The sequence below is a fragment of the Diadema antillarum genome, unplaced genomic scaffold (genome assembly GCF_040938485.1).
Source record: "Diadema antillarum isolate AM-2024a unplaced genomic scaffold, OU_Dant_1.0 scf00000182, whole genome shotgun sequence".
NCBI classification, from domain to species: Eukaryota; Metazoa; Echinodermata; class Echinoidea; order Diadematoida; family Diadematidae; genus Diadema; species Diadema antillarum.
The window spans coordinates 820,687-964,865 of record NW_027271071.1 but is presented as its reverse complement, the minus strand read 5'-3'; the positions used below and the strand labels follow the sequence as shown (position 1 = coordinate 964,865).

General features: G+C 39.2%; 3 protein-coding genes across 3 annotated transcripts; 1 reads left to right on the top strand and 2 right to left on the bottom strand.

Moving 5' to 3' along the window:
- The first annotated feature begins 33,834 nt into the window (after positions 1 to 33,834).
- On the top strand, positions 33,835 to 42,397 carry LOC139723146 (ATPase WRNIP1-like). The gene is made up of 7 exons (XM_071634409.1): positions 33,835 to 34,858; positions 35,273 to 35,467; positions 36,005 to 36,237; positions 38,024 to 38,241; positions 38,881 to 39,036; positions 40,080 to 40,159; positions 40,997 to 42,397. The coding sequence occupies exons 1-7, from the start codon at positions 33,839 to 33,841 to the stop codon at positions 41,261 to 41,263; spliced, it is 2,169 nt and encodes a 722-aa protein (XP_071490510.1). The 5' UTR covers positions 33,835 to 33,838; the 3' UTR covers positions 41,264 to 42,397.
- A 13,866-nt stretch (positions 42,398 to 56,263) lies between these two features.
- Positions 56,264 to 75,916, bottom strand: LOC139723182 (uncharacterized). The gene is made up of 15 exons (XM_071634438.1): positions 75,763 to 75,916; positions 70,036 to 70,231; positions 69,101 to 69,266; positions 68,473 to 68,591; positions 67,402 to 67,593; positions 66,289 to 66,438; positions 66,002 to 66,080; positions 65,041 to 65,303; positions 63,431 to 63,536; positions 62,139 to 62,313; positions 59,468 to 59,554; positions 58,523 to 59,031; positions 58,159 to 58,225; positions 57,311 to 57,392; positions 56,264 to 56,828 (listed from the first exon to the last, which is right to left on the bottom strand). Exons 2-15 carry the CDS (start codon positions 70,197 to 70,199, stop codon positions 56,624 to 56,626), a joined length of 2,364 nt encoding a protein of 787 aa, XP_071490539.1. The 5' UTR covers positions 70,200 to 70,231; positions 75,763 to 75,916; the 3' UTR covers positions 56,264 to 56,623.
- A 23,882-nt stretch (positions 75,917 to 99,798) lies between these two features.
- LOC139723180 (methyltransferase-like protein 27) lies at positions 99,799 to 105,084 on the bottom strand. Its single transcript, XM_071634437.1, has 4 exons — positions 105,064 to 105,084; positions 101,284 to 101,419; positions 100,214 to 100,306; positions 99,799 to 99,986 (listed from the first exon to the last, which is right to left on the bottom strand). The coding sequence occupies exons 1-4, from the start codon at positions 105,082 to 105,084 to the stop codon at positions 99,799 to 99,801; spliced, it is 438 nt and encodes a 145-aa protein (XP_071490538.1).
- Positions 105,085 to 144,179: the final 39,095 nt, after the last annotated feature.

The window sequence follows — 144,179 nt, the reverse complement described above, 5'->3', positions numbered from 1 at the left end:
TTTTTAAATACAAATCATCTTCTAGATAAAGAGCGAGAGAAAGAAAGATGGCAGTTGAAAAAAACACCCTATATGTATACATGGTCACTCACTACAGCATACTACGTAGACATTCTTATTTAATAGACCTAAATGTAATTAGCCCCTGTTGGCATCTAATGTAGATGTGGAGTTTCTGATTCGTTTGATTAAGCCTTCTTCTCGCTCGACGTAGGCGAATAATTATGTTCTCCCTGAATATATGTGCTAATGGGGCCTCATTTCTCGCTCAAATGAAGTTATCTTCCATTCACTTGAAGGCGAAGAAAATTACACATGAGTGATTATACAGCGAAATTTGACCAGAACAAGAATCATTGTCTGCTGTGCGTTTGCGTCAATATTCATGAGCCTCGGCTCCGATGCTCACGTTTGATCCCTCCTTTCGAGAACTACAACGATGCTGTGAAGAAGAAAACGAAATTATCTTTCAAACTAACGTCCAACATACACGCTTAACATGGACCCGTAATCTTTTTAATCTTTTAGCATGTCTACTCTCTGCTTTTGAATATCTTGCCTGTATAGGCCGCATGATATGTGAAAACAACGTTAAAATAATCAACGTCTAGAATAAGATGCTGAAACAAGACGGTGTTTCACGATCTCATGTAAATATCGATACAGTACCGAAAAAAAAAGAAGGGCATGCCAATTATCATTACCTTTTGCATAAGTTATTGATGGTCAATGAGTTCTGATATTCCCAGGAACGGACTAGGCTTTAAATTATTTTGATCAGAAATGTTCCCCACTCCTCACATAAATGTTGTATAGTATGTTCCATACATAAACGTTCAGAAATGGTTGTTAATTTTTACTCAATTTAACGGGAAGTTTTGCATGATTACTCATGGTACAATTCATTTGAGCCCATCAGACTGATCAAGTTTCGGCAATCTTTTTAAGGTCCGTTCTTTAGTGACGAGACCGTAACCTCAGATAACATTTCAGTCTGCTCGCAAAGATCGTTCCTTCTGACAAGAGTTTATTACATGACTCTGATGGTCAGTGGATATGAAGAAAGATTTTCTCATCATGAAGCATGTTCCCGAAGGAGCAACTAAATTTGTCTTGATCGTGTTACCAATATGTCACTTTCACACTATTGTCTTTGTCCCCTTAGGATTTTTCCAACCGGCAGATTTATAATGGTTCCAAGAAAGTTCTCTCTTCCGCGCAAACGCGCCTGGCAATGTGCCCGTTTTCATCAGCGGCAGATCAATCCCATGGGGCACTGCACGCTTGGTAGTTCTTCACTTCTTATAAACTGCATGTGCTTGTTAAAGGAGCTGTCGTTCTCTCAGCTTATTTTGTGACCGAGTATGTTTATGCGTTCGTGGAGGTGCCTACCTTTGCGACAGAGCAAATTTGACCACTCGCCTTGTCGGTAAACAGGAACGTCACCACGTCATTCATTAAATTGGATCACAGATTCCGAGAGGCGATGGCCGGTAAGACTGGGGGCCGAGTGGGAGTAAGCAAGCAACGTATCAGCATCGTTCTACCGCACGTTGGACTAGGTTACGTGAACACCATTGATTGCCTATGGTAGGAGCAAGGAGGTACTAGGCGAGCACCTCCTTGGTAGGAGCAGGATGGATGAGTGACGAGAGGGAACTGTCCGTGTTTAAGTGCAATTCACACAATTTTCAAAACTGCTGCAAAGAATACATGGTCAAATCAGACTAAAAGAATGGTAGATGCTTCGTGACAACCGAACACAAGACAAGATAGTTAGGTGTATATGAAAATCTACTTATATTGTAATGCTCATGGTTTTCTGTAATGTCTTACAGCATGCTGCATACAGTTTGACCATCGATGTTCCCAAAGATGTATGGTACCAGTCGAGTAAGTGAACGTGTGAACGACAGCATTCAACGCTGGAAGTTACCCAATATAGCTGACTGAAACCGCATTATGAATGTAGATTATCATTATTGTCATTGTTCAATGACTGAAAAGCGCGTCAAGCGATCAATTCATTAGCAGGTATAATCTTTTTAATGACAATCACTGCTATTTCGCTGTCTTTTGCTCAGTATGTGTACTATTTACATTACTACCATCATCTTTATGTTACCATCGTTATCACTTTTGGTTTCGCTATCTCATTTATCAAAACTGTCATGAAAGAAAGAAGAACATACCATGACTATCTTTAGTGATGAAGGATATGAACGAGTCAAACAAAATGATACGAAAGGTATAAATAGTGTGGGAGAAAGAGGGAATCACAGACGGGAACAAGTAGAAAAAAAGAAAAGAAATAAAACCAGAGCAAAAACCGCATATAAAAACATTAAAATGATCGAATCCATCCATTTCACGGTCCCACTGCATCCTTTACTAATTCATAATCCATTGCATTTTATCTGCCAGACATCCATCAATGCTATTGGAAACGTATCCCATTAGCAAAATGATAAACCCGCTGACATTTTCCATGAGGAATTATGCTCCGAGGAGTCAATTAATCTTACTGCGGCATACAGAAAGTGGCATTTATGTGTGTTTTTCTCTGAAAAAAAAAGGTGCACAATGGTCGCTATCAGGGACCATTAAATTCAGCTTATAGAGTATTACTTCAAACTTGTTTGTGCAATTTCCATATTTACCGCAGACATTGTGCAATCAATATTCTGTTTTCCACGAAATGCCAAAACAAACAAAAAATGAAGATGATGCGATGAGAATTTATAAACACGGGACTTGAGGTCATTGTTCTTGAATACGCTAAACCGATGCATGTGGACTGCTAGTGGAAATAACCCACTAATGATAGGGCGGCGTCCAAGTCGTGATGAGACTGAGAAACAAAGTTTAATATATTCGTTAATTGCAATCTCTATTTATACAGCAGTCTGTTAATTCCCCTCCTTCTCTTGACAAAAGGCAGCGTGCCCGAAAACTTGTGTGTTCTTTAAAGGTAATGTTTACCATTCGGAGAAGTGATTGAAAAAAAGTTCGAGTTAAGATTTTGATGCATATCTGTTGGTCAGTTGTATCACAAAACAACTTGCCATAAAGAATTGGCAATACAACCTGAAATATAATTAGATATCACTATTTTTCTCAATAAACCATATCTGCAGACGGTTTATTCTGGAAACATTTTTCTTATGACTATCGTCCACATTTTATATACTTAACGATACTAAGCCTTGTTTATGCTGAATAACATTTTTACATTGGTTGTTTCTATCCCTAACTCACATTTTAGAACTACTTTGAAGCACTTAAGCTGGGTCTTTATTTAATCTGCAAATGTTTAATAATACCTTTAAGTAGCTTATCGGTATTGACAGCATTATAAATTTCTGGAGTTCTGCTCTTTTACTAATAACATATATGACTAACATGTTATTTACGAATCGCTTGACATATGACTATAAATTTTATATGATGAAAGCAAATTTATCTATATGTATGTTATATGGCAGAAACATCATATTTATAATTTGTTTTCTTACTTAATAATTCAGTCATTCATCTACCCGTACAATTATTCATATTTGTTATATCAAGTCTGTATGTGGTTTGCTCATCTATGATTTTTCATTCCGTGTCGCACCGTCCGGACTTTTTGAGCAGTGAATGCCCTTTCGCTCCATACAGTATCCGTGATAAGATAATCCGAGCACAGCTGTGCCTGTGTCTGACCTGATCCCGGGACACATCGTGGCATGGCATCCATCCAGACAATGAAACGTGAGTGTGACTCATCACACGTTACCAACATCCGCCCGTAATTAGAGTCGATATCACCGACAGATTACCCACAAAATGACGAGTAATCTCGAGGGAGGGCAGAGAGAGAAGAGAAGAGCAGACAGATAGAGATAGATGGATAGAGATAGAAAAAGATAGATGGATAGATAGAGATAGATAGATAGATAGATAGATAGATAGATAGATAGATAGATACATACATACATACATACATACATAGATACATAGATAGATAGATAGAAAGATAGAGATAGATAGATAGATAGATAGATAGATAAATAGATAGATAGATAGAGATAGATAGATAGAGATAGAGATAGATAGATAGATAGATAGATAGATAGATAGATAGATATAGATAGATAGACAGATAGATAGAGATATATAGAGATAGATAAATAGATAGATAGATAGAGATAGATAGATAGATAGACAGATAGATAGATAGAGATATATAGAGATAGATAGATAGATAGAGATAGGGAAAGAGAGAGAAGATGACGAAACTGTAGTAAGCGGAGATTGCTGAGATTCATCGAATTTCGGCGACGAGATGCGAATACATCGACAAGTTTTAAAGGGGTGATATAGTTTTGTGTGAGATGGGGATTCAGATTTCAACTGTTTAGAAACCACTTATGAAATCTTAAAGAGCATAAAATTCTAATAGGTACATGAATTCACAGTTTATTAAAAATCGGCTGTGTAATGGCTGAGATATCCAAAAACAAAATAAAACAAAGTGATCCTAATAAAAGGTCGGTCCCACCTTTTATTAGGACCTCGTTGTTTTTGGATATCTCAGCCATTTCAAACCCAATTTTCATGAAATGAACTTTTACTGCCTCTTAGAATTGTATGCTCTTTCAATATTTTATGAAAGGTTTCTCATTTTCTCACAAAAGTGTTGGAAACCTGAAGCCCACATCTGAACCACAACTATTCCCTTAAATGGGAAATCACAGTCCAAATATAAGTTAGTCTGATAAAATCGGTTCAACGGTAAAAATTTGACTGAAATCGGATGAAAAATAAGGAAGTTATGACATTTTGAAGTTTTTCTAATTTCCGTTCTTGTACAGTAGATATGAATATGCAAATGAGTGAGCTAATCATGTCAGAATCTCACAATTTTCCATTGATCATAACTAACTTATATTTGATCATGTAAAAAAAAAAACGAGAATTCAATGTTTCTGTCGTTGAAATCTAAAACATGATGTAAACTTTAAAATGTAATAACTTCCTTATTTTTCACCCAATTTCAGTCAAAAGTTTACCGTTGAACTCGTAATATTTTACTCTTTTTTTATCAGACTAACTTATATTTGGACTGGATTTCCCCCTTTAAGAGGTCGTCACAGTCGTGTTTCTTCTCATTATGGAAACGCTGTGGTGTGTACACTTTGGAGAAGACACTGAATTTGTGAACATGAGAGCCTGGGGTCGAACCCTTTTAGTAGGGTGCCGTCCACTCTTTGAACAAAATGTTTTGACCCGCATTGTCACTGTTGATCCACGTTTAATGGGTGGCTGAAAGCAGTGATTGTGATTGGTATGCCCTCTGAGATGACAACGCTGAAACTGAACGGGCAAATTTGTTTGTTGGGAAATGACAGTAATATTGACATCTTTGTTAACATCGTAATCGTTACAGAGACTTAGCATTGTACGTAATACCTCTACTATTATGCATTATTTGTTTTGTTTTTTAAGTTTTTTTTAATTTTGTTTTTATTAGAACAAATCAAAATCAATTACAACATTTACAACTATTTGTTGATGGCAATACTATAAAACTATAAGTAGTTATCATAGCAACTCGAGAGTGCTTGATATTAGATACTGACCAATAAATTTACAATTCTTTGTACAAAGAAGCGTAATTACAGCATACAATCTAGATAATGTTCTTGATATATAAAGAAGAGTCAGTCATGAAGCTATTTTGCAAGGAAGCCCGAATTGATATGCAATATTCTGATTTGATATTTATCTGATATCTAAATTTTGAAACATAATTGGATGGCAGTGAAGGCGAGCTTGTTCTTCTATTAGGAAACATCGAGTTTTGTAGCAGTTGAACGGGCCATTCATGTAATGACGTAACAGCCCGTATTTCCGCTAAATTTTGTAAAAACAAACTATCATCTACGAAGTGTATTGCCGACATGCACTTCGCTCCATAATGTGTCAGTCATATCAAAAATGCACTTTTTTTTTACTCTACAGGACCTTTACTTGCCCATAACCCCAACACTTCGTAGATCAGAGGGTGCGTTTCTACGAAAGTACTCAAAACGTGATAACGTGAGATAACATTACAAGCCAAGTTAATGGATCCTGTGGTACCCTTTCATGACGAAATGCCTTGAAAAGATCTAGTAAAAAAATAAAAGAAAACATGCAGAAGGTATACGGAATTTGTGTGTTTCGGAATGACGAATCTTTTTTTCATTTTCTTCGTATTGACGAACGTATGGGATATCGACCATTACCCCTTATAGAGTCGCCTTCACATTTCCTTGATCTAAAACAGATGCCAAGGACACGTGAAGGAGAATTTTAGAACGCTGCATTCCCTCCCTTTTGTCTGGAACATGGCGCCTAAGCTATATCAGTTTAAAGAAGTTGTTTTTCTCGCATTTTTCGTTCTAAACAGGGCGGCTATAGGCGAGTTTTAACAAGTCGCTTTCTCCCCGAGCGTAATTAAGCTCTCGTATCACACACCCAGCCGCTCCGGTGCTAATGGAGGCGTAAAAGATGTCGGGGACATGGGGTACATTATAACCGCCTCCCTCCGGATAACAACGGTTGAGTTGACATCGTGTAGGGAGTGATAATGGACACAGACAATCATAATATTGTTCTTTCATTTCTGTCCTTTTTTTCATAATTTGTGTCCCTCCACTTTTCTGACAACCAAATCGACTGGATGTCATGCAGACGAGCGGAAGATGGCGCAGTGAAATCGACCAATTCCCATCGGTAGTATAACATCATGCCCTTTTTTACGCGGAGGCGCTCTTTCCACAACATTAGTTTTTCCCAGTGACGCATTTACGCACAGACAAACACAGGTCTCTACTCCGTGGAAGTGCCAAATTTCACGCAATATATTCATTGTGCTATTTGTAAGCAATTTTTACTCTTTGTTCCTGGATTATTTTCCGTCTGATATCATGCTCCATTTCGTCTTAACCCGCTGCGCGCCACATTGTCATCTTCCATAGGTTTATGGGTGAAATAATGCGCACATTATTTGACTCAATGGCATAGAAAGGGTTAATAGAAGGGTTTGTTGTTGTTGTTGTTGTTGTTGTTGTTGTTGTTGTTGTTGTTGTTTCTTCTTCTTCTTCTTCTTCTTCTTCTTCTTCTTCTTCTTCTTCTTCTTTGGAGGTGTGGGGGGGGGGGTGGGTTGTGGGTCATTTTGCATGATTAAAGGTCGTTCACTCTCTTGTCCATATACATTATCCGCGCTATAGTTTTGTTTGTTCATTGAAAGACTACACTACATGCATGCCTGTCTTTAATATCTATATCCCCTGCACCGTTATGGTTCTTTTTTCGTGTTGTTCTTCCTCCTCATCTAATTACTCTTCTCTCTCTCTCTCCCTCCCTCCCTCACACACACACACACACACACACACACACACACACACACACATATATATATATATATATATATATATATATATATATATATATATACATAATATATATAACATACTTAACGTAATTTTTCATGCATTGATTCTTATTTCCCTCACTTTGTTCACACTTGTTTTCACAATCTCTATCTTAATTCTTCAAGGATCAGTGTTAATCTAGTTTATTATGTAGGCCTATGTAATAATGATTCATTGGGTTCTTATCTTATCAAGATTATTATGTTGATCTTTTGCGTAATAAAATTAAGTAATTGGTGTTTCTTGCGAAATTGTTTGTGTGTTAATACAAGCATCCATTTCTGAATTCAAAACGTGTCCAACCTTGAGTGTACTTGGTCCGCTGTACGCCAGTTCGTATTACCGGTCGAAAGCCTTCATTAAAGATAACGATAGCACTGGAATGATTGGATGAAATAAGATATCATTATGTCTTATTCTTCGGTCGTCTTCAACGCAGTATATATCAACTTATATTTACCCTTGCTTTTCCTATACCTCACCTCTCCCCCTTGATAACGTCTCCTCCGTTTTGATGATCTGTACGTCTGTATTTATCTCTTCTTGTCGCTACAACTTGAATATAATATACAACGTGAATTTCTCATCTACTACACCAGTTTTTTATTGAGACATTGTTATCTTTTGTTATTACGGGGTAATGAGATAGGTGGCCGCGGACCGTCTCTCTTCCTAGCAATAAATGAAAATAAAACGCATTGATGGCATTGAAGGTGGCAGGCACGCAAAAACAAGTTTTCACAGACAAATTGCCTCATGGCAATTTCACTAATCTGTGGTGAGGGGTCATTTACTTTGTCTACGTGCTTTCGATTTGCAATTTCCGTTGTTTCAGTTTTGCTGTACAACTATACATTATTATTTACTTTATTATCAAATAAATGATTAGACACCAGATGCTTTTATTACCAACCTTTAATTTCTACTTCTCCTGTGTGAAAAAAAAAGTGCCAAGGAAGGAAATATTTTTTTTTTAATCATGTCCAAATTATGCGAATATTTTTCTTTTATGTTTTTATACAGAAATACCAGCCTAGATTATTGTCCTTATATTATTTGAATGGAAATTAACAAATACAATTTGAAAAAATGATAATGTGTGTACATATATATATGTATATGTATATATATATATATATATATATATATATATATATACATATATATATATATATATGTGTGTGTGTGTGTGTGTGTGTGTGTGTGTGTGTGTGTGTCCTTAAGTCTCCATGTTCATCTTTGATATTATTGATCTTGCTCTACACATCAGAACGCTTCGTTCTCAGCCCGTAGCCATGCCTGTATCCTCTCGACACGCCCAGCCTTGTTTATTCTCATTTCAAGACCCACATCGTTAGTTCTGCCCATAATTAAACGCTGGGATCTTGTGTCAACATTTTTTCCTGTCGTGGAGTCAACTCATCCGGCCAGACTAGGCCCTCAAGCTCACCGTCACAAAGAGGTCACGCTATAGCTATAAATAAAATATGTATTTTAAAGACGTAGACATCCCCCCCCCCCCCTCTATCATCCCCTGCCATCTCCAAACAGCCAGTACAGACGCCTTAAGTGAAGGAGATAACAGAATCCTATTATCTTGACAATCATGTTCTGTGTCACTGACGCACTGAGATATTATATTAAAGGACTCGTCGTATTTGGATACGACTTCAATTTATTGAAAGCCCATCGGCATACCTAGTGATTTGTATCCTCATTCTATCCAACGAGTTTGTTTTATTCAGTCGTGTATGAATGATTGATGTCAAATGGCAAATGAACGCTTTCGTCAGTATTCATTTACTCTGTCACTTTCATAATCATAGTAAGAGGTGTGGTTTTTTTTTTTTTTTTGGCCTTATTGCAGAACTAGATAATTTACCCATGAAAGCGCGCCAAATTCAATGCTTTAGTCTATTTTGAATAAAATACTTTGATTCATAGAATGGAGGAGTGCTTGTTTCTTCAGCCCTGTGAAACGGATCAAGAGTGACGAAGAGAAAACATAGAAGTACACAGAGCGGAAATCTTCGCCAAGACCACAGTCTTACAAATGCCACTGTGTATCTTTTTTTAAACAAAAAATAACACCCTGGATTTGGATTATAATCCGGATCATCTCATTCAGAAAAATCATCTCTTGCTTATTATCACGATGGACAGATACTGAAATATTCGCCAATATCCGTTCTTAACGTTTTGAGTGACATTACTATAACGAACAAACAGACAGACAATCAAAATATACGATGGCAGGACAAAGCCTCAGTGGAGGGGAAAGTAAACAATGGAAATAATAAAACTATTGAATTGAATTGAAAAGAGCAGTATTACCGGTCAGTTCCAGATATTATCTTGTGTCGTTAAATTTGCGGTCCAACAGTGATTCGCAAATATCACGAAAATCAAACCCTCGCGAAAATAATAGCTTATACAGTACATTAAGCTTTTCCCAGTCACCAAACTTCGTCCAAGCTGCTCACACAGCTTGTCAGAACGATGTCTTCATTTCTTTTCCATTTTCCAATAGGACAAACTTGAACTTTTAAAGGTCACAATGTATGAATCATCATAGTTATGATTATGATTATGATGATGATGATGATCATGATATCGATAATGACAAAATTATGACGATGGCACCAAAGCAGTGCAATGCTCTTCATATGAATACAGATTGCACTTTGACAACTGCTACTCCATACTGAAGAAATACATAATGAATGTAGATTATGTTCAGGATGTGTGTGTATACAATAGGGCCTATACTTGTAACGTGATAAGTGTACAATTCAAATCTAAATCAATATTTTTCTTATTTTATTAAATCTTTATTTGCTTTAAATTTGTGGACTTTCACTGAAGTAGACAGTGGTAAAGTTGTCAGCATCTGTTGAAATGCTCCTGCGTGGCCGAACTGTACTGTGGCTTTAAATCATCAATCTTCCAGTCTCTGTAGCGGCGTGAAAGTCGCATCAGCTATTTTGAATCGGAGCGGAATGATATACAAATCACGTACGCACGTACCGGGGGCGCCTGCCCAGCGAAATGACAAAATATCTTCCCGAACTTTTTTACGGCCACGAATCTTACATCGAAATGTGTGTTTAATGCATCTGATATGGAAATTGTGACATTTTCAGCATGAAGTTTGAGCAGATTGAGTTATATTTCTGTTACAAGCCTCCGCATGTATGTCGCACCGTATATCTATCATGACGCCAGACATGTCAAAGCTCTATCAATACATCAAGTCAAGCGAGAGGGCGTAGGTTTTAATTTGCTTTCAATGTTGAATTTTCTCTTTGATGACTCAAAGTACATATTGTGTTATTGTATGTATATTGTAGTCGCAGGTTCTTAAAGATGTAGTGGTGTTGTAGTAGGATTATATATGGTAGTGGTTGTAGCAGTAACAACAGCAGTAGTATAGTATTTACAGTAATAGTAGAAGTTGTAGAAGAAGATATTCGTCTTTGAATTCAGTCTTTATGATATAAATATAAACTTATTATATAGATGAACATTATCCTCCTTCTCTTTAATGCCTCTCTAGAATTGTCTAAACTTTGTTTTCGTTTTTGTTTTCGGAACTGCCAGAAACGTTAAATAGTCGAATCAATACCTGATAATCAAAAAAGTGATAATTTGTATAGCAAGAATAAAGAATACACATTGTTGACATATTATGTACAGTGCTCACATTATTTACATTGTTTACTGTTAGGCAAGTTTAGACTTCCTTTTTTCTTACTGTTGCAGTTGCTGTTGTTAATGTTGTTTGATTATCTTTTATTTTGTCTTTAAGTTTCGAAAGAGGTTGGGGGAGTGGGTGGCTTGGATGAATGCCTACGGGTTGCAGGAATAAGCATTCTTGGTAATATCTTCCTTGTAGACATAGAATAGAAGTTCCGGCGAGTTTTGATAACATGTGTTCCGATGTGCCAATGAAAGGGAAATAGACTCTGCTCTCCGCTGTAGGACACCCTCTCGTACATGTATTGCATGGAAGGCACGACGCAGTGCATTTATGATCCTTGTATAGGAGGTCGCATAGATGGAGATAAGAAATAGGGTCATCAGTGCTGATCGTTCAGTACTTGCCAATAGTGGGACCGGAGTAGCGCTTCATTTTGTTGCTAATCATTAGCGTTGATACTTATTACTTTGTCATTTTTGAAAATCTTTTTAACGTATGAAATATAGTTTAATTGTTTCATGATGTATTCTTTTTTGTTTCATCAGTTCGTTATCCCCGTTATTGCGTTCACGCTATGTCAGATCGTCACGATATTTTCATTCTCTGTCATATACGCGATAATTATTCCTCCATTTTGGAACCTATACAGTGTCGAATAAAATCCGCTTTCATATGCATATGCACTGATATTTATCTTGCTTTTGATTGTTTTATTACCACCTAATATCGCTATAACATTTATGAATATGGTTATCATACGAATTTATTTTCCTTTATGGTGAATTGTCGTAACTCTCTGTTTATTGTGTTGTTAAAAACCGTTTCCATAATTTTGAGAAATATCAGGAGCATCATTTTGACTTAAATGTGAAATTGAAACATTCCGTTATCATTTGCTCACCTAGTGGGAGTTACACTACGATGGGAAGACTTTGGAATGGTTGCACTGGACTTTCAAATAGAACTTCGAAGTTTAGGAGTTTTGGACAAGGTGTTTTACCCTCTATAGTCCCTCTTCAACTCGGTGTGTAAATAGCCCCCGGACATTGGGAGCACACCAATGGCAGTCTACATGGTCTAGAAGACCAGCGCTAAATCTAAATGGGCTACACCATCTACCCTGGAAAAAAAAACAAAGAGAACATATTTTTCTCCTCAATATTATCATTCTATTCATCACCAAACAATAAGTGTGTGTACGTGTCATGTGTACACTGTCATTTGATAATCGCCCAGCACGTGCCCAGTGCGTGCAACACATTGTATGGGTAATACAGAATCACACTACTAGTATACAAACAATATCTATGTCTGACAAAATCTGCCCTCTTTCAGAGAGGGGGATATAATGCAAGAGGTTAAGGGGTCGGTGTCAATGTGTTCTTCTTCTTCTTTAATTCTTCCTCTCCTTTTTCTTTAATTCTTCCTCTTCTTCTTCATTAGTTCTTCTTTTTCGTCCCTTCTTCTTCTTCTTCTTCTTCTTCCAAGCCAACACACTTTGGAACCTGAATGCTGGAGACAGTCGCCTGCTCAGAGGAGAGGGGAGGTCATCAAAGTACAGTTTGGTGTCAGCAATCCTCAGCTCGCTAATTCCTCGGAAGTCACATACCTGCACTGTCTTTTCCGAAGTCGATACGTGCATTCTCTTGAAGCCCAGCGGAGCCGTAACGCTTTGGAGTGAAATATCCAGTAGAGCTCACATGAACGTGGTCTTGCATACTTTTTCTTGGGGGGGGGGGGGGGGGGGGGGGGGGGAGGGGATTCCAAACAGTCTTGTCATTTACAGATCCTAACCTCCCTCAATAAAGAGCAGCAAAACAACTAAAGCAAAGAGTTTAGACATGAAAAATTAATCTGTGTCAGTGTCAGAACATGTTTTATATCGTTTACAACTCTTTCCTTCGTTTGTTCATGAAAAATGCAACTTTTTTTTACTTTTTTACCTTTTAACTTTTCAAGTGTCATCAAATAAATGTGATATATATATATATATATATATATATATACATATATATATACATATACATATATATATATATATATATATATATATATATATATATATATATAAATAAATAAATAAATAAATATATATATATATATATATATATATATATATATATATATATATATATATATATATATATATATGTGTGTGTGTGTGTGTGTGTGTGTGTATTGATAGGACCGCAAGAATAATGATTCATTCTCTTGTAAAGCGTTTCCGGAAAGAATAAGTATGTGAAGTGAAATTTGAGAGGACTGGCTGCAATCAATATCACTAATTTGCGAATACATGGACATCTTTGGAAATCTCTTACCCTGTCATTATTATTCTTGTCCTATTCTAATGCACCTGACACTGTTCTGTTTATTTGTGTTTTCAGTTTCAGTTTCAATTTAAAGCTCATTTCATATTTCTCAAAAATAAACTATACATTGTAATAACGATATACATAAAATGCACAAAGGACCTTTTTTTACGATGAGAAGTCTCACAAAAGAAATAGTTACACAGTACAAGTGGTCATCTGCTGGCATTGTAGACAAGAGAGAGAGAGAGAGAGAGAGATAGGGAGAGGGAGAGAGAGAGAGAGAGAGAGAGAGAGAGGGAGGGAGAGAGAATTGCACGTTTCCAAGAAAATGTAAGTTCTTATCCACAAATAGCACTAATATGGAGATCGGAACTAATAAGAAACCCGACCAAAACAAAGATTAATACGAAAAACAAACACACACACAGAGAGACATTGCACAAACTATAAACTATGGTTAATTTGTGTATCTTAGCACAACCATGATATAGAGTAGATAACCGTCTATTTGGCTGTGTATCATAAAGATCTTGAGAAAAAAAATCTGCCCTAGTTAGATTGGATGATGTTTGTTGATCCGAGAAAGAAATGAAAGGTTTGTTATTACGAAACTCAAAAATTATCTTGACCTAGATGTTCTTTAATCCAGACTTGAAAGAAGGCTCGTTAATCCGAAATTGGAAATTATAAAAGAGCGTATAAACGAACATTCTGAATTATGAACCTTATTTCGTTTTCGGATTGATTAACGAACCTTCAGAATAACAAACTTTCGGAGTAACAAACAGTAACTATTAAATTATGCACGAAGTACCCAAACAGATTGCCCTCCCATTAACATTATCTTAAAAAAAAATTAATGAATTTTAAAGCCGGTTTACCCACACTCTCTACATTGATTATCAAAGCAAGCCTGAACATTGAGTGTAGAGTTGGTTGAAAGAAAAAAAAAACCCACACTGTGACAATTTTGAATCAGAGTGCACCGGGTGTGGTATCATAATGTGAACTGACTATAGAGATTTACCGGGTCATGAACAGCCCCCTAAACCTAACTCCCCTCCCGTCAACCCCCAAGCGGTCGATCATCCTTTGCTCCCTCGCTCTAACCAAAAAGGTACTCGCCTAGTACCTCCTTGCTCTAACCGTCAGACTCACATCACACACAGGCACACAAACACAGACAGACAGACATACATACATACATACATACATACAGACAGACAGACACACACACACACACACGCACACAAATACACGCACACACACGCACGTACGCACACACAGAGATACATTTCAACATAAATAGCATCAAATCAGCCAAAGTGGTTTTCTGTGAGATGGGAATCATATCCATCATAGTCGGCCAGGGGTTTCGGGAGAGATTGAAGCTCATTGATCAATTTATATTCGGTACAGATGTTTCGTGCTCATGAGGATCAGGCTGGGGTTTCTCTTCGATTCTCTTTCTGATGATGTGGGTCTGTACCGACGATTTGGAGTGCAAACCTTCAGGCCATCTTTCCAGTGGAAAGTTTGGCATATGATATTGGGAAACTTATAGCAAACACATCGATTATACAAGCAAGGCATTCCCAAGCCCTTACAGCATCAATAATATAATCAACACAAATGTATGCAATTTCTTCTTCCTCTTCCTCCTCCTCCTCATCATCATCATCATTTTCTTCTTCTTCTTCTTCTTCTCCATTTTCTTCTGCTCCTCTTCATCCTGCTCCTTCTCCTCATGCTCCTCCTCCTCATCTTCTTCTTCCTGATTCTCCAATTTTCCCTGCTCTTCCTCCTTCTCCTTCTCCTCCTCCTCCTCTTTCTCCTTAATAATCCCCTCGTTCCTTCTTTTTCTTCTTCCTACTCATCCTCCTCTTCTCCTTCTTCCCCCTTCCTCCTTCTCTACCCCTCCTTCTCATCCTCATCCTTCTTCTTCTTCTTCTTGTTCTTCTTGTTCTTCTTGTTCTTTTTGTTCTTCTTTTTCTTCCTCCCCTCATCGTCATCATCATAATTCTTGTAGTTTCTATGGCACCCATTCAAATATATCGGAATGTAAGTGCATTTAAACAAAGAGAATGGCTATTTAAGTTTTGAACTTCCCAGTGATCAACAGTACTCGTCCTCTGCGCGTTCCGGAATGAGCATTGAACAGCTTATGGTAATTGTTTTGAATTTTTACATTCATGTTACATCACTGTCACCATGACGTCATCTCAGCCAGACTTTATTTTCCATTCGCAGTCGGCCACTCTCGATAATTGTTTTAAACATCAACGAAATCTGCATGTAATCGCAATCATTATCAATATTTTCTCGGCAATCTCTCAGGCGAGATTGTATTCTCAAAATTTCCGACTGCGTTTCCTGCACACACCTTTATAACCACGATATATAGTTTATTCTGTTGCAGTATTGTGGGTTGTGGTCACAACTAGACACCCGTCACTGCATGCTGGCTAATAATTCAGTATTCAAAATACAGGGAGGGATCCAGGAATTCCGTAAAGAGGGGGCGCGTTTACAAAATTAAAGGGGGGCGCACGCACCCCTCCCCCATTTTTTCTTTTTATTTCTTTTGTTTCAACAAAAAATAAGGGGGGGGGGGGGGTTGCGGTCTTCCCTGGATCCACCCCTGAAATACTGTATTTCCATTTCAGTCAGGTAAGTGTTCTTCCGCTGATGCTCTTGCTATCAGTGTCTCGTTGACCAATCCATCGACAACTACGATCATCTCTCCTGTGTCGTCAACAAAACATCGCTAATCTCTCTCAGCATCGAACTTAGCCGTCCAGCTGGTCTTAATTGAGTTACTTATAAACCGAACATTGATTTTACTCATGCTTGACAAAGTTCGCTGTAAATACTAACGAGTGTTTGATAAGAATTTCGTGTTGTTGGTTTTTTTCCCGTAGAAACTGACATCCTCTTTCATTGCTGACGAAATCAGCGGCCACGGTTGGTAATTGTTTCAAACAGCCTCAAAACAGACAACAGCGCTACTGCCCACTCGGAAGCCGTCCAAACTGCCGAAACTATCTTCCAAAGACAATCCCAAAACAGCAAATGCTACATACTTCTCAAAATACTGCTGTGCTCCGCCATTGCATATTCATTGCCCACTTCTCCTCAACCACCACCAACACCATTACAATTTCGGTGTAAAATTTCAGTGTTTCCTTACAGAGCGTGCTAACGGCCAGAGAGTGCGTTGTTGACAGCGGTACTGAAAGGGCATGGATTGACGTCGCCTGGCAACCTATCTGAGATTGCCAATTTGGAGCCAATTTACAGACAATCACTGCTAATGCACTTCTAATGCCAACTCGGCCGATATCATACCCATAACGACACTGCGCGGAGAGCAACCCGGCATTTCTCTTCATCCTCATCGCACGGCGGACGGCGTCCAGGAGCTATATATCGCTGACTCCTTCTCCCATGAACCATAACGAGTTATTGTTTCCTCGGGATATGCCTCAAGGTCTCAGATGCGTTTACATTTCCCATGAAATTCCATTACACTAATGTGACTAGAAATGACGCGACGAGAGACTGTCTCAGCCGTCTGAACGCAAACGCATGGTCGAAGCACTCGATGCCTATTAGCCTTGCAATATGGGAAAACTGTTCGATAGATCATGATCTTTTTCCAGACATGATAAACCAATATTTTCATTGCCATCTCATTTTGTACTGCAAATCAAGAGTACTCTCCCGCTGAGTAAGGGAAACATTCACAGTCCCTATATATGCCTTTCTCCATCTTCCTAACCAGAAAAATTTTTGTGATAGGATTTGTCGATGATGTCTCAATCTATGGAATTGTCATTCATGGTATCGAACTGTGACGTACGTATGGATAGTGCATGGACCAAGTTCGAGGGTATGGGTATGGGTATGGGGATGGGGGGGGGGACGAACTTATTAAAGAGCAAGTGGCAGTATGAGCATGATACAAAAAGGACGAGTAGTCGTACTTTGTAGCAATGCTGGGATTGTCAAGTTCTGTCTCGCATCCCAACGTGTCCATTGACGTTGAATGGAAGAATATGCTGCGACGCTGAAACAGATTTTATCATTTTACTATTAGTGTGCCTTAACACAAAGCAGTGATAGTTCATTGGCGTGACATCCAGTTCCAGGCAGCTGTGTAGCAATGGTAATTGCGACAACATTGCGATAATGATAGTAAATCAACCGAATGTGGGATATTATATTACTATTATCATTACACTATTTATTCGCTTCATTAAAAGCACATATTAATATATACAATAAGATATTTCGTAAGAACATGCAGATACACAAGTACAAATGTATTGAAAATCATACACACTTAACACATTACGAAGACATCAAGAAAAGTTCACACACTTTTGTTTTTCTAGCGAAATAAACTATGATAAAACAGAGAGAACTTGAACAGCCTATTTGTTGTATTATCATATTGACCTTTAAAAATGTTTGGGATTTCTCTTTGTAACTTCTTTATATGATTCTACTATTGTGACATCACGAACTGTTGTAACCTTCTCAGCATATGAATTTTACCTTGATTAAAAAAAAAAAAAAAAACCAACCCTCAAAAACCAACACGCATTGTCCAATTTCCTCAAACTTCACTGGTACTAAACGCTGCCTACACAGAACCCACATGTTTATTTTGGGGAAATTCCCTTTTCATTTGCGGAGGAGGAACAAACGAAAAGAGTGTTCGTTTACCTGTTACCTATATACCTCTATCACAAAATGTCACTGCTCTTCTACTTGATAATCTTACCTTTGACAAAGACAAAGATGCCTGCCACATCTATATGATGGGCATGAACTCTAAGTCATCGAGGGCATTAAGAATGACTCACCTTTTAGTGGTCTTCTCAATTTTTCATCTATCTGTCGTAGGAGCTGACGATTAGTCTTTCTCATAATCTATCATAGAACGATAATCATTGTCAATGACAGTTGTTTCGGTGGGATCGATGTTATGTCGCACAAGCTTCATTTTCCTTTATGAACGGTAAATATTGAAGTTTTGGGTGTGTTTTTTTTTTTTTCATTTGTCACGACTGTGTATATATGAATGTCTCCTGCAATAATGCGTGTATATTCAATGACGAGTAAATCGAAATGACTGCGTAGAGGGAAGCAGAAATTGATGATAACATACAAATGTGCATTTCTCTTCTCGTGAGGGGTGGCATCTGTAAACGAATTTGCAATGGCAGAAAGGAACAGACTCTATTATAATGATGACAATTTTATCCTTCGCCTTGTGTAACAACATGCTATATTAACCTGACATATAGAAATTGAATCAAAGGTTGAGCGGACTAGCCACGTGGGAAGTCCAAGCAGACGGTGTGAGATGGTGTTAGAGATCACCATGGCAACCGACATGATTGATGGCACAGATGATGATCTTTCTAGCTGGAGGCCTTACACATATCCATTCACGACATATCGCTCAGGAGAGATGCATTTTCTCTGCATCGCAAAATGACAAAACTTGATTCCCTTGCCCTTTGATATAAACGCAGAAAAGATGGGACTTTGGGAGTACCACGCACAACTCTCTCTCCCTCTCTCCCTCTCTCTATCTCTCTCTCTCTATCTTCATCTCCACTCTATATATCTCTTCCTTCCCTCTTCTCTCTATCTCACTCCTTCTCTTCCTCTCTACACTTTCTGTCCTCTACCCAGAGTATCTCTCTTCTCTTTTTTTTTCTCTCATTCTCTCACTAGCTGGGTCCTCATATTATAGTATATCTCCATCTTCTCTCCCTCTCTCTCCTTCCTCCACCTCTCTCTCTCTCCCGATCCTTACTCATTCTTTCAGCTCTCTCACCCTCCCCTCTCTCTTACTTCATCTATCTCGCACTTTCTCTCTTGAATTCGTTCAATGCACACACTATTGTGCAATTATGATATGAGACCTTTCTCCACTAGCTCGTTATCGGTCTTATCTCGAATGTCTCATTTCAATTTAAATCTGACACCATCTTTGCGACTTACAACGCTTTTTTGTCATTGTATTGTCGTCATACGTACATATGGATATACATACATGCATACGCACATACATACATTCAAACATAAAGACATACATACGCACATGCATATACACGTACTCTGTGTGTATGCGGAGAATGCGGAGGAGAGGGAGAGAGAGAGAGAGGGAGAGAGAGATAGAGCATTTAAGAAAAATGTCGCAACTGACTTAAAATATCACCAATGTCGCATTTTCAGCATATCACAATGCCAGCACCAAAACGCAAAAGGCAGATTCAATTCGATCTAACGCTTGCTATCATATATTGTGCCAACAAAAAAGTCGTTCATAATTTTGTGGTTGCTTGCAAAAACAGACTATAATAATGTATTATGCAACTTATATAGATCCTTGCCATCTGATTGGATGAATGCGGGTCACATGACATTCAGAAGAATCAGCTATCCCACTCTTAATGGTAGTGCAATAGACGTCTCTTGAACGGTAAATCAAGCGAGTCAGCAGTGCAATAGATCCTAGGACACACAGAACTTGTGTATCGTGAAATATTGATGCATACGCGCACCCGTTTGCGCTGCCAGCAAAACCTATAGAGTCAGATCTAGATCGAGGCCTAACTGTTAGTCCTCCTCCTAGATAGGCTTAACGTTAGGTCTATTTTGATCTAGACCAGGCTTATATCGTGTGTTGTATAAAACAAATATTTAATGTTCAGTCATTCGTGGGACGGTTCGAATATTACATTCGGTGCAAGTTTAACCGTTCTATTCAACTCCGCTTCGCGTCGTTGAATAGAACGGTTAAACTTGCACGCTGGTGTAATACTTAGTATTCGGAATCATCGCACTCATAAACATTGAATATTATTTTGTATAGGGCCTACTGTTAGGGACGGGGGGGGGGGGAGGAACTTGTCGAAAGGTTGATCACATTTTGGCGTTGAGTTTTCTTGAGTGTCTACGTCTTTTTCAGTCGACTGGATACGTAAAGGCGTTACGCAACCACAACAACTTTTCTGTCTGCAGCATCAATTAACATATAACCCTTAGATGAATAAGAAAAAAAAAGGAGACGTGAGTGAACATGAATCAAACATAAACGAGGCGCAGTCGACGTTATCAATTGAAAATACATTTAGCTCTTGCGAACTTCGTTACATTATTTCCTGACTCAGCTGACGTCATTCGTTCAAAGATGGGGAAAGATCAAATGAAGACAATGACATCAACCTACATCCAGTGGGCGAGAAATTTAACGAGATTTACTCGGGACTCATTTTGATCATATAATCCGATTACACCTTTTTTTCTGTCTTTTTCTTCGGAGACGCGTGACATCATTTCGTTGCCATTTTAAGGAGATTTCCGTGTAATGTGAAGAGCTGACGCAACATCCATCAGGCCTCCTGGCTACCAATGTATTTAATCTGACTTCGGGTCTATTGAACTAGCAAATATGATTAATGTTTTTGTTTGTTTTTATTCTCCCATTAGAACGAAGCTATGATAGAGGAATGAGATCTGAGCCTTCTGGAGATTAAAATCAAACAATAAAAAACAAAAACACTTTCTTCGATTGTCAGTTTGCACATGCAGCTTCCCCCCCCCTTTTTTTTTGGGGGGGGGGGAGGGGGAGGGTTCGATTCCCCATGTCATTCACAAACTTCAGGGCAATGGTTTCACCCAATTTCGAGGTTGCTAGGAATCCGAATCTGGAATTTGCAACTCTTGCATCCTTGAGGATTTTGAGATAGTTGCCAAAATGGCCGCCAAACTCTGCAATTTCGGAAACACCGCTGGTGATACCCCACGCGAGAAAATGAACAGCCATATACGCTGGAATTTTTCCGGGAAGGGGGGGGGGGAGTGAGAAGGGGGCACGTATAAAGGAAGGGAGGCTGTAGGAAAGGGTATCTCTCTGCCCTATGAGGGATATTTTTAATCTTTAGAGGTTAAATTCAACATCTGGTGCACACCTTTGGTGGAAAATTTGGAATTTTTTAATCCGAAAAGTCAGATTTTTGTTTTGTTTTGTTTAGGGACAATGTGAATGGTTAAACCGTAGTATCTGTCACTCCTTGATTCGCATGTGCGTCTTCACCATGTATTGAGTATAATAGAGGTGGACTAGTGTTTTGGGTGTTATATTTTCGAAATGTTCAATTAAACCACATTTACCTTCTGAACAGACTCGCAGATACAAAATCTATTAAAAATACTGAAAGATAGAAATCGAGGACCGGGGGCATCACGATTACATCACGATTTGGCCTCCATTTTAAATATCTCAAACTCTTAAGGCTTGACTCGTCCATTTTTATATAAAGCAATATAAAGAAATTTGATTTTTGGCGACAACTTTGGCAGCCATATTGAATATCCATATTTGGTCTTCATTTTGAATAACTCAAAACCCTTAAGGCTTGACTCATACAGGTTCGGATGCTGCACCTTCCAGATATGATACAAAAGGGTTATATATATATATATATATGTATATATATATATATATATATATATATATATATTTTATGTTATATATAAATTATATATTTTCATATATATATATATACATACATATATATATATATATATATATATATATATATATGTATATATATATATATATATATATACAAATGATCTGCACCTTCCAGATATGATACAAAAGGGTCATATATATTTATATATATATGTATATATATATATGTATATATATGTATATGAAAATATATCATTTATATATATATATATATATAAATGATCTGCACCTTCCAGATATGATACAAAAGGGTCATTTATATATATATATATATATATATATATATATATATATATATATATTTATTTATATATATATAAATGATCCTTTTGTATCATATCTGGAAGGTGCAATTGTATTCACCAGTAATATAAAGAATCGGGTTGAATACCGGCAATATGATGCTAGGCTCGGGCTCTGGTATGTGGTTGCTGGGCGTGGGTGGTGGTCTTGGTAGTGTCGGTGATGTATGTGTCCGCGCTTGCGAGCGGGCTTCTGATGCGCGTCCGTTCACGGCGACCTCAAGGGAGAATTCCGCCCGACCATCTGGGGGTTGCATCTCTTTTATTGACTCCTGGGTGTTCTGCATGAATGATTTCAGAGTAGCTTAGTCTTTCTTGCCAGCCGCCTTCTCTAAAACGTAGAGAGGACAGCGACCAAAACAGCATAACCACATTACGCTGGGTGATGTGAAAAAGATCTTCGTGTGGAGACCAAAACTTTGTTGTCCTGATCAAGTGACCACAACGTAGCTACACAATAAAGAATTAACCCCCATCAACAACAGGTTGTAAATCCGGGGGTTGCATCTCTTTTACTGACTCCTGGGTGTTCTGCATGAATGATCCCAGAGTAGCTTAGTCTTTTCTTGCCAGCCGCTTTCTCTAAAATCTAGACAGGACAATGGACCAAAACATCGTAACCACATAACCCTGGGTGATGTGAAAAAGACCTGCGCGTGGAGACCAAACCTTTATTATCCTGATCAAGTGGCCACAATGTAGCTACACAATAAAGAATTAACACTAATCGAAACCACAATCCAAGAGTTCCAATGATTCTGTATAATGCAACAGGCTGTAAAAAGTGGTGACAGTTTCAATACACCTGTCGGTAGGTCTTACCCGTCGCTGAAAAGGAATTGACACAAAGTGTACTTCCAGTCCGGTCGAGGAGTGAAGTTCAAAAGACCGGCCCCTGAGCAATGGATATTGCAAGCAGGGTAGTCTATACGGATTACGTAAGAATAGCACTGTTGGGTGAGGAGGATTTCGCTGCCACATTCACCCCGCATTTTAAGGCAGGGTATAGGAATAAGGGCAAAGTGTAAGATAACTAGTGTCACGCCACACCAATAAACTTTAAAAAAAGATACAAAGCAAGGCTCAAATTGCCCGTCTCTTAAATTAATTACTTGAAGTTTAAGATCTAATGCAAACCTCACACAGAAACTGTTGACAAGATGAGCTCACATCTGTTCTTTAGAATATCACATACTGTTCATGCCTGAATATCCGCTTTCAGACATACTTTTCCTTTCCCTAACACTGGTCATTTTTCCATCAACTCTTTGATTCATCATTTTTGCTCAAAAACCACATTACAAATTAAGGAATACGGACAAATTAATAGAATGTAATCGATTTTCACTTATTCAAACATTTTTCAATGTAAACAGGCTATGGGAAATACTCATGTAGATACCAGTATAGTTGTGATAAGATTTTTGTTTTATTATTATTTTCTAAGTGATTTAGCATTTATTACTGTAGAATTTTTTTTTTACTACTACAGTTAGACAAGAATTAAAATGAATTGTGATGTACATGGGGTACATACTGGATCATTTCGTTGTCTGCCTGCATTGGTTTTGTATAGGCTGACAGAGGTAGGGGTTATGTTAGTTATGTATAGGCTATACACGTATACACATTCACGTCGCTCTACTCTGTATTGGACGTTGCGTGTTGCATCCATTGGCTAAGCTGTATGGGGATAATGAATGACATGCAACCATCTACTACGAGTAGACAACATGGTCTAAGACAGCGAAAAAAAGGGTGACGTGATTTTACTGAGACCCGGTCTGAGCATCATGCGTGATCTTGATTAACATGACGGGGGAAGGGGGGGGGGGGGGGGTCACGTGCCTGATGAAAGGGAGGAAGGGCATTTCCCATGCATGCTTACTCGATATCTTTTCATAGAGAAGGCAAGTTCCTGATTGAGGAAGTTTTTAGAGCATTGTGCAATGCGCTTCAATTTTTAGTAAATAATGGCCCAGTGACGTAATCCCTTGCACGCCACGTGCTTCGGTGCACAGTGCACCTACAATGCTCTACTTTCTACCATATGGGCTACAACACACGGAGCTTTGATGTAGATCCGTGTCTCTACGGCAAGCAGGGTTCCCACTTAGCCGAGTTACAGTGCCGAGCTTTGGCGAGTTGTGGCGAATTGCCTCAAAGGGGCACTCGCGATAACTCGCGTAAAGCTCTTCATGTAACTCGGGATAACTCGCGACAACTCGCGCAACTCGTAGTGAATCTGCAAAACTCCCCGTGAACTCGTGAGTGGTTCCAAAATTTTTGAACATGTTCAAAATTTTCCCTAACTCGAAGTAACTCGTGCTGAACTCTTTTAAACTCGTAATATACTCGTACTACTCGTAACAAACTCTCAACACTCGTACGAAGCTCGCGATGAACTCTTCGTAACTCACCACCTTCAAGTATATACGCGAGTTCTGCTCGAGTTTTGAAGAGTGCGATACGAGCACTACGACTCTACTACCAGTATGTGTAAGGGGGAATTGCCCTCGAGTAAGGCGCGAGTTTAGATCGAGCTCTGCGACTTACAACGAGTTTTGTATTAGCTTATTCAGAGGCCAAACCGAACAGCAGGGATTGCGCAAACTGCTAACGAGCTCGTAACGGGCTCGTAACAAGCTCTTTACAACTCGATGAAAGCTCGGTTTAAGTCGTACACAGGTCATCACAACTCACACCAAGATCGGTGTGACTCGTATCACTCGTACAGCTATCGTAGTAAACTCGATGTTGTCTCGTATATCACTCATGCGCAGCTCATTAAAATTGACAAATTTCACGCGAGTTCACGCGAGTTTTCGCGAGTTCAAACTCGCGCAGCTCGGCACAACTCGAGACTCCAACTCGGCTATTAAGTGGGAACCTTGCTTTAGGGATGAAGAAATAAGTGGGAGGTATGACGGTTAAATGGTTGGAGTGATTGCTTGCAGGAGCTATTTGGGTATTACAAGTGACTACTACTACTGATAATGATATGTCGAAAATATGCAAACTATGATGACGTGATAAAGTGCCATTAAAAGTATAAACAAAGATCAAACAGAGAGTAAAAACCGACATAGATAAGCATGGAGTACAGAACTGTTAGCACTAAAATCATATAGCGACTGGTCAGCAAAAGCTAGAGGTAAAGTCAAAATTGGACAAGTTTGTGATAGTTACTGTACAACAGTTTCAGTGATATAGGGAGTCATTTAAAATGAAATAGTTGTCTAGCTCACGTGACTCTGACTCTCACAAAAAATAATGTCAAATGATGCACTTAACAAGAGAATAGGAATGAGAGGGAGAGGGACAGAAAGTTCTGGGATTTGTATCAAAGAATCAACTCCATTTGTCATGGAAGACGTAATGAAGAATGATGTCGAGATTGCGGGCGACAGCACAAGAAAAAAGAAAGTATTTTTCTGGATCTCTTGACAGATTTCCCTTAATGTAATGTATGTTGTGCTTGCGTCATAAAAGGAAAGTGAAGGTAAACTCGGTTGCGCTAATGTTGCCATTAACATCAGTTGTTGGTTGTTGTTGTTTTTTTGACAATGGCTATTTGCATGGATGTCTGCATAAGTATACAGCACCATATGGAAAATGACCATTTCACCACTCCACGCCGAGCAAAGAAATGTGAATGTCATGTGAAATGGTTATAAATAATACATGAGGCTGTTAGGCGCTCTTCTGCCAGACAGATTGTATTTTTCTGCATATTGTATTATGTTCCAATCTTTGGTAGATAGCACATTGCCTTCTGTGGCAAATAGTTTTCTACATAAGAACAGTTCCCATTCCACAGAACCATAAAATACACACACACATACACTCATACACTCATTTGTTTGTATATAATATTATGTATATATATATATATATATACTGCTAATACACACATACATATATATATATACATACATAAACATGCATATAACATATGTTTTTTCATTGTGAGCGATAACGAAAAATTATTTATTTTTTTAACTCTTGAAGAATCATTTCTCTTTTTGATATTTACACTGCGACAAATCGGAAAATCTATATAGGAATAAACTCGGTTGCGCCAATGCTATATAAAATCATTGCATTCAATTTGTTTTGTACAAAGATTACTCATGTACGCATAAAAAGAAACTCACGCATTGTTGCGGTTGATGGCACTACATTATCTAGTGCCCTTTTTTCAGTTGATCCTTGTCTTATCAGTTTGACATTAATATGGACTTATATACTGTATCCTTTCCGTTTAACATTAACATGTACGTAATATACATAGTATATTAATATGTATTAATAGTACATCGCAGAGGTTGTGCCTTAGGACGTAGTTTTATTTTTAAGGAGCAAAAGAGTAAGAATGAAAATAAGACCAAATGAGGCAGTATTCTTCAGTAATGTTCGTGATTGAATGCTGAAATGACTGGAGTTTTAGGTTCCCAGAACCTGACATTTTTCTCGAGGTATGTGTAAGGTTTTCTTGTGTTTAAAAACTTCAATGCACAAAACAGTCTCTTGTTTTGTTTACGCACTGAAAAATAACAACGATTCGCCTGTGTTGTGTGTTCCTATTTCCATGCACTAGCCTAGATCAAAGAACGCATGTGAAAATAGCACTGCACCAATGCAAAAATATACGCCGAAGGGAAAGTAAGCATATAACTATTTCAACAACAAATCACATTATCGATTTTGCGTGGCAAAAACCTAGTTCGGCGTTGCCGAAACGTGCTCAGATTCCAATAACGGTGCACTGTAACAAATAATCTGCAAGAAAAATCAATGGAGGGAAATAGCGCCATCGTGATAGTGAAAGGCCAATTCTATCGTTTCACTCAGGCGTGCATGCGTGTTAATATAAAGTACCGAGAAATAACGAAAAGATCGTTAAATCTGCGGGAATCTTCCGCATAAAGACGATGAGGTCCAGAGTCTCATCTTTCCAGGACTCATTCTCTCTCTATAAACTTTGGGGGTTTTCTTCTTTCGGGAACGCTAAGAAAGTAGTATAGGCTTGCGCATAAACAACTTCTACGCGCTCACGTGCACCCACAGGCAGACTAAGTCATATTCTTCAACATGGATTGCACTCTAATTTTGTATCTTCGACATGAGAATATTACTCTCTAAAAAAAAATCGATTGAAAATATTCACTCTTGAAGGAGTGAATACAAAAAAAAAGAGTGAATTAAGAGTGAAATTGGAGTGAATTTTGAGTGAAAATGTTCATTTTCACTCGTTTTGGAGTGACCTCAGGGATCACTCGAAGATTTTGGAGTGATCCCTGAGGTCACTCGAAAAAGAGTGAAAATGAACATTTTCACTCAAAATTCACTCCAATTTCACTCTTAATTCACTCTTTTTTGTTTTCACTCCTTCAAGAGTGAATATTTTCACTCGATTTTTTTAAGAGAGTAGATTTTTTTCAGTTAGACTGCATTGTTGACTTATTACTGCTGGAACTATATTCTACTGGATACCCTCAAGAAGCTAGCCAGACCACCACTCAAAAAAAAAGAAGAAATATATATGTATATATATATATATATATATATATATATTTATATATAATGCTGTGAAAAAAAAAACAATCACTGATGGAATGTACATAGTAATGCTTTTCTCCCACACAAAAGACTATCCATTAAATGCATTTCTAAATGTGATTATCTTATCTTCAGCTTGTGTCCACTAATCGGTCAAATGCTTTGCAGGATACACTAACCAGAGATGAAGCTGTTGAAAATGATATACCACCATAATATTATCACGGCGGACACGTACGTCATTATAATGCCATAAAATTAATATAGGGCTATCCCTGAGAAGACACATACCCAACCTCAGCATCGATTGTGAAGTCACTGCCGAATTCATCAACAGAAGAAAGTTTTAAATGGCAAGACTGTCTTTTTTAACTGGTGCTATTTATGAAAGGGCGATGATGAAGAAGATATTGCTCGGCGGTGGCGCCGGTATTCTCTTTGAAGGCTACGCATGCTCGGCAGGCTTCGCTTCCATGGTGATATTGCCCGGATTTACAATTCCGCGGTTCGTTTTGACTTCAAGCTTTAATGGGTGGCAGCTAAGCTTTAACTGGCGAATGAGAATGTCAGAGGAAAGCACTCGTACTCATACATACACGCACACGCACATGCACACGGACACATATATAAAATAACATTTACTCAGAATAGAGACCAAGTAAATGTGTGCTTGTATATTGATGTGTGTGCGTGTGTGTGTGTGTGTGTGTGTGTGAGTGAGTGTGTCCTTGTAGGAGAGAGAGAGAGAGAGAGAGAGAGAGAGAGATTCAAAGTAATACAGGTCTCATGCCAGTAAATATTTTCCTGCAGAGACGATTAAAGTGTTCAAAATAAAAAAACAAACAAACGCACACACACACACACACAATTATCTTCAGTCTTAATTACGTTGAAGAGGGCTGAATGTATGGAATTTCCTCTGAAATTATTCAAAGTGCCAAATCATTATGATTGTATTTTGTATTTCGGGGCTACTGTGGCTTCCAACAATTGCCTATGATATCCTTCTGTATACATCAAAATTGTATCGATTTTATGAAACAAGTTTGTTTTTCAAATATTTTGTTTTGAATGTACTTGTACAGTACATATAAGAATGTTGTGAATCACTTCGCTATTATGTCATCTAGGCCCCTATTCATTATCATTATTTAAACATCAATTATTAATATTTTCAAACATTAATTTGGAAATAGATGCAGAGAAGTATCTGCAAACAAGCAAACGAATAACATCCTCCCTGCATGCGTCTATGATATCAAGCACTACAAAAGTGCAGAAGGGTTTTCAAAGATAATTATCATACGGATGTATAGGGATGTATAGGCACCTGCAGCATTCCTAAAACTGGGTCTCTAAGTCTGTACATCCAGTGACAGGTGGATCCGACACAGTGGACGCGTTCAGACATTGTTAAACATTGTCGTCATAAAAGACGGGGCTATGATAAACAGATATATCATAAAGAGGCCAGAAACCCCATAAACACTTTCTTCTATCCGTACTTTATGGCTATCCTAACACCCATTTGGAAACTAATGAAGCCGACGCGTCGGGACGTAACGACTGTATGCTTACAGCCTTGAGGGCAATGCTATCATTATTACGATAATTTGGGATCCTATATTCTTATTAATCTGTTCCGGCACCAAAGTCTGGACTTTACAATGGGAGCACAGATTTCATCGTTACCTACAGGTCAAAGGTCGTAGGTCTCTTTTACAAACCTTTTCAAAATCTTTTACAGCTCAAGATATATCATTAAGTGCAATGAATTGGAATCGAGTCAGTGGTTAGCTTAGATTTTCTTTGACATCAGAAAAGAATGTTTCTCTCTTTTTCATTTGGTTTGATTTCTTGCTTTGCCCTATATGTTCATGACGATAAATCAGTGTGATTTTACGTTTTTGATATCTATACGACAGGAGTAAATTCTAGTTTGATTTTAAGACCCGCACGATATACTTTGAGGAGTTCTTTATCAATACATTATGTGTAAACCGTCTCGTGAAAACAAAACAGACAAACTTATGGTTAAAGAAGATAATATATTCTGAGGAAAGAAGAGGAATACATTTAAAATTGAAATCTTTGAAATTAATTTTGTTAAAAGTATGAATATTTGGAATCCTTTAGAGGTCCCGCCTTTACATTTTTAACACCTCTCTCTCTCTCTCTTACAACACGTTTCAATGAGTCATAGATTATGCTATAACGTTAAAGGCCCTGTCACAATTTTTTTTTTTTTCGGGCAAGCTATGTGGGATTGTTGCGTGTAGGGATTTTCCAGCAAGCATAATAATTATCTGCGAGCGGACAAGGATTTTGGCGAGTTTCGCGTGAGTTACCTGCTGAACGCGTGCTACTAAGAGGCCGACCCCTAATCCCCTTGTTCCTGTTTTGATTTGTTTTTGTTTTTGTTTTTAACATAGTGCCGAGGTTCACGATTCTATAAGCTTTCAAGCTTTTATCCACTTCCCTACCTTCCTTTAATTTTTCTTCCTATATTCTTGTCTGCTTTGTTTCAGTCAATACTTTTAGTACACAAACTTTCAGTGTAATCATCTCAATATACAAACTTTCAGTGTAATCATCATCCCTATCTATTTCTGTTATCATTGCAATCCTAAATCGTCAGCAGCAGCTTATCATTATTATCGTCATTCTTCTTCTTCTTCTGATGATGATGATGATGATGATTATATTATTATTATGATGATGATGATGATGATGATGATGTGGATTATTATTATTATTATTATTATTATTATTATTATTATTATCATTATTATTATTATTATTATTATTATTATTATTATTATTATTATTATTGTTCATGTGTTTACACTAATATTATCATAATCAACATTAATTATCATTAAGCATGCTCTATGTCATGGTTTCTAAATGTTGTTTTAACTATTTTAGTTGGTCTCATTTATGGACTATACAATGATTGTCATGGAACAGTGCTCACAGATATTTTCTACGCTGTGATCTCCTTCTTTTTGATAAAGTGAGTTCAAAGACAAACATGCAAACAAACAAACTTGCCATCTTTATACCCGTTTTCCGTCTCTCTCGAATAATGCCTTAAATGCCACACTGCATCTCGTCAAAGCCGAAAATGAGATATATATCGCTTTCTTATGCATGAAGATAGACAGAAGAATCATTAATGAGGGGAGATAACACTGTCTCGTTTTGCCCGTAAGACCGCCTGAGGATGTGCAAGTCCCAATTTGATAAGCATCGTATATTAACTATGGGTTTTAAGACGGTAAGCCGAGCTATTCGCTTTCACTCTGTATTCTCTTCGGTTCCTCCGTAAAGCTTATGAATATTCATGAATCTTTGTGGCGTCTTGCTGATCGTGGATATCTCTACCTGAACATCCTTATTGAGCTCAACATTTTCAAGGATCATCATCCCGGTGATTGGTGTTTCCCGAAATAATTTTCAATATTACATTGCTGAGAGCGAGAGAAGACAGTGAGTGCATAATGAAATATAAAGACAAGTATTTACTAAGGTACTTTCTGACAGCAAAATTCCGTGAATGATTAAGCGTAGGCCTATGATAATACACGATATTGAAGTACCGGTAAGCCATACTAGTTGCTGAAGCTAAGTTGAACAGAACTTCTCGAGTTAATGATGACAAACTCATTAGTTTACAGATAGACTTTTAATAGGAAAATCATGTAGGCCTACAACTCCCTCTCTCTTTTTTTTTTTTTTTGAGGGGGGGGGGGGGGGGAGCCTATAGGCCCTGCGTTTTTGTTTTTTGTTTTTTGTTTTTTTTTTTTGCTCTTGCACCTATCATCTTGATTTCTTCGATTGCTGTGCCTTTTCTCCCTTTAAGTTATGTGTTCAGTCGAACAGTCCATTCCCCAGGACGAGCGCCATCAGGTTTGTTTGTTTGTTTGTTTGTTTTTTTGCGTGCTTTGTAGCCTATACGGATTCGACACGAACAGGTACAGTGTATACTATTTGTTTCAATCGTCCTCCGCACCTCCTCCCCCCCCCCCCCCCCGCCCCACTCCTTGACCTCCCACTCCCACCCCACCTCCCAGGGCCCTCCCCTCGGAATCGCGACTCACCCTTTCAGCACACACCAATCACATCTGGACATTTTTTTTTCTTTCTTTGACTTATGGTAGGTAAATTTATCCAGGAATCGTCGTATATCACCAAAATGTCTAGCGCCTATATAGAACGCAGGAACCATTGCCTCAGACTAGCAGTGAATGTTGGAACTAGTGTATCATAGCAAAGCAACAGAGAATTATTGATTTGTGTGCTTTAAAAAAAATAATTCAAGATTTATAGGGCCTACACTTAATGACACTGAAAATCAAATTGTATAATCGAATATAAATGGACCTGATAAGAAAGATATTATTCAGAGGGGTGATCAGGTGTGAGTTTCTTCAATTCGTTTCCCTCTACATTTTTCCGACATGTTTGTTAATTTACAGATCAGCAAATGAAGAAACTCACACCTGAAGAAGAACGCTGTTTGAAAGAATTCATATCGGTGATATACGACCTAATTATTCCTTCGATCATTTATCTAATCTTATTCTCCCTCGGCTCGGAGATCGCTTTCCCAGTAATCAGTGTGTTTCTCCCGTGACACTAGTAACTTGGAAAAGAGGAAAAGCGCTTTGTCGCACCTCCCACCCTTGTTGAGGGCGTCAGGTCATCCACTTCCGTTCTTTTGTCTGGTATTGTCGCGGCAGCGCTGAGTATGAGGTTTATGTACGTTGGTGACTGCGCGCAGTCAAACCGTGAGCAATTCCAAGACTCCACAAGAGGGTGAGAAATATGGATTTTATTTCGTGTGATGTGTTCTAATGTCTACGTGTTATCTCAGCTGTGATGCAATTTATGTGTTGATATTATTGAGGCTATTTGGTTTCATGAAAATTGTATGTCAAGAGTGTACAGGTACATGATAAAGTGAGAAAATAGGTATGACTTAAACCTGGGGTTAGTCCCACACGCTCTATAATTTGTGGTGTTCTCGGCCGCGAAATGCGTGTTATCACTGCACGAAGTTTCGCCTGTAAATCAGTGTGTGTAGAGACCACTTTCTATTTTGGAAATGCCAAAGCGTGAATGACAGGACCTGGAGCTTAGAACGTATTGATATCACGAATACCATATATGCCATGAGCTCCTCACAAAGAATGCTTTTATTCGAGTATAACTGTAGGTTTGGGTGTTACTGTTTCAAAAGGTGATTTTGTACCGTTTTTAAATTGGAATTTATGACGTAATTGAGCGAGCTGGTCTAGTTTTCCACCTCTGCTACCTACAATGTACGCTACTGCCTTAAAGTGCAACTATACTACCAACATAGGCAAATCAGACAAATGCATGTTCTCTCTACTGGATTCTACATGTACATTCATGGTATGACATTCAGCAGAACGAACAGTGGTCAAAATGGGACTGATGAATATTTCATTCAGATGAATGGCACAGCAACAAAAACCTTGTTTGCTGCTTTGAGCAGAAGCATTACATTGTAGTTGTGACACACTGTAAACTGAGTATACATGGTAGTGCACCAAAACTTGAGTCCTACACATTTACATAAATTATTCATGTAATTTATTGTCATACAATAGGGCTCGATTACCCCAACCAATGCAGTATGATCAACGCTTAACACTGTCATTGTATCGGAGGTGTGAGATGGGGCCTACATACTACAGTACACTACTGTAGACTGAAAGCTTCAGCCTTCTCCTTCAGGGGGGAGATCCGCTGACAAGTCTGACTCGGTGGACTGTAGTAAGGCCTACATACAGTCAGTAGTTTATTCCAAAGTTTGAATGGTTTATTCTCTTTCATGCTCTTTCAGAGAGGGATGCAGATTGGATTCCCTTATTGACGTCAAAAGTTTGAAGAGGAAAGGAGGCATCATGCCACGACCTGTGAGGCAGAGTGCCTGTACTCCCCCAAAGAACTCAGTACCTTGTCCCATCTGTGCAACCCAGTGTAGTGTCCAGTCCATCAATGCCCACTTGGACAAGTGTCTGGCCAAAGAGGAGTCCCCGCCGCCAAAAAAGAAGCTGAGGCTGGACACAGAACTTACGGTTGAGACAGAGTCCGTCAGCAAGCCTTCTGGTCAGCTCACTTCAGAGTGGGCTGCCATTCTCACCAGTCCCCCATCCACAAAGAAGGAGAAGTTCAAGACAGAAAAGAAGACAAAGAAGAAGCTGAAGAAAAATAGTAGTGGAACTTGTGAAGGCAAAAGTCCTAAGAAGCTAAAGACTGAGAAAGGTGAGAAAAGCGGCAAGAGCGAGAAAACCAAAAAGAGCGAGAAGAGCATGAAGAGCCCAAAACTGCAAAAGGGTGAGAAAAAGAAACATAAAAAGAAACGGAAAGACCGGAGTAATGAGGATGTGTTCGACTTTGCTGCAGATGAGGAGAAAGAGGTAAAGGAGAAAGTGACAGTGACAGAATCACCTTTCAAACCACTCACACCTTCAAATGTTCAAATGCACAATAATAAAAATGTGATGTCCACACAAAAGAAACCTAGCCCATTTGGATCTAGTCCGACATCGCCAAATTCCCCCATCAAGTCGCCCGGCAGTGAATCTCTTCTTGGATCCAGCAATCAGACGAGTCCGTCTCTCTGGAAGAAAACCAGTGGTCAGTCGCTGAGTCCAAGCTTTCAGACAGGGAAACCCAGTGTCCAGTCCCCACAGATGGGGAAGACGTTCGGTCAGCCGAGCCTCACTGGAAAGCCAAGTGTGCCAACACAGGCACAACCTCGCCCAGACTTTCGGCCGCTGGCCGAGCGGATGAGACCCTACACCTTGGACACTCTGATAGGTCAGACTAAGGCACTAGGGGCCAAGACTGCTCTCCGGCGGCTGTTGGACTCTGGCAACATTCCATCCATGATTTTCTGGGGACCACCTGGGTGTGGCAAGGTATTACACCTCCAAGTCTTCTCATGTACTGTGATTTCTCTCTAGTGTGTGATGTTTGCAAATAAATCTAGATAGCAGTTTGGATGCTTGTCACACCTTTTCTCTTGCTACTGTTCTTTGCAAATAATCAGGTCTACATGTATACACTTTGCCTTTTGACAACAGACTTGCACCAATTAACTGCTAATCTTTCTTTAAGTGGTCATTCTTAAGCAGATAAAAGATGAGGCTGGCAATCGCCAAGGTGATGTGTGAGAAAAAGAATCGTAGAAACTTCATACTGATTCTGTAGCAATTTCAAGTATCATGTTCAAGTTATGATATCTGCTTGTTTGTAACAGATGCATGGAAGTGACAGCATGAAAGCAGTGATTATTCGCCAACTTTTTTCTTGATTCATCTTTCACCATCTAGACATCACTTGCCAATGTGATTGCTCGCCAAGCCAAGGTGAGGAACTCGCATCGATTCATCAGCTTCTCTGCGACCACAAGCAACACGGCGGATGTGAAGGCCGCCATAGACATCGCCAGGAACGAGCAGCGGATGTTCCGACGGAAGACTATCCTCTTCATCGACGAGATCCACAGGTTCAACAAGACCCAGCAGGTAGCCAGTAGTTTTTTTTTGGTAGACTGCCATATCATATATCATGTGTAGAGCTGTGAAGTCACAGCCCATGTCTCAGGAGTACAGAAGAGCAACTCTATCTCAGCTAACTGAGTTGATTTCTAGGAAGGTGTATTTTGATGGGAGCTGACAGACAGCAGTTGGACTTATTTGGAGCATTTTTTAGTTGTATGCAGTTTGTATACACTGTATATGGACATATGTTTGTATGCTTTCATGTACCCTGTATAAAACTAAATTTGAAAAAGAAATTGTCAATGTGGAAGTAACTGATTTGTCCTGATGTCAGTTTTGGTTACACAATGTTACAGCATTTCACTCTGTCATCACATGTTTACTTGAACATGTATTACCGTAAGTGGCAGGAGTCTTGATAAAGGAGAGCATGCTATGAACACTGTTTTTTTTTTTCTCTCTCTTTGTTTGAAGCAAACTCATGCTCATATTTTGTCAGAGAAGAGAGCAGAACATTACTAATAGTAATGACGTATCACACCTGCATCACTCTCTATTCAGGACACATTCCTGCTCCACGTTGAAAACGGCACCATCACGCTGATCGGGGCTACGACGGAGAACCCGTCCTTCCGTGTGAACGCCGCCCTGCTGAGCCGCTGCCGGGTGGTGGTGCTTGAGAAACTCAGCCCCGAGAGTGTCATGTTGATCCTAGAGAGGGCGCTAAAAGAGTGCCAGGTCACCATTCAGGATGTCGACAGTAGAGGTGGCAGCCTTGGGGGCCCAGGTCAAGGGTCAGTTTGGATACCTTTCAATAGACCTTCTCGTATGATTGTTTTTACTTTGTTGTGTGAACTGGAGATCGATTGCCCGAAGTGATGGATGAACTAACAACTTGGGGCAAAGGTGAAGGGAATGACAAACTCACAAGATGAAATGAGGATTAATCACTTGAAGACAGTCAAATGTCTTCTTGGTTGACATGTTGCACTGAATATGTCTTGTGGGAAGCTGTTAGACTGGACTGAGTGATTCATGTTCAAGCTGGCTTGCATACTACCATTCATATGATTTGTGTGTTGAATTTGTTGGATGAATGAATGTTCACCAATGCTCTCCTCAATCACTTGTTTGATTGGCGCATTTTTATGGTGAAACACATAGGTGATACCTCAGTAACAGATAACATGTATCTACTCTATGTGTAGATAATGTATTCGTTAATGAATAGATGCATAAGTGTATCGCAGGAGAATTGTGGATTGCTTGATAGATTGTTGGACTTACTGTAAAACATGATATATTCGTGGCACGAAATTTTCGCGAATTGGAGCCGACAGCCTTTTTCGCGGCAAGAAATTTTCGCGAATTGCCTCTTGCGTTCAATGCATATAATGTAGATAAGAAATTTCGCGTGCATTTTAATTTCGCGAATCTTGGCGCTCGCGAAATTCGCGAAATTAAAATGCACGCGAACATTTCTCGTTTTACAGTATTCATTAGTTGATTGCATAATTTTCCTGTCAGTATAATGTGGGGAAAGAAGCATATGTGACCGCCCAGCTTAAAACCGACAGAAAGTAGCTGATTAGGATTCTCTGTAACAGACCAAAATATACCATTTGGGTTGACCAAGTCAAATAAGTAAGCATGTCTTACCTGGGAGAGTAATCTTTTCTCTACCTACTGTCAATATTTGGCAGCTTAAAACAAAACCATAATCAAAATAATAGCAATTTTTCGTAACCATAGTTTTCTGGACAAGTGCACCTAGGCGATGCTTTCACTTATGTTTTCATTGATCCTTCTGCATAGCATGCTTGAGTGACCCCACTTTTCTCCCTTTTCTCTGAAACTGCACATCCTAACAGTCTCTACTTCAATTACTTTTGGAATGGTTTAAAATGGTCCAATTTTAACAACTTATGTTATCAATCATTCTAAAGCTTAGAGCTTACTCTATAAAACTATGAAGAAAAGAGGAAATCCATTTTGGCCTACTTTTTATGGATTTTCAGCTTGGTGGTCATATATGAAGAAATTTATGGTACTAGTGTTACAATAGTGAGAGTGAACGACAGTATTGTTAACTTAATTGATATCCATGTGCTTGCAAATGTTGTGTCTCCATGTTATTTGTATCATATACGTAGATCAGGGCCCCATTTCATAAAAGAAGTTAGAGGATGGCAACTCTTGCTGGAATGACAACTTCCCATGGCAATAGCCAATCAGGAAGCTGGATTCTTGTTGTTACCATTACAATTGCCATTCCAGGAAGAGTTGCTATCATAACAAGTTTTTAATGAAATGGGGCCCAGATGTTTGTATCTGGTATTTATGCTACCATATGTTTACATCATATTCCTGGTGGCCGCGGCAGTCCTGCTTACTCAAAATGTAGTACATCATGGGTAGATGAGATGTGATTGCTGTGGCTGCTGGGAACATGGTGTGAACGTAGCATTAGATCAGCTGAGTGCCTCCTGTGCAATGAAAAGAAAAAAATGAGGAGTATTTTTCTTTGCAGTTACATGATACCAACTCCCCCTTTTTTTTCCCTTTTTTAAAAAAATGTAGGAGCAGCACGTACATTGAGAGATCGGCTCTCTTCCTTCTTGCCAACCTCTGTGACGGTGATGCCCGCTCTGCCCTCAACTCGCTCCAGCGAGTCCTGGATGCCGTGAAGGGGTCCGGCCAGCAGCTTGCCCTGTCCAAAGGTGAAACGACGCACCTCATCACGGCGGACATGATCAAGGACTCGCTGCAGAGGTCGCACATTGCGTACGACAGGGCAGGTGAGTTGCGTGGCGGATCTCACTGAGTGCATAACCAATGGTTCTCATGAATTTACCAGTCAGTGATATGCCACAGAATGGTGGAGCAAGTTTGCCGCCAAGCTTATGTTTGCTCCTTCAAATGACCACTAACATACTGTATACACTATATATTTTGCAAGTCTAAATTTTCGTGAATCGGGAATTTCCTACGATTTCGCGAGTGGCTAAATTCATGATTGTGGAGTCCTTTACTGAACAGAGAAATGTACACGCGTATGTCACATTCACATCAGGATCAGAGTCAATTTTTTCGTTGTCTTTAATTTTGCAAATAGCGCCTGACTAGCAAAAAAAAAACTCGCGAAATATTCGGCATATACAGTAGTTGACGTGCAGCGACAGACGCATGACAATCAAGTCCAACCAAACTAGCATTATGATCACTTGTCTGACATACATTTATGTATGCCCACTTACATGTGCCTTCATAAAGGGGAAGGTTCCTTAGAACACTATACATTGTAGGTGGATTCAGTAAATGCAGAGCAAATCTGTGAAACAGTTGGTGATAGCTTGAGGAAACCACTTCACAAAGATGAGTTTATAAGATTTATTTTTTGCTTGAGTTTATAAGATTTGTGTTTTTGCTTGCCACAGGTGAGGAGCATTACAATTGTAGCTCTGCCCTGCAAAAGTCAATCCGTGCATCGGACACGAATGCCGCCCTCTACTGGCTCGGCCGCATGCTTATTGGTGGAGAGGACCCGATGTTTGTGGCCAGAAGACTGGTTGTTTGTGCCAGCGAGGACATTGGTGAGAGAAAATTTCGAGGTTTCATCAGTTTAACCAGTTGAGGATGAGTCTTGAGTATACTCGGGCAGGTGTCTATGGGAAATGTGCGTTGTAGCCAAATCAGCCCGTCCTCAACGGGTTAAGACACAAAAACATGATTTTTGCCAGACATTTTGTTTTGATGGTACATGTGGTATTAAAAGTATGTTTGTTATCGTACTTTGTTGTTTGTTCGAAAATTGTTGTTTGCTCAGTGAAATGCAGAAGTAAAACGATAGCAGACATCATGCTGTGTACCACGTATGGCAGTGCTGATGAGGACTTTTGATACTCTCTGGTAGCAGTTTTCAACAGAAAATGTGTATGTGTCACTGTGTGTGTGACTGTCTGTCTTATGTGAAGACAAAATGTATTCATATCAGACAAATTTCTTATTTCCCCCTCTTTTACAAATGCCTATGGTATATACGTGTTCAAAAAAGAGGGAAATATGCCATCTGGGCTCTTGAGCTCCTGGTGATGAAAATTTGCTGTTGATGAGAGTTTCTCGCAGAGTGGTTTCATGACAGTGGGCACATTTCCATATGTTAACATGTAAAAATTAGGGATGATCACTGCATTTGCCTTCTGTGTGTTAGCTTGTGTGTAACTGTGCGGGCATGGCTGTTACGTGCGCTGCATACGATGTAGCTGATCTGTACGTGAGTGCATGCATGGTATGGTTGCAGTGACGTAGCACTCGAGCTGGCGCAGAGTGAAAATTTGTTATTGGGAAGCTGTTAAAAGTTTACATTGTAACAATTCATGTTACTGCTCAAGATGCCTGAAATGGGTAATGATAATGATATAGACTGGCTACTTTCGGGGGATATGGCATTAATTGCTCTCACTAGAATTGTATTGCTCTTGTCTTTGACTTGGGCAATACATTCATTTTCTGTTTGATATTCTCTTTCCATCTTTTTTTAATCTTCTTTTTTTCTTCCCCACCTCCTCCTCCTCCTCAACCATCTTCTCTCTGGCCCTCTCTATTCCTCCCACATCTGCTCCTCCTTCCCCCACAGGTATGGCTGACTCACAGGCCCTGGTTGTAGCTATGGCTGCCCACCAAGCCTGTCACTCCATCGGCATGCCCGAATGTGAGGTGAGTACATTCATTCTCCCATCCCCATGTTTTTGTTTAGCTTTCTTCAGATATAGGATTGCTTTAGTACTGTAAAAGCTGTTATTTTTCCAAACAGATGTTTCCTGAATGAGGAGGTCATGGACATTTTCGCGAGATGTTGTTTTTGCGATTTGACACCAAGGCTATCATAATGCATTGATGCCTGTCCGTAAACTCTGCCACTTTACTGTAACCGAGATCACTGCACTCTCTCGTGCTTGAGGTTTTGTCGATAAGTCCTATAAAGAGGGATGCATTTAAAGTTATACATACTCGCATGCGCATGTCAGGTCCAACAGTGATTCTTGAAATTTGTGAAAATTAAAAAACCCTAACGAAAATATTTTACACAGTATGTGCTTGAGAGACCAAATGGAGGTAAATCAAATACACGGGGGAGTGAAAAATTGCTAGGAGGGCCATGGTATAGATCAAACAAGTTTGCTGAAGTGCACACAAGCCCAGATTTTTAGATTTTTAGACTTCTCTGAGTGCTGCTAAGTGCCGTATTTACTTAAAAGTACATACATTTTATAAGGGAATATCAGGTTAAAAAGACAGTAGGGCACTTAATACTGATTTTTTTTTTGTTGTTGTTGAGATGTCTAACCTTTGTAGCAGTAGTCAGTATGGACATGTGTATTGTTAGGATAATTTCTTCATTGAAAAAAATGAGTTGTATCTCTGTTGTGTGTATAGCAGTGGCCATACTGTTTTTGTCTGATCATTAAAATTTTTATTTCCTTGGGAATAATTCCTAGAGTTGGTAAAATGATGTTCTATTCTTCCCGATTACAATGTACCTGCAATTGCCAGCTGAATCTTGCCCACTGCGTCACCTACCTATCGAAGGCGCCAAAGTCCCAGCAGGTCACCACGGCATACAGCCGCGTCAAGGACTGCATCCAGAACCACCAGGGCCCCACCCCGCCCATCCCGCTCCACCTGCGCACTCCGGCCACCCAGTTCCAGCTCAGCAATGCCCTGGGTGGGTGGAGCAAGGCGCGGCCGATGGGGGGCAGCTACCAGGGCTTCATGCCAGAGAGCCTAGCAGGCCTGGACTTTTTCTCCATGACCTCATAGATGTGACGGACCAGTTTTTACTAGTTACCTACCTATATTTCTTTAAGAAATGATGCCATTTGTACATAATTGTAGGTAGTTAATCCATTTTTAAATATTATTATAGTCTCCTCTCCCCAATATGTTATTTTGAAATACTGTATTATTGTCAGCCACGAAGGAGCGTATATTTTACATTGTGCCAAATACATAATCATCAGCTGTATAATTAAGAAACGTAAAAGCAATGTGTTGTGTAAGAATGAATTAGCTTGAATACGGCAGTTGCTCATTACTTGTTTTTTGGGAAGCCTGTGACCACCTGCGTGTTTCGGTCTTTGCGTTTCCACGTTCAAAACCGAGATTAGTTTCAGATGTTGCAGCTGAGTGGAGTGTCTGTTCTGTACAGTGGGCAGAAAGAGATTTTGTGTTATTGTTAAGACTCATATCATGTCTGTCACATGAAAATCCCTTTGGTTTGTACTGTATCTTGGCTTGATATTTATCTAATGAATCCAGCTTCCTGTTCCTCATGTTTGGTGTAGTATTAATGAGGCTAAAAAAAAAAAAAAGATGTGAAATGACTTGGCCATTTTTCACTTGAGGGTAAGCACCTCTGTGGGAAAAAAATGCAGTTGCCACAGTTTTAACAAGACTTGGATGCGTGGGAACACTGATTTGTCGGGACCATATCAAGGCATTATTTCCAAGCCAAGTTAAAATTCCTGCTTGAAGGGATGAGACTTTGGTTAAAATGAGATGCACTTCTCATCAAACTTTCGTACAAAATAGAGATATTCATACAAATCGTACAAAATGATACAAAATTCATCTTAATGCAGGTGGAAAATTCAGTAAATAAACAGCAAAATGGAGCTTTGTGAATGTAACAACCTTTACTCAGTCATTCATCTATTGGTTGGCATGCTCAACAGTAGCTTTAATGAGATTTTAGGCCGAGCAATACACTACATACCATTGTAGCCCTTCAGTACGCTGAGCCCTAAGCCTAGTCCCTATTGTTACCCATCAGATTGTGTTGTAAATCTATGGCCTCTTTTGATTGGGATGCTTTCTATGTTGGGGAAAAGAGGGTCTGCTCCTGATATTGGCGAATGTACATGTTGTGAGAATAAGCTTCCTTTCAGTATTGCCTACAGTATGTAAGGTCTGTCAGCCGATAAGGGTTAAGTACATGCAAAGACGTTTTGTGCTTCCGGTTGATTCAGCGGGCCTTTGCTGCATAGAAGAGTCAGTGTTGGAACACAAGGGTGAACAGAGTGCCAGTTGTCGGTAAAAAGCAATCAGAATCGCACAGTTGACGTGCGAGAATTGCTAATTTATGAATGATCATTATCTTCCCATGGCTGAGGGTTGAGATAAAAGAGTGATATTAAAGTGTGTAAACACAAAACTTGTCCTGTTTACTCCACAATAAGGTGCTCAAAGTTATGTTGTTGCATATAAATGTGCATTTATTTTTTAAAAATAAATAAATGAATAAATAAAAAAAAATATTGAAATCCTCACGATGAAATTCAATTGATCACATGATTATAGTTGGCATAGTGTCATATTGGCCCATTACAGAATGTAGCCTTCAAATGTTTCTGGTTTTGCACTGTGGTATGCCCTTCATATCTTTCTTTTTTTCCCCGTCTTGTTTGTTTCATTTAATGTACTGTATGTGGCTGTATGGTTATTTTGCTTTGTTTTTGTGTGCAAATGAAAACTGCATAACAATTTTGTAAACATGCCTTATTCAATGCAAATGAAGTCCTCCAACTGGAAGTAGAGATGAGTGAACTGTGTTGTGCATGCACAATTGTCTTACTGTCATAATGAGGCTGTATACAGTATGTGCTGTTTGATAGGCCTCAAAGCTGCCGTAAAATGTTATCAGTATCAGGAACAAACAAACAGACAATTTGATATTGTTACATATTAAATGATTCAAAATAGCTGTCTTTGGAAAAAAAAAAGTGACATTCAAATTGAAAGGTATTGTTCATAGAGTTACCAATGAGAAAACCTTGTGGAAAAGGTCCCAGATGGTGTTTGCCGCTTTCTATGAACTGATTTTTATTTTTCCCTTATTGATGATAGGAGAATATTGAGTGTTAGTAAAAAAAACAAGCCATGAATATTTTTGTACCTATTCATACAAATTTGTATTGCAAGTGGAAGTATTTTTATCTCAATGTTGATGTAGAATGAAAATATGTGATTTTATAATCATAGTATGGGGTAGTAGATGCTATAAAAATTCCATAGTGATAAACATTAAAAACCCCCAAATTTTTTCCACTCCCATAATCATGCAATAATGTTTATGCAAGCATTACTGACTTGCAATGTTTATAAGTAAGCTAAACTCGACTAACATGCATATCATTCTACAAAGACAGACTTGTACATCGTTCAACTGTTATAGTTGTAACGTTTTTGAAGGTGCTAGTGCTAATGTTCATCATTCAAGTTTTCATATGCTCAAAGATTCTAAGATTTTAAAAATCTATTATCAAGAGAGAGTATTGTTCTTTGTTTGTATTTTATTTATTTATTTATTTATTTATTTATATTATTATTATTATTATTATTTATTTTTATTTATTTATTTATTTATTTATTTATTTTTTTTTTTTGGGGGGGGAATGTTTTAAGATAATGATAGAAAGGTGTCCAAGCCTCAAAACTTTGCCAGTAAATGGTGTCGAGAATATACTTTACAGTTTCCACTTAAAAAAGAATTTGGGCCAGACCTCAGAACATGGTGTACAAATGTCCAGGAAGTGTTGTAAGTCCTGCATAATTTCTGTTGCATTTGTTGTACAATAAGGTGAACATAGGAATCATTGCATGCACCTATGTAAAACTGGCAATTAGTTTTGTAAATTTTTTGAGCGCATAATTTCATCTTGCTTTCATGATCTTGACTGACGAATAGAAGTTTCAGTGCCTCATCTGAAACAAACAAATGAATGGGGGCATTTATTTCAGTTGACGAAAGATATGGCGAGCGGCAAAATCTTGCTGAGGTGTGACTACACAACATGTTCATGGTATGGTATACAAGCTTTCTACACATGTTGTTCTTGGTTCTGATCGAAAAGATGAATGCAGGAAAGGAAGTATGTGGGACTGCAGATCTCAGCCAGATAAAACAAACATCTGAGTGTACACATTGTAGCCTCAGTATTGTATTACCATAATATGTCTCGAAGAAAACTGTAGGCAGTTGTGGGATGTAGTGAAGAGGGTAGGTGATATGCATTCCGTGAAAATGCATAGAGCTGCCAAGTCTTCATGATTTTGCAGGGGGCACCTTTAAACGTGCATATCTTCCTTTTTTCTTTTCTTTTTTTCTTTTTAAGGCCTGACAAGAAAATACATATGTGACTGTGCATCACAAAACGAACAAAAAGTCGCACGCACTAATTTTGTGTGAGAGCTGAAAATAGGTGAAATAGGTCAACCTAGCCAATCTTGACTTTTTCATATTTTCTGAAAGAGCGAGTCTTCTTCTACATCGTACTAAAGTTTGAGATCATGAAACGAAAAGGAAATTGGGTTATTACCAGTTTTTCTGGAACACTTTTTAGTGGAATAGTGTGATTAGGTGTTTCTCTCAGAGTCCTCTTTTCATTTCTTAAAAACTCTGTTCATGTTCATCACTTTAAACTCCAATAGCTTTAGAAGGGATAAAGCTACTGCTTTGAAAGTTGGCATTGATCATTCACAGAATGTGTTAATTAAGTATGCACAATTTCAGCTTAATCTGTTAATCCCTTCATTGTTGTTGCTCTTGTGATTATCATCCTCTTATTTGTTCTATTTATCGCACAGCTAGCGCGGCTTGGTAAAGATTACTCGCTTGAATAGACTCTGTTCTTCAGAGCCTCTTTTCTCGGTTCACACTTTTCCAGGGTGTGTACTTTCTTTCCAATATCTAGATAGGTTAGGAGAGTCCATTTGAATTGAGTTATATATCATTTTAAAGCTTAGAGTCTGCTCTTTCAGAAGCAGACCTTAACTGAAAATCCATGTCTGGCGACTTTTTGTTCGTTTTGTGGTGCAGGGTCACATATAAACTTCCCTTGATCTGAGCATTATTTTCACGTCTTGAGATGCATGTCACACACTAGTCTCTCCCTGATACCTCCTTGAAACTTCTACGATATCGTATTAACTGTTTAGCAACTGAAGATTCCATACATCTTGGCCTGTTATTCTCCGGAATGCTCTCTTTCTGTCCCTTTTTTTTTTCTTCTTCTTTTGGTTTGTCATTACAGAATGTCAAACTGAAATACATAGCAAACAAGAAGTGATAAGTTAGCCTACCTTTTGCATGATTTCAGCGGTCAGTAAGTAGTAGTAATGGTTTATTGGAAATTCATTTGCAGCCATGCAAATGGCTGTATTGCACAATTTTGTACATTTCCACTGGGTAATGATATACATGATCATACAGTATGACATCTTTTGATGGGTCTTGACTCTGTAAATCTTGATGACACCTTGTCCCGCACAAACATCTGATAAAAAACGGACCGAAATAAGACATACTGTACCATGGAAGGGCAATTCACTGAACATTGACCCCCAGTGGACAATTAGAGTCCACTATTTTATGAAGTCTTGTGTTTACATGAGTTTTAATGTCCCTATGTTGTGGTTCCATACACTCCGACTGCCAGTAAACATTGAGTGACATGCTGACATTGCCCCCATTCAGTTTAATCACATCTACATTCATGGCATGCCTTCCATATGTCCTAATTTGATGTGAAAATACAGAGCTCTAGCCAATCCTTTTCAGGTGCGGAAACACCTCTGGTATTGTAGACTGTAACATTTTACACAGTATTTGTTTTAAGTGTGTCTCAATATCCTTGAGGAAATAAAAATGTGATAATCATGTAATGTACATTTGTATCCGACATCTTCTTAACAATGTTTACAAATTATCAAAGACAATGTGAGTTTCAAAGGTATTGATTGCATCTGTGAGAGGTGATTGCTATCATTTACACTATTCTGTAGCCTGTAGGCTGAAGATGTGTGCTGTTTAATGATATCGCACATGGATTTTCCTTAAGTTGCTGCTTGCTCTCTGTAGTTTGTACTAAGGAAGATTGAGAGTGGTTGTGCTTGTACGTGATTGTCTCACCAGTACTTACTCAACTGGAGTTTGTTCAGTTGGTGCAGCAGGATCATAAGGGGAACTCTAGTTTGGTTCACACTATTCTTCAGGATCTCAGCAAAGTGGGCAGAAATGAACTGTGGCCCATCGGTTGAAACAAAGTTAAGGAAGGTGATGGATGGCAAATAATGAGTCAATGTGTCTATCATAGACCCAGTTGTAGCTTTCATTGGGTACTCTTGACCATCCATGTTGAATATATAAATCAACAAGTGTGAAGAAATGCTGGCCATTTACAGTCGTCCTGCAAAATCTGCATAAACTCTTTTTCAAATTCTTGAAGGCTGTTTTCATGGGTGAAGGGACACTGTTGCTGATCAGTTCCTTGTATGAAGACAGTTGTTGCTATGATTCCTTTTATGGGACTTGTTGGATTTTTTGTCCCCGCCGAACGAGTTCGAGCAGGGGACTATGAAACGGGCTCCGTACGTGTGTGTGTCCGTGTGTCCGTCCATCCGTCCGTGTGTCCGTCCGTCCGTCCGTCCGTCCGTGTGTCCGTGTGTGCGTCCGTGTGTGATCAAAATCTTCAATTTGCTACTTCTCTGTCATTTATGAGCCAATTTTGATTCTGTTTGCTTTATATGATAGCACTACATGGGAGCTTTGAAACTTCTACACAGAATTTCAGTCGTGACCTTTGACCTTGACCTTTGACCTATATTGTACATTTTGCTACAAAATGCTACTCCTTCGCCATTTCTAACCCGATTTCGATTCCGTTTGCTTTATGTGATGGCACTAGGTGAGGGCTTCAAAACTTCTACACAGAATTTTGACCTTTGACTTCTTTGACCTTTGACCTTGATTTTTTGACCTATATTGTACATTTTGCTACAAAATGCTACTCCTTCGCCATTTCTAACCCGATTTCGATTCCGTTTGCTTTATGTGATGGCACTTGGTGAGGGCTTCAAAACTTCTACACAGAATTTTGACCTTTGACTTCTTTGACCTTTGACCTTGATTTTTGACCTATATTGTACATTTTGCTACGAAATGCTACTCCTTCGCCATTTTTAACCCGATTTCGATTCCGTTTGCTTTATATGATGGCACTAGTTGAGGGCTTCAAAACTTCTACACAGAATTTTGACCTTTGAATTCTTTGACCTTTGACCTTGATTTTTGACCTATATTGTGCATTTTGCTACAGAATGCTACTCCTTCGCCATTTCTAACCCGATTTCGATTCCGTTTGCTTTATGTGATAGCACTAGGTGAGGGCTTCAAAACTTCTACACAGAATTTTGACCTTTGTCTTCTTTGACCTTTGACCTTGATTTTTGACCTATATTGTACATTGGCTACAAAATGCTACTCCTTCGCCATTTCTAACCCAATTTCGATTCCATTTGCTTTATGTGATGGCACTAGGTGAGGGCTTCAAAACTTCTACACAGAATTTTGACCTTTGACTTCTTTGACCTTTGACCTTGATTTTTTACCTATATTGCACATTTTGTTACAAAATGCTACTTCCGGCGGGGACATATGTTACGCACCGCGTAATTTCTACTTTTCCTTGTTTGATCCAAAAGAGTGACTGATCCAAAAAGCATGACTGTAAGGAAGTGTCGGGGCGATTGTTAACAGCCCAGCACTGTACAGTCATGCTTACCTGAAAACATTGAACTGCACATTACTTGAATATGAGACCAATCTGAAGCAAAAAAAAAACCTTTCACACAACAATAGATATATAATGTACTCTTAAATGAATCCCACAAGGATTGGAACAATCATCCCCCAGCATTCCCACTGATCAGTTACTAGCCATCCCCTTTAAGCGTGGATGAGTATAAATTAATCATGTAATGACTGCCGAAAAAATAAAAAATAAACAACTTAATATGCAGGGACATGTGTTGTCCCATATACACTGTACCATTATAGACTACACTAAATTACTTGTTTTTGTTTTGCTTTGTTTTGTTTTGTTTTTCCGATAAAATTATTAAATTTCATTTTTGATGTCCCAAAAATAAAATTTGATGGCCTGAATTATATAAACAACAGGGCAGCAGTAGCAGCCACATGTGCAAATAGAGTGAAAAAAATGATGTCATGTCTCCCCTGATCTATAATACACACAAATCTTCATTACATGGTCATTTGTTTAATTGACATTAATCCCAAGCAAGAGAAGTATTACTGGTATCATTGACATTTTAATTTACATGTTGCGATTACATAGTGATGATGACTTTTTGAGGAATGAGGGTTTTACTTTTGAAAGTAGATCCAAATGATGAATTTAAAGTATTTTCATCCTTAATCTCCTTAGCTGATTCCAATATATGGTTTTAATTGGTATCACTGCTCAGTGGAAATGTGAAATTGAAAAAAAAATCAGCTTTTTGTTTTAATTTGTCATATTTTGATGAATATATAAACCGTGTTTCACATGTTTCTACTCAATATCAATGTGAAGGTGGTGTTGAATTGCACTGCAGAAGTATTATGCTAGTTACAGTAAGATTACATATGAGGAGGGTATGTGTGTGTTTTGATATATTTTCCTGAGAGTTTAGCATGCATTTTATGATGTTCATTGTAACAGTTGCTTCCACTCTACTGGATGCTTCCTAGCCGTAACTTAAATTTGCAGAAAGCTCATGCCAAATATGAGATAGTTTCAATGAATGATTGACCCTTTAATTCACAAAGGCAGTTAAAATTACATCCGTGGTGTGATTAAGAGACCAAAACAAGTGCTATTATAGACATATATCGTACATGTGCGTATATGTCATTGCATGTTCATCTTTGGATGTTTTTTGGCATGCATGATCTCCCACCCGCATAGATTTAAAGTACATAGGTATGTGAATTCCAACCATAATGTTGACAATCACTCCATGCTTTGGCTCTTATCTTTATGTACGACTTTGAATGGGCATATAGTTGTTTTAGATAGAGCACGAACATTTGGTACACACAGAGACTCCAACCCCAAGCACCTTCTGATCTGGAGATTCTCCCGTCTGAAACCCCTAGCAAACGGGAGACTCCAACTTGATGTGCGCAAAGCGCGAAGTTCCTTGCGGCCTGGGTCCAAGCTCTAGGGTGCTAGATGCTCTCTCGTGCTATCTAAGGCTTATTTTTCAACATACGATGACACTGAGTAAGAAATCATTTCAATCGGGAGACACAGAGCCAGGGCGGGAGAAATTAAATCTCAAGCGGGAGAACGGGAGATTTTGCAAAAATGGGCTTTCCGTGGGAGATCTCCCGTCGAAAGTGGGACAGTTGGAGTCTCTGTACGCATGTCATCTGGCTGATTATGAGTATTACATTGTGATATGCTGGTGGGTGTTGATGATATTTTGTGACACATTCATCAGTTACCATATCAACAGACTTTGTGCTATCCCAGCTGCCACAGAAAATATTATTCGCGCTGACATATAAGTGTTAGTGTGAAAAAGTGTGTAATTGAGATCAGGTTTTCAGTACCATTTGCTGTTCTTTGAAATTTGAACTGGAGGCTTATACATCCTATGCTGTGATGGCTCAAACTGACCATCTCTATAACTTCATGTGAATTCTGATTGATGGACTCAGCAGAGTAGCTAGAAATAAAAGAAAAATGTAAATGTATCGATCACTACCAAGCAATTATATATTCTCTGAAACACAACACACATACACTTTAGCTCCTACTTCAACACACACACATACAGACAGACACACTCAATTATCTGCAAATGTGAAATAACCGATTTCTAATCTTTTGATGTTTGTGTGATTTCTTAACCCAGCTAAATGATGCAAAATACCTATTAAAATGCACTAGTTTGGAGATGTTCAAATTATATAAGCCCATACCTCCATATGTAACAAATTGTCCTACTAAACCAGAAAGCTGGCTGAAGTCTTGCTGAGCGTAGGAATTTGTTAATTTCATAGGAACGACTGGATTCAATTGCTCATTTATAGACCATGTGGGCAAAGAATCTATAAGTATCCATAGATTACAGATCATGAATAAACATAATCTGATTTTAAAAAATACAGTTTATTGAAATTTTTTTGAGGAACAAATTAACTGAATTACTCATTAATAAGTTCCCAGTGATTGTACCCAAAGTAACAGTGGATTACAAGTCTTTGAATCAGTAAACACAATTTGATAGAAATAGCCATTAAAATACAATGTATTTCATAGGAGCGTGAGGATTGAATTGCTAATTGGTAGGTCCTAGGGGAAAATTATCCATGAAATACAAGTCATGAAATTAATAAACACATTTTACAAAAATAACCAATTTGATGATTTCACAGTGACCAGTAGATTAATTGCTCATTTTAAAGATCATGTGTGGGGAAAAGTATCCATAAGTAGGGCCTATGTATCCATTGATTAAAAGTCATGAAATTGATAACCAGAATTTGATAAAAGTACAAGTGTATAGCTTATTGAAATGTTGTATAGGAACAAGTAGATTGAATTTTCTGTTAATTGTCCCTCGGAAAATTTTCCACAAATTTGTAGTGCTGTAAAGAATGGCTTTACTTGCATGCTCACAGGCACATGCACAAATGCAAGTGACATGAACAGTAAAAATAAGCAGTCACAGCATCCTTTATCCCTTGGCCATCAAATTTTCCTCATTAATTACATATGAGATTCTTCAGAGTTTATGTCAACAACTGAATTTCTGTTGTGTTCACCCTGAGCATAATATGGTGCTGCTATCTGCAGTTTGTAGTTGATTTGATCTGCAATTATCACTTCTCTGAAATATTAACCCTCCCCTCCTTTTACCTATTTGGTTTTGTTTTTTTTTTTTGCTGTTTTTTTTTTAAATAAAAAAAAACAAGAAAATATTTTTGCCCTGTTCTTTGTCCAGAATAATGTTTGGAATGGTTTCTAGTCCTTCATTATATAATTTCCCCTCATTGGGATACTATACACTGAACACAATTGCCCTGTAAATACCAGGTAATGACAGATGCAGGTACCAAATACCTTCTACTCTGTTAGTGTTTGTTGTTACTCGATCAACTCCTGACTGACAAATGTTTATGTCTTTAATGCTGTGTATGTTCAAGTAACAGACTTGGAACACAATATAATCATCTCATATGAAAGAAATCATGTTGCAAATGTATTTTCTATGTCACAGATTTTCTTTAAAAATGACTGTTTCCATGACGTAAATTGTCCATTTCTTAGTACCCAAATACAGATACCTTTTATTAAACTGTGATGCTATCGTGTGACTGACTTCATTGCCTTTGTGATCTGGCCAAGATTTTGCTTGCATGTGATCTAACAGAAATGTCGCATTTGCATGAATCTCTAAATGCTGAATAATATATACATCTCTAATGTAATGTGTCACGAGTTTCCAGGAATGAATCAAAACAGATGTCGTACTTTGGTGGCAAAAATCGTAAGCATGTGTACATCTTAAACATGTGACTCAATAGATGATTGTATAGAATTGACAGCCTTGATGGTTCTTTAGATATCTTCGTAATAAAAGCATCATAACAAGACACTGAAAAATCGTTATGTTTCATCATTCCAATACTGCAACAAACTCTAAAAGCAAATGGGAAAGCAAAAGTCAGGAATAATCAAACACGACACGCTTCGACGGATCTCTGGTCGACTGTGCATCTGCCAACTCATTTCCATCAGTTTCATTTATTCGCATAGCGACAAGATATACTTTCACAAATCTGTATTAGTATACACATAAGATGAATGAATTTCAAGGTGATTTCAAACTCAAGGCATGTTCACACAAATTTACGGTACTCGTTCGAAACACAGAATACAAGAAAAGACAGCAAAAAGACACTATCCGAGTATCAGGTAATTATAAACACCAGTCTTCTTTTCTCTTAAGCCCTCTAAAGGAACAATCATAACTTAAGCTCCATGATCATATTTGTCAACCTGATTATAATCATCATATTGGATGACATTGAATTGGTTAACCAATACTTTCTTTGGTCAAAGTCAAGTTCAAAAAGTGCAGTAGCCCTGTATTTAATTTCATTAATTTCAATTGATTTGTTTTATGTTAATGCCAAGGAAGCAATGGATGCACATAAACAAGCAACCTTGGGACAGGAGGCTTGAATCCCATCCGAACAAAGACCATTGCCTAGGGGCATGACCACTGTAGCCAAGGGATGTGGACCAGGGACTTTATGATTAAAAGTACATTAGTCCTACCACTTGGACGCAACAGCTCTGCATAGTTAAACATAAACTGGTATGAGCACAGTAAAACTGGCATTTGCAAAACTTTTTTTTTTTTCAATTTTAGAATGCATGGCTGCATACATAACATGGAAAAAAGATTTACACATTTTGTATAGTTATGCATCCTACTTATTTGAATACAAAACAAATTTCAATCTACCTATCAGTGATCATGTGACAATAAGTTACAAACACCCACAAATGCCAATTGTACACCTGTAAGTACTATATGTCTTTGAAGCAGTGATTTCTTGATATTCTGATAGAGTACATGACGATTTCTAAATATTGTACCATACAACACAAGAGCAAAATGATGATGAAGCAGAGCTGATAAATTTTCAACAGCACTACACAGTAGCTGTACAAATATTCCTAATTATGTGAGCCAAATATATATAGAAGCACAGGCATAGAGGTAAACTTTTTTCCTCATGATTATTCTACTCTGCAAACCACACACTGATTATATTTGACAAGAACATTTCTGCAATGTTAAGGTGATGAACGTGATTGGATGGACGGTTTCCAGGAAGAAAAAAAAAGTGCATATATATCTATATAGTGAAGAATCAAAATATGCAATCTTAAAACACAATGAAAATGTGATGAAAATATCCATGTGTGAAGTAAAGATATTAGAATCCTTTCAGAAACATCTCGCGGGAGTAAATGAAGAAGGTTTCCATGGAATTCATTCTTTAGAATGTTGCTTTAGAACAACTGGAACAGGCTGAAATGAAAGTAAAGTTTACACTTCATATACTATTCTTATGAAGCCATAATTTATCAAATGATAATATCCACAACACACTTACAAGTGATCATTTTGGCAAAGTTTAACATTGTCAAGAGCAATGCTACGAAGCAGCAGGCTTGAAACACACTTGTGACCCTCTGCTCCCAAGATTATACACTTTGATTAAAGATCACACTAAAAAATAGCATACAATATTAAGACACACTTCACATGCACAAATTGAGAAAAATATATGAATTTGCTGTACCAGGTAATTACATGCACTTTACCTCAGGCATGAGAAAATCTGTACATGTAGGCACTAAGTGCTACTCTTCACCAGCTTATTGCAATTGTAGTACTTTTCTTTTCCATCTTTGAAGCTGTTTTGGTTAAAGTCATCATTACCCACAATCACTGAATCACATGATTGATAACATATACCGTAAAATACAGTTTATGACACAATACACACAATACTTCAACACTAGACAATAAGCATCCACCCTATTTCATATCTTCTGCAAATGTAACATGCTATTGAAAGGTCACCACTCCATCTTCCACAAGTGAATTCTGGTTCACACTCCTGGATCTGGGACAGTATCATGCTTTGGGCATGCCCCCCCCCCCCCCAAAAAAAAAAAAAAAAAAAAAAATCCATTTTCATATACTGTCCAGACCTTAACCCACTTCAGGCAAACAAAGTAGGAGACTGTACAGCATATTTCACAGTATTCTGTCTATACTTAATCAAACAAAAAATAAATAAATAAATAACAATAATAATAATAATAAAATAGATTTTAAAAAAAATGGACTGTTCAAAGAACTACTATGAAAAGCACGACATAAATCCCTACAAATCTAGTTCCCCCTATAGCACAACTGCAGAAAAATGTTTCATTCCATTCATGCACGGAATTCACTCATATGCTGTGCATTCGGACAACTACATGATGTTTTTTATACCGCTTATATCAATACTAAGCCAAAAACTGCTGGAACTGCTCTTAAAACCACCTTCAATAAGTGATTCAGGAATTTAAAAAAAAAATAGATTGCCTTTCCAGTCTATTTGTAGTTAGCATGGTACCTTTCTGACATGATTCTAAGTGGTATAGGGAACAAACTTTCTCCTAGTAAAAACAATGTTTTACAACACAGAAATACATATGATAAGTACAATACAATGGTACATTTTCATGACTGTGTATATGAACATGGATTCTGAGGAGGTACATTATAAATGAATACTGGTAATAACAGACACGATGTACACGAAAGGGATGACAACACTGAATACAATCTAGATCTAAAGGACGGCTGGAGAGAAGTACTTGGTATGTTACCTATGTGGAAATAAGGTAACTTGAAACAAGTCCTACACCATAAAGTATCAAATGTTCAACAAATGCAAGCATCCATCCCACACAGAAGGGCACAACTCCAAACTTTTGGCAGTCCAAAACTTTTCAAAAATCAGTTTCATGCAGCTTATTTGAGATGGGAATCAGTACAAATGATTGCAAACGTTTAATTATGCACACACAAAATCTATGTTAGGGGACAAAAAAGGCTATGCACATATTATGCAACAGATAAATACAACACTCATCTTTTTGGTAGTCAAGCATGCTGATGCTAATTCTACACCACTTGCATTGCTTTAGCACTGTGAATGTTGTGTTGGTGTACCCTTGTTTCTGGAGCAAGGGAAGTATTAACTTTATAAAGAACAAAACGGATATTTCATTAAGACTTTGAATTGGTAATATTGAGAGATAATAGACCATATCTGTAGGCACTGACCACAATTTTGTCTTTAACAAAATGTCCATGGCACTCTTCATGATAGAGGCATAGAAATGCATGCTAATAAATGATGATAAGAACATATACATAAACATGTTTTGAAGTACATTTTTTAAACATCCTCCTGAAGCACAAGAAAACTTGTGGTTGATTCAGAGTTCAACAATACCATACCATCTGCTCAAACCTTTGCTCAGGTTTCACATAATCAACAAAGACTAATTCTCGGCTCAAACCCATACCTACACATGTACCACATCTCTTTTTCCACCAAAGTGAGAACTTGAGCATGCATTTTGGGGTTATGTCACTCATACTCTCACAATCTCAACTCTGCAGCAGTATCGAATACCATACACACTAGTCTCATATTTTTGCGTACAAATATTTTTGTGAATGGCAGTTGAACAGAAATTTTTGAGAGTTGTTAATTTTATGCTCTGTGGTATTCTAATATTAATAAAAAATTAACAAAACATTGAAAAGAATTGTGACTTCTTGGACAAACTGTTTCACTCAAACATTGCTTGAATGAGGTCAAATCTCTCACTCAAAAAAGAAAAAAAGGACTGTATTCTAACCCATTAAGGATGAGTCCTGAGTATACTTGGGCAGGTGTCTAATGCTTGTTGTAGGAAAATCAGCCCATCCTAAACGGATTAAGGATATGCCGGGCCCAGACTAGACTTGCTATGGCCAGTGTTACATTTTTTCTTTTTGGGTCAATACTTTTTAACATTGTAACTTTAGCCATTGAGAGCCTAATTGTAAAATTCATGATCGATGATAAACTACTGCGATAAATGTCAGAATATACAGCTGAGCAGTTCAGTAGCATATTTTACTAATGTTCATGGCCTCTACTTAGTCCAATGCTTGCTTGATAATGCAACAACTAAAGCATGCAAAACTTGGTTCAAAATACTGAAATTCATTGAGTATGTATAGGTGGGTGGAATGGCTTGTCACTATGTTCTCAGAGGAAACACATAAATTTATAAACATGAATACATTAGTGATACAAAGATGTTTGCATATCATTGGGATTTATCGCATATATCAGCCATGGGGTTTAACTTTGAAGCACTCCCATTAATGATCAAATGACGATCTTCAAATACAGTGAAAACTCGATATAAAGAGATCTGATACAACACAATTCCCGACATAACACACTTATTTCTCCAGTTAATATGAATTTATTCCTTTGTTTTGTATTGTTTGACTACTGATAAAACAAAAAATCTGATACTAGTATAAAGAACAAATTGTCTTGGTTTCAAGGATCTTGTTATACTGAGTTTCCACTGTATTGAAATTTCAAGCTTCTTCCAGCACATACCAGACAGACAAAACAAAGACGGTTGGACCTGGTGGTCACGGTGGTCGTTGATGTCCACCCTAGTAGCCAGTGAACTTGGCCTGCTCCTCGAGGAACAGCAGCTGGTCAATGAGGAAACAGTCGCTGACGTTGGGGACAAAGTCGCGCAGCCTCCTCATGATGGTGGAGTCGTCCAATGTCTCCCTCATGTCGCCGAAGCGTGCCTCCTTGAGGAACGCATAGGCCTTCTTAAAGGACTCCTTACCAAACTTCTTTTCGCATTCACTGTCGAGCAAAATGTAATTTTGGGTGGTGTGCAGTAAAGGAAGAACTCATTTGGACTCAAAAGCCATTTCAACAAGTACAGGAAAGAAGTGTTTCAGTTTAACCATGATCAAAAAACACAGTTCAGAAATAAAATCAATCACTTGAGTATAATCCTAGGTAGCAGTTTCATTGATGGTCCTTACAGTAAGGACCATGCATTACATTAAAAAAAACCCTGAAAACATAGATAGCAACCAAAGTGGGCATTCATGCTAAACAGTATCTCCAAGCCTTCCAACTTCAACTGACAAATTTCACTAAGGATACTGCAAATTTGACTTCCGGTGTTTCACCACCTGAACAATACACTCAAGACAACACAACGAATATTTCATTGCTGTCTGTTAGTCAAGGCATTGGCATAAATTAATGTCACATTAACTTCAAGTAAAATATATTTGACAAGAAAGTCTGAGACTGGGACCTTGAGTAAAGGATACGCTCGGAGATTCTGTATCTTCTTGTCGCGAACGGCAGGAGAGAAGGCACCAATGGTGTCATCCGTGATCGTAGCATTTTGGTCTACCAGGTGGTGGATGGGCGTGTGTGGAAAAGAGAAACACACATCATAGTGAAATATATTCAAGCTACAGAATGACGCAGTAAAAATCTGCAATACTGATTCACCTACTTGTTTAAAGCGTGTGAGATAGGACCATTGGCAACTGGTCAGTGAACGCTCACACAAGTATGCACAAGTCAGGAATTCTCACTAACACTAATCATGGTATTGTGGTTTGCCCAAATGTCTTCCTTGCAAGAATTCCTGTCTACTCTGAACTGTGACTCTGTTTGCAGTCAGTGCCAACAGTGGTTTGATGATAAAATGTGGAGATATTATCACTTTTATCAAAATCGTTTAAAATAAAAATCACATCATAGCATGACTGGTCAATCATATGAATAATGACTTATTTCTGCATCTACAAACTAATGCATACTACAATGCAATCTGCAAATCATCCCTGTGACAGCTACTTTCTTCCTTTTACAAACAAAAGACAACATGGAAGCTTTAACAAGCATTTAAGTACACTTCTACCCAGCATGCTCATGGAGCAACTACTTGTACATGACTTGCAAAAATTGATACATTTGTATCAGCCATTTAAGGTCAAGTCACTGATAAATGCTTCATCATAAGAGACATTCATACTAGCTTGATTGATGAAGTATGCACTTGACCCGTTGAGAATGGGCTGATTTTGCTACAACACGCATTTCCCATAGACACATGTCTGAGTACACTCGGGACTTGTCCTCAACGGGTTAAATTCTCTTTACTCACCAGTCGTTGTCTTATCCAGTGCTGCCTGCATGCATCCCATAAGTGCTGAATAGTCATCCATTTCATTCTGTGGAATAAAACAGAACAAAACATAACATAATACAAACCATTCTCAACTTATGAAGCACTCTATGTCCATACACCATGATGAAATGTTATCCAAAATTTGACAGGAAAGTCAAAGCATCCTTTCATGTCTAAAATTAAACTACTCAATAGCCAGAACACACTAGTTAATAGTGCAATTTTGAAATACGATATACATTCATTCTGACCCTGTCTATATTCAGTTTTCTTTTGTCTCCTGTAATCCAATGCCACTTATGTTTGAAGCATGTCTTTACCACCAGTAGCCTTTACTCACCCCTGAATCTGAGTCAGACTCAAAGTCTTCGTGCTGGGAGTAGAACGTGTCGGCCGCGTCCATGTCCTCTGGAATCTCGGTCGCCAACTGCTCCAGCTGATTACACATTTCCTCCATCGATGTCCTCCGCTCCATCTTTGTGATGGAAGGTGTCCTCCGCTCTTCCCCGGCAACGGGCGGTGCCCGTGTGGGTTTGGTGGCTTTGGTCGGCGATGACGAGGAGGATGACGATGAGGAGGAGGAGGTTGATGACCAGGCTGCCTTCTTCGCTGGTGCTGCAGCTCCCTTCTTGGGGCTGGCACTCTTTGGCTTTGCATTTGCTTGCTTGGATTTCTGGGTGGGGTTGGAGTTCTTTTTGGCTACGGGCTGCTTTTTGCTCGTTGAAGACGGGGGAGCAGCACCAGGGGGTACTGCCATGGAGATATTTGGATCGTCCAGGTTAATGGGTGTCTTCAGAGGGGTAATAGGGCGGCTGTCAGGATTGCCTGGAGTTAAGGTGTTATCTGCAGCTGGAAAACACACAACCATTAAAAGGAAACGGCTCTTACTGCAAATAATATCAAATTCACTCAAACAATACTCGCAGCATCTCAACAATACCTCAAATTTCTTGTCATTAGGTCAGCAAAGTCACATAGTTTTTGTCCACATTTAACTAAAAAATGGCATTCCTTGATAATAGGAAATCAGTGTGTACAAGTATATAATAATCTTAAGAACTTAAATGTAGTTGTACATAATGTGTGCATAATTTCTTCCTTCTGGGAGAGAATAAGGAGAAAATTCTATATTCTCTAATAGCATAAGCTGAAAAAATATCAACTATTTGAACCTTTAATAGCTGAACTACCATCATAGCATTGCCTCAAGACAGTTACCCGCACACTCTGTGTCTAAGTTCTGACACCAGGAACAAGAAATGTATAACCAGAAGAAAGATCTCACCATTAAGATATGGGTTTGGCACAGCGGCTGGTTTAATTGGTCGGTCTTCGTTGGCATCGTATCTTGGTGATGGAGATTTGGCTGGAACTTGAGACAAGCAAGCAAACAAAAACAAAAAAAATGAAGTAAGGCATTGGGATATATGAGCAAAATAAAAAGATATTTGCACAGCATGTCATTGTCTTACTTGACATATTGTACTTTTACTATATACCTGTATTATGTATTAGAGCACTGCAGAACATTGACATGAATTGACTTTGTTTAAAAAGAATATAAGCAAACAAACCATGAAAACAAAATCATAATACCAGTACTCATTTTGCTCACTTAGTGAAATAACAATTCCCTGAAAAAAAAAAAATGTAGCTACCTGAAAGATTTAGAATAGATCTGATTTTATCAATATGAATACGACTATTATTCTTTTAAGACAAACAAGTACTCTGTGACTGAATGTGTAATCAAATGCAATGTATTCTTTATTTTTTCCTTTACAGAATGAGACACATCTTTATGCTTACAAAGTCTGACAAATTATGATACTGTATACGCTGTTATTTTCGCGTACACATATTTTCGCGAATGACGAGGTAGTAGACATTTTCGCGAGATGTTGTTTTCGCGAATCGACGCGGATGCTTACGTAAATGCTCTATAAACAAAGCGCATGGGAGACAACAGTCAGTCCGCAGCGCGTCGAGCGAAAACGCATGTATTTATTCAAGTCGTATGCACGGCTGAGCAGTGCTTGCATACGTAATGAGCAGATACATGGTCATGAATAAATCCGTGTAGAACGAGTATTTCTTGTCAGTTTTCGACATTTTTAATATCGACCTGAAAGAGAAAACATTAGCAAATATGCTCATGATCAAATTAAAACGGAAAAGAAGAATATAGAATATCAAAATATCTCTCGAATTCGGTATAGTATTCAAAAATATTCCTTCACGTTTGACGCCAAAAAACCAACCTGAAATCTTTCATGCCCCTCTAAAATATGGTGAAGACTATGTCTGCTAAAGTATATAGTATCACAATAAGGGCAAGTTTTCTCATCTTCATTTCAATACGGGTCAGGAACTAGCAAAATTCAGAGACATGTCTAGCGTCGAGTTTAAAAAGATTATCCTCGCGTTCGCACCGAGAATTCCGGGTCTGTGATTGGTCGAAATCTGTCGCAAGACGCGGCGTGTCGCATTGCGTAGTATCCATTGGCTGCTGACTCAATGCTGTAAGTTCAAAAACTATGTATCAGATAAAAGTGTCATTGATATGAGTAATAGCTGAATAGTGCACAATTGAGTTGGAGGTAATTTGAAAATGAAAGCCTATATTAGTTTCATGAATCCATGATTTTTTTTAAATGTTAGGTTCCAGATTGTGATCGAATTTTCACTCTCTATACAAAACTTGAACTTTACACAGAAACCAATGATGTGTATGTGAGTGTGCACTTACAATGACCCTGAACAATGGACCTGGCTGCCACCTGTCCCGAGCTCTGCTGCAAGGCACATGAATGCTTTATCAATTATTCATGTGGATTGCCCTGAGCACTGCTAGTCTGAATTCTTGACACAGGGTGAAATGCATGCACATGAAAGAAGTAAGCACATATTTCCATGTGCTTGCACACGCCACATTTCAGAATTAACAAAGACTAGCTGCGATAGTGGAATTCCTCATGAAGCATTCCAATCCTGGTCATTGTCCACGACCATTGTCTGGGTATCAACAACACACTCCAGGCGTGTTCATTCACTTCCCCACTTTCGGTAAGAAAACATAATTTGCCTTGTTTTCAACAGGAAAATTCACAACCTTAAAAATGGTGCCCCTCTTCGTTTTTTAATTGATCATACTCGCTCAAGTTTCACGATTGTGAAATCGAAGAAATTACGGAGATCTAGCAAAACATCAAACTATGATCTAAAAGCTTCTTGAACACTGGCAAAATAATCGTTTACTTTGATGCTAAAATGGACTACTATATTGAGATCAAAAATAGGGAAATTAGGTATCAAATTAATGAGCATAATCAGCTCTATAACCTACCCAACCATCCAGGGTCAAACAATGCACTGCGAAAGCTATGAAAGCTGTTATTGCGACCTCTGCAAAAACTTTCGCAAAGTATCGCGAAATCTCGTCAGTCTCAAGGGCACAAACTGCGCAAACGTGATTCTGAATAAAATTGTCGTTCGTTGCCTCATTATCTCACGAGCCTGCGGACTGACTGACAACTTTGCGTGCTGTTAAATTCGCGATCCAACTGAGGTTCGCGAAATTCGCGAAAATTAAACCCTTGCAAAAATAACAGCTTATATAGTATTTCCATTTCTTAGAATCTCATCTCAACCGTCTCAAAATGCAAATAAGATCTGATACAACCTAACCTGCTTCAGTGACTACATATCAGTCAAGATTACCTGTCTATTAGGATTTCACCATATTTGTTCTCCTTCACAGCATTTGTACATGTTATGTTAATGAACCTGCCTTTATAGACCATGTGCTCAAACAGATCACTTTTTCCATCACCCTATGAGTGGTGCTTGCAGACAGGCTTCAATGCAGCAACTTCTTTAAACTCCCTCCTGCCCCCTCCCCCCCCCCCCCCCCCCATCTGATCCAACCCTTCCCCTCCCCCTTTCCTACTATATACCTTCTCTGACTGTGCCTATGTCTTCTCTGTCCCAGTACCGGTCCTCCCCACCTTCGTACATTGTCTGGCTGCTGTTGAGGTACACCGAGGCGTCGGGGGCCTGTGGAAGCCTGCTCTCCCTGAAGACAGGGTCATTGTACACCTGGGGGTTGTCATGCGCCCAGGGGACCCTCATCTTAGACAAGAAGGAAAAATCATGACGTTAACATGGTGAGACAAGATGGGCGATATCTGCAAGAAGTTTCTCTACTCTCCCACAGAACCTCAGACTTTTCATACACTGTAAAACAAGGAATATTCATGTGCATTTTAATTTCACGAATTTAGCGAGGCAAGATTTGCAAAACCAATATGCTACGAAAGTTCGTGACTACACTATATGCATTACATGTTAAGACTCGCAGGCAACTCGCAAAAATTATATGCCGCATAAAAGGCTGTCAGCTCCAATTAGTGAAAATTTCATACTGCAAAAATATTGTGTTTTACAGCAACAAAAGATGGTTGACTCTTTATATTTTGTGTGGATTTTTTTGTCTGCTGGTTTGTTTATTTCTTTGTGTCGATTAGTTTTATAAAGGGGGGGGGGGTTATTTTGTACACCACCTGTTTGACTACTATGAATCTCATCAATACACCTCATGTATCTTGGTTCCACATTCCTTGGTGTTCAAACTGCAGTATATAAATGTTGATTCTTTGTTGTCACAGCCAACAAACAATTGAAAATGGTTGTTATTTTAGTAGATTCTTTGTTGTCGTGACCAGCAATCCACCTGCACTAGAACTCTACATAAGCATTGGTTTTATCAATCTAAAGATTGCCATCTGCTTGTGCTCTTTTACAGTTGCTACTGTGAACTTTTTTTTTTTCTCCAAACTAATATGTAGCTAGCAGAGGATGATAGTCACAAAAATTATCAATGTATCCACAATAAGTTCTAAACAGATCTGAATCTTGAGTCACCTCACTCCTTTCCCCCTCGCAGGGCAAGAATCTTTCATGTTCCCATACTATCCTATCTTGACTCACCTAACCCCTTCCCCCTTGCCAGGCAGGCATCTTTCATGTGCCCATACTATCCAATTTTGACTTACCTCACCCTTTCCCCCTTGCCAGGCAGGCATCTTTCATGTGCCCATACTATCCTATCTTGACTCACCTCACCCCTTCCCCCTTGCCAGGCAAGAATCATTCATGTTCCCATACTATCCATCTTGACTCACCTCACCCCTTCCCCCTTGCCAGGCAGGCATCTTTCATGTGCCCATACTATCCAATTTTGACTTACCTCACCCTTTCCCCCTTGCCAGGCAGGTATCTTCCGTGTTCCACGGCTCTCCTTCAGCGTCTCCTTGCGCATTATGTTTTCTGCCAGGTTGCTCCTTGCATGCATGCTGTGACAGGAGGACAAGGAGCACATGGTCTTTCATAATACCAACACTAAAGCATTAACCCTAATCAGGCTGGGGGGGGGGGGGGGCGGAATCCGCCCCCCTCGACGTTTCGCGCAATATCTTCGCAACGCGATAAGCTCCCGCTGCGATGTTTCATGACTTTTTTCTTTCAAGTATCGCGCAACTTTTGAGACCAAAATTGTTGCGCCCGCGCGTACCGTTTTGACGCGACGCCTGTTCGAAAAAAATTTGTCAACCCCAAAATTGCTCCAAAACGTGATTTTGTGTACAAATCCAATGCAAATTGTGTTTTTTCAATTAATAAAGACAGAATAAACTGACCAGAAAGAATATAAATTATTAGTGGAAAAGTGAGCAAAGAAAATGGGATTGGAATCCCATTTTCTTTGCTCACTTTTCCACTAATAATTTTTTTCAATTAATTCACATAAAAATTCATATCTTCACTTAGAATGGCCGAAATTAATTTATTTTAGCATAATAATGCTTCGAAAAATGTCTGTGACAAATTTTGGCCAAAAAACAAACAAAAACAAAAGGTCAAAAAACAAGGAAATACATAAGAAATTCAAAAAACAATAAAATACATAACAAATCAATTTCGATACAGATTTTTTTTTATCCTATGTCTCAGAAGAATGATACAAGAAACATTTTAAAAAAGAAATTAGCTTAATTGGAGCATTAATAAGTGATTTAGAGCCCAAAACTGATTTTATGCATAAATTACAATAATTAATTAATATAAAATATAAGAATAATTTTTCGGAGAAAGCAACCATACATTTTGATAGAATACGTCGCGGGCGTCGCGTGTGCCGATTTTCGGCCCGATCGCGCGTTCCATAGGCGAGATCTGAAGGGGGGGCGGAATCCCCCCCCCCCCCCCCCCCCCCAGATATAGCATAGCCAAAAAAGCCCAGCCTGATTAGGGTTAAAGCTTACAACTCAACATGAAATAAATTGTATTTCTGGAATTACCATTGCTGTATCGGCATCTTAAGATTTCATCTGAGGTGTTAGTATCTTACTCTGCACTTCTATAAATTCTATATCTTTAATAATAAGCACAAAGAGAAAAAACCCTGTGAAATAAAACAACACTTCAGCTGAGAATGAATAGGGCGTTAAGCTGTCTTGAAAACTATGGGTTTCATGGCAACTTAATGGCCTTCTCATTCTCATCCGACGAACATTAGTTAAAGAAAATCATACTGCAGTCAATGTAGCAGAACTGGAACAGATAACATGTGCAAGTGATTCAAGTGGAGAAAGCTAAAATAAGCCATCTTTATTAATTTTTTTCTTTCTAAAAGATCTTAATGTCAAGAGTAACAATATAGATGCATAGATAGATTCAGCAAGATAGAAAGTTGGATGGCTAAATAAACAGATAGATAGAAAGATAGAAAGATAGACAGAAGAGAGATGGATAGCTATATACAAAGAGGAGGGTAAAGAAGAGAATGTGATCTCAGCTCACCTGAGCCTAGCAGCCTCCTGGTCAGCTTTTTGCATTTTCTTCAGCTGCATCCTCTCTCTGGGTGTCAGCTTCTTCAGGTAGTCATCCTCCTCTGGTGGCGAGAGACCCGCGGGCTCCTGCCGTTGCCGTAGCGACTCGTTCTGCAGGTCCTCGTAGTGCGTCTTCTCCCGCATCATCGCCGCAATCTCCTGCGTCTCCTCGCTCAGCTTCCGTGCATCCTCCTCCTGCTGCTCGCGGTACTCCGCCATCTTGTTCTTCATTTTCTGTGAGGGAACATACAGAGCGAGTGGCAGATAGGAAATTTCATAGTTTGGTATGACTACTGCTATCTTGGGCGTTCTTGGTACACATGCATAGTGATAACAACCCAACAAGATTACGTGTTCATGACTATCTCTTTTGGCATGGCTACACTAAACAACTATCTTTCTTAGCATGGCTACTAAGGACTAATGTTTTTAGCATGACTTTTACTAACTTCCTAGGCATGGCTTGTCAGTGCAGAATGTCAATTCTTTTTGAGTAAAACTGAGCATTGTCTGAATGTCCATGATTTGACTGATCTCTATTGATTGCAGGTCTCTTGCGTTGGGAAGATAAACATGGTCTTTTGCTAAATACAAAATTAACCCCACAATTTTCAATACAAGGAGATTAAACAGTATCTCTTTAGAAAGGGACCTCCGAGTCAGTGCCTTCATATGAAAGCTCTAGAAAAGTGTGATTTTCAAGATTACTAGGATAGACATACATGTAAGTAGATATTGTTGCTGTCAATTAATAATATATTACCAAAATGAAACGATCACAACCTATCACTTTGGCTGATAAATTGTACATTTTAAAGCGGCTTCGTTTGACAGATTAGAAGACTTTCACATTCCTCTGTATTACATTTCAAGTTTGATAGTTTATACACACACATCCGAATCACGAATAATTTGTAAGTGTCTAAACCCACCTCTATGTGTCGTGTAACAAAGGGAAGTTTGGTGACCTCCACAGCCGATGGTCTTTTGGCAGGATCTCTGTTAAGCATTCTATAATAATGCAATAATAGTAACAGCAACAAAGTGAGAAAATGAGAAAGAAAAGACAGCCAAACAACGAATGAAAACGAAATGTACCATACGGATGCAGAGAGAAAATATGAACTCCTTGTCTGCACTCTGGTGTCCAGTTTGATGAATAAATTTGCTTTTAAGATACAAGAGGTTTGCTGGTGCAATAACTGTGATTAGTACTCACACATTCAATATGTCCTGGATGTTCTTGTCATACTGCTGTGGAATGGTTGGCGTCTTCCCCTCCACAATCTTGTACATGACCCCCATCAATGACTGACCCTCAAATGCATGCTGGAGGGCACAAAGCTCATACAGGATGCACGCAATCGACCTGTTTGGATATAGAATGAGTGAGAAGTCTTGCAAAGTGGTTCACATTAAAAAAACTAACACAAAAACAAAACAAACAAAACTAGAAAAGCACTCTGAGAGCGCAGACCTCCGCCAAGCAGTTACTTTCCGATGATCTTGCTCTTCCATAGAGATCAGTGATTTCCAACCACTGAAAAATCGCCCGATTTCCCAATATAGAAGCCTTTGTTACATCATAAACCCTCAGATGCGCGGCACGCCTTGCCCCAGCAGAAACTAGAGCATGCACTTAAGCGCGTGCATGTAAACTTCAAAAATAAGCAGCTTGAACTCTCAAGTTCATTGACCCTACATGGCAAAATATCAAAAATTCTTCATAAAACCCATAAAAAATTTCCGCATCACTCCCAAAATTCAATCATCTGTTCCTTGTGTCATTCTCAACCATTCTTACAAGTTTCATCCAAATCCGGTCACAACTTTTTGAGTTATTTTGCACACAGACAAACAAACAAACTAATTAACCAGCTAACAAACAAACCAACGGTAACGAAAACATAACCTCCTCCCTTGGCGGAGGTAACAAATGTTGAACCTCACAGGGAAGTGGAGATTGTGCTGTCAATTGGTATGGTATATCATCACACACAGTGAATTATCCTACTATCAAAGTTTAGAGTGTGTCTTGTTCTGACTTGCCTATTCCTTCTATAAGCAAAGCTGCATGAATGTACATAAAAAGGAAAAACAAAAGCAAAACTATTATCCCAGTGAGTGATAGTGCTCCAGACATAATGAGTCACATCTATTTTTCTTGTTCTCGTTCTATTTCTTTTTTTTTTTGCCTTTGAATCACTTGTGCTGTAATTTTGGTTTGAATGTTCATGAAAGTTTTAATTTCTCACAAGAGGGAGAGGTAAAGGATGATGTACAGACAGTATAGTGTGTGCACCACCCACCCCAACCCCAATCACACACTCACCAGACGTCTGACTTGCTGTTGTACCCTTCATGTTTCAGGACCTCTGGACTCATGTAGTACGGGGTGCCTGTAAAGGTGCTGGCCATGTCGGTGGTGCCCATGAGAACGCGCGAGATGCCAAAGTCGCCGATCTTGATCATATTCTTCTTTAGGAAGATGTTTCTGGTCTTCAGGTCCCTGTGAAGCACTCGCCTAGTGATCAGGGTAAAGAGATGTCCCACGATTGATATAACACCATTTCATCATTTTGTTTTCCCCAGCAAGAACTACTTTTAAAAAGTAGACATTTCTGTGGTGTTGCAATTTTTGCATATTTCAAGCAATCAGAAATTAGTGCGAAAATGAAAGTACACGAATATTCTTGCTTGTTTTAATATGCTCCAGGAATTTCATGTCTTGATTCAACAGAATTAAACACATGAAACTCATCTTAACTTGTTGAGAGTGAAGAATTACTCACACGAAAATATCCACTATTACAGTACCTCAAGCGTGTTGCTTTGAATAAGAGAGTGACTACACAGAAATTTATCCGGAACATACATGTGGATTCAGTGACGGCACACATGTTAGCAACGCACATTGGCGAAGACTGAAGAAATTGGGACAGTCTATATAAGGAGTTAATTTGATGATAAAAGAATATAACTCAAAATATTTGTCAGTTACAAGTTGAAAAAAAAAATTACTTCGATAACAAACAAAATTGGGTGGAATTTTCTTCATATTTCCATGATATCATTCTATGGTCATTCTAAATTACTGTAGCCTTCCCATCCAACGATAATGTTACAAACAAACCTATAAGAACTAATAACTTTTGAAAGGATAATCCAAATTTCCTCAGGCTTCACTGAAGCCTCCTCCTTTGATAGCTCTTTCTGCATTCACTGAATCAACATGAACCAACATGTTTGGGGTAAATTCTGCTTTCGGGGCCCTGTTTTATCATCAGATAAAATCGATTTTAAATTTCCTTTACCACACAGGCTGCCATAGACCTACAGTTGCAATCAACTATATAATCAATTCTAACTCTTCACAAAACAGGGCCCAGGTCATGTGACATACCTGCTGTGCATGTGTTGTACTGCCAGAGCTAGCTGCACAAACCAGTCCATGATGACATTCTGGTCAAATGACTTCCCACCCTTTTTCCAAGCTGTGATCTTTTCATCCAGATCTCCTCCCTATCAGGCAAATGAAGTAATAAACTTGAACAAACCTTGAAAGAGGAATCAGACATAAAGCATCTTTATATCCGCTTATACCACACACCCGCTGGGCACTGCAAAATGCTATGTCTGTGAAGGAAAATGTGTGTACACAAGTTACATTACACATGGATGAAAAACATCCTGTTAAGTTAAAAATGATTACGGGACAGTGTTCATAGTTGAAATTTGGTTTTCCTTTTTCTATTTAGCTGTACTTTCAATATTTACAGCCGATACACATCATTTTGTTATTGCCAATCGTTAACTTACTCTCCAACCTTACCAGGTGCATGAAACATTCAATTGCCAATGTTACACTGCACTTGCTTCCGTGATATCTATCTCTGTAAACTTACTTCAAATCTATCTAAAATATTCATTTTGCAAAATGCTATCATTCGGAAATGTATCTTTAGGATGTATAAAAGAACAGGCAGAACAAGCAAGCAGCCACAACAGGGAAGCTCTCTCCTTTCCCTTACCTCACAATACTCTGTGATGATGCAGAAGAACTCGCCGTCGAGGAAGCTGTCATAGAACTTGACGATGTTGGGATGGTGCAGCTTGGACAGGAGCTTGGCCTCGTGCATAGCGTCGACTGTCTCGTCCGGCGCTAGGTCACCGCAGGATATTTCCTTCAGCACTTTCCTGGGCAATTGTAAGGGAGAAAATTTTTCCCTTAAACTTAAATAAGGAGTCTCCAATAACATCATTGATATGGCAATGTTTATGACTAAGTTTCTCCTACTCCTCAACTTTGCAGTAGTACCATCTAACAATGACTTGCTGGGTAAATCTTAACCCCCCCCCCCCCAAAAAAAAAAAAAAATAAAAAAAAATTAAAAAAAATACACAGTTTCCAAAGTCATCATGTTGTTTCAGCGGTATTATGCAACAGACCTACAAATAAAATCAACACATCATTGTTTATCAAAATAAAAATAAAAACCTTAAATGATCACAAAAAAACACAAAAGCAAAGAACCAAAAAATAAATTGACATACCGGTAGTGTTGCCCTAATATAATCCAACCATTGCACTGGCAGTTCTTGGAGATTATATCAAGTGTAAAAATATTTCTTTTCTTCTTTTTCTTTTGTAAAATTCCATTTAATATACTTTAGGAAAGCCATCTCTATGTGAAATATTTGTACATCATACCTCGACCCAATTCAATCATGAACTAGAAAGACAGTCTTTGTTTCCACTTAAAAATCTGATCGGGGGAAACAGCAAGATCTGTGTGCAGTGTAACTTGAATGATGATTTGTCTTTGATCTAATCTATTACATGCACTTGAACAGAAACCAACATCTGTAACATCAATAACATGTCAAAAATCTCACTCTGTATACACAGGACATGATTTTCCTAACGGTGTCAGTGATACAAATTCTCTCACATAATTGAACTTACCACTGTTCCTCTCCCTTGCTTGGGTTTGCCTTCATGTCAAACACAAGAAATGCTGTGCCGAAGTTGCCGCTGCCGAGCTTTTTCTCAACCCTGTAGCGGTTGGCCAGCACTCTGTGGTCACTCTTGTCCTCCTTTGGCTTCTTGACCCCTCTCGATGGAGGCATGATGGCAGTGTGTGGCTAGAGTGATAATAATTCTGATTGCAAAGAATTCAAATGCACAGAAAAACAAATGATCACACAATGAAAGGTGTACTGCTCTGTTAGGTTATTACGCATTCATGGTCAAATGTCTAATTAATTAGCAACTAATTTGAAACTACTTGCGAGGTATCACCTTCCACGAATAAAACTGTTCACATGAGTGACATGACAAGAATGTGTGAATTTTGACAAAACAATTGGAAATGAATAAATGAAATTCCATCAGTATGATTGTTTGGTAGTCTGCTGAACTGTTATTTCACAGTTGATAAAATGTATATACAATTTCGTATAGAGACAGTCTTTGAATGGGAAGTCTCATATTGCTACCTTATTGACCTGCAATAGAACATCAGATACATGTGCACTGCTTATTTTGCAAATGGAAACAACATGCACACTTTACTTTATAAATTATATGGTGTACTTAAATCTTAATTGGTACTTTGTGATTTTGTAGTGAACGTGAATGATATCTAACCTTGGATCTCATACACGTACAGGCTGTATAATTCCTGCATGGGCAAACTCCTCAGTCCTACTGTCTAGTTACTCCTAGAGTATGGTTGGGTGTTCATACTGTAATACCGGACACCTAAAGTTTTTCTATCAATAGAATCGTGAAAAATCTCACAATTTGCCTGAAATTTTACTCACGTGTGGAGAAAATACTCCGGATTCACAAGCGCGCACTGAAAATGCGATCTGAGGTACGCGCTCTTAGATGGCGGCTTCGAACGCGTGGGGTGTCATTTTTTCCGCACTCAGTTGCCCTGCTCATTTCAACCCACCACCCTGACAATACGTATAAAGGGCACTTAAATGCGTTTTTTTGACAGGCCGCTGTTTTTTTCTAGCCTTCATTTTTTCCCCAATAATATTTGAATATATTTTGAATCCTTCGATATTACTTTTGAAGGACTGTTTGATGAATTTGACTTGATTTTCATTAGGAAACTTTTCATCGTAATTGAAATAAATTAGACGAGTCGGTTTGTTTTTTCACATTCATTTCTCGTTTCTGCATCAACTCGTACGGTCGTAGCGGGCGACAAAATGTTTATGTCATGTGTATGTGTAACATGTGTGCACGATCGTAGAAGCGGCGGTGACAATTTTGCGGTCAAAATCGTCAAATTTATTACGGAAGGATACTCTACATCTAACAACGAGTCAGCAAAGTTAGGCCTATGCCTAGTTATATGTAGAACTTTTGCACGATAAACCTTATTCGATTTTGCTAAATTTACGTTATTTAGAGGGAATACTTAGTTGTTTTTGCCACATTTTACTCGGTAGCATAGCCCAGTGAAGAATCGAACACCGTTGCGCGTAGTCCCATGCGTACATTTTCTTTCTGTACGCGCAATGCCATTATAACGCGCGGTCGGTCGTTATGGACCTGGTCGGTGGGTTGAACACCTACCATACTATGTGTATGATGGGGGGTTGGGTTTCCGGACACTTAAGTTTGTACGTTCACGCGTGAAAACTTACCTATTTTACATAGAATATGCACCCTTCTTTACCTCAAAGACTTGATATAGACTCCTCATATATGCTAGACAACATACATTGTACTCTGAAAACGGCATGAGAATTCCTGGGTGCGTCATTTTCATTACAGACGCACTTACAATATGCGTCCGGTCCCACAACCTGTCCGGTCACACAACGCTTGGTCATACTACTAGTACTACCTATGTTTAGGATTAGAACGGTTACAGGTTAGGGTTAGTTGTGGTATACAAAACTGCATTATTTGCATAAATGTCAGAATTCTATTTCTGATATTTTGAAAAACTAATGACTGTGGCATCTATCTCCATACTGAAGTAGTGTAGTGCTCCATTCTCCCTCACCTAACATTAGACTTTTCTAGATGAGCCCCCAGCATTTTCAAAACGGTCGCTATAACAGGTTAGACTAGACCTGTCAATACGACATTCAACAGTAGAACTCTATGGTCTAAATTTACTCTAACGTTTAATAGATGCCTATAAACGTTATGTCGTTAGTAAGTTTAATTAGAGCCATGTAGGCTAGTCGAATTGTTTGCTAGATGTCAGGACTCAGTGAACTGAACTGAACATTGCGGTTTTTTTAGTACGTCATTTATAGTCAGCAACGGCGTAGCCAGGATTTCATCTTAGGGGGGGCGGTTAGTCTGCGAGGGAGCGAAGCGATCGAGCCCGAGCGAGCGGAGCGAGCGAGGGGGGGAGGGTGTGGGAGGGGGGTGTCCCCCCTCCCACGGTAAGAACTTTTTGCATTTTGATGTTGTAAATGGTGCAATTTGATGCATGTTTTTGCGCGTTTTATCGACATGAAACAGTCCCACTTGTTTAAGGTAGCAGTTTATTTTGATGTCGATTATTATTGAACAATTTGCCTGTAAAATTGTATAATTTAAATACACTTCTTGTATCAATTCTTTTCACTGAATCATGAACGCGACTGAACCCGAGCGAGCGGAGCGAGCGAGGGGGAGGGGAGGGTGTGGGAGGGGGGTGTCCCCCCTCCCACGGTGAGAACTTTTTGCATTTTGATGTTGCAAATAGTGCAATTTGATGCTTGTTTTTGCGCGTTTTATCGACGTGAAACAGTCCCACTTGTTTAAGGTAGCAGTATATTTTAGTGTAGATTATTATTGAACAATTTGCCTATAAAATGGTATCATTTAAATACACTTCTAGTATCAATTCTTTTCACTGAATATCATGAACGCGACTGAACGCGAGCGAACGGAGCGAACGAAGGGGGAGGGGAGGGTGTGGGAGGGGGTGTCCCCCCTCCCACGGTAAGAACTTTTTGCATTTTGATGTTGTAAATGGTTCAATTTGATGCATGTTTTTGCATGTTTTAACGAGTTGAAACAGTCCCACTTATTTAAGGTTGCCGTATATCTTGATGTAGATTATCATTGAACAATTTGCCTGTAATATGGCATGATTTAAATACACTTCTTGTATTAATTTTTTCACTGAATATCATGAACGCGACTGAACCCGAGCGAACGGAGCGAGCGCGGGGGAGGAGAGGGTGTGGGAGGGGGGTGTCCCCCTTCCCACGGTAAGAACTTTTTGCATTTTGATGTTGCAAATGGTGCAGTTTGATGCATGTTTTTGCGCGTTTTATCGACGTGAAACAGTCCCACTTGTTTAAGGTAGCAGTATATTTTGGTGTAGATTATTATTGAACAATTTGCCTATGAAATGGTATTATTTAAATACACTTCTAGTATTAATTCTTTTCACTGAATATCATGAACGTGACTGAACCCGAGCGAGCGGAGCGAGCGAAGGGGGAGGGGAGGGTGTGGGAGGGGGTGTCCCCCCTCCCACGGTAAGAACTTTTTGCATTTTGATGTTGCAAATGGTGCAATTTGATGCATGTTTTTGCGTGTTTTAACGAGTTGAAACAGTCCCACTTGTTTAAGGTTGCAGTATATCTTGATGTAGATTATCATTGAACAATTAGCCTGTAATATGGAATGATTTAAATACACTTCTTGTATTAATTTTTTTCTCTGAATATCATGAACGCGACTGAACCCGAACGAGCGGAGCGAGCGAGGGGGGAGGGGAAGGTGTGGGAGAACTTTTTGCATTTTGATGTTGCAAATGGTGCAATTTGATGCATGTTTTTGCGTGTTTTAACAAATTGAAACAGTCCCACTTGTTTAAGGTTGCAGTATATTTTAGTGTAGATTATTATTGAACAATATGCCTATAAAATGGTATCATTTAAATAATCTTCTTGTATTAATTCTTACACTGAATATCATGAACGCTGTCTGTTCAGCAATCAAACAGAAAAAGCATGCACACGAGGGTGTAGATGATAGGGGCATATTCCCTCCCACACGAACGTGATTTTGCGTTTTCAGACCTGAAATTCAGCGATCTGGTGCAAATTTTTGGTGCAATACTTTTTCATCGAAGTGTTAAAATCACGGAATTTAGCTCTTATTCCGAATGTGCACCATCTGTGTGTATGTATAAAGTCTAGTGAGGTAGAGCTTAGGGGAAGGGGGATTTCCCCTCCCGCTCGCGGAGCTTTTGCGTTTTTAGAATTGAAATAAAGCGATCTGGGTATAGCCACAGTCTACTTCTATGCATGGCGGAAGGGGGGGGGGAGGGGCGGGCGAGCAGGGAGAAGGCGTGGGCGAGTGTTATCTCAACCCTTCCCTTCCGATGGAGCTTTTGCCTTTTTGAGGTTGAAATTGAGATATCTCGTATACGCATATTTGATGGAATCAACATTTGGGAAATCACAAAAAAAAAACCCAACTGATGGGGAGGGGGGGGGGGGGGACTGAGGGAGGAAAGGGTCGATTAAAAGGGGAAACTCCCCTTATACATGAGGGAACCTTGAGTTTTCGGAATATAAGTGATAAGTCTTGTGCACTCAGAATTATTCATAATTTTTGTGCAAATCTAAAAAGTGTACCAAGCTAGGGAAAGAGGCACAGAGGGGGAGGGTTTGGGAGGGGGTTTCCCCCTCCCAAGCACGAGAGATTTTGCATATTTTGAATTGAAATTCAACGATCTGGTGCACAATTTGAGTGAAATATTCAAAAAAATATCTTATTTGATGAAAGGTTGCAAAGGAGACCCGCTTCATGTGCATGCATACAGTATACACGCATTTTTTTTTTTCCGCCTCCCAAATCTCCGGTCCAAATCTTAGGGGGGGCGACCGCCCCCATCGCCCCCCCCCCCCTGGCTATGCCAGTGATAGTCAGGTATCCTATTACCGAACGGTATCCTATTACCGAACGCGTACTTTGTCAATGGAGCGCGTACAACAACTCGAATACGCATTCATTGCACTACGCGCTGTTATCTCACAGGGAAGCCAGTGCCGAAAATTGCTAAACTGCAGCAAAAAAACAAAACAAAACGTAATTTACCTCAAATTTACGTAATAATTGCTAAAATTTCGATGTACGTTGTCTTGCGTTAATAAACATTGACCGAAAATACAATGTACAATTTTCCCAATACAGAGGGCGCACGTTCGGTAATACAATATGATTTGCGTCGGTAAAATGAGACAACTTTTGTGGAAGGGTTATTTGAAATACGGATTTTTTCTAGAAGTTGGCTTATTTTTCAAGTATTTTCGGTACAGGTAAAATCATCAGCATTTCAGTTATCTATAAGGATATTTTTGGCGGAATTATTGCATAATGTTGCCCGTTTGGAGCAATAAAACAAAAATCGTTCGGTAATAGGATACACCTCCATAAATTTACATTTTGTGCATGTTTGACGATCATTTGCATTGACAAGCAGGTCCGAAAGTACACAAGCGCCCAGAACTAGATAGACTCAGAATTCTATTCCTGATCCCGGCCGTATTTTACCCAAGCCAGCTGGGCATATCTAACCGCGCACTGCACTGTGACTGAACAGCCACTGGCACTGACATAGCTCACTCAGGGACAGGTTGCAACATGCCAAGTCAAACAGAAATTGCAAAATCAAAAAGTTCACGAAATCACCCAAAAGACAAAACTTACAAAAATACATGAAAGTAGCACTGTTTGAGCTGCTGGTCTATCTCTGTTGAGACGTTGCACTGAATGGATATATTTATGACCTTGTCGCAGGTAGGTCACATGTAGGTAGCGAAGCAATTTCTCAGCTGGCGCACAGTCCTCGCTCGATCCTCTCTCGATCCTCTCACCTCAGTGTTTCACATAAAATCATTCCAAAAATACGTAGGTGGGACTAACGCGAAGATCGTTTGTACGGGGTACGGTAGCAATACTTTGTTTATCGTTACGGGATCGGGACATCGGGAGTGTAATTCTTGACAACTCGACCTCGCACACGGGCCTTGTTGGACAACTCGACCTGATGCATGGAGAGCTGTCTTATAATGATGAAAACACATTCTTGTCGAATGATTGTCCTTAGTTGGATGAACATGCATGCTAAAAGAAATATTTTCGCCAATTAAAATTTATGAATTTAACGTAAAAGATGAATATTAGTTGTACACAAGTATTTGGGGTGATATTTTCCATGCACTGGTTTATCAGTGGTAATGTTGTGACACTTGAAAATTGAGATAGGATAATGCAATTCAGCACGCAGCAAGGGCCTGTAGGCTATGTCTTCGTCTGTTATCAGATTTAGGTTATTCTCCATTTCATATCCATCAAGCTTATAGTAGAGGCTACTATGTAATCCTGTGAGATTTTGTGCCAAAATTGATTTTTTTTTTGTGGCTAACTTTGTCAATTTGGGGGTGCTGAATCCAAAGAACTTTGGTTCCATTTTTTCCAACCACGTCTTCAGCCGCCATTTTGAATTTCAAAATGGCCCCCATAGCAAACTGTATTTTGACCCATATTTCATAAAGTGAGCATTGTTGAAGCTTCAAATTTGGTGCAAAATGTATGAGTGTAGTGTCAGACACTCTGATATATCTTTTTCTGATATTGTGGATTGTTTGATACAATTTCTAGGCTGCCATCTTGAATTTAAAAATGGCCGCCATGGGAAACTGTAATTTGACCCATATCTCATAAAGTGAGCATTGTAGAAGCTTCAAATTTGGTTCAAAATGCCACGTTGTGATGTCAGACACTCTGATATATCTTTTTCTAATATTGTGCATTGTTTTGTCCAGTTTGTAGGCTGCCATCCTGAATTTCAAAATGGCCGCCGTAGCGTTTTTACCCATATCCTAGGTTGCAATTATTGTAGAAGCATCAAATTTTCAAGAATGCGCATGCTTGTGGTGTCCAACGTTCCAGTACAGCTGTTTCATAATTGTGGATCATTAGACAGGTAACCATGTTGAAATTCAAGATGGCTGCTATATAGAAAACACATAATACTACATTGTAAGCGCCTTAGATGAATATGCCAGAATAGTTCTAGTTAGACCGAATTCATTTCCATTTCAAGCAGAATGACAGCCATCTCTCAATTCAAAATGACAGCCATCTCTCAAAATGGTCGCCACTAAATGCAAAATGTAAGGACGAGGTTCCAATGATGTCATCAAGCCATGCTGAGGGACAAAAACTGAGCAAGGGGGGGGGGGGGCATACCCCTGTCCCATACATGTGGGCAAGCAAGCATGTAAGCGTTACATCCCATATAGCCAGGCGGGTATATGCGCGGTTCCGGAATTGCGCGCTAAAGCGGTTTGTTTTTGCCTCTCAGGGAACACATCACTTTGCATCGTGGAACCTCGTTAATGATTACATTTAATCCCAGTCAGTAAAATATTTGTACAAAAGCAACCATTGATACAATTGAAGGTGATCTTCAAAAACTTGATGCTGCCTCGAGAGATTGAAGACAAACAAGGAAAAGTCTCGCAATGGCAAGAAATGCCACGGTCACCCTACCAGGCACCCCATTCACAAGCTTGTTTGTTGGCCACAAACTGAAACTAGATTTGCTAGACACTAGATATATTTCTGGAATAATGCAGAATGAATAAGGAATGAGTAGCCTCTTTCCTGATTGCCCTTGAGTGTTCATCTTCAATCATTAAGACTACCAAGATGCTTACTGCTGTACAGTCTATGATTCTAAAACAACAAAGGAGCAATAATAGCTCAGTTCTGTGGCACTTTGCGTGCATCAGAATTCCTCCTCAATTTAGAAGACCATCACATGAGGGTAATCTCAAAAATTGTCACTGCCTTGAAGCTGATGAATGTGGTGTTTGGCATTCAGCTATCGGAAACATGCAAGGGGGATATTCTAGAAAAAGATGAAAATGGCAGTTTTTATCTTCTGTACTAAATTCGTATCTAAGACAATGAAAATATATTCATTTCTCGGATAGTATGAAAAGGCCAGACATTCAGCTCGTGCAATCAAAATACACCATGTATAAGATTGGATCCAAAGTCATTATAGTGGGGGGCGCAAGGGATTTTTGGTTCAAAATTTTCCAGAAGCACCAAAATTTGGCACACATGTAGCCCAAACCATACTATTTCGATTTTTGATGGGCGCCAAGAAGGGCGCCCTCTGGGGCGGCCATATTGGCAAAATCCAATATGGCCGCCATATAGGTTTAAAGGTCACTTGAATTTGAAAACATAAAAGGGTTACAATCAGTTAAAAAGTCAGGTTAAGAGGTTTTCCGGGTCAAGGAATTCGAATCTGAAGTTGTTTTTATGGTCTGAAGTCAATTTTCCTTATAAGGTAACCTAAAGGTCATTTAGGGGTCAAGCCATTGTATTCATAACAGTTTATTGGAAAAAATGGCTTGCCCATGATCAATATTCCAGGAATGCTAGCCTTAGTAATAGAATTGCAGTTGTCGACGGCTGAAAAAAAGGCGTATTTCTTGTGAAGGGCGCCCTCCGGGGCGGCATATTTGCAAAATCCAATATGGCTGCCACCTACGTTTAAAGGCCAGTCCATAACAAAAAAACCTTTAAAGTGTTACAATAATCTGAAAAGTCAGCTTTAGAGGTTTTATGGGTCAAGGAATTCGATTCTGAAGTTCTTTTATTGTCTGATGTCAACTTTTCCTTATAAGGTCTCCCTAAAGGTCATTTGGGGTCAAACCATTATATTCACAATAGGTAATTTAGAAAATGGGTGATTTCAAGTTTGGTGCTAGTGCTAGTGCTAGTGCTATCTCAGCACTAGCATCGGCGATAAAACCGAACTTGAAATCACGTCAGTGTTGGGAGTTGACCTCAAAATTATGACGTATTTCCGGTTGCTGGTGCTGGGCTCGGTGTTGAATGTCGTCTGCTGAACCGAGCTCCGCCGATTGTGTTAGCGATTTACGTGCTTTTTCGCCATTGACTAACACTAGCCCCTAGGGATTAACATTTTCGTCATTTCAAGTTCGGTGCTGGTGTTAGCGTTGCCGTGCGAGACTCATATTCACGTCCATAATAGATGCACGTTTTACGTGCAAAGTCTATGCTAATGCAGTGGTCGCCCACGTAACGTACACGAACACTCTCGACATGGCTTAATAAATCTGAGCCTGGGAGCAAAAATAAGATAGTTGTATTTTGGGGAGTGGATGAAATCTGTGGCATTTTAATATGTCTTCCTCACTATGTCTCTAAAACTAAGCAATTTTGGCTACATCTTTTAATATTTGACTGTAATCACGCGCAATCACTTTTTTCGTCGCGCAATTCCCGCGGAGCTCGCGGTGCTGTGATTCCAACACCTAGTGCTGGTGATCGATAATTTTGATCGGTATCGCCTCGTTAATCTGACCGTCGGTGTTGGAGCTCGATTTAACGCTGTTATTCGGGGGCTAGCACTAGCACTAGCACTAGCACCGAACTTGAAATCACCCACTGGCTTGCCTATATAGTCAATATAGGAGGAATATCAGCCCTGCTAATAGAATTACAGTTGTTGAGGGCTATGGGAGAGGGAGAGGTGGGCTTTCTCACGAGTAATATCAATACGTCTGTTGAGAATGAGAAGGGCGTTAAGTTGTCTTGAACACTATGGGTTTTGTGGCAACTTAACGCCCTTATCATTCTCAGCCGACGAATATCTGCTTTCGTGTTAAGGTTTCAAACACTAGGTACACACTCATGAATTATAATAAGAACCCCTTTCTGAGCCGGGATCTTACTCAGATTCTTATTTCACAATCAAATTTGAAGGCTTGGTAACCCTTAAATTTCACTTTTAATGATTCCTTACAGTATTTTTTTTTCTGCATCATTTCAATTGTGGCCTGTTATAATATGGCTACACAAGTTTTTAAGTGGGGTTCTGAACAAAGCTATGGAATATCATAGTTCATGTCACAATCATTCCATTAATTATTTTTACATTACAGGCGCTAAGAGGACATGTCCTCACCGACTGGTCATATTTACGGAATTCAATATATTTGCATTTGCTTTAATGACAGCCAAAAGAGCTAGTTAGAATTATGGGTAATGCCCTTTAAAAGAGTTTTCAAGATTTGATTATTGGATTATTTTCATCTTCATCTGCAAGGAATGCAATAAAAACATACATATATGAGAAATAGAATCCTATCGCTACCTGATATATTAATCGTTTAGCAATAAGGGGGGGGGGGGGGCTACTCTCTATATTACCAGCGTCCTTGACGTTGCCATTTAAAAGAGAAGTGTATTTATTTCTCTGTTGCAGTTCAGGGATCTTCAATTACAATAGATATTCATAATTCAGATTTGAATTCAATGGAATAATAATTATGAAGATCACTCCTAATCTGGATGAAAAAAAAAATCTGTCGTGTTTAAGAGAGTTTTTAGTACATCAGGTTGGCATGAATTTGCTATTTTCGAACTTGTGTAAGAAAGTTCGATTCTAATGTCCTTCGATAGGAAATTTATGTGCCTCCACAGCTAAATATGCCGTTCAGAGAACATGACGGTCCTGGTGACGTCATGTAGGGAACAAGCATATTTCACAGGTGCCATAGACCCCGTTTACAGTGCGGGGCCGGGCTCGGCCGCGGCTCGGCCGCGGCCGAGCCCGGCCTCAATTGCGCGGCCGAGCCTCGCAATTTTGACCGTTTACACCGCTGGGCTCGGCCGCGCTTTTGCTTCAAACCTTTCATTATTTGGTCGTAGTGGCGCTCTGCTTGTAAACTAACGCAATTTGGTATTGTCTGGTTTTCAGACCCTTTGCCAACTGAATTCCGTGGCGACGAAGTCGCCGTTCGGGCAAAGGCCTTTGCCGAAGGAAAAAATCCTTTGCAGGACAAAAACCACCTTACACTATGCTAGTTTTCGACGTTGAGGGGGTTAATATCCTGAATAGCGAAATAGTACAGGCAGAGAGTTTGGAAGACAGACTAAAATTGGCCGCGCATTTGGCCCAGTTTGCGTTTACACTGAGAAAAGGCCGGGCTCGGCCGCGGCGAGACCACCTCCAGAGCGAGACCAAATGCGAGGCCAATTTTGGCCTCGCATTTGGCCTTTTGCGCGTTTACACTAAAGCGGGGCTGGACTCGGCCGCGGCTCGGCCTCGCACTGTAAACGGGGTCATAGTGACACCATTAACAGGGTTCAGATTAGATATGCTATACAGGCCCGTAGCCAGGGGGGGGGGGGGGGGGTGCGTCGGGTGCGTACGCACCCCCCCCTCCCAAATTCTGAAAGGTCCACTTTTTCATAATAACGGTTTTTAGCAATTCTCAAGATAACAATCCAAATAAATATAAAGACACATTATATGCTACGTAAATGTGGAAGAGTACGTTTAACAATGTAAAAAATAATTGTACGAAACCCTTTTGTTGTATGAACCATCGGATCGTCCCCATGCACACAAACACAAATGTTATGTATCAGCTTGTGCGAGCTATTATTATATTGGCACTGCATGCCATGGCCCTTGGTGCGTGTGACCGGTGTTTTTTTTTTTTCCACTGGCCGCCCGAGTACGCATATGGAAAACTTGCGCGCATTTGCTCCGGAGCGAGAGCACCGGTGCTTATAACACGTGAAAAGACGCATCATATCCCCCTCCTTTGGGACAAAAATAGCTCTGCACAAAAAACATGGCTATGAATTCAAAACCCTCGCCCTCCAAATGAAACTAGAATGTACCCTCTTTCTACTCCGTGTATTTCCCCAAAAATAGGTTTGGGGAAATTAGGGCACTTTTCCCCTGAAATTCTGCTTCAAATCACCAAATCTTGAGTTTGTCTATGGCGGAGTACCCAAAATAAGGCATAATTTTCGGACATGCCCATATAAATCACAGGCTGTACCACGGAAGCTTAGTGGAATTGTTTACCCTCGCACTTCAAAATGAAGTAGAATGTTTGGGCTCTTCAGTGATGTATAACTTGCTTTGATTGGTCAGAGAGAAATTAGGGCACTTTTCTTGTCAAATCAAAGAATGTTTTACAAAACTGCTTGTGACTTTGCTAAAGCGTGCGAACTTTTGTGCTGTCCATTGTACACAATTCCCCCGCTAATGCTTACGGACAACGGACGAGTGTGCGTAAACAAACAATTGTGTTTGTGCTGTGAAACGAAGGTGGGAGAGTTCAAGTTATTCACAATTTTCGGATATGGATATCATGCCTTTTGAATCGTCTTTCGTCCACATTATAACAGATTAGTCTAATCTGACAATCCTGCAGAGTGTATTACCACTTCTTTCAGAGCTAAATATTGCCAAATTCAAGGATCATCATGCGTATTAATGTGAGAGCGTTAGACTGCATTGTGACGCGTCGTTATTTAATTTACATTCTTTATTCATATTTTTCATAAGAAACACAGGTAATGAGCCGGATTGGGTTAAAATTCTCACTTACAGCTTTGTAGAAGTCTGAGTCAACAGTATCACACAGTACTTCAAGACGTATTAGTACAAACGATTTCTTGAGCCTGCACCGTTTCAGGCTCTGTTCTGGATACGGCGGTAGAAACTCATTCTTTTTTGTTGTTTATTTTATCATTATTTACTAATCTCTTTTCTAACTTACAGGTAGCGGATTTCTTTGCAGGCCAAATTCGGAAATGTACTGTTGATTATTACACTGCAAAAAGTCCGGAGTAAATTAGTGAACACCGAGCTGGTGTTAAATTTTCGGTGCTCATTTATGGTGTTAAATTAACACCTCCGGGTGTTATTTCCAAATTTTAAACTGTTTTTTGAAGAGTTTCTTAGTAACTACACTTCTTGTTGATTTTTAATTTAAACAAGACGATCAAGAATTTTACATTAAAATAATAGATTTTTGAAAAAATGTGAAAATAAATTTACACCAAAGTAACACCAGCTGGTGTGGTCCCTTATTGAAGCTGGACGGGTGTTAAACCATTGATATTAACACCAACAAATATCAAATCAACACCATGTGGTGTCATTTTTGAATTAACACCAGTACAGTGTCAAAATAACACCAGGTACAGTGTCAAATTAACACCAAGAAGTGTCAGGTGAACACTTTTCAACACCATCACAGTGCATTTTTAACACCTGTGGGTGTGGTCCTTTATTGAAGTTTGATCGGTGTTAGATTTAACACCCGTGGTGTTAAATCTAACACCGATGTTTTTACAGTGTACTTATACATTTTATCATGTTGTGACAGTTCTATTGGTTCTCATTTTAAAGTGAGCCAAAACCTAAGAACATTTTCACTTATAATTTCCAAAGAGTATTATGCAGGCACGCAAACTCATTTTAGTTGTATTTCATTTAAATGTAATGGGTAAGAGGGTATGAGAGAGAATGGAAAGTGCTGAGCTATGAAGTAAAATGGTGAAGTAAAAAGTTTGTCAGATAGTATTACAAAAGAAACTCATTCTTTTTTGTTTGTTTATTTTATCATTATTAACTTATCTCTCTTCTAACTTGAATGTAGTGGATCTCTTTGCAGCCCAAATTCGAAAATGCCTAGAGACAGCTAGTAACCAAATATGCTACTATAATTTAATAAATAAGAAATAACCATTCCAGTATGTATCTTAGTGTGCACAGTAAGACAGATCAAATCAAATAGGAAAACATCTGAGCACTAAGCCTGAGGTTTGAATTTGCACTCAACTTCTTCCAATGGCTAACGGATGTTTAATTTTTGAATTTCACTGACCTCCAAATTTCACAAAGAAAACCTTCTTAGCATGATGGTTAATATGACATTTCAATTTCAATTCAATTTCAATTTATTTTCATACTTCTCAATGAAGGAATGTACATCAAATATAATAAAAACATAGTGAATCATAATATCCGGCTTGGATGTACAGTAAATTAATGTAAGAATATAAAAAACATATAGTGGTCAATCATCGTACGTTTGGTTCTAAGTATAACGCTAAAGAAATATGACGGAACCTACTTAAAAGCGAGCTTGTTAAGCGTAAGTCCCAAATTCTGAACAGAGTGTAAAGATGAGGAGCACTGATGCAACGTAGGACCAAAATAAGGAGAAACAGAAATGAAAGGCAAAAATACCTGGTGCACTAACAGAATCTTCTCAATACATTAATAGTGTTATACAGACAACCACATTCTGCAGATGTATGAACAGTTGATTTAACAATGTTGACAATAGTGTAGTAGTATGATTTGAATAACGGTGAAAAGAGAACAACTCGACATGCGAGTCCTCGGAGGAGATACGGGAAACCTAAAGAGTGAACATACAAGTACTAACATTCAAAGAAAATTTGGAATTAATTAGAATTACCAGCCAGTATAGCACTAAGGGGAATACAGCAAGCCAGCTGTTCACGCGTTCCGAAGTCTTAGGGTACCAAAAGGGGTACTGGTGTGAAGGAATTTAAGAGCGCAAACAGAGAGGCTTAACTGATTTGAATATCAACATTTGACTGATACTGGAGATGTTTGCGAATCGGATCTACTACCTTTAATATTATTAAATCTAAAATGATTATTTGAAAATTCGGAAATGCAGTTGTCCTACCACAAGGAGGCAAAATATAAATGGTTTACATTTACAATTCATTTTGTTTTAAAAATTTTCTTATTTATTTTCGTTTTTGACAAACTCGCATACCAGGCTTCAGGCCTGCTAACGCGGGTATACAATAGAAAAAATAAAAGTTAAAACAACGCCAGGAAAATCACTATTCTCAATTTTGCGGCGCGCTACGCGCGCAGAGTCTCGAACACAATTAAACTTTGCAACTTCCTGGCAAAATGAGTGTTTACTATTTCCTAGATGAAATACCGTAACGCGATTGCATGCAACAGACAAACATACAAATTTCCTCGAGACTCTAAAACGTCATTAAAACAGTCAAAATTCACAATTTGCGGCGCGCTTCGCGCGCAAATTCTTATACAACTTTTGTAGTTCGGTCGTCCAAAGAATATAACATATATATATATATATATATATATATATATAATTGTGTGTGTGTGTGTGTGTGTGTGTGTGTGTGTGTGTGTGTCATCATTGGTATTGGTACCGAAGGTCCTGGCTACGGGCCAGCTGACCCCCGGGGCGGACCCTTCTCTCCACTAAAAAGAATCGTTCCTCGGCCCGTGTTAAAAATCTACATTTTAAGGCATATCGTTGTTTCCCTTTCTGTACGGTATAACTACGTGTGTTTGTATTTAAAGGTCCTGTTTACCTTTGGGAGCAGTGATTTTGATAATGTTCAAGATACTTTTGATGCGTATGTGTAGGTCTGTTGTATCACTATCTTCCTACCATATAACATTTTTGCAATAAAGTATAAAATGTATGGAGATAGCACTATTTTTCTCATTAAACCATAACTGTAGACCGTTTAGTCTGGAAGCATTTTTATAATAACTGTTGTTCACATTTTGTATATTTAACAGTACTTAACAGCGATTATACTGATGCAAATCTTTACATTAGTAAGTTCTATTCCTAATTCACATTTCAGAACTATTTTGAACCACTGATGCTGGGTTTTGGTTTCATCCGCAAAATTAAAGGTAAATAATGCCTTTGATATGGATGAAATGCCTTTATGTTGTTTTGTTTTAGTTTCCTTTTCCTTAATAATGACAATTATTCTTGAATTGGAAATAGTTGCAAACAGAAGAAAAAAATAATGAAATTGACCATGTGTATTCCATTCCTACAAAACACTCATAAAGGTATACGACGATGAGCCTGTTTGAAATCATATCATCAAACTGTTGTAAGATCCATTGTAATCCATCTCAAATTTTTCAACACTGTATCCTCTCCCTCTATGACCTGAAGAACGCAATCATTGAATTAAGAATTCGTTCACTGGCAGACGGTATGTACTTGCGCTGCAGTTTGATTTCATGTTGTACTTGAATGTTAATGTTATTTAAAACATTATTTCAACAATGTTTAACCCCATTCTTCAAATTAATTCAATGAACAGCTCAATCGACCGGCAACAATCCTGCCACTTTTTAAAAAACATGACGACAGAAGCTGAAATGTATGTAAATTTTGTCTCAGGGGTTCGATATGATGTTAATGGAGGTGACGAAATAATTCAGTCACTACATAGTGGCAAAGTCTATCCTGGGATCAAGCAATGCAATGTGTACAACACGGAAAGTTACGATTTTTTTTTTTTTTTTTTTGCGTTGGAGCGCATGGGACCATTCGTATTATTACCAGCACGGTGCTGAGCGCACTGAACGATCACCGGGTCTCTTCGTTTGTTTGTTTTTTTTCTCTCTCTCTCCCTCTCTCTCTCTCTCTCTCTCCCTCTCTGTCTTCATCCCCTACCTTTGAGAAATGCTGCAAGCAGAGAACTTTTTTTTTTTTTCGAGGTCATGGACTCTGGCTGCGGTGGTGTTTGGTCATTTGTGTCAGGCGCATATTATTCAAATCTTTTTTAAACAAAGAATTGGAGACCGTACTCATTCATCAAATTCGAATCGTCAGAACAGCGATACCTCTCGAAGAATAATTAATTCGTAACTCGGCATATGGTGATCATAATACAGTAATCATCACCGGAGCCTCAGGCATTTACATAATGTACTTTTTGCATGACTTACCTTATATGACTAAATATATTAAATAGTAATCTCTTCCTCCCCTCTCCTTCTCTCTCCTTCTCTCTACATATGGTCAAAAATCGACGCATTTTTCCACAAAATCTGCCATAACTTTTAAACTATTTAAGAAGCAAACTTGGGGCGCCCGGATTCTGAATGTAGACACTTTAGGGATTATTTATGTGTATATATCATTATTGTAACATTTGTAGTCGTGACGCAAATTTGATCAGAAAAGTACCTTATGAGTAGATTTGTCTATGGCGAACAGTCCAAATTTGACGAATTTGAGCATATTTTGCCGTTTTGCAATTCTTCCACACGGGATATCTCGAGAACGGAAAGTCGCACGAACTTGGGGCGCACGGTTTTAGAAAGTAGAGATTCTGCCCATTTTTGTGATATAAGAATCTTGTTCATTGGTTGAGCAGTCCTGACGCAAATAAGCAGTAAAGCTAGACTACCCAGTCACAATTGCTGTCATAGGGAACGTGTACAATCCACACAGAGCTATCACGTGACGAGACTACCAACGAAAATTTGAGCCGTTGACCTTCACTGTCTGCCGTCGTCAGCAGTGTGAGTTCCTGTGATTTCAAGCTTTTGTTTCTCGCCAAATATCATTTTCAATGCAATGTCAAGATACAGTTGTATGTGAGACATTATCTAGATACGTAGCACCCTTATGAGCAATATAACTGTTAAGTTTGGGAGCAAAAACAACCAAATATATTTCACATTCCGTCTCATTTTTCGATGATGGCTCTAGTCGGACTGGTGCATTTTCTTCGGAGGTGGTAATAATGTAAGTAGTTGCAACGGTCGCTTGCCACCTGCTGTCTGCAATCGGGTGCTTATATACACGTGTTGTGCACAGGTAATCAACTGAAATAATGTTGTTAAGGAATGATAAGGTCCTAGATTATATCTCAACTGTAGATTTAACCCGATTTCTGCCGCCTACACACAACACACTACGCGTGAAATTATGTGAACATGATGTCCCTCCACGCACGGTGCTGCAGGCCACCCCCATTAAGGTGTCGACTAACCACTCGCCCCACACGCACTCACTTTCTCCAGCGTCTGCTACGTCGGATTTTCTGCGTGAATTAGGGCGAAAGTTTTCAATATGAATATAATTATAGAGAAGGGGACAGACAGAGATATATATATATTATATATCTCTGTCTGTTTGCCTGCATATTCTTTTTTTTATGCATATATATTTGATATTATATATGTATATGATATGCATATTTATTCATATATTAATGCACAATGATTGTTCGTGTTTTTTTATTTTATTACATGGCAAATGAAAATTAGTTAACGTGAATATTATGTGGTATACATGAAACTATGATTAACATGAGGAATGGAGAATAAAAACTCAACTTCAGTACAAATGAAAACAAGGCCTCTCAGTTTAATTCCTTGACGTATTCAAAGACACAAAGTACAAAGATCTTTTCTCCTTATTCCTTTTCATTTTACTTTTTTTCCATTTTCCTTTTGTCTATATTTCACCATATCACGAAGGACAAGAACAAAAATGTATGGCTGTGCGAATATGACTGTGTAAATAAGAAAAGGATATCAAAAAGTTCATATGTGTGTGTATATATTCATATCGTATAGCTCGAATGTATGATATAATCATGTATATTTCCATATTTCGTGATGGTAATATGCATGATATTATGTAGGCTATGTTTTCATATATATATTGTAACAAAGTGGTGTCATGATAGTGCGTGTACGCACGTTGTCTTAGAATGTATGGGTACGGACGGGGCGTGCGTTTACACGCGCGCGGTATGAATAAGAGTCTGTACGGGAAGTGACAAATGGGCAGTTGCGTTCTAGCCACGGCCGGGTAAGGACAGTGTGTGGTTAGTCCGTATACGAGCAGTTGGTGGGATTGTGAAGGGTCGTGGGCAACTCCGTGATATGCTTTCCTCCGTTTTATTCGTTCATCTCCGAGAATAAAGGCAAGTAAAGTGCTTGTGCCATATACAATTTAATTACCGTGGCAATAACCGGTGTGTTTATTTGTGATTTCTGGTACGTACGAATGCGGTGAGATATGAGAGAGAATTGAGTCCTTTGTATGCCAAGACAGGAGAGTCCCGACATCGATACACAACGGTCCCGGTTGTGTTACATTTGGTGGCAGCGGTGGGATCTGTCAGGCATATTGAGGGATTTTGATTGTATTAGTTCATATCGTTTGCAAGATTTTCCGATCTTACTCAAATTTCGTTATTCACTTCATTTACACGACGCCTAAAGGCGCCGTCACCGACATGTGCAATCTACTGCGTTAACTACAAGTCGCCGTAAAGCCTAGTCACCTACGTAGTACGCAAAGGTGTCTTCACCTCTACATCGTATTAGACGTATTCCCGTGAGGCTCGCCTGGAGTCACTTCACCAATATGTCACCTGCAGGCGCCTCTTCACCTACACGCCACCTGCAGGCGCCTCTTCACCTACACGCCACCTCCAGGCGCCTCTTCACCTACACGCCACCTGCAGGCGCCTCTTCACCTACACGCCTCCTTCAGACGCCTCTTCACCTACACGCCACCTGCAGGCGCCTCTTCACCTACACGCCTCCTGCAGACGCCTCTTCACCTACACGCCACCTGCAGGCGCCTCTTCACCTACACGCCACCTGCAGACGCCTCTTCACCTACACGCCACCTGCAGGCGCCTCTTCACCTACACGCCTCCTGCAGACGCCTCTTCACCTACACGCCACCTGCAGGCGCCTCTTCACCTACACGCCTCCTGCAGGCGCCTCTTTCACCTACACGCCACCTGCAGGCGCCTCTTCACCTACACGCCACCTCCAGGCGCCTCTTCAACTACACACCACCTGCAGGCGCCTCTTCACCTACACGCCACCTGCAGGCGCCTCTTCACCTACACGCCTCCTGCAGACGCCTCTTCACCTACATGCCACCTGCAGACGCCTCTTCACCTACACGCCACCTGCAGGCGCCTCTTCAACTACACGCCACCTGCAGGCGCCTCTTCAACTACACGCCACCTGCAGGCGCCTCTTCACCTAAGCTGGAACGATTGGAATTGGAGCAATCAACCGTCGAATTTCCGAGGGTACGTGAACGAGAACGGACACGTACTGCGAGCATATTTGACGACGGTGTCCTAGCGGATGAGAGACTTATCTCACCGATGTTTGAACATCACCGAGGACCTGCCGTTTCTTCTCGTGAGTGGAAAAAGACATCGACAGGTTTAAGGATGCCGGCACATAGCAGACGACCGCAACCACGTCAAGGAGAAAAACCTCACCACATGGAAAGACAGGTTTCTGATGCAACAAGAGTAGTTGCACAAGAAAGAAAACTTGACGAACCACACTTCGCACACACAACACCTTCAAAACCTAATATCATTCCGGACAGATTCGATGGGAAAACTCCTTGGAATGAATATATCGGCCATTTTGAAGCATGTCGAATGGCAAATGCTTGGGATGATGCCCAGGCGAAAGTATTCTTCGTTGCCAGCCTTAGGGGGCCTGCCCTGAAAACCCTCGGCGGGAAGATCAGTGAAACATCAGGCTTTTCATATCACGAACTGGTGGGCCTTCTAGAAAAGCGTTTCGGTCCCGGACAGCTAGCCGAGAATTATCTACTTGAACTGCGATACCGCCGTCAAGGGCCAAGAGAGACAATTCAGGAGTTGGGCCAAGCGGTAAGATAATTGTCCATGCTCGCCTATCCTGAATTACTAGAGGAAGCACAGGATCGTCTTGCGAGAACCCATTTTACGGAAGCAATCGAGGATCAGTCTGTCAGAGAGGGAGTCTTCCGTTCCAAGCCTACTTCACTGGACGAAGCCATTCAGGCTGCACTGGCTACCGACAATTTCTAAATATTGGAGGAACAAAGAACTGGAAGGAGATATAAATAATCCAGAGTCCTGGAAAGGAACTCATTGACAGAGATAGTCGAGCTGAGACAGGAACTGAAGTGGATCAGAGAAAGACTAGAGTCCAAACCACAAGCAAACAGGGAGTGGACAGGACAGCCGGGATGGAGCACACCAAGAACAGATCGGAGGTGCTTTAAGTGCCATGAGAAAGGGCATTTCCAACGAGACTGCCCGCAAAAGACAAGAAACAAGTTGAAGGAAGAACAGGTCAAAAATTCGGGAAACGAGGATCAGCCGACTCAGAGGCCCGAGAGGAGGCTGGATCAGAATTAGGGGCCAACAAATACCGTGAAACAATGAATGAGTTGCCAACAGTCCCAGAGATACAACCAACTGTTCGAACACGACCCGACGTGGCTCGCAGTGGCCTTTTCGTTGAAGTGGAAGTACGGGGTATCAAGACTATGCTACTGGTAGACACTGGTGCTACCGACACGATATTGTCGTCCACGCTGTATCACCGTATTCTAGAGTAAAAAGGCCACATTTGAATACCAACATCTCAGGAGTTCGGAATGCAGATGGTAGTGAGCTTTCAACACTAGGAAGTGGTTGGATCGAGCTTCGAATTGGGGCTTGTATCTCGTCATTGCAAGTTGTTTTCGGTAACACTGGCCAAATTGATGGAATACTCGGTATGGATTTCCTCCTTCAAAACCAGACAGGTTTAGATTTGAAGTCCAAGGAATTGAACCTGAAGGGCGAGAGAATCAGATGCACCAACGGACAAGGAACATCGTTCTGTGCGAGGGTAGTAGTTTTGGAAACTACCAGAATACCTGCTGGACACGAGGCACTAATTTCAGGTCACGTGAGGTCTAGCAAGGTCAGGACAGGCCTTGGTCTGATTGAGCCTGCGCACAATGAACTAGCTCGGAAAGGAATATTAGTGGCACGTGTACTAGTTGAGGCCGACGATACGACCCTGCCTATCCGAGTCTACAACCCAAGTAACAAAGAATGCGTTGTTCAGCAGGGTACCCTTGCTGGATTCATCACTCTTGTGACTGATGTTGAAGAGAAACAGACAGAACCCACAGATGCCGGAATGATTGAAGAGGTGCCTGAGCATCTAAGAGACCTCTACGAACGGGCCAAACAAGGAGTCGAAGGAACACACCACAACGATATCGCAAAACTCTTATGTGAATATCAGGATGTGTTTGCAAAATCTGACGTAGACATCGATGCACGAACAAAGTGCGACATGGAATTAACACAGGGGATCAACCACCTCTCAAGGAACGCCGCAGAAGATTTCCTCCAAAGGAACAAAGGGAAATCGATCGTCAAATCAAACAATTGCTAGACACTGGCATGATCGAGCCTTCTGATAGCCCGTGGGCTTCCAATGTAGTATTGGTGAATAAGAAGGGTGGCACGAAAAGGTTTTGCATTGACTACTGGCGTCTAAACAAGATCACGATCAAAGATGCATATCCCATTCCAAGAATAGACGATTCGTTGGATGCCCTTGGAGGATCGAAATGGTTTTCAACCCTCGATCTTGCCTCGGGCTACTGGCAGGTCGAGCTTGACGATGACGCGAAGAAAAAGTCGGCATTCGTTGTGAGAGGAGGTCTGTATTGTTGGAACGTAATGCCCTTTGGCCTTACGAATGCGCCCTCCACTTTGAAAGGTTGATGGAGCGTGTCTTGTCCGGGCTACACTGGGATCTTCTCTTGGTCTATTTGGACGATATCATCGTATATGCCAAGACCGTCGAAGAGGAACTACATCGTTTGGCGACAGTCTTCCAGCGCTTGAGAGAGTCTGGTCTAAAACTCAAGGCAAAAAAGTGTCACTTGTTCCAGGAAAGCGTCGTTTCAGCCCAAGGAATAGCCACGGACCCAGAGAAGGTCAGAGCGGTTAAAGAATGGCCAACTCCCACTACTGTGAAGGAAGTTCAAAAAAATTTTGGGACTTGCGTCATATTACCGCCGATTCATCGCGGGATTCTCCAACATCGCTCGTCCTCTACACAGACTGACCGAGAAACGTCAACCGTTTACATGGACCGAAGCTTGCGAGGCTGCTTTCACAGAGTTGAAAGCACGATTACAAGAGGCACCAATTTTGGCGTACCCAATTCCTGACTGTGAGTACATCTTAGACACTGATGCTAGTAACGAGGGCATAGGAGCCGTGCTTTCGCAGGTAATCGATGGGAAGGAAAGAGTCATTTCCTATGCTAGCAGGGCCCTTAACAAAGCCGAGAAGAACTATTGTACAACACGTAAGGAATTACTGGCTGTCGTTGTCTTCCTGAAACAGTTCCGGCCATATGTTTATGGCCAACGGACAACAATCAGGACGGACCATGGAGCTCTCACCTGGCTTCTGAACTTCCGAGATGTCCAAGGCCAGATGGCTCCAAGTCATCTCAGAGTATGACCTTGACATTGTGCATTGTGCGGGGAGGTCACATGCGAACGCTGACAGTCTTTCCAGGCGGCCGTGCAAGGATTGTACTCAGTGCAATAACATCAAAGGGGATTGTCCACAGCCAAACACAAGACATAAGGAGAGCCCGGTAGCAAACTCAGAATTCCACCAGCAGGTAAAGGCAGTCCACGTGGAGCCCTCCATCACACTCTCTGATTTCAGAGAGGCACAACTTGCCGACGACACGATCAGATGGGTAGTCGAGTGTAAAGAAAAGGAGGGTATCCGACCAGACTGGCCCAATGTAGAATTGCAGTCAAACATCGCAAAGTCATACTGGCGTATGTGGGACCAATTGGGAATGATACGAGGCGTCCTCCATCGGCGTTGGGAATCCGACAGTGGAGATGTCGTACAGTGGAAGATTATTCTTCCAGAGAAGTACCGGAAGCAAGTAGTGGCGGAACTGCATGCTGGTCATACAGGAGGGCACTTGGGGACTAAGAAAACAATCGCAAAAGTTCGCCTGAGGTATCACTGGCCAAAAATGGATGCAGACGTAAGATCAATCATTCGTATGTGCAACACATGTGCCAGCAAGAAGTCTCCTGTCAGAACAAGACGCGCACCTCTACAACAACGATCAGTCGGGATGCCCATGGAACGCGTTGCCTTGGACGTCGTTGGTCCCTTCCCAGAGACAGAGAGAGGCAACAATATCTGTTAGTTGTGGGGGACTACTTCACAAAATGGGTAGAAGTATATCCCATCCCGGATCAATCGGCTACGACAGTGGCTGAGAAATCTGTCCATGAATTTGTATGCAGATTCGGAGTGCCGGAAGTATTGCACTCAGACCAAGGACGAAATTTCGAATCTCAAGTGTTTGCAGAGATGTGCTCTATCCTGGGAATCGACAAAACTCGCACAACGCCGTACAACCCGAAATCTGACAGGTTCATAGAGAGGCTCAACCGTACGCTCATATCCATGGTGTCCATGATGATCGACCCGACCAGAAAGCAGCGTGACTGGGACGAACAAGTTCCTCTGGCCGTATTTGGCTATCGATCCTCACCCCAGGAATCAACAGGAGAGTCACCGAATATGTTGATGTTAGGGCGTGAGGTACGTCTCCCCATTGATCTTACTATGGAAGCGACCAGGGAAGACGAAGAAATTGACACCGAAATGAAGTCGGACTATGCGTACGAGCTGAGGAAGAAGATGAGAGCAGCACATCAAAGAGCTAGAGTGAATTTAGCTAAAGCAGCTAGACACCAGAAACGGACATATGACAAGAGAGCGGAAAAGGATGGCTTACAAGTAGGGAAATTCGTGTGGTATTTCAACCCCGCAAAGACAAAGGGATTGTCTCCGAAACTACAGCGAAGATGGAAAGGGCCATATCTCGTGACACATAAGCTCTCCGACGTCGTGTACAGACTTCAAATGAAACCCAATGGCAAAATGGTAGTTGTTCACTCAGACCGGTTGAAGCCTTATCAAGGGGAACCGTTGGAATCCTGGATCGAAGAGCCGGAAGTAGAAACAAGCTACCTTCCCGGCGAGAAGGATGAGACAGAGAAAGAGATCAGAGAGGATATTCCGACATCACCAGACACCGAATTGGAAACGATACCCCCTGACCAAGAATCCGAACCGGATATCCCCACCCCAGCACCTAGGCGAATGCCTATCCCGGCACCACGTCGAAACCCTCCAAGGCAGAGAATGGCCCCAAAACGATTGGGCTTTTGAAATGTGGTGAATAAATGCCATGTTTGTGTTCCCTTTAGCTTACAAGTATAATACGTAGGTTGGGTTTTTTAATTGAAGGAACCAGCCTTGTTCCTTTCTTTCTGTTTTGATGCAGGTTCCCACGTTTCACTATGGGTGGAAACTTCAAGTGTTACACGTGCCAACAGTACTTCGGCCACCACCGAAGTCTCCAGAGACACATCGAAAGTCAGCATAGGCTTCCGAGGCGTTTTGAGTGCCACGAATGCAAGCGAAGCTACGGAAGGATCGACAACCTCCGGGCCCATGAAAAGACACACCGCGACATGCCAGCAGAGAAGAGTCCAACGGGTAGAGGGAGGAGCCCCCATAGGAGAATTCCCCATAGGAGGACCCCTAGAAGCCGGAGTCCGCGGAGGAGAAGCAGCCCACTGCGGAAGACTCGCGAGACTGGGGAGCAGAGGAGACTGGGTCGGTCCACAGCGACCCCAAAGCCAACACGGGAGGAGTCAGGCACGAGGGAGCGGCCCTCGAACGTCGACCAAACCGGAGATGCCTGCCCGGATGACGGATGTGGAGACCAGCTTGTGATCGGAGTGTCGCCCATTACCCGGCAGTATGTCGAAGAGGGGGGCAAAACACCTCTGTCTGGCAAAGCCAGAGGGATGTGGGCTCTACGACAGGCGGAACAACGGGCGGCGGATAGTACATCCGAGGATGTTACGGAGTCAGATGGCCCCGGCGATGTGCTTCCTGTGCTCCAAACTGACATCAGACGCGTCCAGCTCGGGAAAGACATCGGGAGCCTTGAGGCGCATCGCATGTTGATGGGACTGCCTGTTAGAGTAAGGGAGAACAGTACCACCACATGGTACGGCGCCCGGGGCATGAAAGTATTCCAGGAAGAAAAGGAGAGGGAGTACCGAATGGTTACGCACAACTCCGTTGAAGGCAACCGGCAAACCAGTGGCGCCACCAAACTTCACAAAGTCAACCGGGGGGAAATAGATGTGCCACTCACCACAGACGACCTGGAAGAAGAATGCAAAGGGAGGGTGAAAAGCATCAAACAAACAGTGAAGAGGGAGACCTTTCGGGAGGGAATCCTCGTCTGCCAAGAGGAAACCATCACAGACTTCGAAGTCGACCTGGAGGCCAGATTCCTGACAAAGGAGTGCCATTAAGTTCAGCGTGTTATGAATTTAAAAAAGCTGTAGTTAATTTTACTCTACCTTATGATTTGTGAATAGAGAAAACAAGAGCCTCTTTCGAAGTAGCGAAATCAAGAATAAAGTATGTTTCAATTTGTGTATTTTCTCGGCCAAAGTGAGACAATATTTATAACATGTTCTATCATGACAGTATAGCAATGATAAGGATTGTTTAAGTCGTGAGTTCAGATAAAGGAAGAGTTGAAAACGTTGATTATTTGTAACATCGATGTTCATGCTGGCTAAGCATTGGAGGTCAGAGAGTTATGTCTTAAGATACCCTCTGTCACAGAATACTAGAGGTCTGAAGGAAAGAGTTGTAATTGTGTAGTGTTTTCTGGCTTTTAAGTTAGAATACTGATTGCAACAAAAAAACAACACAAGGGATAAGTGATTATCAACTGTTAATGAGTATGCATTCCATGTAATATGACTCTCAAAATTGGAAATAAGTACATTCCTGTGTAGTGGTTTTCTTTTTCATTGAAGTTTGGCGCAAGATGAAAATTATTAATAGAGTAAGAAGTTATAAACTCCATCTTGTTTCTTTAACTTTAAAGGCTGACTTCTTATTTGAATATGCGACTTTACACTGAGTCGTTACCAAATTTTGCCACAGGTATGAAAGCCATATATCAGGTGGTGGTTTTGATGTTTGTTATGTTTTGCACTTAGTAAGATAAGTGATGTGTTTAAGCTTGCTCAGTGTGTTTTCCCATTAATCATTGACTTCTAAAGAGCGAGTTAGTTTTGAAGAAAGCATAACATCTTGTTTAGGGAAAGTTATGAATTATGTATAGTTATACAGAAAGAAGCCAGATATATGAGAAGGCTGTCAGATAAAAGTTGTTTCACTGACAGGAAAGTAGTTTCATACCATCGCTTCTGTTATCGTTGTTATTTCACCGTCAGAGTACTGATTTGTTTTAGAGGGGGGTAGTGTAACAAAGTGGTGTCATGATAGTGCGTGTACGCACGTTGTCTTAGAGTGTATGGGTACGGACGGGGCGTGCGTTTACACGCGCGCGGTATGAATAAGAGTCTGTACGGGAAGTGACAAATGGGCAGTTGCGTTCTAGCCACGGCCGGGTAAGGACAGTGTGTGGTTAATCCGTATACGAGCAGTTGGTGGGATTGTGAAGGGTCGTGGGCAACTCCGTGATATGCTTTCCTCCGTTTTATTCGTTCATCTCCGAGAATAAAGGCAAGTAAAGTGCTTGTGCCATGTACAATTCAATTACCGTGGCAATAACCGGTGTGTTTATTTGTGATTTCTGGTACGTACGAATGCGGTGAGATATGAGAGAGAATTGAGTCCTTTGTATGCCAAGACAGGAGAGTCCCGACATCGATACACAACGATCCCGGTTGTGTTACAATATATATTATATATATATATATATATATATATATATATATATATATATATGTATTCATATATTATATATATTATACATAATATATATATATTATATATATATATTCATATTATATATATATATATATATATTATATATATATATATTATATATACATTCATATATATGTATATATATATAAGATTCCCCCAAATTTGTTACATTTAAATACAAACTCAGAAAATATTTACTTTCCATACTTATAATCTTAGATAATTTAAGTTGTTTTGATTCATGCTTGAGCTTTCACCTGTCCTGATGTCGCAGCACTTGGCGTGTTCTGTGTGCAGACTCCTCTTCTTTCTTCTCTCCTCTTCCTTTCCTGTCTTTTTTTCTTCGTAGACTTGTATTGTTACCGTCTTCTCTCCTCTCGGTACTGTCTCGCGTCTTACAGTGTATATACGTGTGGGTAATCGAATGTGTGTACGAACGTGTTGTCTTTGTCATATTTTCCCGGTACACGTGGTTCAGTGAGCAGTGTCCGGGCACTAGCATTGGTATTCTATATTTTTTTTCCCAACCGGTGTATCTCAAAATAATTACATGTATATTGTTATAGAATAGTATATAATTTACTCATTATTCATCAGCGATCCACGTCCGACAAGCTTTGCTTTTTAGTTGATCACTATTTTCCATAATCGAATTTATTTTCCGCTCGCCCACGAAGTATTTATACAGTGTTTTTCCTAAATATTGTACATGTTATATGTTGTTCTATAATTTGTCTCGTATATATATTACATGAATCTTTTGCAAACGTTTGAACAATATTTCATCACATGTATACTTTGTACTATGTTTTTTGATTTTCGATGATTGGAAATAAACTATGATTGAATTGAATTGAACTGAATATATATATATATATATATACATACATACAATAGGAATGAAACAAAAACAAAAAGACCGAAAAAGCAAGGGGAAATTCACTACACATCAATGTGCCCCTTTTGTTTTTGTTATTGTTATTGTTGTCTCGGGAAGATAGAGGCGAGAATATAGGCACGTTATTAAAGTAAATTGCAAAAGAGACACATATCATCTGGTATAACGCAATTTTAATACACGTCATTGTAGTATTTATACAAATATGTAAATATTGAGAAGTATCTATTACATGAAAACGGCCATGAAATGAAACTTATCGTGATTGTCGATTACTTACGAGTGGGACCATTTTGGCAGCATGAGATTACTCGTGAATATCACCTTCCCTTCAGGACAAAATGTTTTATCTTAAAAAAAAAATGCCAAAACAGCAAACACAACAACTTTTAGAAATCATTCTTCTGAACTCGTGAGCAATGAAATCGTCGGATGTCTGTTCGTGCTTACGCAACAAAATTGTTTACGAAGTTTAACCTAACTTGTTCGTGAATTAACATTGCTTTGTTTGGTTGTATCTCTTCCCTTTCGCCTTATACATCATGTGACATGAGAATCACCCCTTTCCCATTGACCTGCCTCCTTGACGTCATACTATATTTTTACAGTTGAAAAGTTGAACAGTTTTTGATGTCTGGTGATGAACTGGATTCTTAAACGATACTTTGTCGTTACACACTATAAAGAATATTGCAGTATTCTAAAGTAAAAGTAAGGTAAGTAGTTTCACTTTTTTCTGAATACGCGGTTCTATACTCATTTCACAGGAAATTTCAGATCAGTACGTACGTGGATGACGCATATCAATATCTCTGTTTAAGCCTATGATGGGGGGGGGGGGGGGAAATAGAGGATGATTTCCAGAAAAAGTAACCCATTTATTTTCAAACATGTTTATAGACATGATTTTACACACACACACACACACACACACACATACACCCTCACACATACACGTATACAAAACTTTAACAGACTTATGACACTGGGACAAAGAAATCAAATCTAAATGTACCGAGTGAAAAACAACTGCTAATTTTCAGTGTAAACACGGCACAGTCGTCTGGTTAAAAAACAAAAAACAAAACGGAACTTGGTGGAATCTTTTCAAACTTGTGAACATTATGAGGTCTTTATAAATGAGAATGAGCATGTAGTGCTTTGACTTTTTGCAACAACAAACAAATCACGATCATCGATTACTTACGTTTATAACTCATTTCACAGGAATTTATAGACCAGTCTTTATCAATATCCCTGTTCCAGCGTATGATGACAGGAGGAAAATATGAGATTAAATCTCAGTCATTTTAGACATAATTCTACATCAAAAGAAGAACAACTTGCAGACCTGTGACACCAAGACAAGGAAATCACGTGACATTCAAACGTACCGAGAGAAAAAAAATCCAACTGCTATATTTCATCATTATTTTTAACTATTACTCGGATTTAAACCTTGGGAAGCTTCAATGCTTTTCTTTGCCTCATTTGACGCGTAGCGCGAAGATGATCCCTGCAAAGTCTTGAATGAATCCAAGGTAACGAAGTCGATACAGGTAATCGAAGTAGTCGTCTTCTACGAATCGGACGATGGCAGAATCAAGCTGACCCCGTCGGTACTCGGGCGCAGTGTGAATGTATTTCTCCCTCATCGCTATGAGGATGATGCCACCTGGACATAAAAAATGGAAAGGGAGAGTCAGTAAGTTAATATTATTCAGCAAAATTTCACGTTTGCAAAGTTACAGGTAGTCTCAGTTATACAACTAACATCGTCCCGGTTGTGTGATTTAGGAAATAATTATTTAAGTGTTTGTCCAACTTGTACTTTACTTGTTAGTGTGGAAATGTGGAAATTAATTAGGCAATTTCTTGACGATTTAGTAGCCGATGTTTTACCTGGTTTGACGACACGACGGAATTCTGGAAAGACGGCTTGGTTCACGTGGGAAGGCATAAATCCGCCAACGCAGAGGAGCGCATCAAATGAGTCTGGGGGAACGTATATAAATACTTTCCATTAAAAACAATCTGTCAAACGTCTGGAGTGGAAAGTCGTATGGTACCAGCAGCTTTCCACACAACATGCAAATGAATTGACAAGGTGCATCTTTATTATCGAAAAGGTCCCTCATAATTTGTGGTGTGAGTATATAGCGTGCTTTAGATCTGCGACGCTTATCCTACGACGAGGCTATAGTTTTTGGCGAAAGAAAAGTTGTTTTACGCATGCTGCACGAGACAGGTTTTCTTGCTGTCCCAGCCTGTCCAACTCCGGACGAGGCGCCTCATAGACGTATAGCCCCGTAGACATAGAGCTCGCTGGTATCATAATGTGCTATATCGAGTGCATTTTGTTTCCCAGAAAAATACAACGTGAAGAGAAATCATAGAACACAAAACAACAAACGAAGGGACGCCCACACCTGGTTTGTGTTAGGCTAAGTTCAGGAGTGAATAACAATATATGGCATATTTTTATACACTGTACTGCAGAATATGAATCTGGAAAGCGAAACAAAAGTGTGTAAAACAGATATCCTAACTGTGACGATAAAAATATATTGAATAATGTTCTTTCGGATCTCTTGCAGTACAGCGATTACTCGTTATTCCTTTTCCTGTTCACGAACAAAATGTACTTGATTCAATGTCACGCAATGATTGCTCTTTTACAAATTGTTCCTCGCCACCCCCCCCCCCCGATGCTTGCCATACAACGTGAGGCTTAGAGGAATTTTTGTAAACGTACATTGCTTTTAACATGTCTACATGTCATGTGCCATTAAAGTTCACAGGGCTCACTGATCTCAGATTCATGTTTTCGTATTTTTCCTTCTATTTGATTATCCTAATCATTAAACTTCAATTTCAGTTTCAACATTAACTGAGATTAGATATGTCATTAGTAATCTTTGTTTTGATTTTGTTCCGGCGTCGAATTTACACCTCTGAAATATTCAACCCACCGTCATCAAAAGGCAGCTTGTCCTTCATGACGTCACAGTTGTGCAAGCTGTCGTACAGACCGGTGAGTTTGGCCAGCTCCAGAGACTTGTCAGAAATGTCCACGCCCACGATATTTGTGAAACCCAGTTTCTTCAGCTGTTAACGGTAAATTAAAGGTATCATGTAAGTATCACTCCTTCGTATCATCGATTGTACGATAAAACTCGCATACGATGACAAGTTTAGAGAGTGAATGATTTGATCTCAAAAAAAAATTTGATTTTCAAACATGCTAAAAGTAAGTCCATCATCAGACAAAGCAAAATAAAACCTTTCCAATCACATACTTCACATGTTGCAAACAAGAAATATTGAATAATATCCCACATGCTATTATCATTTTCTTAGTATTTGTTTAGCAGGTTTAATTGCAAATTGAAAAGAATGGATAGAGCTCGTTTTCCATTCAAACTCTTCAAGCGCAACAAAAGAGCAATTCTCTCTGATAAAAACTCTTAGAAAACAGTCGGGGTTTCTGTCAAACCATCAGGCAAAATGCCATTCTGTTCAAGAGGCACCTCAAACAATGTCAAAGCAGATGGCACAATAACATAAGTTACGTTTAGACCATGGGATGACCCTCAAAATTCTGACTTTTCGTTGTCCGTCAGAGAGCTTGACCTGATATTTCTTTAACAATTTCGTTAAAAATATACTGCATCCAAAAAGTTGTTGGCTTTTTTGCGAAAGTTGCGTTTGACTTCAAAAATGATTTTTAAAAAGCCACAGAGGAGCTTTGAATCAACATGAACGAGTTCACCAAAGACGTGTGTGCAGTGACATGCCTGAGCGGTCAGCCGTGTGCATCGGTGCATATGTGTGTGTGCGTGTGTTTGTGTGTGTGTTTGTGTGTGTGTGTATGTGTGTGTGTGTGTAATGTACAGCAGTCAATGGGGTTCACATCCTCTTTCAGTGTGTTTCATATCTTCATGCACGTACACTGAGTGTGTATTACTACAGGGATTAGTGTTGTGTATCATGGACTAGACTTTTGATGCACAATGAATGTAGTTTTGAAGTGTATTCTCTTCAAGAGGCTTCTTTTCTGATGTAATGTGTGATATATGTTCTCTCAGCTTTGTAAACAAATATTTTCATAAGAATCCTTTGAGTTGTTCACAGTATACAAGCATGCTTTTCAGTGGGCCTCTCAAGCAGTTCCTTTTTTTCCCTCCAAACATAACTTTTTGTTTCGCCAGTATGCATGTATGATTTTATTTGTTAACCATTATCAATCATATAAAGTTGAATTCATGCCTATGTTATAATTCCTGACTTATTCTGTGGAATGTTTTGCTGAAAAATAAAAGAGTGAAATAAATGAATTGCATGGATTTGAATCTGAAGTCCTCTAGCATGTCACAATTCTTTAGTATACATCAATGATACACAACTTGTAAACATGCAATTTTCAGTTCAGTTCGAAAGAAATTTTATTTCGAATGAAATCTTTTATCAATACATATTGATATACAATTTTTTATCAATACATATTCAAAGATTACGAAACTTACAATGATGGGGTGAATGGGGGTTTAGACAAAATTTTAGTCGATATGGAAACAAAGACGTGACTAGTTTTAGAAAGGAGGTACAACATGTAGTATATTCATGGAGCTATACATAGGCCTACTTTGTTGTAACTCTTGGCTCAACAACAATTTCAAGTAATGGTAGGACAGAATGTTTGGGATTGACCAGGGAGGTGATTAAATCACTCCAGATGGTCGTAAATCATGGTTTAACTGATTACACTTGGTCCTACAGTGTAAGTGAACATGGCTGGATGTTGTCTGATGTACAATGGGGTAAAGTAGCAGGCCTATACTCGAGGGATGATGGAGGTCGGTGACTCACTGCAAGTGGAGAAAGAGTATTGGTGGAGGTCAATGATTGGCCGGAGAAAAAGATACAGTTCTGGTCATCATAGTGGGATGGATATGATGCACTGGTAAATGTGAAATTATGTGATAATATGCTCAACTATTTATTGAAGAAATAAGAAGTGATGTGACAACGACTTTCATTCAATGGATGGAAATAGTTTTCGCAAGCAGTGCCTAGTAAATTACTTTGGGTAGAAGATGTTTATAATTCCAGTTGCTTACATGTAATTTTAAGAATGACATTCAACACTTAGGAATGTTGTCAAGAAGGGTGCCGCATAGTTGTTGTATATCAAATAAATAAATACACAGAAACGATGTACACAATAACCAGCATTCCATTGATAGTATGGAGGTTTTGCAAAAGGACAACTGGGAAAACTATTCAAGACAGTTATGTAAAGTATAGGGTGAGTATTCCCATAAGTTCATCTGTTGGTTTGATTTGTCTAAGTATGTTATCTATGCCTTTGGTTGGACACTGTTTCATACTTAATGGTATTCCTAGCAAATAATGTCACTGTGTGTGCGTCTTTTTGTAACAAGAAGTGGCTGAAAGCATATACAATGTATGTGCTGAAGATTGAGCTTTTCCTTCACATTGATTTCAACAATATGTCAAGATATGTTCGCATTATTTAGCAGTGACAATACACATGGATAGGCCTTCACATGTAAATCGCGTATTTGCATACAATATGAGATTTATATCCCTGAATGTTCTTCACTTTACACCATATATAAGAGCTGTTGAACCAATTGGTTTAAAGAAGTGACTTTGTACTAAGAGTTTGTGCATATGCGACAGTGTAAAAAATTTGCATCTTGATGCAACCCTTTGCTTATCGCATAATAGACTTCTGTGACAAAATAGTTTTAAAGGTACATTAAAATTAAAAATCAGAGTTATTGTTTATGATACATACTATGAAAACACACTTTTTAGTTTGTGTTGCAAAGCAAAGTAGGCCTACACATTTAATGAATAGAACACAGAGGTGATGAATTGACACTATCCGGTAGAAGTGTAATTTCCATTTTATGATAGAATCGATTACTTTTTTGACAATTATTTCCTCTTTATTGCGATGTCGAACTTGCCATATCATGCCAGTAAAAGAATATCAAATTTGGATTTCCCATGTTCACAAACAAGCAGTAAGTAATCTCCATTAAAGGTACATCTGTAGAAAAGAAAAAAGAAAAAAAAAGAAGAGTGTTCTTGAATGAGAAGATTAAGGAAACCACACATACGTCAATATAGCCTTTTTTTTCTGTTTGCACTATCTATGTTTATATTTCTTGGGTGACCACTACGTTTATGTCCATTGAAGTATCTGATGATACATATGGACCACTTCGTGTGACTGAAATTGGGATCAGATTAAAGTGAAATGAAAGTGATTTGTAAACTGAAGTCTGTTTGTGCAATATAGCATTGGTATTCCGATGTGAAACATTTTGTGAGATCTCATTTGACTTTAAAGTACCTTGTGCACTATTTTGCCTACAGGTGTTGCGAAAAGGTCTGATGTTAATAGAGATTATGATATTTATCGAGAGAGAGAGAGAGAGAGGGGGGAGAGAGAAACAGAGACTGTGTGATTGAATAGTTTCCATTTTTTGAATAATAAGAGATCATATCAGCTGGCATTATGATTATGATTTATTTGTCATGACAACGACCAAGATCTGAGTATATACTTAATTTCAACCCTGGATAATGTGTGGATGTGGAAAAGCTTTAATTAAGCACTTAATCTGCAAGCCATTAGCACTGCAGTTTTTACTCTGTGTCATTAAGCTCTGATCACATGCAGCTTAACTTGGAAACATTTACATATGGACCCTTACCCATATAACCCTACTGGGCATTTTTCCGCCAGTGATCCAAATACGCAGACCAACGAAGACAGAAGAAATTACTGTATCTTACATAAATCAATTAAATTTACATAATCAAGTACAATCATGCAGGTAAGTGATTTAGTAACATTTATATTTGGAATCAGCACCCCAAATTTAACAACTGTGCAAATTTTCATTGTTCCACAAATGAAAACTCGCTCTGAAAGAACGAAATTGCTATGTTCTGCATAAATTAATCTAATTTGCATAATCAAGCACTGATACCAAGTTAACATGATGGCTGATGATTTTTCATCAATCATAAATGAAGTCAGCACCCAAGATAACTCCACTGTATGAATTTTCATTGGTCCAAACGCGTGATACCACGATGAAATAAAAATAATAGGAATTTTGCATAGAATAAATGAAATTTGCATGATTAAGCATTATTATAACAAGGCAATCGCCAAATTGTGTCTCGCCCATTCGCGTACAAGGAATTAATATTTTTTATAACTCCCAGAAGTTAATCGACCTGCTTATGACCTTTGACCTTGTGATGACCTTCAACACCCTAAGGGACATTTACCATCCAAGTTTGGTCACAAACGGACAAAGGGATCAAAAGTAATGAGCCATAATCGAAACGTGCCATAAAAACTTAACATTGGGCCCTAAAAATTTGTTGACCCCTTTCTGTGACCTTTGACCTCGTGATGACCTTTAACTCCCCAAGGGACATCTACCGTCCAAGTTTGGTCACAAACGGACATAGGGATCAAAAGTTATGAGCCACAATCAAAACGTGCCCTAAAAACATAACATTGGGCCCTAAAAGTTTGTTGACCCCTGTCTGTGACCTTTGACCTTGTGACGACCTTCACCTCCCCAAGGGACATCTTCCATCCAAGTTTGGTCACCAACGAACAAAGGGATCAAAAGTTATGAGCCATAAACGAAATGCTCCCTAAAAACTTAACATTAATTGGGCCCTAAAAGTTCGTTGCCCCTGTCTGTAACCTTTGACCTTGTGGTTACCTTCAATTTCCCAAGAGACATCTACCATCACCCAAGTTTGATTGCCATTGTAGCAACATGTGCTGAGTTACGTGTGATAAGAGAGTCTTGCAAGTAAACTTTAATGTATGACCTCAAATGACCTTTGACCTTATCCTGTGACCTCCAACGGCACCATAACATGAAGGTACCCCCAGTGCATCTATGACCCAAGTTAGGTTGTAATCCAAGCAACTTATGTGAAGTTATTTGTCCAAAGAGAGTCTTGCAGGTAAACTTTAACATAGAAAAGAGAGTCTTGCACATACTCTTTAATATATGACCTCAAATGACCTTTGACATCATCACATGACCTCTGACAACACCATAACATGAAGATACCCCTAGTGCTTCTATCACCCAAGTGTGGCTGCCATTGCTGTAACAGTTGCCAAGTTATGCATCATAAGAGAGTCTTGCAGGTAAACTTTAACATTTGCGACGGACGACGGACGGACGACGGACGGACGCCATTTGGATCCCTTAGTCTCGCCTTCACCTCCGGTGGGCGACACAAAAAGGGCACACATTTCTGACTAAATGACATTCATATATGGACTCAGCACACAGAAATTATTCCACTATGCTAATTTTCAGTGATCCAAATACAGACCCACCAAAATATCAAATTTTTGCATAAATTTGCATAATTAGGCACTAATATCATAAGAACGTGCATGTTGCTGACTTGGCAACATTGATATTTGGATTCAGCACCCAAAATTACTCTAATAAAACATATTTTCAGGTGGAGCCTAAATACGGACTACGAAACTAAAAAACTAGGCTGATTTTTCCATGTCATCCCATGGTCTAGTTCAGATGGTGATCCTTAGCTGACTTCAAGGATAAGCTCGTCGTAAAAAGGGACATTCCAGACGATTTTCATAATTTCACATCATGTAGTACATAAATCGACAACTCCATGTATAGATTTGTGGAATTTATTGTGGTTCTTGAGCAGAGAAGCAATACTTTGAACAACTTTAAACAAATTACACTGAACAAGGATGATGACATTAGTTTCTTTGTTTCATCCATTTTCAATGCTTATCAGTCTATCGATCATATAATTTCTTGTATTACGTGTGGGGGGAATGCAGCCTACAAGCTCAGCTTTTTAGCATTCCTCCCCATTTCCAACATTTTCCTATACCTACAAGTTTTCTGTAAATTTATCCTTTACTTTGTATGATGAAATTTATGCACTGTATTCAATTTTTGTAATATATTTATATGTTTTTGTTGGAAATGAAAAATAAATGAATGAATGAATGAATGACATGGGGTTCACATATTTCAGAAATGTAGCAGTGTAATTCCATTGCAATACCGCTTGCTTGCGAGTTCACCTGTGTATAATCTATGTATGCCTTCTTCTTTTGTTCTGCTTCCTTGAGCCCCAACTCATGCACTCTTATGGTGACTCTGCCATGTCATCATCCTTGTTCATTGCAATTTGTTCTAAATTTTGAAAATACGCTTATTCTTCATCAAAATTATCACAAATTCAGAAACTATGTCCTCAGTATAACTAATTTATAGCTGTTCAAATGTACAAATCTGAAAATCATCCGGAGGTCTCCTTTAAGTATGGGGCACCAAGTGTCGCATGGTCTCTTTCGTCACGAAATAGGTCATTTCGTAGCGAAATTATAATTTCATCGACGGAATTGTCTTTCTGTTGACGAAATGACCGATTACGCGACGGAAGACACCATGCGACACTTGGCGCCCCATAGGTAAGTACTATATAGCTTATCCTCAAAGATAATGATCACCGTCTGAACGTAACTATAGTTGTCTTTCTGTGTGGTCGTGATTTGGCGGGAATTTTCCAGAGTTTTCAGAGAAAGTTTTGCTCGCTCCTGGCTGGCTGAATTACAACGAATAGATTAGCTTCAGGAAAGACATGGTAGTTCTTTTTATATATATATTAAAGGGATCGTATAGTTTTGGTTGATACCTAAGCTCAGGTTCCAAACATTTTGGGGTGAAATAATGAGAAACCTCTTATAAAAAATGAAAGAGCATGTTATTCCATGAGGTATTCAACGTTTATCTGATGAAAATTGGTTTTGAAATGGCTAAGATACCCAAAACAGAGCAATCCTAATAAAAAGTGGGACCCAACTTTTATTACGATCGCTTTGTTTTACTTTGTTTTTGGATGTCTCAGCCATTCCAAAACCGATTTTCATCAAATAAACTTTGACCACGCGCGTTACGGGCTGAGAATATGTCCCCTGAAATCAGGATCTGTAAATCTCAGATTTACATGCCAAGGTCGAAGGTGAATAATTGATGTCAATGATATGTGTCTGGACTGTATTTTATCTACTTATCGGCGACGATTTGAGGACATTATATGCTACTTTGTGGTGTCATCTCTGGTGTGTGCCTGGAACTCATATCCGTGAACTGGTGCATCAGTCCCATCCATGGCAGCTGGTGTAAGAACCAACAGATACAAAGGTAACCCAGGAACTAAAACTTTCAAGTACAAATTACCGAAAGGTATTACAAATGACAGTATCTTGTATGCCCTTGTCCTCATAAAAACTGCTCACAAAATTGTGCCTGAAGGGCTGAATGGAACTGATTTCTATCTTGGGGAACTAACTCAAGTGTACCCCAACCTGAACATTAAAATTTGCCGCCATTTTGTCATATCGAGGGTCTCAATTCAAGCGACACCAATGACGATCCTAACACATCGACCCTTCACAATGACTCTATTGAGAATGATCCCGAGGAGAACGCAGTCAATCAAAGCGAGGACAATGGCGCTCCGCGGAATCAATGTCAGCTGTGAGATCTTCAGTGTGACTCCAATGAACGGATTTGTATGCGCTGCAGGTGCATCAATCAACGGGTAGACCAGCTTTCAATGGACCTGAAGAAAGTCCAACATGCCGTGGAAGCTCTACTTGACACCCCACGTAGTGATGCATCTACTACAACATCTCATCTCCCCCATTCATCCCCAGGCAGATCGAACACGCGGCAAACATCATCATCTTCACTCCACCCGCCAACTAGAACTCGGCCTCAGCATCCTCATCCAGTGTCCGGACATCATCCACAATTACCCAACAACAACAACTATCTCAACCAGCAACAACCAGTTCCATCCCATCAATACCAACAGGGAGGTGAGACTCCGAATCTTCCCACACATCAGACACACCCACTTGCTCTACAAAGAGGTGCCAGCGAACAACCCCATTTCGGTCGACCTCTCAACCAACCAACGAGAATGGCGACATCACCAATTCCACCACACATGGTCTTCAATGAACCACATCGACATCTCGACATCTGCGATACATGCCAAGCTATGCTTCCGTATTGCAAGCCCCACCCCAGATTCGCGGTGAGTCCCCATTGATGCCAAACTTTGGTTCGCCATTGAGTCACGGGAGCCTATACTACCTCCTAGGGTGTGAAAAGTGCGGTGAACCAAATCATCGTGCCTTGTCATGCAGACACACCTATCAGCTGCAATGTAGGACATGTGCAAACTACGGCCATAAGGAAAAGTTCTGCCAATTCTAGGTCCTTGGCCAAGAAGAGAGAGCCACTGAAGATAACGCTGACTCTGTACGCATCCCCACTCAGGTATTAGAACAGAAAACAATTAATCTCAGTGATAATAATGACGATTACATTGATGAGTATAGTAAATGTTACCTTAATTTATCAAATTGTAAGGGGTTAAAACTTGGTCATATAAATGTACGAAGTTTGTTTGATAAACTGGATGAAGTCCGATTTATGTTATCCAAAATTGAGTTTGATATTTTATGTATATCTGAAACATTGCTGCATGAAAGAATTCAAGATAATTTAATTCAAATCCCTGATTTTACGGTAATAAGACAACATAGACGAAATAATCGGCGCGGAGGAGGAGTATGTATGTACATCCATACTTCGCTAACTTTTATGAAACGTGATGAGCTCTGTAATGATGTTCTTGAGGCTGTTTGGATTGAGTTACCACGGACAAAGTTTAACAAGTTGATTGTTGGTTGTCTTTATAGACCCCCAAATGCTGATAGTTTGTATATGGATATTCTATTTGATACTTTAGAAAGAATTATGACGGAAGATAAAGAACTTATAATCCTAGGGGATATGAATTATGATTATAAAAGAAATGATGTAATAAGTGATACCAGTAATCCAGTTAATGATATTGAGAATTTATTTATGATGACCCAACTTGTGAGTGAACCAACTAGGGTTACTGAAACCAGTTGTAAATGCCTTGATCATATATTGACTTCTATACCTGAATATCATGATTTTTGTGGAGTAGCAAAGATCTCCGTCAGTGACCATTATCTGATTTATACGTGTGTGGTATTTCATAAGAAAGAGTATGGACATAATTTGATACATTTTCGTGATTATAGTAAGTTTGATTCTACTCATTTTATTGATGATTTAGAAAAGTGTAATATATTTCATTCAGAAAATGATATGGACGATAACATGGAAATGAAATGGAATAGATGGAAATCTACATTCATGGACATATGTGATAAGCATGCTCCGATTCAACAATGTAGGTTGAAACGACGACATAATCCATTGATGACACCAGACATTATCAAGTTGATCTATGGAAAAGATTTTTTGAAAAAAAAAAAGTCTGTTTCTGTCAAAGCTTCAGAAGTCTTGTCAGAATATCGGAAAGTCAGAAATAAGTTATCTGAAGAAATTAGATTGAGTAAGAAACTGTATTTAGATAATGTCACTCGAAAGTATGGTAAAAATAGTAAAGTATTATGGAAGGAATTGAATAGAATTCGGGGTGACAATAAGCATATGTCTATTATACCTGGTGAACGTGATGGTGATAAATCAAACAGGTTTTTTGTTAATGTTGGTGAAACAATATCTAGATTTTTTTAAAGACGAAGCTTTTAAATGGTATCACCCGCAGTGTATTCATTCTTTTCAATTCAATAGTATCGACTCAAATAGAATCTTTACATTACTATCGAATCTACCAACAGATAGTAGTATTGATGTGTTAGAAATGGATGCAAAACTATTGCAGGTTGCTGCACCAGTGATTTATACCTCTCTTTGTAGTTTGTTCAATGAAAGCTTGACAACTGGTCAAGTACCAGTAGAATGGAAGAAAGCAAGAACTACACCTGTTTACAAAGGCAAGGGTTCGAAGAATGACCCTACCAATTATCGGCCAATCTCTGTAGTTTGCCATATATCTAAACTCTTGGAAAAAGAGGTCCAAAAACAGTTTCTGAAATATCTCCAGAGCAACGATTTAATCAATATTGATCAATTCGCTTTCATTCCCGAACATTCAACGCAAACTTGTTTGCATCGTGTTGTGGATGACTGGTACGAAGCGTTTAACAACAATGAATGTGTAGTAGCCTGTTTTCTTGATATATCTAAATGTTTTGATAGTATTGATATGAATATTTTGTTTACCAAGCTTAAATGGTACGGAGTTCAGGAATATGAGTATAAATGGTTCTCCAGTTATTTACATGATCGAAGTCAAGCTGTCCGGGCGCATGGGTCTTTGTCAAAGTTCCGTGATATTAGAGTGGGTGTGCCCCAGGGTAGTATACTAAGACCCCTTTTATTTTTGTTATTTATGAATGATATAACTCAGTGTCTTAGATTTTCACTATGCAATATATATGCGGATGATGTGGTTATATATACCACCAGTAGGTATGTTGATGAAGCATCCTCACGTCTGCAGTCAGATCTGAATGATTTATATCTTTGGTATACTAGGAATAAGTTAAAGATCAACGTTGATAAAACCAAAGTGATGGTTTTGAGTATTTCCAAAAAATATGATCTGAATATTTGTATTAATGCTGAACGTATTGAGCAAGATCACAGTATTAGGTACTTAGGTATTGAAATTGATGATAAGTTATTATGAAATAATCATGTACGACAGTTAACGAAGCAGCTAGGTTGTAAAATTTATTTACTACAGAAAATGCGTAAGTTTGTCAATCAAAATGTGTTGAATTTTCTGTATCTCACTCTAATACAACCTTGCATAGATTATGCTTCTTCTGTGTGGGGCCATTGCTCTTCTAAATCACTGGATAATTTGTTACGTCTGCAAAAGAGAGCAGCAAGAGTGGTGAAAAGTAATTATGATTATGTTAATAGTCATGGTGTTGATCTTATCAAAGAATTTAAATGGAAATCATTTGAGCAACGACGAGATTATTTCTTGGCAACATTAATGTACAAATGTGTATATGGTTTAGCCCCCACTCGTATGGTTAATGAAATAGAAATGGTCTGTGACAGGCATTCTCATAACACTTGTTCAGCCGACTCACTCAATGTGGTCATTCCAAAACCAAATCTTGCATGTTTTCGCTTCTCAAGAGCACAAGTATGGAATTCACTACCAGACATTTTACAAAATGCCCGGACTGTTCAGAATTTTAAGCGTGTATATAAGCAGTTATATTTTTTGTAATATGTACATGTTGTTGTGACCATCTCAGCTGCAGAAAATCTTTCCTGTCGTTTTTATTCTAGTTATTGAAAATTATTTATCTTTGGGCTTTTTTTTTGTAACCTCTTTTCTGCGAGAGACAGCGAGGGAACATTATCATATCTCTTATATGCTTGTTAATATTATGATTATTCTTTGGTGTGTGTGTGTGTGTGTGTGTGTGTGTGTGGTGTATGTGTGTGTGCGCGCGTGTATGTGTATGTAAGTGTGTGTGTGTGTGCGCGCGCGTGTGAGTATGTGTGTGTGTGTGTATGTGTGTGTATGTGTGTGCGTGAGTGTGTATGTGTATGTGTATGTGTGTATGTGAGTGTGTGTGTGAGTGAGAGATTGGGTGGATATGAGTATTCTACTGTCATGTGCTCCCTTTGAAAAGAGTGACATCTATGCCGGCATTTATGCCAATATGAATTCTAATGCTTAGTCCAGATTTGTTTTTCTTTGTCTTTCTCTGCTGTCTTCTCGCCAAAGGAGTTGCAAAGCGAATTTTATAACATGAATTTTATATTGTTAATAATTAACTATTCATCTGATTTGATATTTCAATTACTGCAGCTGATTTGGATTTTATACTGATGACAATTCATTGTAATGACTGAATTTTTGTTTGTATTTTTATGTTTTATCTCAGGACCTTGATGAAAAACAGCTCATGCTGATCAAGCTATCCTGAATAAATATGTTTCAATGAAATAAAATAAAAATAAAATTCCTCTAAGAATGGTATGCTCTGTACTATTTTACAAGTGGTTTCTGAAAATCTTGCATAAAGTTAAAAGCCATCCTTACCTCTACCAATACTATACCATCCCTTTAAAGTATCGATTCTGTAGCTAGTGCTGTGCTTCTGTTTTTGTAAAATTTCACTAAATGCTTTATCGTTTGCTTGGCTTTTGTTTCGCTTTTCCATTCAATAGGCTTCACACTATCTTAACGTATAAAAGAAAAAAAATTCCTGGGCCCCATTTCATAAAAGATGTTATGCCGTCAACTCTTGCTGGAATGGCAACTTCCCATAACAACAACCAATCAGGAATCTTGATTCTTGTTGCCATGTCACAATTGCCATTCCAGCTGCAAGAGTTGCTATCGTATCAACTTTTTATGAAATGGGGCCCTGACCTCTTTGGCATCCATTCCGGTTCCACAGGGGCAGTCAAGTATTCGTGATCCGCTGTCTGGTAGTAGTTCCAGCAGTTTTTCGGCTCCAACCCGTGGGCCGGTGTACCCAGCCTGGCAAAGGTCCTATAAATAGGTAAATATTCATTCATTCATTCATTCTTTTATTTCATTTCATAATATTTTGATATATTTCATATATTTCAAAATATGACAATAAATGGAAGACAGACCTTGCGGAAATCTCTCTCTCTCTCTCTCTCTCTTTCTTTCTTTTTGTTTTTCTCGTATAATCTTATGGTAACAAAGATGACCTCGAAAATTCTCGATAGAGGAGTAATAATGGGAGTAGTTTCGGCATTGATAGTAACGATAGTACTATAAGGTCAGGTAACTTACCTGACCTTTAAATTCATGAAATTCTTCCGTCGAGATGTTTTCATTGCAACTGATTGACAAATTGCCCTACATCGACGTAAATAAGCACTGAATTGATCAGTGTTTTAGTAGTAGCCATGATAAAAAATCCTGCTCGAGTATGTACGCCCATGATTTTTTATCATGGCTACTACTAAAACACTGATCAATTCAGTGCTTATTTACGTCGATGTAGGGCAATTTGTCAATCAGTTGCAATTACCTGACCTTATAGTACTATCGGTACGAGTACTTTGAAAAGGTCGAAGAACTCATAGTAAAACATAGCATTAGGCCATATCATACGGTACTACAGTGAAATCCCGTTATAACCAGAAAGAAGTCATTGGTCCCTCAAATTTTCTTTCGTTTATAGCAAGATTTCGTTATAACAGAACAAATAAACAATTAAAAAAACAAAAACAAAGAGCGGATAATGTCACGGCCTGAATTTTTACTTCATTGTAACGGGAATTTTGCTATAAGCGGAATTTTGCCATAACCGTGTTCGTTATAAAGGTAGTGCACTGTATACCAACGCAGTCTTACAGAAAGTCACAAATAGATGCGCAGAATAAAAAAAAAAAGGTTTAATATCTAACACTGAATTATTCATGTTTACACTGTATTATTCCTTTGTTTATCACCTGATTACTTTGTCGTTTGTGCGTGTATGTTATATTAAAAGTCGTTGACATCTATTTTGAAATAAATGCGGAAAAGCATCTGTAAACAAGGCTAAACCTAACAAACTTGTACAACTTGTTTATTATGCCAAAAATGGCTTCATGTACTGCTGGCTTAACATAAATGTCACTCAGGTACCAATTCATGTTCTCTCTTGCCACTCTATAGCCTGAATTATAACGAGAGAACGCAGTCACCAAGTCCATTTGTCACTGAAGATCCATACCAGCAACGATTACACTGCTTCTCGTGTTAAATTGACACCAGACATGCCAGATGGTCGGTTTGTGCAGCGTGTGTGTCAGTGCTTAATTTCCATCCATTCTCGTATTTGTTTTCTACTGCATTTATATCGCCCATCCTCTTGCACAAAACTTGTACAACTAATATTCTCCCCCCAAACTGTCACAGTTACGTCTCTATTTACCAAAAGAAACCTTAATTACTCTGTATAATGCCATAGTTATGCCTCATTTAATGTACTGTAATGTAGCTTGGGGAAATACTTATAAGACTCATATAGATAAGTTGATTGTTCTTCAGAAAAAAGCTGTAAGGTATATTACAAATTCAAACTTTAGAAGTCCAAGTTTGCCATTGTTTATTCAACTTCATATTTTGCCATTTGAAAAATTAGTTATCTTGAGTTGCTTGATTTTTATGTTTAAGACACAAGGTGATCCGAAATCTTTCATGAAGGATGCGTTTGTGTTAAATTCTACCGTTCATGCTTATAATACGCATAAAAGTAATCTCATTCATCAACCCTTTGCAAGAACTCAAACTGCCCAAAATTCATTTGTATATGTTTGTATTAGAGAATGGAATAATTTGCCATTGAGAATTAGGTCAGCCTCATCACTATCCAACTTTAAACGTACATGTCGCATTTATCTTGAGGGAAATTTGTAAAACAAGAATGATCAGGGAAGCTGAATTTAAAAGTATAGTAAAATAGAAAGTATCTTTCTGCAATTTCATGTAAATTATATGTGTGTGCATGAGAGTTTTTGTGACACGTGTTTGTATGATTGAATGTGTGTATGTGCGCGTGTGTGTGTGTGTGTGCTTGTGTTGCATCTGTCCTATGTAAATATGTTACTATTATACTTCTTGTTAATATGTTTAAAACTTTAGTATGTTTTGCTTTGTTTTATATGTTTATCCGGGGCCCCTTTTTTACAAGCTCTGCTTCTTTTGGGGTCCCAAACCATTCATTATTCTTAATGCTGTATCCTTTTGTAAAATGTCAAATGTTTAATGAATTGGTTAAATAAACTTGAACTTGAACTTGAAAGAAGTGTCGTCCAGATACCGATTAGTGTTCTCTCATGCAACAAACCAACAATAATTACTCTAAGCATGTAATGGCAATCGCGCACGATGTCCGCAAGGCCTACTTCACTAGACAATGCTCATCAGCAAAGTCACGTACTGATTTTCACGCTTTCAGATTTGTCTTACCCTTTCCAATGCCATTTTACTATGGTTTTTCCCGACCTTTTCAGAATACATTTCGCATATATATAAAAGTGTCGTTTATGGGGAAAGTGGAGAAGGGGTGGGGGGGGGGGGGTGGGAGGAGAAGAAATGTCGAGATTGGAGCGCAGTTCGTCCAATCACGAGATTATTCTTCTAGAGAGGTTACGAAGTCCAAGTGTGTGTATCATTTTGTCATTAACTCTAGACTGCCAGAGAAATCTAACCCTGAGTAAACTTTTTAAAGTAGTTCTGTGATAATGGTTACAATATGGAAGCGACCCAAGAGTCTTTGCGCATCAATTTGTTGTTTTGATTGTTGTTGTTGATATCATTGCTTTGTGTCTATGACGTTTGCAGGAACATATTACGTGTTGTCCAGAGACGCTTAGCACTTTTGAGCCATAGTCGAATAATAAATTGTCAATGCTATTGTCGACATTTGAGCAAGTCTAATCCGACTGTACTGCTCTTATCAAAGGTGAAGGCACTACTAGTATATGTGTTGCCCTATCAATTCAGAGCGTAAGGAACTGGGTGTAATTAGCCTGTAATAGTTATAGATAAAGAATTGAATATTGAATTCTAATTGTCATTCATATGTTTTCTAGGGAAAAAATAGCGTAATATTTTCCTGTATGAGAGTGCAGATGAGAAAACAAAATGGTTATTTTATACGACCGCAGCATCCTCTTTTACGAAGCCTCATTATTATGATTGTAAGCTAGTATTGGTTAAATTGATTCATGATCCCTATGATTCATGATCATTCCCTATTTTGATATTACAAACGGGTCGTTTTCGAGACAATGTTTTTCCTGAAGTTGTGCGCTAAAACTTTTTTGAAAGCAATTAATGGGACGTGCATATATTTCTAAAATAATAAGCAAACAATCAACGTTAGTGAAGGTGATGGGACAAACTATCACTTCCGAGGCGATCTGGATGTAGCTATCTTTCCGAAGCGCAGCTGAGGAGAGATAGCGTACACAATATGTAGATCGCCGAGGAAGTGATAGTTTGTCTCATTGCCTGAAACTAAAAGTTGATTATTTGCTTTATATTCCACATCTAGGGTCCTAGAAATTCCCATTTTATTCCACAATTGAAACCTCTTTAGCTGTCTTTAAGTATCCTTAGGGCTTAGGCTACCTGTGCGCGTAGATGACAAAACAATGAGTTTCCTGCGCGCACCGCGCGGCACCGAAGTGAAAGTGCGTTGCACTGTGTACACTTTGTACTATCAAGTGACCTAGGTCATTTGATAGTCCACAGTGCAACGCACTTTTATTTCGCGCGTACTCATCTTGCATTAGGACTGTGTGGACTGTGTGGAGATCAGCGAAACAAAAGGGACTATCAACATAGAGTGTAACGAACTTTTCTTCTCAGGTGATGTGATGGGCAAAACTACGCTTCATCACGTGATCAGCTCTGGACCAATCCTATTGCAACATTCTTAGTATGTGGAATATAAACAGAACTATCGGCTTTTGGGAAGACTGCCAGATTAATGTATCCAATTATGATAGGTCAATTGAAAAAAAAAAACCCACAGTAACAATAACTTCAGCACAAGATTTGAGGAGAAATAAGGAGTAAAGAAAGAAACAAAGAATCAGTACAGATACAGAAGGTGATCCGAGAGGATACTCGGATCACCTAACAAGAAACAAACCTAAGATCACTTTAGACTTTGATGTTCTGACAGGGGTAGTCAAACCCATCAAACCCATAATATTTAATTAAAAAAAAAGCACAATCATATCTCAAATTTTCAGCGAAATCACCTTCCATTTCAGCTTTCTTGGTTTAAACGTCTACGACTACATCCGTTTCGAGATAACGAATCATAATGATATAATGGATATAAGTGACAAATACATATTCCACAATTTTGGAATGGGTTATTCTTGCTATATTGTAATCTGACCGTATGTATATTTCTGCTATCTTGCATATTCATTGGTTCGCGGTTGTGTCTTAAATTGTGCGTTCTGCGCTATTTCACAGGTAAAATGTGATTCGTCATCACAAAAATCATGTGAAATATCACAAAAACAATGTTTTGGTTTTTGGTAGATATGAATTCACTAAAGCTTTAAATTGATTTGTAATTTGCCCTTTGCCTTGATTAGAACGCGTAAAATAGGTAGAATCTATTCGTTTATATTGATTGATTGATTACCTTATTGTTCACAATGAATATTCTATGTACATTGGATATCACAACAAAATATACATCAAATTCATCACAGGTACACCACAGGTATATCACAGAATGCGACTGAAACTAACTCATATTAAAATACAACATCACATACACTGTATATAACGTGATACATCAGCCCAATGTTTTATACAACTATACAAAACTGTCATTTAATCACTTTTATACAATTATGCTAACTCATACTAAAATGTATTCATTAGTATCCTTCTCTGCATCATAACTATACACTAAACACTCTTGAAACTATACGACAGAGTATCGAGCGCCTTGGCGGACCATAAGCACGTGATAGGCGTGTTTATGGACCTCAGCAAGGCGTTCGATACTCTAGATCATGGTATCTTACTTTCCAAATTGCAGTATTATGGTGTACGGGGCGTCGCCCTTGATTGGTTTCGTAGTTACTTATCAAATAGATATCAATATACTGTTCACGATTCTCATTCATCTACTTTGCTTCCGTTAACATGTGGTGTCCCCCAAGGATCCATTTTAGGCCCGCTTTTATTCCTGATATATGTAAATGATTTGGTTATGTGTCAGATTCATTGTAATATATTCTCTTTGCCGATGATACCAATGTATTCTTTTCCCATGCGGATTACAATAGTCTTATTTCGAAACTGAATACTGAACTACCGAAATTGTCACGTTGGTTCCGGAGCAACGTGTTATCTCTCAACTTGTCGAAAACGAGTTTTATTCATTTCAAAGGTTATAGAAGAACAAATCATGATCCAGAAAATAATGTGTTACTTATAGATAATATTGCAATTGAACAAAAATCATGTATAAAATTTTTGGCTATTGTTATTAATGAATATTTAAATTGGTCTGATCATGTCAGACATATATCAAATCCTATTGCACGCAATATTGGTGTTCTACGTAAATTACGGTATTTTCTTCGGTAGAAACTCTTTTTGTATTGTATAACTCACTCGTTTTGCCATATATAAATTATTGCAACATTGTCTGGGGAACTTCATACAGTAGTACAAATTCAATATTTTTGCTCCAAAAGAAAGCCATGCGTATTTGTGCTGGGACTGATTATAGAGCTCACACAGACCCAATATTTCAAAAGCATAAAATTCTGAAAATTGATGACATTAATTTTTTACAGACTGCTACCTTCATGTTTCGCTACAACATTCAGTGTTTACCTTCTTATTTCATGAATATTTTCCAACTCAATAAACAAGTCCACTCCTACCCTACAAGAAATGCCTCCAATATTCATCTTATAAATCCCAGAACTTGTTTAGCTAAAAAATCAATTCGGCACACTGGCCCAGACGTATGGAATTCTTTACCATCTCAGTCCCGTGCAATTCGCACGATTGGTTCCTTTAAAAGATTTGTTAAACATATGCTTGTTGCTAAATATCAGTGACTTAATTAACATATCCAGAACATGAATTTCTTTTGTTACTTGAAGCATCTTCATTCTATGTTGTACTCTGCCTTCTGTTGTAGGCATGCCATGGAATGTTTCTCTATTGTTATATACAGATGTAACTGGTCCGTACGTTGCTACACCCAGCCGTTACCTGGCAACAGGGTGTATGCACCTGCAATAGTGTTGTATTTGCACAGTGTGTTATTGTACAGTGAACGAGGGTCTTTCTATTTCTCTCTCTCTCTCTCTCTCTCCTGTTCTTTCTCACCATCTTTCATTATCTCTGTCCCCTTCTTCTTTGTTTTTCTTTCTTAGCATCACCTGCGTACATATCCGTGTATGTTTTGTTGTATAACTGTTTTTGTTGTGTAAAACTAGTTTGGCTTGTTGTAGTTAAAAGAAACCTGTACTGACATTTTCTACTTGTCTGATAATTCTAATCTACATTTTTTGATGCCTACAACTGGAAAGAGAGGATTCTAAAACCCAGGATAAGCCTGTAATGATTTTTTGAAAAAAAAAATGAAAACGAGCAAGCCAAGGAACGATCCACACAATTTGGCATACGTCACAGGTGCCAACCACAGAACTCTTACACATAGAAGAATCACTCGCCACCCGTTTTGTCGCCGTCGCTCGACTCATTGTCACGTGACGTCCGCCATTTTGCTTAGCGGAACTTTTTTTTGCGTGCAAATCCCAGCAGACGCTATCCACATACAGTGACTGCATGTTGTACCGTGTTTTTCTGACCCTGAGCGAGGCATTAAAATGCCGTATTGTGCGGCTGTAAACTGCACAAATCACTTGACAAAAGGATTTGGAAACAGGTAAGTTTGACAACCAAGCCATGATGAGAATAACAAGTAATTAATTCCCCAAGTAACGTTACAATTAGGCGGATCGGTCGTATGTTGGCTTTCTTGTGAGCGCAGTAGCAAAGGTAGTCCCAGACACTGGATTTTGTGTTTGCCGTCGACATATCTGTTTACCACCAACCACCAAAATATGCAAAATAAAAAAGATCAAGTAGGCCTAATTTAGGCCCTGGGGCTATACACTCTGTACGTTGTGTGTCGGGGCAAGCAGCTTTGTACATGAAAAAAAAGTACTATCTATTTATGTAAATTTGAGCTTAGGTGTAAACTTTACACGTAGATTTATTCTTGTCTATAGCTAGAGTAGTAGAGTCACAGTACCAGTGGTGGGTCAGTGTCAGTGACAAAACTACAGTCGTTTAGATACTAGATTGTCTAGACTGACTGTGTATTCTAGTATTAAAGTAGAGTAATAGTAGTAGTAGTGGTAGTAGTACGAACAGTTGTAGGGTAGACTGAAGTTCCAATGATATTGATAATACTGAATGAATCTAACTATTCTAGTATATTACTCAAACTACAGTTGTACTTACTTTATACTAGGTAATGTCAGTGTCACGTCAGTACTGAGTTTATAGATTCTAGTTTCTGCCCAATTTCTGGTAACCTTTATCTGTTTATTTTTACTTCTGTCTGAATTAGCTAGACCTGACTGATGCGTAACTCACTAACTGTTATATTTGCGCTGACATGTAAGTCTCTTCTTACAACAAAGTTAGTGGTGAGGATATAAACTGTCAGCTGCCGGTGCCTTGTTATTAATCTTATCAGGAGCTTTCCATGACCATGTCCATGCATGCAATCATCATCATGCTTGCCATAGTTGTATTGTAGGTACACATATTTTATGATTATGAATATGAGGTCTATACAAATCTGATATGGTAATAATTTTCACATGTATCATATGTTCTCTGTGTGTTAAAAATCCTAGATTTCCAAGAAGGGGTGTTGCTCTTCGCCAAAGATGTATTGTGAACATGAGAAGAGACCACTGGATTCCCAAACCATACTCTACCTTGTGTTCTGACCACTTTGAAGAGAAGTACTTCGATCGCACCGGCCAGATAACAAGGCTGTGGGCAGATGCTGTACCAACTTTATTCAACTTTCCACAACATCTCATGAGGGTACATGCAGAAGAATAAATTTTAATTTTGCATGTTAGGTGTTTGAAATTTGAATTTTAGTTTTGAAATCCGTCCAACCAGGAGCAGACATATACCCTTGTGTGTATGTCTGCTTCAGAAACGGATTTTAATCTACCATCACATCGCATCCTGGTCGCTGATGAAGAATGCGATGACTAACCTGTTTTGTGTCTTGTTTCTAAATAATGCGCTTTCCTCGCCAGGATAAAGCGTTTTGAGGTCTATTGCCAGTTTAAGTTTTTATCTCATTCACTTCTGTTCTTTCAAACTACACTACTTTGTATATTGCAGGATTTCATTTTAAATGGTGCTTAACCTAACAAGAGCAAGTGCAATTTTGCACTACAAGTGTATATGAATGTATTGCCTTTGTTATCATTGCCAAGAATGTCTTTCATATTCTTGCCAGACAGTGTCCATTATTCATGGATTTATTTTCATGTTGTTGCCACATTGCCAATTTAATGCATGTTTATGAAACATTGCTTTCGCAATATGCAATATTTGTCATACATGTATTTGCGAGACTTGTCTTGCCTACATATTGTTGCCATGTTAACATTTCGTACTATACCATAGTATGTTTTCACACTCATAAGGATTTCATTTTGAATTGCGCTTGAAGCGAACAAGTGCAAGTGAAATCATGGATTATACAGTATTGCATTTGATATTTTTTTAAATATTCTTGCCAGTGTCCATTATTCATGGTTTTATTTTGCTGCCATATTGTATGCTAAGTGATTGCACATGCATTTGCTTTCATGATATACAAGACATGTAGTTGTCATATTTGTGACACTTGTTTTGCCTACATGTAAATTGAGATACAGTGTAGTATGTTTTCACACTCTTTAGACTTTGAATTTCGTTTGAAGCAAACGGGTGCGTGTGAAATCTTGCATTGTACAGATGTTCATGTATTGCCTTTAGTTGATATTGTTATGCCAAGAATGCATTTGATATTCTTGCCCGACAGTGTTCATTATTTATGGATTTTATGTTGTTGCTATATTGCATGATAGTTGATTATACAGGCATTTGCTTTCGTGATATACAACATTTGTTGTATATATCCGTGATACTTGTTTTGCTTACAAAGTACAAGTGAAATCTTACATTTACAAATGTATTGCCTTTAATACTGTTGCCAGGAATGCCTTTGGTGTTCTTTTCAGTGTCCATAATTCGTATATTTATATTGCCATAGTGCATGCGGATCAACACAATATGTTTTCATACTATACCATTGTGCGTTTTTACACTCATTAGGATTTTCTTTTTGAATCACGCTTGAAGCTATCAAGGGCAAGTGAAATTGTGCACTATATTGATGTATTGCCTTAGATAATCTTGCCAGACAGTGTTCATTATTCATGAATTTTACGTTGTTGCCCTATTGCATGTACATTATAGATGTATATATGCATTTGCTTTTGTGATTACAATAGTTGTCACAAATTTGTGACACTGGTGGTCTTGCCTATCATTTGCATAATATGTTCCTGACGCCTGTGATTATAGCCACCGTATTAGGTATGATAATGGTACGTGTACTTCAAGCAAATGGTATATCACTGTACTGTGGTTGATTCTCAGCAATCAACTTTGACCTTGATGAATGTCAAATAAAATTATTATTGTAAAAAATCAGGAAAATCAACTCTGTCCAACTTAACTTCCTGTTTTTTTTGTGGGAAGACAATCTTGAAAGGAGTTCATGCTTGTAACGTGTGTGTGAGTGTGTGAATGCATATATATATATATATATATATATATGTATATATATATATATATATATATATATACATACATAGATAATTATATATATATATATATATATATATATATATATATATACATATATTGAGTACCGGGTAGTCTACATGTTGGTGCAGCAATATCATGATATCGAAAGTAAAACAGGAACCAAGTTCATGTTGATCACCAACAATTTATTTACAGCACACAAATATTTTAGCGATTCGCTCTTTCTCAAGTGTTGCAAATCGCTCAAAAATTGGTGTGGTGAAATAAATTGTCGGTGATTAGCATGAACTCGATTTCTGTTTTATTTCATGTATACAGATATGCAGTGTATATGTGCCTATAGGCCTATTGCTTCCTATACCAATATGTGCAATAGTGATAACTACATTGTACTACACACTACTAATGATAATGATAACAGCAGGAATATAGAAAATTAAGGTGATGTTGTCTTCCAAATTTCTAATATGTTGAACGAGTATAAGTCAGATGGGGAAGATGTATTACATGATCATATCCACAAATCATTGATTTTTACAACTGGACTGACTGGAAATTTAATTTGACCTGTTTAATGGGAGAAAAATCAAAAGCACGAACACACATCTTCTTACAATATCATTGGAGGGGAAAAAATGCAAGACATAGGGTTGAGAGGGGAATCAGAAAAATGGCAGGACACAGACAAGGACAGGCGCGCGTCTTAGATTATTTCATACCAAATCAATACCTAAGCAGATCACGTCTCCGAAGTCAAATAGATCTATCCGAAAGGGGAAAAAACACCTGTTTCAATACAGACAACTTTCAGGGAAGAGTGTGAAATAAATAACATAAATGAGTACATGAATCTGTGGTCAACGCTGGATTGAGAAGTACCAGTTTGACAGTTTACAAGTTCAAGTAAATATCTAGGGCCAGGCGCGCCGGAAGCAGTTTTGGATTGGGGGGGGGGGGGGGGGCAAACATTGGAGGGGGGCTCAAGATTAGACCATGCATATGTTACACAATATACACATACACACACACACACACACACACATCTATTATATATATATATATGTATATATATATATATATATATATATATATATTTATATATATAATATATATATATATATATATATATATGCGTGTGTGTGTGTAAAGTGGCGTACGGTGGGTCGAAACATGGGGGGAACCATAAAGTAATTTTGACGGTCTATGCTTGTGCGTGTGTGCGTGACCAATAATGGGACTACAATATACATTACGGAATGTGATACATTCAACAACGCAGTCATTGAGGAACATTGTAAGTTTTCCTTACATGCATGGATTATGGAATGACGGTGTGAAACGATCGACAAATTATATACTGTCAGCAACATAAGGTGAATGGCATAACAATAAAATGCGAGCGAGCGAAAATTTTGATATTCTACAGTTCCAAAACTGGAGTTTTAATTGTAGCTATATATTTCGCTTTGGAAATAAATGGGGGCGCATCGGGCGCAACTGCCGGCAATTATTGGCAGCAACATTAGGAGAATGGCATAACGATTCAATGCGAGCGAGCAAAGCGAGCGAGCTTGAGAATTTTGACATTTTACAGTCCAAAAACTCCCGTTTGTAGCTATATCTTTCGCTTTGGAAATTAAGGGGGGGGGGGGGCATCGGGCGCAACTGCTGGCGATTACTGGCAGCAACATTAGGAGAGTGGCATAACGATTCAATGCGAGCGAGCGAAGCGAGCGAGCTTGAAAATTTTGACATTTTACAGTCCCAAAACTCCCGTTTGTAGCTATATTTATCTTTCGCTTTGGAAATTAAGGGGTGGGGACATCGGGCGCAACTACTGGCAATTGCTGTCAGCAACATTAGGAGAATGGCATAACGATTCAATGCGAGCGAGCGAAGCGAGCGAGCTTGAAAATTTTGACATTCTAGAGTCCAACAACTGCCGTCGTGTAGCTATGTTTTTCGCTTTAGAAATTAAGGGGGAGACGCACCGGGCTCAACTGCTGGATGCGAGCGAGCGAGCTTGAAAATTTTGACATTTTACAGTCCAAAAGCTGCCGTTTGTAGCCATATTTTTTCCCTTTTATTCATATATATATATATATGTATTTATTTTATTTTCTTTGTTTATTCATTTATTTTTATTATTATTATTATTATTATGATTATGATTATATATTTTTTTTTTTTTTGGGGGGGGGGGCTTTTTTGGGGGGCAAAAATGCGTTTTGCCCCCCCCCCCCCCCCCCCACTTCCGGCGCCTATGTCTAGGGCTATAGCGGCTGTCATACTGTCCGATCAGTGAGTTGACCGTACCGTCCTCGCGAGGAGCTGCGGAGGTTACTGAGGTTCCGCTAAGCAACATGGCGGCGTGTGCACTGAGGCGTCACATCCGGGGCGCGCGGTGGCGACACCGAGCTCAGCGGGTTGTGAATGGGTGTGATTCTTCTATGTGTAAAGGGCCGTTCACATTGGAGCGGTTTTGCGGCAGCGGCAGCGGCGGCGGTTTGCCGCTAAACTCTGCCGCAGCGGCACGCTGTGCACACTGGAGCGGTTTGCCGCGCGTAATATGCAAATTAGACTGTTGCCCTTGGGCACCTGCAGTTTACTAGTAATCAATTACATAATTATCATGCACATGTATACCGTGAATACATTCCCCATGGATCTGAGAATTTACAAAATCACTTTTCCAAAACGAAACAAACAATCAAGGAAATCAAGGGTGCGTAACATGCAAGAAGACTATTGGACAATCAGTACTGGAATCTCATAAGCTTTTCAACTTTTTGCTTAAAAAAAAAAAAACACTTTCAACACAGACTGTTCAATGAAACTGCAAAATATTCCTTGTGTTACTGATATTGGTATGCACGCAGAAATTTTTGCATCGGACCACTGCCATATATACTGAGAAGGCGGTACATAAAATGTGTACATCCAACACCTCAATATCTCAAATATGATCTGCGAATGTCACATTTTCCTTGTTTTTGTTTGTTTATTGTGTGGTTTTTTTGTTTGTTTTTTTTTTACAAAATTAGTCAGCATCCAAAGTAATGATATCTTATCTTGTTTCGTGTTAATGAGAAAATTACTAGTATTTCTTTTCTGGTGTCGGCAAAGTAGTCAACTGTATGAAAGATGAGCTCTTAAAAAGAAAAGAAAAACCAGCAACATACTTCTTTACTTGTCATTCCAATCTTTTACCATAGAATAGTATACCGGTATTATGATATATACATACATATTTTTAATCATCATGATTGTGTCATTCATTTTCATGTGCATGTTTGTGTAATGATTTTTGTACTTCATAACCCACTTTTCCTACTGCGCCTTGAGCACGTTAGTCATGTGGAATTGGCACATTAAATGTATACTGTATTATTACTATCATTATTACCGATGAACTCTATACGGATGAAATGTTAATGTTTGATTTGATTTCTGTCACAGTTCATGCTCTTTCTGGAATTGTAGTTACAAAAGTGAGGGGATGTTTTGGGTAATATGCCTACCATTCACTCTCCTACTCAAACCTACTAGATCTATACGTGTGTAGAGTATAATGTAATCCACAAACGGCCCATAATAAACTCACCCACATACTGTACTCCCAGCTATGGAAAAACAAGAGTAGCATTTTCACTCTCCACAACATGTGTTTTATATTATACATGGGGAAGAAATTAATGACAGTTTTGCATCCTCTTAGAAAAAACAAACAAACAAACAAACAAACAAAAACAAAAACTACACACACACACACACACACACACACACACACGATCTCAGTTTGGATTTCAAATTCATACATCTGTATTACACCATCAAATCTACGCTTTCAGAAATCTGGATAGCATTTTAACAGACAGTTGATTTCCAAGTGAACCACACAACTGTTGGGTAAAGTGATTACCAAAAGCCAACTGAGGTCGGTTTTATCTTAAGCAAGTTTTGTGGAATTGCACTAAATCTTTTCTTCGATTAATTTAACAACCGAATGAAAACATTAGTTAACAGGAATTTTAACCAACTTACGTCCGTAAATGACAAACATCACTCGAAATACACATCAAACAATGTACATACACTGATACAAACTACACATGTCAAATTTAGCACTTGAGACACTAATTCAGGACAATTGTTGCAACATACAATCTCATTTGATGTGATCTAATATGGCAGTCTGTTGCAGAAATAAAGTACAGTGCATACATATACTGTTAACATTTGCGAAGGGAAGTAATATAGCACATTCACATGTAAAATGAAAATTCACAAGATCTGACACTGTATGAGCAATTTTGTAATTCTGAATGGATACACATGAGTTGTCAAAACAATACAGTAATGGTAGTATGGTACTGGATTTTATGAATGATTGAAGTACATGTATGATAATTAACACCAATGTAATTTGTATCTTGGACCAATTTTCTATAAGCATATTATTCTCATCTCCTACATCTGAAAAAAAAGAAGAATTAATTCAGTGCAAATTCCTAGCAGAACTGCATACTTTACAATATAAAACAAATAAGTCGTTTACATTTCACCTTTCACACCTCATAAGGACCAATCTTTCTAAGTAATAAGAAACAAAAAGGACTTGTATTACATGTACATGGGTCTAGGGCAATTACCCCTTGGGCAATTACCCCCGACCCTTCCCCTGGCCCTAATCCTGAACCTAATCCTAACCCTAACCTAAACTCCTAACCCTTGACCTAATCCTAACCCTATTCTTTACTCTTACCTTACCAATAACCAGTATTTAGCCAGGGGGTAATTGCCCTCTGGGGCAATTGCCCGGATACGCATGTACATACATGTAGGACAAGGAAAATATAGGAGAGAATAGGATTGAGAGAAAAGAGCAGTACAGAGTTCATCAAATGAAGTGAGCATGAAAGAGTGGATACATAGGGGTGGATGAGGCTTGAGATTTACAATGATATGGACATGTATTGAAGTTACAAACACAAACACAAGAAAATCAGGATAAGCAAAGGAATACAACAAAAATGGGCACCTAGATGCTTACATGGTTCAATTTAGCTAGTCAGATAACAAAATCAAGTAGCAAACAGAATAGCAACATATTACGCATATAATGCAATGACCCGTTATGAGTTATCTGATATCAAATACTAATTTAATGCAAGGAAAGTACAAACTGAGTGTTTAAGATTATACATGTAATGAAAATAATATTCGATGCCATGTCAACATTTATAGTTCAAAGTTCAAATTTATTTCATATTTCCATTTTCTCAATGATGAGATTACAAAATTATTGACAACAAAACAAGAATACAAAATATATACAATCATGTCTTTTGATTGTAGAAGAAAAAGAAAAAAATATACTTGACACAAATATACATGGTCATATCGTGTGAGAGTGTCACTTGTAAGTATAAGAAATATGATGGGGCCTACATAAAAGCTTTAAAGCTTGTAAAAACTGTAAAACATTTATAGATTTGGGTTTCAAGATAAACTTGAAGCTTTCAAAAATCTGTAGTAACATGCTTCAGGTACACTATAAAGTGCTTGCTTTACTGCTAATTATTTTACTCATTGCCATGCAGCATAATACAATATTGCATCCATACTCCAAAGTCAAATACACAATTGTGACAGGTACTATGTACACTGTAGGTGCATAGTGAAAAGGTGGAATTTCGTCACATTTTTGAATAGTATGTTGGCTACTGGCCTACCTGGGAGCAATGCAAAGAATTCTTGTGTTGTGGGCCTGTACATGTATATGCTATCACATTTCTCCTGAGTCGAATTCTAACTGCAAAGTGATACACAATAGCCTGCCTTGTATGATAATCATGACGAACTTGATCACTTCTTACGAACATAGATGAAATTGCTTGGGGTACATCTTCACTACTCAAGAGATACATGAAGGATGCCAGTTGAAGACAATTATATCTTGTGTTTTCAAATTACCATACACATTATAAAGACTGAAAGTAGTTTGATCCACAATATTTTGGTTAAATTTTCTATGGATTTTTTTTTTCATTACATTGGCAACACATTAATTACATACTGCATTTACCTGTAATACTGGCCACATATGCCAAGTTCTAAGTCAACCCCTAAAAAAGCAAGAGAGTTGTTGAACTTGGGCTGGAACCAGGTACAAGCATGGTTAGCAACAATTATTGTTGCTAACCATGCTTGCACCTGGTTCCAGCCCAAGTTCCTAAATATCTCTCAACACTATTATAGTGTTGAGAGATATTTAGGCCAGGTGAGGTCATTTAGAACTAGTTTCCATGGCGATGTCACAGTTTGGTGCTCTATACATCCCTTGTCAACTTGTACACACTATATGTGGGAGTGGTGTGTAATAATGGAATTAGCAGCTTTTCACATATTCGATACTTGTCTACATTATCATATTTAAAGTAAAACTAACTCCTTGAAAAGTGAATACATATTTCAAAGAAGCATTGACCACTAATAGTATCAATATAAGTGTACCTTATCATTCATACACAGTACAGGTGCATAGTCAAAATACAACAATATCCATATGGCAAATGGCTTGTGAAATAACATGGTCACTGTTATGAGGAGACCACAATCAAAGGTCAGTGCCTATTTCCCTATAACATTGTATGTACTTCTCAAGCAAATGCTGTTTTATTATGAAGACTTGATATGGGAAGGGTGGAGATGATAAATAGATGGTTGCATTATGGTTGACTCGGCAAATTTAGAAAATAAGGGATGGATGCCAAAGTTTCAAATCCTCCTTGTTTGTACAGGAGTCCCTTTTAAAATGGTCTCACCGCCATGCAATGTGGCCAGCAGTTGCGATTTAGAACGAAGATCAACTTGAAGACAAGATCAGCTGCACCCACAATGCCTTGAGGACTGTGCCCTGTGCTTCACAACTGCAGATACATGTACCTGAAGAGGGTATAATTTGCTTTCTCCAATAAGAAGGATGAAGGGCTGTGACTGTGGATGTTCTGTGTCGACCACATATGAGCAGTTAAAACAGTCCTTCCTGGAAGAATGAAAAAGGCAAGCATATATGGAAACAGTGTAAACATTTTGAAGACATATCCATGTGCACTATTTTCTTATGCATTTATACACATGATATTTCCAGTAATTTTGTATCAGATATTTACTAGCAACTCCAGCAAACTAGGAGCAAGAGTGACCAAGATCAGAAGGTCATTCTTTAAAGCTGAAGATCTACTATGCACATACAAGAGTGAGTCAAACATGTTATCTGGAAACAGGGGGCAAATTGTTTCAGAAGGGAATGGGGTGGTAGTACAGGCCTGTAAGAAAGCTACAGATCACAACAGAACAATTCACACAATTCTGGCCTTCATGGTGCTATTTGTTTGTTTGTTTGTTTGTTTTTTCCCATGTCTAGCTTAATTACAAACCAGAACTATCTTTGCAAAGAAGTGTAACTTTGTCTAAAGTCAATTTTTTTGGACCATCCCCCCCCCCCCCAAAAAAAAAAAAAAATAAATAAATAAAAGTGACAATTTTACAATCAAAGTTACATTAGACTTGCATTTTCATGTCCTCCGAAACTGATTAAATTGGTATGGTCCAATTACTAGACCTAGGCACCTATGGTACACTATAATATACACTATTAAAATGATTGATTGGTCCACGCTGCATATTGTGATACATATGGTACTTGTCAAATGCATGGGATGTTGCCATCATACATTATAAAGAAAGAGAAGAATCTACATACATGTACATTTCCTTAAAATGAAGGGGCAGGGTAAAGATTAAAAGATGTGCCTTCACAGAAATTTCACTCTTAAGTTAAGTTCACTCTTTAGTTCTAGGTGACATACAAAATATGTACCTGTGTTGTCCTTAGATTATCAGGTACAGTACAATACATGTACCATCACTTCCAAAATAAAGTTGTTGTTTTTTCCTCCCACATGAGTAAGGTCAAGTTCTGAACAATGGTTATGGTATAAATGTACCTAGAATGTCAATCTTTTGAACAATGCACTTTCAGTAAATCCTGAAAGCTGAAACTCACAGCTTTCCAGTCAATGAGTGAGCTTGCATCAAAGCCTGGTCAGGGATGCAGCCTCCTTTGCATGGTCTTTCCGCATTCGCTGGACAGGAGGGAAGCAGATTCAATCACTGTTTACCTGAGGGTAAATAATATTCATACAAGTGAGGTGTTCTACAAATGATGTGTTATACATGTACAATGAATTATAACGTTACTTCTTTTCATACATGAATAGGGGGAACTTTTTACTCAGCACAAAGAAAATGTAATATAAACAGCTCTCTTTTAAAAAGCACCTTAGCCCTTCACTCCCATATTCACCCAACACCACACGCAGGAATTGATTGCCTGAACTTTTGATATCTGATTTTGCTCTTAAATTGCTCATTTTGCAGTACAGTGTAAGTGCTACTAAAATGCCAAGTGCTTATATCAATGAAACTATTCATGAAAATATACATTTGGTATTGCTACCAACATGAATTAACGCACTGAATTACCTGCAGAACACAATACAGAGGGTCATCTTTCCTACCCAGAAACACAACACTGGCAAAGCCTCCCAGAAGAAGTAGTGGCTGCTTCAACCCTTGATACAATATGTCAAGGGTCAGCAATTAACCAACCACTGCATCACTGGCATCTAAATTGTATGAATGAGGGTACCAACTATCGGCAACCTATGAATTTGCAGCTCGTTTTAACAAGTTTCCAAAAGTATAAAACAAATTCGCCTAAGTTTTTCCTCAAATAAGCTGTACCCTGCAAATACTGCAATTTCAAATCTCGTGACCTTTCTGTTGATTCTGAATCTCCGTTGTAAAATTATGCAATTTTGGTGCGTGTGATGCATTTTCTTCGCGTGGCTGAAAAAGGGTACCTCACGATCTGCACCCCTTCCCTCCATAGGTAATACATGTGAATTTCATAGTCATGCGTTGTTACTGAGTGGATGTGTAATTGAAATGTGTTTAGTTTGTTTTGTTGGCTTGATTTTCGTTTCTTTGTTACTGTTTTCATAGCTATAAAATGGCACTTAACCCCACAGGTACCGTACCTTGTTGTTCTATACGCAAACAGCCATGATACGCAGGGTGTCGATGTACTCTGCCAATAGCTGGTACCCTTACCATACATTGAAGAAACCGTCCAAGTCTATTGATTGTGGGAAATGTGGGCATCTTTGGAAAAGCAAGACAAGATAATGCACATGCTTACCAGCTACAGTACAGTTACAGTTAAAGTGATTTTAAAACATTACCCTTAACTTGGTCAGACTCAGCCTGAGAGGATTTGATTCACTTTCGAACAAGACAAATCAGTCCTACTTCACTGCCTGTCTGATGATGCCAGACTGAACGCGAGTAAATTCAAGTAGATCGTCTTTGTCATGCCAAAATGATGCTAATGGACATGTGGTTATGTGTATGCATTTATATCAGTGCGGTGGCAGTGTGGCAGTACAAAAACACTGTACGTAGTACGTGACCTAGATCTAGTCCTGTATAGAGGCAGAGTCAATACCCAGAACATATACCTTTTTTTAGGGCCTATCGCGCATTAGGTCTAGATACTTTAGACTAGAGTCTAGAACTATGTCTAAAGTTAACAGTACTATCAGAGTATCTAGTATCAGGCCTAGAGGCTAGGTGTTTCTGTTGTTGTTTTTATTTGAATTTGTTTGCCGTTTATCATTGATCATTTTTTCCCTGTATTAATTTATGCCAAATTTTTACTTATGAATTAGGATCTACTAGTACTTGGATTGGAATTCCAAAATTTTCCCTAGGCAGGGCCTACATTATTTTAATTTGATTAGAAATAATTCAAAAATACTCTATGATATCAAATATATCTAATGATAGAGTGTCTAGTATACTAAGAAGCATATTATAACGTTAACCACTTGGCTGCTGACCATGTAATATTACGTCTTTGGCAACTTTTCATTGTGTGCTGACCATGTAATATTACGTCTTTGGCAATTTTTCATTGTGTGCTGACCATGTAATATTACGTCTTTGGCAACTTTTCATTGTGTGCTGACCACGTAATATTATTACGTCTTCATGCTATATTGTGTGATTTGAAGCCTCAGCACTGTGCTGCCCCAACCCCTACAGTGCAAATAGCACCTGAATACCTAACTATACACAGCCCAGTCGCTGTACGTAGGTAGTCGCACAGCGTACTTACAGCGTCTGGTCGGGCTACTGAATACCAAAATTGAATTTATGGGCAACAGGTGCCCCCCAAAATCAGTGATTTAGCTGTGATTTGTGAGGATTTTGATTGATCTCCAAGGTGTCAATAGAGTCTCAATTCAAAATGGCGACCTGCAGTGGGAAGAAGGGTTTTGATGAAACCTTTGATGATAGAAGTGAAGTTGCCCTCAGTGAAGGATCTGTGAAGGTATCAGAAGGAGAGGATGATGCCTCACTATTTCATATTTTTAGCAATATAATCTTGGCCAAACTTTTTTTTCTTTTGAACGGCATGATATGATATACACATGCATTATTATGCATCAGCACCCGGGGGTTCAGTGTGCACAATAGCCTGCAGCAGTCAAGTGGTTAAATAGGTTGTATACGCCTACGTAACCTTTTTTTTTTAATGACTTATGACTGAGGAATGTTACTAGGCCCTACCGCCTGCCTGCCGGTATACAATCGACCATATTGTGGTCCATTTATCATATGAGAAGCCCTTCCCATCTATGTACCCCATACATTACTGGTCATCAGTAGGTGTGAGACTAGTCGGACAGTAGGAGTGCTCCTACTGGACCTAACAGTAGTTCTAGATCTACTCTAGACTTCAAGGCTTCAGTACCACGTTGGCAAAATACTGTATCAGACATAGATAAGCGTATATGGGACTGTGATATTGATAGACTGCTTTCTTTCGCTGGCGAGTCTGCGTCTATGGCAAAATACGTGGAAAGTTACAATCTGCAATGTAGCCTCTGCAAGAGAGTGACCGCTGTCAAGGGTCGAAACAACTGGCGAAACCTTGAGAAAACCAAACGAGCAACTTACCAGTTAGCCCGATTTCATCACCAATGGTCTCTAATTCGACATTTTCCTCAGGAGTGTTTTTGTGAACATACTTGAGTTTATTGTACAAAAGTTGTCTTTTCTGGACGTCTTCGTTCCGCTCTTCGATCGACGTGTTGGACCTTCGCGAGACTCTTTTTCAAGCTAAAGTTTATGACCCCACCCACATAATAACGTCACGAACTATACTCTATCATGATTGGTCAATAGCTACCTCGCCGCAGCGGCAGACTAGAAAAATCGCTCAGCGGAGCGATTCGAGAAAACCGCTTGCGGTTGCCGCTCTAAAAAGTCACCGCTACCGCTCCAGTGTGAACGGTTGTACATGAACAACACGCGAGGGATTTTTGCGGCACGCCGCTGCCGCTGCCGCTGCCGCAAAACCGCTCCAGTGTGAACGGCCCTTTAGAGTTCTGTGGTGCCAACCTCAAAACGAACTAGAAAGGTTCTACACATGTCAATTTACTGATGAAATCTCACACGAAGTACTGCAAAAACTGTTATTTAGTAAAATTGCAATATGGAGCTGAAATAAACATGTTAAACAATATTTATTAATTTTTAAAAGGAATCTCTTCAAAAGCTGTTTATTTAGATCAAATTTGTGGGGAATATTCCAGATATGCAAAATGAAATTGGCATCATTGTCCGAACGTGCTGCCCATAGAAAACTGTGTGTAAGTAACGTTGCACTAGACTAACTATGCATTGATGATGAGCGATAATGGTTCAACATCACAGTTCAAACTATCTAACGAAGATGAGGACTGAGTGATTCTTAAAATCTAAATCCAAAAAATACTAGTAGTCAACGGCAATCACGGTTTACGCCTAGTTAGAAGAAAACGGCACTCAGTACATATAGACTCTGGACTAGAACTAGGACTAGGACTAGTGAGCAGTCAAGGACAGAGAAGATTCTACTCGCCGCTCCGTCGACAGCTGTACGTGCACAGCGCTAATAATAGGCACAGCGTAAACGTTTAGTATGCAATATTATACTAATGATGCACAGGATAGAGTGTGTTAGTGAAGGTGCGGCGCGCTCGAGAGTATTGACAATGGTGCGACATGCACGAGGCGCAGCCGAGTGCATGTTTGCAACCGTTGTCAATACTCGAGAGTGAGCCGCACCTTCACTAACGCCAAGAAATAATCCTGTGCATCATTAGTTTTATAAAATGGGTCGAAAACTAACAGCATTATTCACGTACCTTTGTGGGTCAATACCAGTCAGCTACATGTAGCACTCGCTCAAAAGTCAAGATGTCCGAAGATGTTCGTCCCAAACATTTACGCACGTCGCACTCGGAAATCCCGCACACTCACCTAGTACTGTACGTACGTATAAGAGTATACGTACGCCACGTACTGTTATGCACAAGAAAGGCCGCCGGCTGTTGTGGCAGCCCGCGGCCCGAACTAGAAGTTGTTTACAGGATTGACAGCGCGTATAGTAGCGCGTGACGCACTTGTAACAACTGATTGAGTGCGCACTGCTAGTGTAAAACATTGTGACGTACGTCAGGCCAGGGAGGTGGAAGAGAGACTCTTCTTAGTGCTTACCTGAAGAAAATAATGCACGCACACGTGACTCATTTCAGCGCTTCCAATTGGCTACATTCTTGAACCCATTTTATAAAAATACATACCCCGAATGGCCCTGCTGCCAGAACTTGAAGAAAGTCCAGACGAAAGTCCAGACTCCAAGGTCTAGCGTTGCCGCTAGAGGCCCTTGTGCTGCAGGCCCTGTTGTTTCTGTGCTGAATTTTGCAGGTAAGGTATCTGCTTTATGGATTTTTAATGCTTTTGTGGTCGAGATATATCTCATGGTGGTCGTATTAACACCAAGGACTAACTTAGATCTAGTTTTAGTAGGACCCATACCTCGGAAGAGTGGCCCGACCACGTAGATACAAAAAGTGCCACCGCTTCGCGATCCAAGCGCTGGTGTAGGCATAGTGCTAGAGTACCTCCGTATCCATGTAGATATCTCAAAATTCACCCAACCAAATTGCACCAAAATCACAAGAAGTATTTTATGACTCATGTCCACTTGCTCACGCTAATTGGAACCAAATCGCAAGTTGAGAAGCGTAAGTGAAGTTGTCGACTTTCCTGTCGTCGCTATAAACAATCTGCTCTCTGTACGACTAAACAAGAGTGATCGCTGCGTCGTAGCCCTACTTGCCTGCACACGCACAGACTGAAGTTAGCCATCTAATATCATATCAATGAAAAATAAAGTTCGTAAATCACACAAACCGCTAAAATCATGACATTTTTTAATTTAGTTCCCGCGTAAATTCCCCGTTCGCACAGCACTAGTCGGCTAACTTCAGTTCTAGATTGTGCATATCGCGTTTACCAAGATCTCTCGCGAAGAGTGAGGTTTTTTTTTTAGTGACAACTTGAAATTCGGCGTCAATATTGATATTTCTCGATTACCGATTTCGTTCAAATATAATACGGTATTTTGAAATATGCTTAGAAGTATATCCTGTAATTTTGGTGCGATTTGGTTCAGCGAAATTTGAGACAGCTTGGATAGCTTTGGATAGGACAGTACACAAGTGCCGCCTGCTAGCTAAATTGGCCTTAAGCGTCGTCTGCTACTCGGCACGATTTAACGCACGCGTATGCGAGGGCTTGTAGTCAGTGAAACATTTGGCACCTGTGACATCACGACATCCGGGCTCGTCAGCTCATTAGCATAATTCTCGCCCAAAAATTTCCATTTTCAACATGAAATTACGGACTAAATCGTTATGAAATTTTGATTCTGTTTGCACCGCTGGGTCTTTTAGAATTAAAAGAACAACATATAAAAAAAATAAAAAAACCGGTACAATGCCCTTTTAAGTAAACCGACAGTTGGTTGAAACTGTTTATTTATTTATCTGTGTATGAGGCCCCAATATCAAGCTCGGCTTACTGGGGATCCTCCTGTAGTGTACCTTGACTTTTTGTTTATCATCATTGTGTCTTCGTTCTTTGTCACAATGATTTGATTACCTGTCATGTGCAAAATCAGCCATGAATTATTATGAATCATGTCTTTATTTCTGAAAATGATCAGAGTTGATTATATTGTGCCGTACAGAAACAATAAATGAAATGAAAATAAACCATATCTCATCTATATATCCCAATTCATTATGATATTTTCCACTGTATAAGCTTCACTAACCTCAAAACTTTTAACCATCCCCAACTTCACCAAATACCAAAACTTATCCGTCATCTTTTGATAAAACATGAACATGCAATTATTTGACTCTTCAAGAGCCCGCATACACGAGTAGGGCCTATATTGAAATTCCAGCTCATTCATCGAGAAATATAATACTTCGATACATCCAACCATGTCTAAAATTTCAGGAATCTTCCTCACCGTGTATTGATACGTCATTGGATCCTTGATTGTACTCCGCTGAGAGAACATTGTCTAATATTATTGTCGAGTTTGTCACAAAGCCGTTACGTGTATCAAATTGTTACTTTCTGATATCTTTGTATTGGTATCTAACATTCCTTTAAGGCCCTGTCACACCTTTCCGGGCAAGCCTGGCGTGTGAGATGCGACGAATAATTTTGCGACCCGGAGGTCCCCGCGGATGGTCCACATATGACAGTACCTAACACTTATCTCTCCCGCATCTCGCCCGTTTACCAGCAGCCGAGTTTAGGCCCTGTTACACCTTACCGAGGAAGCTACGAAGGCTTGTTGCGTGAATTGCAGGGATTTTTTCCAGCATGCAGGAAAATTGGGCGAGTTTGCAAGCGTTTTATCTGCTGGACCCGTGCTGCTTACGTTCTACTTATACGAGCATTCCGTGTGACCTGCGTGTCAGGATCATGGCTTGAGCGTGAGGGGTGACAACTCCATGAAGGAATCCCTCTGAAGGACTTAAATACTAGTATGACAGAGGTCTCACAGAATTTCATTATCTTGGCTGCAGCGGACTCTCAACTAACCAGCAGAAAGGCAGTACCTGACCCTCATTATTCACGCAATTTGCTCGTATAGCTCGCTCCACGCCCGTAGAACTGACCAGCCTGTACAGGGGTGTTTTACGTATCGACACAATTTCTTGCCGGTAAAACACCTGTATTATGCTCGTAGAATGGTTGCCGATGACGCGCGTGCCAGGAACATAGACACAGTCCACGGGGAACGGTAATTTTAGCGGGTTAATTGCCTGTGGCTTGCTGCTGCTATGGGCCTCCTACTGGTGTTCTGCGTGGACCTTTGCTGGCAATCCCAGCGACTCACCCGGAACAAATTTTGAGCATGATTAAAACTTGGCTGTGGGTAAATCGGACTTGCGTGCGCAACACCTGGCAACTACGGGGGAGATACGTAGTAGGTACTGTCGGGTACATGCCATCTGTCGGTAAAATTATCCCCCGTAAGTCAACAGCAAGGCTAGCTCGAAAAGGTTTGACAGGCACTTGAGCATGGTCAAAACCTGTTCCGGTGAGTCACGGCGACTGCCCGCAGAGGTCCACACAGAACACCAGAAGGAGGCTCGTAGCGGCCGCACCTCCCAGGCAACTCCCAGGCAGGTACCACGCAGTTGTAACGCAGGTACTCCGCAGTGCCCATCTGTCGTCCGTAAAAAGAACGTAACTAGTAACACGCATCCAGCAGGTAAAACGCACGCGAAATTAGCCCAAATCCTTGTCTGCCCGCAAAAAAAAGAAAAAAGAAAAAAATCTAGCGTGATGGAAAATCCTTACACGCAACAAGCCCGGGTAGCTTACCCGGAAAGGTGTGACAGGGCCTTTAAACACGGCTCTGCAAGACACACACCCACAGGTAACTCAAAGAGACGATTTTCTAGAGAAATATTCACGACATTGAAGTTTGAATGAATATTTTTTTATAAACATAAAACAGCAACTAACCTGGTTATACGTATCCGACCAAGAGTCATACGCTTCTTGAATTTGCATGGTTATTCATGATGGGCATGACCATATCTCTGTCAGCCGAGGTACAAGTAGAAAAAAAATGCGTCCATTTGTTCGTTCATTGTTGTATGAATTTACGTTCGGCCCTGAGACGATAAAAATCAACAGAAATGCCCCGAGTTTGCAGACGGTGAGTTTTCCTAATCACGGACTCTCTCAAAGGACTGCATACGAGAGTTTTCCTTGTTTCTTCTCTCTTTGCTTTACATCTCCGTGTATCCCTCAAATATAATATAGTATATCCATCCGGGTGCCGCAGAAAGCTCAAGCTCTGTGTGTGTGTGTGTGTGTGTGTGTATGCGTGCGTATGCGCGCGCGCGTGTGTGTATGTGTGTGTGTGTGTGTGTGCGTGCGCGCTTGTGTGCTTGTGGACGTACCGTGCCCCAGGATTATTTGAATAATAATAACTCTATTATCTTCCATTTACATTGGTTTGCGGTTGTGCCTTCAATTGTTCGTTCTGCGCCATTTCACAGGTGGAATGTGAAATCGTCATCACAAAAGTATTGTGAAATAGCAGGAAAACTTTTTTTTTTTTTTTGGTTTTTGGTAGATACGAATTCAATATGTAACCCTTACCTCCTCTATAGGTTTTAAGCTATAGATTTGGTTTAGGTTTTGGTTGGTCTGTTATTGCCTTAATTATGGAAATGTGTAAAGTTATATGTTTACACTAGTTGACTGGTCATCATTATTAATTCTCTCACATAAACCACCACCACATCCATCACAATCACTCCAGCATGCGCTATATGAACTCCTTACACTAAATGAAGACAACAGACATTTGATTTACGTGGATGCCACATTATATTAGGGTCTTGCAAATCTGATAGGTTGAAACCATCATTTTGGTGTATCTTAATTATTTCCTTAATTACTCATGCAAATTAAAGATGCTTAATATGGAGGTGAATTATAAAACCCTAAACTTCATTTGTGCTATTCACGGTACCGTGCGCGGAGTCCATTGTCCGTTAAAAGTATAGTACAACTTTCATGACACCTTCTAGGGTCTATTAAGATTCTATCCAAAGTGCTTGGACGCAAATTGGTATGATATCACAAGACTTTTTAAGTTGGTATCTCGTTAGTCTGAAAACTATAGGTTGCAACTCTACTCTCCGCAACATCTCTACGACGCACGTCTCCTGGAGACGAGCCCAATCTCCAGGATTCGCAGGAGAATCGAACATTTCCGATTTTTGCTGAGACTATTTCAGTCTTCCAGCTTGTCTCCGAGACGTCTCTGCGAAGTCTCCATCACTGTGGCCATGTCATGGGGACTAAAATTTGTCTGCAACATCTTCGAGATGTCCCAGCATCTTGTGGAGACCGTAATAACATAATGGCGACGAAAGGGAGAAATCGCTGAGATAAGACGTCTCTGATAAGTCCCTGCGACTGCAAAAGCTGCGCCAACAGCCCCGTGACTTCCAAGCAAATAAGTTGTCCCTTTGTTTGAAGACGTCTTGGACGTCGCCCTGGAAATCGCGTTAGTAGTGACAGCGAAAATAATTTCTTCGAGACGCTGGCATTGCGACAATGTCTCCTCCTGTCAGATAGGCCCTCAATCCCCTCCCCCCCCCCCCCACTTTAAGTTTGCAGCAATATCAAACTACTGACCATGGCTCGTCTGACACCTGCTGTACATTGTGCATTTCACCTTCATTCATTCATTCATTCATTTATTTCATTATTTTTTTTCCATTTCCATGTTTTCCACCTCCCAATGCATGCCTTAAAACTGCTGCAGTGCAGAAGAATGAAATTTGCTACTGAAGCATTGCGGAGAGTGGCTGATAGTACTAGTAATTGCCAAGTACCTGTGCCATCTTTCCTCCAACTCCACTCCCTGAAGTCAGGGATCGCATCACATAGGGTGGTTTCTGATGATCTGCTCCCACGTTATGACGAGATGATGCCTACCCTCGTTGACGCAGGCTGCCCCATAAACCTTGTTGCTCATCAGTTCTTGCTGGACATGAGCACGATTATTTAAGTAGTTAATGTGACAGTGAGCTGACCCATACTACTTAGGCATTTTGCATGCCACATCAAAGCAAGTCTAAAGTAATGTCGCACCCTGTCAGTGCCTGATGTTGGGCTCTGGAATAGAGGTATGCTGTACAGGAAAGAGCTGAAAAGGCCTTTATCTTTTCAATACCGCGACCCACCCGTAACTCCCTCATATTATCAAAGGGATTAAAAAAAAAGCACACTACCGAAAATGTGATGTTATGCTCATCCGTGCGATTGTATACTGTTTTCAGAAAATGCTTTCAGAAAACATCATGTCATCCTTTGTAAGGATATCTTTGCTTAGATCGCATCTAAGTTGTTGGAAAGCTGAAGGGTTGTGAGATCACAATTCCTGTTGGATATTTCCGTCTCGAATCAGGTGCTCATTTATTCTTGGATATCTGTGCGCTGATAAATGAGGGCAGTTCTTTATTTTTCAATATTAATTTTCAGGAAGCCGCTACGCTCTTCCAATCATAATTTGAGATTTGAGTGGTGCCATCACCATCTCTTGTCAGAGGACTTCACAGTGTTTCTGCGCAAAAAATGTTAAGATTATTTTCTTTAGGATCAGTATCCCATACAACATCAGTAGGTGTTCAGTTTCCCTAGTCATTTGCGCTTTCAGTAAAGAAACGGTTTCGTTTGATAAAAAGAGAATAAAAAAAGATAAGAAAAACCATTCAGCTGAATTGTCTTCACCTACTCAGATACGATACTGTCATTAAAGGACTTTAATGATCGAATTTAGTTAACTGCCCCTAGAATACTGTCTGACCTGGATTGAGGAGCTCGATTCCCCGTAAGCAAGGGAGAGCAGGCATACACCAATTTCAGCAGGAGGAGAATCATATCGCTTGCCAGCTGGAAAGTTATATAATTGACCATGAAAGGTGACGAGGTGGCTCAGTCGGTAGCGTATGGCTTGCGGTCTAAAGACTTGTGTTCCGGCGCGGGTTCGAATCCCACTTATCTCAAGTCTAGCTGAGCAATGGTGTGTGTTGTCATACCGTCCCTTCTAGTAGAGGCACAACACTTTGCACCTCATCACTTGGATATAAGAATCACAAACCCAGACACATGAAAAGATCCCGAATTGGCATTCCTTTATCGGAAAACTCAAGGTGTATAAACCGGTAAAGTGGTCCACCCCAAGTACATACAACTGACCAGCTAGTTGCATACGGGCTATCCAGCTATCTCCTCAGAAGGAAACACGAAGACAAAATAAGATTAGGCGTGTTTATTACCCTCTTTGCCATTACACCCTGATTCGGCACCTTGGAATAGGATGGCGGCCGTATTTAAGCATGTATATATATATATATATATATGTGACAGTGCACCTCAAAACGAACATAAAGTCGCACACACTGATTTTGCGTGAGGACTGAAAATAAGTGAAACGGGTCAACCTAGCCGAACTTGACTTTTTCATATTTTCTGAAAGAGCGGGTCTTCTTTTATATTATGCTAAAATTTGGTATCATAAAATGGGCAGGAAAGTGTGTTTTTTTAGCAGCTTATCTCGAACATTTTTAGTAGAATAGTGTGATTAGGTGTGTCTTTAGAATCCTTTTTTTCATTTCTGAAAAACCTTGTCCACACTCTTCACTTTCAACTCTAATAACTTTTGAAAGGATAGTGCTACTGCTTCGAAAGTTGGCATTAATTATGGACAGAATGTGTTAATGAGGCATGCTCAATTTCAATTTAATCTGATAATCCCTTCATTGTTGTTACTCTGGTGGTTTACTTCCTGTTTTTGGTCCCATTCATCGCACAGCCAGTACGGTTTGGTAAGATTAAGCGCTTTAATAGACACTGTACTTCAGAGCCTCTTTTCTCAGTTCACACTTTTCCTGAGTTTGTGCTTTCTTTCTAATATTTAGATAGGTTAGAAGAGTCCATTTGATTTGAGTTATACATCATTTTAAAGCTTAAAGTCTGCTCTTTCAGAATATTGTCTTAACTACAAATTCATGTCTGGCGACTGTTTTTGCTTGTTTTGAGGTGCAGGGTCACATTTATATATATATATATATATATATATATATATATATATATTGAAACAAAGAAAGGAAAGACTGACCAGAAACAATTAATAGTGAAAACTTTGAGCAAAGAAAATGAGAAAAGAAAACGAAACAGATGGAAGCCCATCTTCTGTGCTCAAAATTTCAACATAATTATGTATATATATATATATATATATATATATATATATATCTTAAAAATTTTTTTTTTCATTTATTTGTCATAATCATTATTGATATGGAACCCC

Excerpts from the sequence above, each read along its gene's own strand:
- LOC139723146 (XM_071634409.1), top strand. The coding sequence starts at position 33,839 with ATGCCACGACCTGTGAGGCAGAGTGCCTGTACTCCCCCAAAGAACTCA. Across the intron at positions 36,238-38,023 it reads CTTGGGGGCCCAGGTCAAGG|GAGCAGCACGTACATTGAGA; the intron begins GTCAGTTTGGAT and ends AAAAAAATGTAG. Across the intron at positions 38,242-38,880 it reads CATTGCGTACGACAGGGCAG|GTGAGGAGCATTACAATTGT; the intron begins GTGAGTTGCGTG and ends TGCTTGCCACAG.
- LOC139723180 (XM_071634437.1), bottom strand. The coding sequence starts at position 105,084 with ATGCCCAGTAGGGTTATATGG. Across the intron at positions 101,420-105,063 it reads TGCCCAGTAGGGTTATATGG|CTGAAGAAACTGGGTTTCAC; the intron begins GTAAGGGTCCAT and ends TACCGTTAACAG. Across the intron at positions 99,987-100,213 it reads CCGTCGTGTCGTCAAACCAG|GTGGCATCATCCTCATAGCG; the intron begins GTAAAACATCGG and ends TTTTATGTCCAG.
- LOC139723182 (XM_071634438.1), bottom strand. The coding sequence starts at position 70,199 with ATGCCTCCATCGAGAGGGGTCAAGAAGCCAAAGGAGGACAAGAGTGAC. Across the intron at positions 67,594-68,472 it reads GTACAACACATGCACAGCAG|GCGAGTGCTTCACAGGGACC; the intron begins GTATGTCACATG and ends CCTGATCACTAG. Across the intron at positions 66,439-67,401 it reads AACAGCAAGTCAGACGTCTG|GTCGATTGCGTGCATCCTGT; the intron begins GTGAGTGTGTGA and ends ATATCCAAACAG.